This window comes from Prunus dulcis, chromosome 2 (assembly GCF_902201215.1).
Source record: "Prunus dulcis chromosome 2, ALMONDv2, whole genome shotgun sequence".
Classification (NCBI taxonomy): Eukaryota; Viridiplantae; Streptophyta; class Magnoliopsida; order Rosales; family Rosaceae; genus Prunus; species Prunus dulcis.
Window position 1 is genome coordinate 19,385,131 of NC_047651.1, and position 130,474 is coordinate 19,515,604.

The 130,474-nt window shown below is 37.5% G+C and overlaps 17 protein-coding genes across 32 annotated transcripts; 6 read left to right on the forward strand and 11 right to left on the reverse strand.

The window, feature by feature from the left end:
* Window positions 1-13,253: 13,253 nt before the first annotated feature.
* LOC117618541 (protein DMR6-LIKE OXYGENASE 2-like) lies at window positions 13,254-15,603 on the reverse strand. 2 transcript variants are annotated; one of them, XM_034348147.1, is made up of 5 exons: window positions 15,281-15,603; window positions 14,938-15,185; window positions 14,446-14,767; window positions 13,870-13,941; window positions 13,254-13,615 (listed from the first exon to the last, which is right to left on the reverse strand). In XM_034348147.1, exons 1-5 carry the CDS (start codon window positions 15,491-15,493, stop codon window positions 13,361-13,363), a joined length of 1,110 nt encoding a protein of 369 aa, XP_034204038.1. In that variant the 5' UTR covers window positions 15,494-15,603; the 3' UTR covers window positions 13,254-13,360. The 2 variants fall into 2 exon arrangements, with proteins under 2 accessions (XP_034204038.1, XP_034204039.1); XM_034348148.1 differs by lacking the exon at window positions 13,870-13,941.
* Window positions 15,604-18,810: 3,207 nt separating this feature from the next.
* LOC117618540 (protein LHY-like) lies at window positions 18,811-22,265 on the reverse strand. 5 transcript variants are annotated; one of them, XM_034348146.1, is made up of 9 exons: window positions 22,015-22,265; window positions 21,604-21,658; window positions 21,397-21,508; window positions 21,124-21,185; window positions 20,389-20,622; window positions 19,969-20,281; window positions 19,508-19,728; window positions 19,234-19,428; window positions 18,811-19,152 (listed from the first exon to the last, which is right to left on the reverse strand). In XM_034348146.1, the coding sequence occupies exons 2-9, from the start codon at window positions 21,640-21,642 to the stop codon at window positions 19,030-19,032; spliced, it is 1,299 nt and encodes a 432-aa protein (XP_034204037.1). In that variant the 5' UTR covers window positions 21,643-21,658; window positions 22,015-22,265; the 3' UTR covers window positions 18,811-19,029. The 5 variants fall into 5 exon arrangements, with proteins under 5 accessions (XP_034204037.1, XP_034204034.1, XP_034204035.1 ...); XM_034348145.1 differs by having other exon boundaries at window positions 18,953-19,152; window positions 19,508-20,152; window positions 20,240-20,281; XM_034348143.1 differs by having other exon boundaries at window positions 19,234-19,425; window positions 19,508-20,281.
* Window positions 22,266-30,399: 8,134 nt separating this feature from the next.
* On the forward strand, window positions 30,400-37,634 carry LOC117617561 (protein LHY). Of its 3 annotated transcripts, XM_034346987.1 has the most exons (9): window positions 30,400-30,737; window positions 31,090-31,121; window positions 31,355-31,546; window positions 31,634-31,745; window positions 31,987-32,048; window positions 35,010-35,243; window positions 35,336-36,601; window positions 36,726-36,917; window positions 36,999-37,634. In XM_034346987.1, exons 3-9 carry the CDS (start codon window positions 31,508-31,510, stop codon window positions 37,398-37,400), a joined length of 2,307 nt encoding a protein of 768 aa, XP_034202878.1. In that variant the 5' UTR covers window positions 30,400-30,737; window positions 31,090-31,121; window positions 31,355-31,507; the 3' UTR covers window positions 37,401-37,634. The 3 variants fall into 3 exon arrangements, with proteins under 3 accessions (XP_034202878.1, XP_034202879.1, XP_034202880.1); XM_034346988.1 differs by lacking the exon at window positions 31,090-31,121 and having other exon boundaries at window positions 30,412-30,737; XM_034346989.1 differs by lacking the exons at window positions 30,400-30,737; window positions 31,090-31,121; window positions 31,355-31,546; window positions 31,634-31,745; window positions 31,987-32,048 and adding an exon at window positions 34,455-34,729.
* Window positions 37,635-37,920: 286 nt separating this feature from the next.
* LOC117617562 (serine/threonine-protein kinase ATG1a) lies at window positions 37,921-43,500 on the reverse strand. Of its 3 annotated transcripts, none has more exons than XM_034346991.1 (14): window positions 43,397-43,500; window positions 42,870-43,158; window positions 42,626-42,743; window positions 42,218-42,276; window positions 41,753-41,820; window positions 40,952-41,045; window positions 40,778-40,858; window positions 40,513-40,624; window positions 40,291-40,345; window positions 39,855-40,165; window positions 39,417-39,778; window positions 38,805-39,093; window positions 38,648-38,718; window positions 37,921-38,525 (listed from the first exon to the last, which is right to left on the reverse strand). In XM_034346991.1, exons 2-14 carry the CDS (start codon window positions 43,119-43,121, stop codon window positions 38,289-38,291), a joined length of 2,109 nt encoding a protein of 702 aa, XP_034202882.1. In that variant the 5' UTR covers window positions 43,122-43,158; window positions 43,397-43,500; the 3' UTR covers window positions 37,921-38,288. The 3 variants fall into 3 exon arrangements, with proteins under 3 accessions (XP_034202882.1, XP_034202883.1, XP_034202881.1); XM_034346992.1 differs by having other exon boundaries at window positions 39,855-39,988; window positions 40,067-40,165; window positions 42,870-43,478; XM_034346990.1 differs by having other exon boundaries at window positions 42,870-43,478.
* A 2,480-nt stretch (window positions 43,501-45,980) lies between these two features.
* Window positions 45,981-48,776, forward strand: LOC117617564 (probably inactive receptor-like protein kinase At2g46850). The gene is made up of 3 exons (XM_034346993.1): window positions 45,981-46,758; window positions 47,378-47,461; window positions 47,682-48,776. The coding sequence occupies exons 1-3, from the start codon at window positions 45,981-45,983 to the stop codon at window positions 48,752-48,754; spliced, it is 1,935 nt and encodes a 644-aa protein (XP_034202884.1). The 3' UTR covers window positions 48,755-48,776.
* A 966-nt stretch (window positions 48,777-49,742) lies between these two features.
* Window positions 49,743-52,168, forward strand: LOC117617565 (soluble inorganic pyrophosphatase 1-like). Its single transcript, XM_034346994.1, has 9 exons — window positions 49,743-49,813; window positions 50,419-50,545; window positions 50,679-50,707; window positions 50,802-50,867; window positions 50,943-51,050; window positions 51,236-51,301; window positions 51,389-51,509; window positions 51,629-51,710; window positions 51,842-52,168. Exons 2-9 carry the CDS (start codon window positions 50,419-50,421, stop codon window positions 51,882-51,884), a joined length of 642 nt encoding a protein of 213 aa, XP_034202885.1. The 5' UTR covers window positions 49,743-49,813; the 3' UTR covers window positions 51,885-52,168.
* A 1,394-nt stretch (window positions 52,169-53,562) lies between these two features.
* LOC117617566 (soluble inorganic pyrophosphatase 1) lies at window positions 53,563-55,839 on the forward strand. Its single transcript, XM_034346995.1, has 9 exons — window positions 53,563-53,691; window positions 54,131-54,250; window positions 54,346-54,374; window positions 54,508-54,573; window positions 54,664-54,771; window positions 54,918-54,983; window positions 55,083-55,203; window positions 55,304-55,385; window positions 55,568-55,839. The coding sequence occupies exons 2-9, from the start codon at window positions 54,133-54,135 to the stop codon at window positions 55,608-55,610; spliced, it is 633 nt and encodes a 210-aa protein (XP_034202886.1). The 5' UTR covers window positions 53,563-53,691; window positions 54,131-54,132; the 3' UTR covers window positions 55,611-55,839.
* An 833-nt stretch (window positions 55,840-56,672) lies between these two features.
* LOC117617414 (endoribonuclease Dicer homolog 1) lies at window positions 56,673-66,867 on the reverse strand. Its single transcript, XM_034346771.1, has 20 exons — window positions 65,210-66,867; window positions 64,975-65,088; window positions 64,603-64,813; window positions 64,081-64,475; window positions 63,770-64,001; window positions 63,061-63,233; window positions 62,807-62,929; window positions 62,545-62,705; window positions 62,108-62,341; window positions 61,868-62,018; window positions 61,602-61,784; window positions 61,053-61,214; window positions 60,873-60,968; window positions 60,140-60,768; window positions 59,312-59,412; window positions 59,016-59,215; window positions 58,030-58,941; window positions 57,718-57,882; window positions 57,228-57,598; window positions 56,673-57,098 (listed from the first exon to the last, which is right to left on the reverse strand). Exons 1-20 carry the CDS (start codon window positions 66,329-66,331, stop codon window positions 56,921-56,923), a joined length of 5,913 nt encoding a protein of 1,970 aa, XP_034202662.1. The 5' UTR covers window positions 66,332-66,867; the 3' UTR covers window positions 56,673-56,920.
* Window positions 66,868-77,305: 10,438 nt separating this feature from the next.
* LOC117619966 (B3 domain-containing transcription factor NGA1-like) lies at window positions 77,306-79,949 on the forward strand. 2 transcript variants are annotated; one of them, XM_034350042.1, is made up of 3 exons: window positions 77,306-77,655; window positions 77,834-77,993; window positions 78,088-79,949. In XM_034350042.1, exon 3 carries the CDS (start codon window positions 78,226-78,228, stop codon window positions 79,522-79,524), a length of 1,299 nt encoding a protein of 432 aa, XP_034205933.1. In that variant the 5' UTR covers window positions 77,306-77,655; window positions 77,834-77,993; window positions 78,088-78,225; the 3' UTR covers window positions 79,525-79,949. The 2 variants fall into 2 exon arrangements, with proteins under 2 accessions (XP_034205933.1, XP_034205932.1); XM_034350041.1 differs by having other exon boundaries at window positions 77,306-77,993; window positions 78,095-79,949.
* Window positions 79,950-82,359: 2,410 nt separating this feature from the next.
* LOC117619123 (protein ARV 2-like) lies at window positions 82,360-84,688 on the forward strand. The gene is made up of 9 exons (XM_034348983.1): window positions 82,360-82,525; window positions 82,622-82,669; window positions 82,759-82,848; window positions 82,978-83,023; window positions 83,124-83,206; window positions 83,340-83,434; window positions 83,773-83,839; window positions 83,948-84,020; window positions 84,377-84,688. Exons 1-9 carry the CDS (start codon window positions 82,439-82,441, stop codon window positions 84,475-84,477), a joined length of 690 nt encoding a protein of 229 aa, XP_034204874.1. The 5' UTR covers window positions 82,360-82,438; the 3' UTR covers window positions 84,478-84,688.
* A 141-nt stretch (window positions 84,689-84,829) lies between these two features.
* On the reverse strand, window positions 84,830-91,231 carry LOC117620174. 2 transcript variants are annotated; one of them, XM_034350306.1, is made up of 6 exons: window positions 90,380-91,231; window positions 89,461-90,080; window positions 89,217-89,363; window positions 86,538-86,861; window positions 86,377-86,424; window positions 84,830-86,261 (listed from the first exon to the last, which is right to left on the reverse strand). In XM_034350306.1, the coding sequence occupies exons 1-6, from the start codon at window positions 91,047-91,049 to the stop codon at window positions 86,148-86,150; spliced, it is 1,923 nt and encodes a 640-aa protein (XP_034206197.1). In that variant the 5' UTR covers window positions 91,050-91,231; the 3' UTR covers window positions 84,830-86,147. The 2 variants fall into 2 exon arrangements, with proteins under 2 accessions (XP_034206197.1, XP_034206199.1); XM_034350308.1 differs by lacking the exons at window positions 86,377-86,424; window positions 86,538-86,861 and having other exon boundaries at window positions 90,380-91,229.
* Window positions 91,232-94,905: 3,674 nt separating this feature from the next.
* On the reverse strand, window positions 94,906-95,767 carry LOC117618327 (NAC domain-containing protein 68-like). Its single transcript, XM_034347918.1, has 2 exons — window positions 95,195-95,767; window positions 94,906-95,097 (listed from the first exon to the last, which is right to left on the reverse strand). Exons 1-2 carry the CDS (start codon window positions 95,765-95,767, stop codon window positions 94,906-94,908), a joined length of 765 nt encoding a protein of 254 aa, XP_034203809.1.
* Window positions 95,768-98,052: 2,285 nt separating this feature from the next.
* Window positions 98,053-101,789, reverse strand: LOC117617167 (NAC domain-containing protein 91-like). 3 transcript variants are annotated; one of them, XR_004584292.1, is made up of 5 exons: window positions 101,087-101,789; window positions 100,185-100,804; window positions 99,920-100,087; window positions 99,196-99,827; window positions 98,053-99,061 (listed from the first exon to the last, which is right to left on the reverse strand). XR_004584292.1 is itself a non-coding variant. In XM_034346447.1 (4 exons), the coding sequence occupies exons 1-4, from the start codon at window positions 101,724-101,726 to the stop codon at window positions 99,702-99,704; spliced, it is 1,566 nt and encodes a 521-aa protein (XP_034202338.1). In that variant the 5' UTR covers window positions 101,727-101,789; the 3' UTR covers window positions 98,053-99,701. The 3 variants fall into 3 exon arrangements, 1 of the variants encoding a protein (XP_034202338.1); XR_004584291.1 differs by having other exon boundaries at window positions 99,196-99,839; XM_034346447.1 differs by having other exon boundaries at window positions 98,053-99,839.
* A 1,252-nt stretch (window positions 101,790-103,041) lies between these two features.
* On the reverse strand, window positions 103,042-106,387 carry LOC117619486. 2 transcript variants are annotated; one of them, XR_004584572.1, is made up of 4 exons: window positions 106,139-106,387; window positions 104,928-105,527; window positions 103,927-104,815; window positions 103,042-103,791 (listed from the first exon to the last, which is right to left on the reverse strand). XR_004584572.1 is itself a non-coding variant. In XM_034349456.1 (3 exons), the coding sequence occupies exons 2-3, from the start codon at window positions 105,333-105,335 to the stop codon at window positions 104,534-104,536; spliced, it is 690 nt and encodes a 229-aa protein (XP_034205347.1). In that variant the 5' UTR covers window positions 105,336-105,527; window positions 106,139-106,387; the 3' UTR covers window positions 103,042-104,533. The 2 variants fall into 2 exon arrangements, 1 of the variants encoding a protein (XP_034205347.1); XM_034349456.1 differs by having other exon boundaries at window positions 103,042-104,815.
* Window positions 106,388-107,447: 1,060 nt separating this feature from the next.
* On the reverse strand, window positions 107,448-110,920 carry LOC117620000 (NAC domain-containing protein 60-like). Of its 2 annotated transcripts, XR_004584648.1 has the most exons (4): window positions 110,550-110,912; window positions 109,439-110,067; window positions 108,442-109,334; window positions 107,448-108,306 (listed from the first exon to the last, which is right to left on the reverse strand). XR_004584648.1 is itself a non-coding variant. In XM_034350081.1 (3 exons), exons 1-3 carry the CDS (start codon window positions 110,746-110,748, stop codon window positions 108,238-108,240), a joined length of 897 nt encoding a protein of 298 aa, XP_034205972.1. In that variant the 5' UTR covers window positions 110,749-110,920; the 3' UTR covers window positions 107,448-108,237. The 2 variants fall into 2 exon arrangements, 1 of the variants encoding a protein (XP_034205972.1); XM_034350081.1 differs by lacking the exon at window positions 108,442-109,334 and having other exon boundaries at window positions 110,550-110,920.
* A 5,258-nt stretch (window positions 110,921-116,178) lies between these two features.
* LOC117618328 (NAC domain containing protein 52-like) lies at window positions 116,179-120,328 on the reverse strand. The gene is made up of 7 exons (XM_034347919.1): window positions 120,230-120,328; window positions 119,876-119,913; window positions 118,296-118,423; window positions 117,260-117,885; window positions 116,809-117,114; window positions 116,606-116,698; window positions 116,179-116,513 (listed from the first exon to the last, which is right to left on the reverse strand). Exons 1-7 carry the CDS (start codon window positions 120,326-120,328, stop codon window positions 116,364-116,366), a joined length of 1,440 nt encoding a protein of 479 aa, XP_034203810.1. The 3' UTR covers window positions 116,179-116,363.
* A 117-nt stretch (window positions 120,329-120,445) lies between these two features.
* Window positions 120,446-123,195, reverse strand: LOC117620352 (NAC domain-containing protein 68-like). Its single transcript, XM_034350524.1, has 5 exons — window positions 122,832-123,195; window positions 121,865-122,406; window positions 121,491-121,754; window positions 121,150-121,386; window positions 120,446-121,043 (listed from the first exon to the last, which is right to left on the reverse strand). Exons 1-5 carry the CDS (start codon window positions 123,133-123,135, stop codon window positions 120,846-120,848), a joined length of 1,545 nt encoding a protein of 514 aa, XP_034206415.1. The 5' UTR covers window positions 123,136-123,195; the 3' UTR covers window positions 120,446-120,845.
* Window positions 123,196-130,474: the final 7,279 nt, after the last annotated feature.

Genomic DNA, 130,474 nt, shown 5'->3' on the forward strand with positions numbered 1-130,474 from the left:
TCTTTTTTCCTTGTCAGAGCACTGTCAGAGTATCTCATCGTCTTCCTCTCGTCTTCTTCGTAGTCTCTGAACTTAAACATCGTCTTCCTCTTGCTTTCATTGCACGCAAAAGGTAAGCTTTCATTTTCACTATTTTGGTTGCTGTTTTGCATGCTCATACGTTTTTTGTTTGAAAAATCTTTTTACCTTTTTCTGGCCAAAATCATTTTACTTCTTTCCAAGTTTGATAAAATATACAGACAAAGAGGGAAAGTTTCCAACTTTGAAGACAACTACCTCAACTAAATAAGGCGACGGTAGCTTCTTATTTACGTGGTTAAATATGTAGACCACGACGGTTCGTCAGTCGTTCTAGCGTCGTCTGAAAATTGACAAAGTTGTTTTTAAAATTATAGTCTTTTTTTTTATTTGCTTGTTTAATTGCAGGTTTGATTTCTCTGAACAATGGTTTTTGTTTTTCCCTAATTTGATAAAATATAAAGAAAAAGAAAGTAGGGTTGGTATCTAATATAGACGACAGTATCTTATTGTTTTACGTTGTGTGAATGTTAATACCACGACGTCATATTAAAATACCGTCGTCTATATAAGATTCCAAAACTTTCTTTCTTGGCCTTGTATTTTATCAAATTAGAAAACAAAAACCATGGTTCAGAAAAATCAAATCTGCAATCAAACATTCACAGAGAAAGAAAGAAGGGTTTTGGATCCTTATATAGGCGACGGTATATTACTATTGACGTCGTGTGAACATCAATACCACGACGTTATATAAATATTTCGTCGTTTATAGTTTATTATCACGTCGTCCGGTAAATATCGACGTAATAAGTTATTATTACGTCTTATTTTATATTATTTCGTCGTTGTTTAATTACCTTGGTTTTAAACATTTATTACGTCTGAGATTATTTCATTGCGTCTTTTAAAATCATATCATACGTCGTATTTTATTAATAACCGTCGTTTGTGTTCTTAATCTTTTTCTGAAATATTTTCACTTGCAGTTTTGTCTGTAAAAATGGTTTCTCAACACCAAAGTAAGGACTCTGGCTCCAAGAAAAATGGAGGTAAGGAGCTTGGAATGGTAACTCCTCAAGAGAAGTCTTCGAAGAAGATGAAGTCTTCGAAGAAGATGAAGTTTGCTTCATCATCTGCTGAGGCAGAACCAACCAGCACGACAACAATCTCTGATGATTCAAAGTCTGGTCGAGGTATGAGCACAATGCCTCGTGTTGTGAAGAAAAAACTTCAGAAACTCAGGCCAATTGTTGAGTACAATAAAAGGGGGAAAGGAATTGGCCAAGCACATAGTGAGATGCAGTCCTACATTGGTGTGTTGGCACGCTCCAAAGTTCCACTTGTGGACATGAAATGGGCTCAAATCCCCAAGGATATAAAGGAGCAGATTTGGGAAGCAGTTGACATTGCTTTTGTGGTAGGTCAAGGGGCAAGAACTCTGTGTTAGCTTATGCTGCCAAGAAATGGAAGGATTTCAAGTCTACACTAACGAGGCATTATATCCTTCCATACACCAATGACAGGGAGGAATTAAGCCAACCCCCTGAAACATATAAATTCATAGAGAAAGCACAATGGGATGCCTTTGTAGCTTCAAGGTTATCAAAAGATTTTGAGTCTGTGCATTCTCAACATGCACAGATTAGGGAGAAACTCGAGTACAATCATCGATTGTCTCGAAAAGGATATGCTGGATTGGAGGATCAATTGGAGGAAACCATGCCTGGGGTAGAAATTGATCGATCTACCTTATGGAAGAAAGCTAGACAGGACAAACATGGTAACATCCCGGATCCAAAGGTGGCAGAGAAAGCAAAATTAATTGTAAGCCTACTCACTCTGTTTTAAATTTTTATTAAACTGTGAATAATTCTTATTACGTCTTATGTTATATTTTGTGTCGTGTGAATGATATTACCACGTCGAAACTTTTTAAAAAACGTCGTTAAAGGTCTAAATCAGGAATCACTACTCTGTTTTCTTTAATTATAGCATAAGATGTCGGTGGTTCATTTCGCGTCGTGTGAATGATATTACCACGTCGAAACTTTTTAAAAAACGTCGTTAAAGGTCTAATTAGGAATCACTACCCTGTTTTCTGTAATTATAGAAGACGTCGGTATAACTACCGTCGTGATAAGTTATAATAACGTCGGTTTATATGTTATTGCGTCGTGTGAAATTATATAATACGTCGTTTGTATATAAATAACCGTCGTGTGTTTTTTGTTCTTACTTTTTTTATATATCTTTGTTTTAGGATGAATTGCAAAAACAATTCTCGGAAGGCAAAGTCAGTGTATCTGGCAGCAATGATGTGCTGACCATGGCTTTGGGCCCCGAGCATCCAGGCAGAGTGAGAGGTGTTGGTGCTGGGATTTCCCCAAGGCAATATTTCAATTTACCCAAACCACAGAGGATGAGCTTTGACGACCGTTTAAAGGACAGTTTAAGAGTTCTCCTTCAAGAAGAGAATAAAAAGATGGAAGCTAAGGCAAGGGAAGAGGCTTTAAGGATGGAGGCTAGAACCAAACAATTGGTAGAGGCTGAGAGGGAGCATTTCCTGAGTCAACTTTCCCAATTAATTCCCAATTTTGATCCAAGCATGCTTAAACCAAGAATTAGCCAAAGTCCCAAAAATCCAATGTCCGACAAAGCAAGCTGCTCTGGAGGTGATGTGAGATCCCTACATTTTGAGGATGATACTGCCAAAAATGGGAAACATCAGGAAGAAAAGGTAACATATCTGAACTTTGAATTCTCTGTTTTTTTAAAAACTATTAGGCGTCGTTATTATTAATAAAACCGTCGTTTGAAATACATACCACGACGATTTTAAAAATAAACCGTCGTTTGTATTTCAATACCACGTCGTATTTAGTTTACTTGTTTTACACGCCATTAAACGTCGTTATTTTTAAAACTTTGTGGTTTTTAAACGACGGTGTTAGTCATTCCCGACGTAATATATAAATCCCACGACGTTTACTATTTACCATCGTTTAATAATTTAAGACGTCCATAATTCTTACATACTGTCTTGTGTTTTGTCTTACCACGACGTTTGAATTTAATTTTTTTACTTTCTCTACATTCTTTATTACTTAAAACAGAAAAATGAAGGAAATCAAGATGAAGAGAAGAATGAAGAAAAAAAAAGATGAAGAGAAGGAAGAAGAAAAAAAAGATGAAGAGAAGAAAGAAGAAAAACAAGATGAAAAGGAGAAAGAAGATGAAGAAAAGCATGACGACCAGGTATGTTCACATAACTTTGCCTTTTTTATTTGTTTTTCAAAATTTCAGACGTCGATATTTTTCTTTAAACCGTCGTTTGTTTACAACTTAGACGGCGGAATTTTTTTCTAAGACGTAATAAATTATTCACCACGACGGTTTTTTCACCGTCGTTTAAATTCTTTTCAGACGACGTTTTATTCCTTAAACCGTCGTTTTTATTGAATTACCACGTCATTTTTTTTTATTTCTTTAAACAGGTTATTAAAGTTGTTGATTATTCAAATATGGAGGCGCCATCTTCTTTAAAATCCCTTTGTCGTTATGTGGAAACGACACTCGTGCCTCAGGATAAGACCCTGAACTTTACAATTGATAAGGAGGTGTTTGGTCTAGAACGCGATACCTTCGTCCTGCCTGAAGATATTACACAATTTGCAGGCATGGAAGAAATAGGAGCTACTGTGGTTGCTGTATATATGAGGTTTGTCATTCTAAAATAATACGTCGTTGGTTTATTTATTGCGTCGTCTTAACTAACTAACCACGTCGTTAGTATGTACCGTCGTGATAAATATATTATAACGTCCTTGTCTATTTCAGTACGTCGTGTGAAATTTTATAATACGTCGTTTTGTTATACATAACCGTCGTGTGTTTTTTTGTGCTGACTTGTTTATATTATTTTATATATTTAGGTACTTACATGATCTTTTGAAACAAGCAAATATGTGCAGCATGGTTGGCTTTATCGACCCTGCTACAGTTAGTGCCAACTCTGGGACAATAGCTGACAGATCACGATTGGTAGCATCTCGACTTCAGAAGACTGATGGTGAACAGATTTTCATGATGCCTTACAATCCAGGGTTAGTCTCCTTAACAGGATTTTGTTTTTATGATTTTCAATAAATGACAGCGTATAAACTAACCACGTCGGTGTTTTATTTTATTGAGTCGTTTGAAACTACTAACCACGTCGGTAGTTATTTATCGTCGTGATAAATATATAATGTCGTCGATTGCTACTTTATTTCGTCGTGTGAAATATTATAATACGTCGTTTTTGTAAATAACCGTCGTTTTTATATTAATTTTGTGCAGCCGTCATTGGATCTTGCTGATTGTGAGAGCAAAGAGGGAAACCGTCTATTTTCTGGATCCTCTGCCCGGAAATCGTGTGGTCGATGAAGAGGGCAAAAACATCGTGAACAGTGCTATAAAAATATATAATTCTCACATAGCCAGAGCAGGCCGTAAAGCAGTAATTTGGAAAACTCTGTCAGGCACACCAAAGCAACCCAGCAGTGTCGAATGCGGGTATTATGTGATGCGCTTCATGAGGGACATCATCATGGATCCTTCCTTGGCGTTTGAGAAGAAGGTAAGAAGAAATTACCTTCATACATTTAACGTTGTTTTTTGTATTATCAACGACGGTCATGTAAAATTACCGTCGTTGAATAGATATACTACGTCGGTTATGAAAAATATCGTCGTCTGTGATTGAATTTCTTTTTATTTATAAACCCTAATAGTCATTGTTTATGCAGTATGCCAAGGGAAAACAGGAAGCGCCATACCCCAAGAAGCAATTGATGAAGTCTGGAATGAATGGGCAGAGTTTGTTTGCCTTCACGTGGAATAGGGGAATTATTGAACACTTGATATTTATGTATAATGTACAAATTTTGTCTATAATATATAATGTAAAAATTTGTTGAGGTTTTCTTAAATTAAAAAAAAAAACAAACATACAAATTGCGTAACCGACGTGTAATACTTTTCCAACGACCTAATAAAGTCAAAAACCGTCGTTTTTTGTTGTTTCGTTTTAAACAAATCCGACGTAAAAGGATATTTAGACGACGTTCTTTGAACAATTGAGTCGTTTATGGTTTACAACGTCTTCAATTTCTTAAGGGTTCAGGGTAGTACTTTGTAACGACAGCGGTTAAGTCGTGGAATATATATTTTACGTCGGATAGTTAATGACAGGACCCGACCCAATTTTCACTTTGGAATTCGAGCCACATCCTGTGCGTGTCCGACACCTGGCGAATGTCGGGCACAAAGGACCTTTTTACCCTTCTTACATCAATTTCTCTTTAAATTTTCCTTAGACTTCTGCCGAAAATTCGGCAGAGTCTTCCCTGTATTTTGACCAAACCCAAAATTTTTCACCTGTCAAACAATCTCAAATATTTCACCCAACAGCCAGAATGTTTCCAGTAATCAATTCAATTCCAATCTCCAAATTTTTCAACTGGATATCAGAGCATATTCTCAAGTTCTCAAGGTTTAAAGGATTTTCTACAACTCTACCTTACTTGGTGGTGCGGAAGCTATAACTGGCCCGGTGATGGATTCCGCGTACCTCTATGGCCTGGGGGCGAAAAACAGTTTGAAAATGTGAGTGGACAAAAATAATGTTCTTCAAAACAATTATCATAAACTTAATATCCCCCATTGTAAAAAGAAATTTAGCTAAATAAAATTGAATACGTACTTTCTACGCCAAGCATATTCAACTCAAGGCATTCTATATCAGTCATATTCAAGCTCGAAGTTTCATACAAAACTACTGAAATCAAAGCTTGCATAAAAATGCTGAAATCAAACGTGTATAAAAACTCTGTACTCAAACCTTGCATAACTGAACAAATGTAAAGGTATCCATGCTTGAAAAATCAGAAAAGCTGATATAAAGTAACTGGAAATCATACTTATATAAAAGAAACTCAAAATTCTTCGAAAATACCACCAATTTGTACCCCTGTCATATCCGTCAATTCCCTGGCAGGTCTCGGGCGTCACACAGGCTACCCGAGCCGCAAACTGGCGAAATCAGGGGACTATGATCAGCCTGTCCCGCCGGCAGATTCCTCGATGACACCAAGTCACTCGAGTCGCTCTGGCAGGATGCAGGGGACCGTAGTCAGCCTGATCCGCAATCCTGGCAGGTCTCGGGGACACAGAGTCAGCCGAGCCACAATCCTGGCAGGTCTCGGGACACCAAGTCTGCCGAGCCGCAAATCCTGGCACTCACGGTCCGAGCGTCCCCGAAACTCGTGAGGCAAAGTCGAGTGCACTGACATAAACTGAAATCGGGCTGGATGTCCGTAGACATCGGCCCAACTCTGGGTAATCACCAAAGAAAATGGGTACGAGGTGGGTTTAAAATAAATTCCTTTAGAAAAAAGAAAATCTGATTAATATCTGAAATCTCAAATTGTGCTGCTATTTCAACTGATTCCAATCTCAAACTCTGTTTCTATAACTGGTAAATAAGCAGCACAGATTTATAAAACTATTACTGTAATAATTGTGTTCGGAACCATAATAAAACTTACTCAAGATCAAATAAGGAAATTTACTTAAATAAACTCATTTATAAAAACTCATTTATGTAAAATCACTATAAAATCACTTATAAAATCTTACTTATAGAAATCCTCTGTATAACTCATTCATATAGAATAATTCATGAAAGAAAGTCCACTCACAGATGGTCCGAGCTACTTCGACCCCTCGAAGGTCTCTTTTGCACTCCTGTTGGGCTCCTGGTGCCTGATTACCCCGAGAGATTAAATTAATAAACTGCTGAATAAAACGAATTTCAACTAAAACACCCTGCCCCCGTCTCCTAAAAGTACGTGCCTTTCAATTCAAATTACTCCTATGCCCACATTAGCCTTTTTTCAAACGCTTGGAACAGTTTTGGGAGGTCCGGTACTCAGCTAAGCGATAACCGTCAGATCGGCCGACCCGGGACCCGTGGGGTCCAAGATCTCCGATGGCCAATCTGGACTTCCCTGAAGGTTTCTCATAGGACGGGAACCATGTTATGCGAGTTTGGTCCAAATCGGACGGTCGGATTGGCCAAAATCGCATTACCGCTTAAAACCCTAACCCTAGCCCCAGGGTTCGCGATTCCGGAGTATCCGGGACTCCGATTCGCAACCCGTCGAATCCTACGCGATCCTGAAATCACGTAGACCGACATATCCAAAATTCAGCGCGATCCAACGATCACACGACACTGCACCCACGGATCGCGCGATATAGAAAATCCGTTCGGGGCTCAAACGGACTCCGAATTGAGATCCGCGAAATCCCACGCACTCGTGACGACACGAGGACCCCAAAACTAGCCATAGCCATGCCATCACCCTGGCCCACGGGCCGCCACACGCGCGGGGCAGATCGGGTGTCCAAAGCGATTCGGGTGTGCCGAAAAATCGTGGAACCGAGACTCCAAACTCCTACCCTAGGTAAAACACCCAATTTGGAGTCACTTTTGTTCTTGGACTACCCCCAAAAAGTGACCGGAAATGGTAGTTTTGAAGGTCCGAAGTTTCGGCCAAACTTGAAGTCGAACATTGAACCCCTTAACGCTAAAATCGATCGAAGCCCATATACCCATCAGCTAGAGCACGAAAAATAGGTCAAAAATCATACCTTACTCGATCGATTTGGTGGAGAAACGAGGGAGAATTTTGAGCTGGAAGTTCGGGTGGCATTCGGACGAACCGTCGGCTTCCATGGTGGATTCCGGCCGATACCGACCACGGCAGCGGCGGCGCTGGCTCGGGGATGGTTCGCCGTCGAGTGGTGCTTCATTTGGGACCGGTCCCGGAGATCGGCCCCAAGTGTGGTGGCCGGGGGAACGGTTGGAAGGCGCGGAGGTCGCGGGAGGGTTGCTGCGGGAGGAGAGAGAAAGGGCTGACGGGGGAGAAGAGAGAGAGCTATAAAAATCTGACTTTTTGACCAAATTACCGTTTTGCCCTTCGCGGTTTTTAGACCATATCTCCTTCGTTACGGCTCCGATTCGGGTCTACTCCGTGTCTACGAACTCCTTTCGCCGCGCTCTACGCAATGGCGTAAAAGAAATTCCCAAATTCTTTTTTGATTAAAAAGTCAAATTTTTCCCTATTAAAATATGCGATGGCAATTTGGTCCTTTCGCTAAAAGATATTTTCTTTACTTTTTAGATATTTTCTTTCTTTTTAGATATTTTGTTTTGGGTTCTTACAGTTAAATATCCGCCATGGTTTCTCATTTACAACGTCTACAATTTATTAACACCGACGTGGTTTGTTGTTGTGATAAGAATATTTTATTTTTTTTATATCAAAATATTCAAAATAAATTTAAAATAAATCAGAAAAATGAAAAGTTAACTCCTATGAAGTCATTGATATATTTTCTTCCTCCTAAACCTTGAAAAAATTCATTTTGAATAACAAAAATTTAAAATGACCATCCAAAACAAAATTGTTTTGATGAGTCATAAAATCACTTCTAGTTTTATGATTTAGGGTTTAGAGTCTAGGGTTTAGAGATTAGGGTTGTTATTTATTGGGATTTATTTTTAAAGTATAATTTTTGGGTAGTATAGGGTATATATTAGGCTGTAAAACCATAAACCCTTTTATAAACTTAAAATTTTAAATTATATAATTTAGTTTTAAGGGTTTAGGGTATTAATTTTTAACGACGGTGGTTGAGTCGTGGAATACATATGTTACGTCGTGCAGTAAAATATCCGACATGGTTTCTACTTTAAACGACGTCATTTTAATATGTAAGTCGTCTATTATAATTTACAACGTCTTCAATTTCTTAACCCCGACGTGGTTTGTTATTGTGATAAGAATATTTTATTATTTTTATATCAAAATATTCAAAATAGATTTAAAATAAATCAGAAAAATGCAAAGTCAACTCCTATGAAGTCATTGATATATTTTCTTCCCCTAAACCTTGAAAAAATTCATTTTGAATAACAAAAATTTAAAATGACCATCCAAAACAAAATTGTTTTGATGAGTCATAAAATCACTTCTAGTTTTATGGTTTAGGGTTTAGAGTCTAGGGTTTAGAGATTAGGGTTGTTATTTATTGGGGTTTATTTTTAAAGTATAATTTTTGGGTAGTATAGGGTATATATTAGGCTGTAAAACCATAAACCCTTTTATAAACTTAAAATTTTAAATTATATAATTTAGTTTTAAGGGTTTAGGGTATTAATTTTTAACGACGGTGGTTGAGTCGTGGAATACATATGTTACGTCGTGCAGTAAAATATCCGACATGGTTTCTAATTTAAACAACGTCATTTTAATATGTAAGTCGTCTATTATAATTTACAACGTCTTCAATTTCTTAACCCCGACGTGGTTTTTCAGTCGTCTTTATATCAAAATATTTAAAATAAATTTAAAATTAATCCGAAAAATGAAGCGTCAAAATAAACGGCGTTACGTTCAGTGTTTCCGTCGTGGAATATTACATTTACGTCGGTTCTTGTAGAACTTTCGCCATGGTTTTTCTTTCGACGTTTTAAAGAGCGCGCTCTCTAAAAATTTTCGCGCGACTAAATTTTTTAGATTTGGCTCTTATTCTTATACTTCTAACCCTGAACCCTAAAATTTTCAGATTTCGCGCAACATAACATTTCGCTCTCTCACTTCTGCTCTAATTAAAAGTTGCACTCTCCAGGCTCCGTCGAATCTGTGAGCTCGTCCAACCTGTAAGTACAAACCCTATCTTCCCTTTGTAAATTCATTGAATGATATTAGGTTGTTTTGTTAAAGGGTTTTAGGTATATGCTTTGCGATCTGTTAATAATGTGCTTATAGGTATGGGTTCATGGATTTTCTGTTTAATGGGTTCATGGATTACATTATCTGTTATGTTGCATTGGGAATGGATTTATTGTTTTCAGGCTTGGTTTCATGTATATGTTGGTTTCTTGCTTGGTTTCATATATATGTTAGAAAGATATATTTTAGGTGGATGTATCCGTTTGAAAGATATATGAAAGTGCTGAAGGGGTATGTTCAGAATCGTACTCGTCCCGAAGGTTGCATTGCTGAGCGGTATATAGCTGAAGAAGCGGTAGAGTTTTGTACTCAGCATTTATCTGATGTTAGTACAGTTGGAGTGCCTTCAAGCCAAAAGATGGGAGTTTCAAAGCCATTATCAGGTTGCACAGTGAGCGTAGTTGATCAGGACCTGTTGAATCAAGCACATCTATATGTCTTGGAGAATACGGAGGAAGTCCTACCTTATATCGAGTACGTATGAGTTTTATTCTTTAAGTTTCCATTTTAAATTATTTCTTATGTTTATCTTATATATTTGGGACCGTAATGCTTGAATTTTTCGTGTCATGTAGGCAACATATGATCCACATCAAGACTGCTTATCCAAAATTTAGAAAGAGAACAAAGTGGCTGCAGGATAAGCACAATAGCACTTTCATTCAATGGCTACGCTTCAAGGTATATGTTGTTGAATAACATATTTCTTTTTTAATTTTCTTCTTATTTCTATGTTAGATTGAATTAAGATATGATTAATTTGCAGGTTCAAAGTGAACTTGAGGAAGACAATCATGGCGTATCAGAAAATTTAAGGTGGCTAGCAGTTGGTCCAAACATGGCAGTGCCATTATATAGGAGCTATCTTATTAAAGGTATTAAATTCAATATCAAGGCACAAGATGATGTGTGGACAACTCAAAATAGTGGAGTTTATTTACTTGCACATACCATGCAAGTTGCTAGTGCCAAGGATAAAAACCCAATTCTCTCAAATATGGGTTTCTATGGTGTCATTCAAGAAATTTGGGACCTTGACTACCAAAAGTTTACAATCCCAGTCTTTAGGTGTGATTGGATAGATAGTTCTGGTCTTGTAGTCGACGAACTTGGATTTACCCTTGTAGATTTGAGTAAAATTGGACATAGGAATGACCAATTTGTTTTGGCTTCTCAAGTCAAACAAATATTTTTTGTTGACGACCCGATGCATCGTGGTTGGTCGGTAGTGTTATCAATGCCTAATAGAGAATATAATGATGTTATTGGTGATGAAGTCTTAGGTGATGTGATAATTGAGTGTGAGCCATTTACTAGAGGGATGCCAAATGTTGACACATTTGATGAACTGGTGGGTGAGTTAGGTGGTCAAAATATTCGAGATGGGTGTGAAGATATATGGATTGAATGATGCTTATGTAATTGGCAGTGTATGACATTAATTTTGTAATATATTGTAATGTGATTTCTTCACTTTCATTATACAGGTTTTGGCCACAAAACAATCAGTGCAAAAAATATTGGTTCCAGATTACATCATTATATTCTGCATAAAAAACGACGTCTGTTCAAATAAAACACGACGTTATGGTTAACCATTTATTCAGCATATTTACCGACGCCTTAAAGCAACGTAACAATGAAGAACCACGACGCTATTGTGAAGCAATTATTCAGGATATCACGTCGGGGAAGGATTAAGAACCGCCATGTAATTCAAAATAACACGACTCCAATCCCATAATACCGACGTCTAAAAAACGAGATAAATAATCTGAACGTTAAAAAATACGACGTCATCATACATTTTCCACGTCGCAAGTTCTTTTATAAACGAAGAGGAACGAAATGAATTCCGACGGTAATTCATTATAACCGCCGTCTAATATCAATTAAACGACGTTATTTGTAATACGGCTCTCATCATAATCAACGCCGTCTATATGTTCTGTAATACGGCTCTCATTTATTTGGAACCGACGTTGTTTAGAAGTTCAACGTCGTCTACATTAATAAGTGCGCCGTGAGTAATGAATACATATAAATACAACGTCGACTATATAAATGCCACCGACGTTGTTTCGCATTTCAACGTCAACTATATAAATACATACGTCGTAAATAATGACACTGACAACTATTTCCACGCCATCTTTTTTAGAAAAATCGAAGTGGAAAATTTATTTCACGACGGTTGTTTGTAAATAAGAGACGTAGTAGATTTCAATAACGTCGTCTTCTCATGTATTTAAAGACGCCATATTTTTTCTTGTCGTGAAAATTATATTTAACGGCGTAGTGTTTTAGTTGTCGTCGTTGTATGTCTATCTTGCGGCCTTGTTCTTTTAATATGTGTCATATTTTTCCTTTTTAACGACGGTGATTTGTTTGAGTTGGTCGCCTATTCTCATCCTCGACTATTTTTTAAAACTTTAGCAGACTAAACACGTCTGTTTTTATTTGTTTTCGACGTTGTTTTATTTAACAACGCCTAATATTTATCGTCGTTGTTTGTTTCTGAAAATAGGACGTATAAATTTTGTAATACGACTCTCATATTTTGTAACCGACGTTGTTTCGTTGTTCAACGTCTACTCTATAAATACATACATCGTAAATAATGACACTGACAACTATTTCCACGTCATCTTTTATAGAAAAATCGAAGTGGAAAATTTATTTTACGACGGCTGTTTTTATATAGGCGACGTAGTAGGAATCAATAACGTCGTCTTCTAATGTATTTAAAGACGTCATATTTTTTATTGTCGTGAAAATGATATTTAACGGCGTCTTATTTTAATTTTCGCCGTTGTATGTCTATCTTGCGGCCTTGTTCTGTTAATATGTGTCATATTTTTCCTTTTTAACGACGGTTTTTTTAGAGAGTTGGTCGCCTATTCTCATCCTCGACTGCTTTTTTAGATCTTTTTGCAGTACAAAGACGTCGTTTTGTATTTGTTGATGACGTTGTATATTTTAACAACGACGGTGATTTAGCGTCGTGGTTTATGAGGGAAAAGATGACGGTGGATTCCACGACCATTGAAAAACCGAATACACGACGGTGATTTACCGTCGTCTTTTTGCTTTTTTGTAGTAGTGTCAAGACATACTAAGGTCTCTTTGATGACTTATAGAGAGGATCTTAGTCCCTCTTTTTTTTTTTTTTTTATAGATTACTCATCAAGAGAGATTGTCGACAGCATGACTTAAACTTAAGTTTGGATAACGAAGAAAACAATTCTTACCAATTCAATCAATCCTCGTTGACAATGCCAAGCTCTCTTTAGGGGCTCTATGCACAGCTAGCCTTAAGTTTGTTCTATTTTTTTTCTTTCACATGATATGCCCTATTTTATTTCTTAACAATTTCATAACAAAGACCCAAAGCACTGAAATTGCAGTTATTATTAATTAATACTAGTAATTAGAAGGTTTGAGAGTGTTCAACAACAACAGCATGGGAAGAGATTATTGAGAGCTTAATGAAATGATTAAGCATGAGAGGTAGTCTTAAACAAGTCCAAAGAGGATCGAGTGTTGAGGCCTCTGTCCCAGAATTTCTCATAGAACTCAGCGTAGGTAAACCTCCTGTAAAGGGGAGGATGATGATCATCAACAAGTTGGGGGGCTGGCTCCATCACAGCATCATACGATGGGCAATAGAATGTTGGGATGGAGATCCTTTCCTTGTCGCAATTCACCACTGCTCGATGGAGTACACTCTTATAACGATCATTACTAACAACCTGAACAAAAAATTCACATAAAATTTAGTAAATTTTCTATTGTGTTATTAGTTTAGGGTAACAAAACAGTACACAGTGCTAAGAAAGATTTTTCCCAGTAAGACAAAATAAACTAGAACTTGCCCTGGGTAAACAAAAAAGTAAATGCTGCTAGCTGGTACTATTTCTTTATTCATAGTTGACTACAGCCATGAAAATCAGTGACGGTCCAATGCAAATTGCTGGAACATTTATATATTTTATAGGGAACTTACACGTGAAGAAGCTTCTATGTGGTCCAACCCAAAAATTTGTTGAAATTGATTTAATTCAGGCATCATGAAGACCTACTTAAACACGTAAAATATTGTCAATGGAGTTTAGCCGAGTGAAAAAAGACCTTGACATGTATGTCTGAGATTTCAAATTCGAACTCCCATGACATATTGGTTGTGTGTTTGAAAAAAACTCTCTCCCTTATAATTTAGAGTATCGCTTATACAAAAAAGAAAAGAAAAAACACTTAAGAAGGCTGATGATATTGGTGATGATCTCATCTCATGTAACTGATCAACATCATATGAATTTACGCACTTTAAAGCATTTTTTATCTGCCTGGATCTGGCTGTATTGTATATGCTTATTTTTGTGACTCAGATCTCTGCCACTTCCTGCCCTAAACACTATTTTCGACCCTTCATCGTTTTCATGGCTACCCACACTTGTCAGTCATGCAAGCCAATGGTACATACGCGTCAATTTAACCATCACTGGTTGAGATTGCGTCACGGGTCGAATTCTTTCCCATAAATTATTGAATAGGTTCAATAAATGGGGATGATTTTGCTGACCTGGATTTGATCACCAATGTTGACAATGAACGTATGTGGCATGGGCTTGACTGCAACCCATCTGCCATTGTTGAAGACCTGTAAGCCTGCCACGTCATCTTGAAGGAGAAGGGTGACGACATTAGGATCAGCATGACCAGGTAAGCCATAGGTCAGCTCCGGCTGAGGGCAAGGGGGATAGTAATTGATGGCCATGTGCTGCCCATGCTTCCCCAATGCCCTGTTCATGTAATCCTTTTCTAAGCCTAAGCTTTCTGACATGGCTTCCAGAAGTCTCTCTGCTAATCCTTTGACATTCCTGCAATACTCAGCCACATCTTCCCTGCAAAATTTCAAATCTAATTAGAGAAGGCTCTTAATTTGCCAAATATTTGACATGTTAGGTTTACCTAATCAATATAGATTAACAGTCTCATAACATAATTAACATATTAAGTGTACGTTACATTATCATAAGTATTTGTCGGACAACATAAATTTCGAACGCCCGACCTGAAAGACGGAGGGTTGGAGGGCCATTCATGCATGTAGTCCTCGAGAGGGTAGCAATGGAGTCTCAAGTAATCTCTCCAGCTAGAGACCTCCTCAGTTTTGACATTGAAACTGGTGGACAGTCTTGTGGTCTTCAACGGGTCTTCGGAGAAACACTTGAGCCTTTCACTTTCTGGCAGATGAAAAAACTCCCTTGCTACTTTCAACATGTTGTCGATCACGGCATCTTCAATTGCATGGTTTTGGACCTCAAATATTTTAATTTTACAATGAAATAATTAAATTACATTTTTACCTTAATCAAAAAGAATTTATTAATAATGCGTGCTTAATTATGTGTTACCTGAAAGAAACCATAATTTTGGCAGGCAAGGCCTATCTGGTTGATTATTTCATGGCACCTCGAACCGTCGAAACCGTGGAGATTGATGAGAGGGATAGAGTGATCGGAGGGCTGGACTTGGTCGAGACTTGGACGATCATGTACAGGCCGGACATAGTTGGAGGGAACACAAGTCACACCAGAGGCAAGATCGGATAATAATTTGGCAGCCATTGTTGTAACAACACAAATTTTCAAAGTTTTCAAGGATCCCTGCTGCTGCTTGCGGTTTGATCTCCAAATATTTCTTTAAGTTGGGTATGGTGGCCCTGTGCGGGAGGAAAGGTAATAAGGTGGTCAGTGAATATCTTCAAACGAAAAAAAAAATAAAGAAAATAAAGAAAAAGACAAGAGAAATAAGTGAAGGGGTGGAATTACAGGATCCTCTTGTGTGTTTTGTCTACTTTGAGATATAATGTTACATGTATCATATTTACTGATCGAATCCGTTATTAATTCAAAATCCGATAGATGTAAGATGTCATAAGATTTCAAATTAATGGTACAAAGTATAGTTTTATTCTTTAATATTATTGCATTCTCATTGGCTCGCCAAATCTGAATATTGTATTTTATATGTAACCTTAGGCATGAATGAATGAACAAGTTTGGCAATGTTTCTATACAAAATTAGAATAAGTATTTAATATTGCTAAACAATCTAGAAAGAGAACATTTCAATGATCTTTTTAGGTAATTTGTTAGTTTAGTTTCAATTGCTATAGAATCTAGTAAGAGGATATTTCAACGAGTTTACAAGTAATTTAATACTTTAGTTTCTGTTTCTGTTTCTTTGAGCCTATCCTATCTCTTTTAGAGTTATTCTATAATTGTGGAAAATTCATGAGCTATCCTTTAATTATTTATTCATAGCTCTTATTTTAAAGTTATTAATTCGCAATTTGTAAAATCTAAATGAATAATGCTACTCTTATCATCTTTGTGTACCACATTTTCATACCACATTGTGTGGCAGATGAGATGAATAACTACATCAATTAAAATTAATTTTACATTATCGTTTCTTTTATGATTTATTGACACTTGTTAATTGATGTAGATGTCCACTTCATCTGCCACATAAGGTGGTATGAGAATGTGGTATACAAATGTCGTAAGAGTAGTATTACTCTTTGTAAATCTCGCATCTTGGGTGCACTTCATTATCCAACTCATTGTAATTAACGAATCTCCACTTGCAAAAATAATCTTTAAATGGCGACTCAGAAAATGAATGATTATGAGTAATCAAAACAGAATGGTATTATCCTAAAATCAAAGGTTTTAAAAATATATATATATATATATATCTTTTTGGTATGTCTCAACTTCATGTTTTTTTTATTTGACCATAAAAACATCCTGTTTTTCAACACTTAACACTCCTCCCCCTATTCTACAATTCGACCACATAAGTACGCTCTCACTTTTTGACCCAAATTATTTTAGAAGCATCTAAAAATAGTAAAAGAAAATTCAATTCAGCTGCTTCAAATAATCCATGGCATCAGTTAGGGATGGCAGAAATTCTCGCGGGGGCGGGTCCCTGACTCTAATGGGGAGAGATTTCGGGGCAAAACGGGTATTGGGTACGGGGATTCCCGAACTTGAAAAATCCCTGACAGATATGGGGCGGGGATGGTATTGGAGTCCCTGTCCCCGAACCCAGCCTGAATATATATATGTTTATATTTAAATAAATATATATATAATTATAATATTTATGTTTAACCCTAAGTTAACCCTAAGTTAACCTCCCTCTCCTAATTTTTCCTAATCTTTTCTAGTCTCCAACCGCACCTCTCTCTCTCTCTCTCTCTCTCTCTCTCTCTCTCTCTCTCTGCTCCTATTCTTCCTAATCTTCTCTGTATCTCTAGTCTCAAGTCTCTCTGTATTTAAATTGTATCTCAAGTTTTGATTATAAGTCCACCGTAATCTTTTTTCTCTATAATATATATATATATATAAATGCATGAAAAAAATTAATGAATAGATGGAAATAGATGCAATTAAAAATAGCATTACTCAAAATACTCATAATATTATTGATAACTTGCAGAATGCAAAACACTTACAAAATCTTTGTTTCAGCACTTAGTTCTTCAGAGCATTAATACTGAAAGAACTTTGAAACTAAGAAAAGAATGTGGACTAAATTACATTCTGCTCAACACTAAGGCCGAAGCCGACTTAAATAGGCAAATAAAAGTAGACTTAGTAGACTACAGCAATTTTGGATGAACTGGCAACTTCGGATGCTCTGGAATGTGACTGTAGAAGCATGCGAAAGCTTTTGCTTTTACTGAGTGCTGTGATTTTTACTTTGTCGGGGAATCTGACTAAAGGAGCACGGGCTATCAGACTGTTGAAGCACAAGTCCAATATTTCAAAATGCTTTGTCTCAGGGCTCATGATGTTGGCATCTTTAATCTTCACCCAAATCAAGAGGGCTAAAATCATAGGGGTCTTGGCCGTGGATTTTATCATCAGGGGGGTAATCACTCCACCTCATTTTTGGGGCTGGAGTCTTTTGACTGGATGACTTTGGTTGACTGGTAGATGACTGTGACTTGGGAGTGGCATCACTATCATCATCTTCATTCATTTGTGAGGCTTGTATATATATATATATATATATATGTGTGTGTGTGTGTGTGTGTGTGTGTGTGGGCGCGCGCGCTTGATAAATGGCTTCTTTATGTGTAGAGAGAATATTGTTTAAGTTGAAAGTCTCAAATTCATAAAGAGGCCTTTGGTGGAGATTTGTTCTCAGGAGAATCTTGTCCACCTGCTTTGTATTCATTCGATTTTATGCACACAAAAAAAGGGAATTCGGGAATGGTATGAGAGATAGTCCCTCGACGGAGATGGGGATTCCCCGAAACCTATTAAACAGGGATTGGTTCAAGGATGGGGACGGGGATGGAGAGCGGGAACATGGATGGTATTATCATATCCGGCCCCTCTCCGGCCCGTTGCCATCCCTAGCATCAGCCTAACAACTTGATTACCTTAAGAGACCTTCCCAATAACACATTTTCTTTATATATATACATTTTCTTTATGGTAGGAACTTTCCAACCATATCAATTTCATTTCGTCTGTGGCGTCAACTCCTTCAAACTTAAAAAACCAGTCGATATTTCAAAATACTACAAGTATCTTCACACATTTTACCATAGTTGTTGTTTTTGTTGAGTTAAATGCTAGAACTGTTCTTTTGATTTGACCAACTAAAGTGGCGTTTGGCATCCTATTTAAATTGGGAATTCAAAATTTTTGATTTTTCTTAAAAGCAAGGAGTTCTAAAATTCATTAAGATTCAAAAACTTGTTTTGGTATCCTACTTGGTTTTTATGTAGTTCACCCCATTCCGTACATGACAGACCGAAATAGTCCCTTTGTGAAAATTCCTAGTTTCGTTATTTTGTTTTCAATTTAACTGATAAAGAAGGTGTGAAAATTCGCCAAGAAATTGGAGGACTATGACATCTGCGGGAATCGAATTCCACTTTTATGTTCTTCAATATCTCATAAAAGGTCAAGCTTTAACTCTTAGTTTCAAGATAAACCAATTTTCAACATTGCTGATGTGGCACTACCTAGAACATTAACTTTTCTAGATGGTTAGTATATGGTAAAAAGTCAGGTCCCATTCAACAACGTTGGAACGTTTTTCAACTTTTTTTTGTTGTTGGCTAATTTACGTTTCAACTTTTCTTTGAGTCTTCCATACCGTCATTCTGATGCCCCTTAATCTTGAGGTCCTGTGTAAGTGAAAAACTCTGGGGTAATACATCTCTTGAGAATAGTGCATGAAAGGCCAGGCGCCCCTAACAAAGGCAGTTAACATGATAAGAGAAAGATGAATTGGACAAAACCGATCCGATTGCAAAACATATACGTTCAAATACCTCTTCAGAGACCTCTTTCCATGAATCATACACGTTGCTGACACATCTACTGCGACGGTGACTAGACTCAGCAGCTGGGTGACTTGTATTAGGCTCTTTTTGTTCTTCCTTCCCTTTCTCATTCTTCTCTATTGCAGCTGTCTCGTCTTCGCTGTCGGATGGCGTGTTGGAACCATATGAGGAACGGTCAACCTGCTTTTGTTTTTTGGTTTGATAAGAAGCTCTGAAAATAGATGAAAAAGGACTAGTAGAACCAAACAATATAAAAGGAAACCTGTTTTCTGCTCTTTGCATGGTTTGAATCATGAACTTCTCCAGTTGACGCAACGTCCTTCTTATCATCAGTATTAGCCTTTGCAATGTTTGAATGTTGAGCTTCCACAGCTTCCGTGTGTTTTGAGTCCAGTTGTTGATCCTGCAAGGAAGGAATTTGCAGAGAACTCTCTCCTCTCTCTCTCTTGGCTGGAGGAGCTTGATCAGTATCCATTGATGGAACTGGAGGGGTCATAGAGATGGGAGAACAGCTAAAATCAATTTGACAAGGAAGCAGTCTATGGACTGCCAACCAAGCAGTTGCAGCGGTTACAGTGGCAGCAGCAATTGCTGCCATACTTGGGGGGTCTTCCCTATTTTTCGCATTTGCGTAAGGCCAAAATGCGGCTGTGGAGCTAGCCGCAGCATGGGCTGCAGGATTTTGTAACAGAGAAGACACAATAAGACTTGAAAATTTCTCACCTTGAACCAACTCCTTATGAAAAGCATTATTAGTGTTCCCTGACTTCGGAGCTCCACTTGTGCCATTATCGCCAACTATCATTTTGGCATCAATTTTCTTCAAATTCTGATTTCCTTTAAGTTTAATAGTGACATGAAATTCATTTGTTGCATCCCTTAAAGTGCAAGCATTTCCGAATGCTACCTGTGAGGGTATGGAATTATTGTTTGCAGAAGAAACAGAGCAATGATCATCTTGGAGCAAGGTGAAGACTTCTGTGCAATTGGCTACCTGATTTTCTGCATTATTTGCCTTTTCATCTCCAAAAGGTCTCTGATCATAAAGAAGTCGTAGGTCAAGTAATATTACATGCTTAAGAATAGAAGCACGAGAACAAGAGACGGCTATGTATTAGAGAAATCTATGATAAAAATGATAACCTCATGAAGTGGTTCTTTCTCCAAGTCCACTACTTGTTTATAGCGTGAAGAAGATGCTGATGATAAAAGTTTTCCAACCTTTGCTCCCACATGCAATGTGTCACATATCGATGCAGCTGAACTAGACTTTCGAGGATAAGGATTGCTTGGTTTTCTTTTGGGACGTGGAGGCGGAATATCAATGCCAATTGATTGTCCTATGGGAACACCATTAACGTGTGCCTCCTTCTCTAGCTGGTAGTGAAACAATTTCTTGTCAGTCTTCGTATTTAAATTTATATAGTTTTACCGGACACCAAAACTAGTGGTCTGATTCAAGACAGAATGGAGTGGAATATCTCAGATACTCTGGTGAAAGCTCAAGCATCATTAGTTAACTTAAACCTATATTATGTACCCAAAAAAAGAAGGATGTCTATTGATACCCTCAAGAACTTGTGCACAGTTAGCCTCACTATAGGTTGTCAGTGGCAAAGAGGTTCCAAATGAGGTGCGCCCATAATCAGTGGAACTTGATTGCATCTAACCTATCCCACCAGATTTAATGTTGTTGAATTACCAATTAACTTTGTATGAAACAAATGGTGATGTGATTCATAGTAAAGATATAACATTAAGTAAACAGTATAAAACCTAAAGTGCAAATTAAAGGATCAATATTTTTGGAAAAACCGGCAATAGGCCGGCGGAATTACACATCTCAAATAACCATGAGGTGAGAAGGTACCAATTGACCTTGGAAAAGAATTTCTGAGCATGACTCCTGATCTGTACAGCAGTCTTTGTTCCAATATGTTCTGCAAATCAAAAACAGAAGTTTAAAAATAAAAAAATAAAAAAACATTTCAAGTCATTGGTAAAAAGAGATATTTAGCAGATTCAGCTGAAGGCTAACAAGAAACTCAGACTATAAATGCAAACAAATCGACGTCCAACCCTTTCGCAATAGCGGTAAGTAAAGAAATGAACAAATGGGCTAAGATAAAATCAAAGCCAATGTGTCCTAACCTTCAATGCGCTGCCATGCTCGGCCATAGAGCTTCAGGGCTTCAAGAAATTTATTATGCTCCTCATGTGTCCATCGCTCTCGCTGCTTGGTAATTGTATATGGCTTTCTTGCCTGCCATCAACAAAAATCCAGAAATTCAGCTACTTTGCTATTACTAAACAATTTCAATTTTAAGTTTAACAAAAAGAGAGTCCCAGCTCTGTTACCTTGATGGCCAAATCTTCCCTAGATGAGTGTGGTTCCATTACTAGTCAAAAACAGCTGAGAAGAAACCAAGGCAGAATTAAGCAGTTGATTTTTGTTTTTGTTTTTTTGGTAACAATTAAGCAGTTCAATTTCAAATGCACTGAAGCTATTAGTGCAAATTTTAGCCATCTGCTTGGTTGCCGAGAAAATGAAAACAAGAAAAGAAAATTAATTTTGAATGTTGAAATATGAGCTTCTTCATCATTTCCTCAGTTCAGATGAAGTTTATCAGTTCTCTTCTTCATCAAATTCGAAGCTCAAAAGCTCAAAATCATTACACATTCATTTATTTATACTTAAAATTTTCTGATCAGCAAACAAACGGAGTGAAGAACAAGGCCAATCAATCCCAAAGGGAAGCGAAAGCGTACCTTCTGAGAAAGCCATGGCGGATTGAGAGCTTTCGAGAAGACAATGGATGGTGACTGAGACTCCAATAGCTCGCCGGACAATGGCCGGAGATGGCATAGTTTTCGTTAGTGGATGGGAATGGTTCAAAAATCGAAGGCAAACGCACAAACTCCACAGAAAGAGTATATAGAGGCATTGAGTTTGGCTGGGGGAACCATCTCAGCCTTAGGCCCGCCATTTGGTTCGGCTAAACCAAACGGACGGATTGAACGAACTTTTCTGAGTTTGGCAACCGATTTCCGGAGTCTAAAAAATTTAAAATTTGGTTTAATTTTGATCAGTGCTAAAAAAATCTAATTTTATCAATATCCACCACTGATAACGGAAAACATTGAAGGAATCACATAAATATATGTCAAAATATTTAGGCAAATATTAGTATAATATCATTATAATCTTATAGAATTTTTCTTGTAGTGCTGTTCTTTGAGATGTTCATATGTGCACTAGGAGATCAACTCTCATGCAAGGGATATCATTTTTAGCTATTCCGGCCAATAACACAATGGCAGTAGGATAATTTTTTCATGTGTCATTGTGTTATTAGTCGAAAATAACAAAACAGTATTATTCCCGTTACAAGAAAGCTTTTTTCTAAGTGTAGATGGTCACTTCCACAATATAATTTTTTTCAAGCTTAAGGTAGTTAATCTCTATTACTAAATGCGATGATAATGGTATTGATTGATACTTAGTGCCCGTTTGGCATTACTTATTTGGGACGATAAGTGATTTTTAAAAAAATTTGGGAAACCCAACTAGTTTGGTAAACTATGAGAAAATCACTTATTGTTAAAAATTGTTGTGAGAGAAAGCTATGAGGGAAAGCAGCTAATGAGGTGCCTTCATTTTCTAATTATGCAGAAATCAGTTTCGAAGATGCGCTGGTTTTAATGATTATACTGGAATCATTTTCTGATTATGTGGGAATCAGTACCAACAACACTTTTAACAAAAAGTTTACCAAACACCAAACTGCTTATTCTCACAACTGATATCTCTCACATCAAATTTGACAAAGATTATTTTCACATCACAACAATGTTAAATTGGCCCTTAAAGTTCTCACACAGTTCCATTTGGGCTACTAAGAACCCACTGAGTACACACAACATGGACAAAATTTTGGGTCCACTAAGAGCATTTCCAGCAGTTAGCCCCTTACCATGGCAAGAGGAGCCCTACGGCAGCTACTATTCACGTGAATAGTGGCTGCCTTAGCCCCCGAGCAAAGTGTATTTCCAGTAGTTTAGGCTTGCCATGGCAAATACTATTCATTTTTTTATTTTTTTCACAACTTTGTTTACTTAAACAATTAATTTGGATGATATTTTCGGATAAGATTTTTGGGTTCCTACGTGTCAATACTATTCATATCGGATAAGATTTTCGGTTTCAAATTTCAAATACATTTCAAAATTCAAAATTCAGATAAATTTGAAATGTCAAATTTCATATACATTTCGAAATTCAAATTTCAGATAAATTTCAAATTTCAAATTTCATATAAGATTTTCACCCTCTAAGATTGTGCCACGTGTCATATCTATCTGCCTAAATTTTTCTATAAAACCAGAGGCTCAGCTCATACCTCCCACACCAGATCTTCTCTACATTTCCATTTCTCATATTTTAGATTTCATTCTCCATTCTCAATGGCAGACATGCAAGAGGTTTTGGAGAGGCAAGAGTGAGAAACTAGAGAAAGAATGCGTAGACGAGCTGCAAGCAAAAGGGCGCAGAGAGAACTAGATAAGCAACTTGGCATAGCAGTTGCTTTGCTGAAGGAAGAAAACTAGAGCCGCCGTGGTTCACGAGAAGGTCGTGGCCCGAATGTGGACAGACATAGACATTTTTGGGGTAAGAATCTTCTGGAATATTATTTTATCCCACATTCTCTGTACTCTGATGTTCATTTTCAAGCGAGATATAGAATGCAACCCCATTTGTTCAATAATGTCATGCATGATTTTTGCAATTATGATGAATACTTTGTTCAAAAGACAAATTGTGCTGGAAATTTGGGACTTCTTCCCGAGCAAAAGTTCACAGCTGTGATACGAATGTTGGCGTATGAGTCATCTGCTGATCAGGTGGATGAGGTTGCCCGAATGGGGAAGTCTACTATTTTGGAGAGTTTGGTGCGATTTTGTGATGCAGTGGAAATTCTGTAGACCAGGGACTACCTGCGCAGACCTACGCCCAGGGACCTGCAACGGCTTCTACAAAAAGCTGAGTCTCGTGGATCTCCTAGAATGATTGGTAGCATTGACTGCATGCACTGGCAATGAAAAAATTGTCCAATTGCTTGGCAAAGGGATTACGGAAATAGAAAATGGCAGAAAAGTATCATCCTGGAAGCAGTTGCTGGTTTTGATACATGGGTTTGGCATGCCTTCTTCGGAGTTGCCGGATCTCAAAACGATTTGAACATCCTGGGTCAATACCCGGTGTTCAATGATGTTTTGAGGTGAAGCCCCAAATATCACATATGAAATCAACAATACCGTCTACCAAAACGGGTATTATCTAGCTGATGGCATCTACCCGAGGTGGACAACATTTGTGAAAACAATTCCACATCCCAATCCCATAAGCAAAAAAAAATTTATGCCTATCAAGAGGGGTACAGAAAAGATGTTGAGAGGTGCTTTGGTATCCTTCAAGCCCCGTGGGCTATTATCAGGGGTGCGGCGCATCTATTTGACGAGGAGGTGCTTAGGAGTATAATGATGTATCATCCTCAACAACATGATTGTGGAAGATGAGTATGATTTCGATGCTGATAAAGTGTATGAACCAAATCCCATGGACACAACCTTAACACAAATTTATGAAAAACCCATGGGGCCAAATGGAGAACCAGTGCAGCATGAACCGTTGGTTAGAGACGGTAGTTTCATGCCCCGTATTATTGATCGCTACACGGAGATGCAATCGTCGTATATTCATGAACGCCGTCAAGTTGACTTGATGGAGTATTTATGGGCGGTGAAAGGGAATGAAGGTGAATGAAGTGAAGTGAATATGTTTTTTTAATTTATTATGTTTATGTTGTATTTTTAGTTATGCTTTATTTTTTTCATGCTTTAGTTGTGAGTTGTTTATTTTTTATGCTTTGGTTATGGTTTGCTTTTTATATATGGAATGTTTTGAATAAAAAGGAATTTTGTTGAATATTTTCTTTATTCACTAAAAGAAAATCAATACAACTAATCAAATAAAATACATGAATTACCACTAATTTTTTAAACAAAACAAAATATACAATGAAATGAAAGGCAAGTAAACTAAGACATGAAAGGCAAGCAAACTATTTTAATGGTTTTCATCATTTAATCAATCCGTATTGCTAGGTCCATCGTCACAAAAAAGTCTTCGTCTCATAACATCCCTTCGTTCTAGCTTCCAAAATTGTTTTGTTTTAGGGGACATATGGCTTGTATCCATGGCCATGGCTTCCCGATCTTTTTTTTCAATGTTTTGTTCGCGTACGTACTCCATTTCTTCGCATACATACTCCCTTTCTTTTGCATATTCTAGTTGAATTGTCATATAGTGCTCTTGTTGTTTCAAGTCCATTTCAATTCTCATGGCTTGGTGCTTTGAAATTTCCTCCAAAAATTTAGATGCATTCTTGCTAGAATTACTCATTTTCTTCGCCTTTGCCGCCTTCCTCCCAATAGGCCTTGGCTCCTTTTCGATGGGTGAGTCTTGACTCATCGGGGAATCCATAGGTGAATCTGATGCCGGTGTCTCATGGAGTGGCGTCTCGTTCAACACTACCATCGGACTCGTTGGAATAATTTGGAATCTCTTACAATTCTTCACTGCCTCCCAACAATGGGTATGGTTGAAACTTTTTTTGCCTTGCCCAGTAGCACCAAACCACATTTGTGCTTGCATAATCTATAAAAATAAAAAAAATGGAAATGCAAGAAACTTTAAAAAATATTGGCAATGCAACATGTAAAAAAAAAAACTAATGCAAATGCAATAAATTTTTAAAAAATGCAACATGTATTTAAAAAAATACAATAAATATTAACAAAATATATAAGAGATATTTAGTGATATACCCATTTCTAGCACTAATATTATAAATAAACCATACACAATTGAATTCCTATAAACAAACCCAAAAAAAACCCAAAAAATGATAGCTAGCCTTATAGAATTTAATATTGATTATTAAATTACTTTGATGCCCTATTGAGTGCTTTGGGTATTTTTATGAGATTTTGGGGTTGAGCTTGTTTTAAGAAATTGATGGCAGTTTTGTAATTTATAAGAAGTTAAAAGTTTTTTTGTTATGTTGTAAATGGGCTTTGGGTGTGTTTCTAAAGTCCATTTTATATAGGGTATTTTTATAATTTGGGCCCCCATATTGGGTATAATAGTGAATCTCCCAATATATAAATTGCAAGAAACATTTAAATAAAAATTAATATGACATAGAAATTAATAGAACGAAAATTACAAATAATTTACCTCACTGCTAAGGTTTTCCCCGCGTCTATGGTTGTCCATCGCTTTTGCCATGGCATTTCTCCATTTCGCCAACTCTTTATTAAGAATTTTCCACCTACTAGATAATGTCATTTCTGTACGTGTCGAACCAATTGCCCTTTCACAAAATTCCTGATGAATTTTTTCCACATATGACAGAATTTAATCTCATTGCCCGTTACGGGACAATGACTAACTTGGACCCAAGCCTCACACAAGCTAACATCTTCCATCATGCTCCATGCCCCTCCATTTTCACTAGAAGAACCCATAATATGATCAAGAACAATACAACTTGAAAGTGAAAAAAATATTGAGTAGAAAGTGAATAATAGTAGAAGGAGAAGAAAATGTATGAGGATTTGGTGTTAAAAGTGAAGAGTATTGGTTGGTATTTATACCCAAAAAATTCAGTAATTTTTGTGTTTTTTTTATTTTTTTATTTTTTTATTACAGAAAAATTGGCTGCCTTTGGTTTGAAGGAAAAAATCGGATCAGAGAGTCAATACACCAACACGTGTAAGCTAGCCGTTGGCGGCTACTGTAGTGCGACGTTTGAAATTTTTTTTAACGTTGGCGCATGCACACGCCAACATTAAAAAAAATTTGAAACCTGAAGGGCTGACGCCAGCCTGGCGTCAGCCATGATGTCACAGCCCTCGAGCTCTTGCTCGGGCCAAACTCCACCTCGGGCTAGCCCAGTCTCATGGCCCCCACCTCGGGCTGCCGTTTGTTGTTGGAAACCCGTTTTTCTCCCAAAACACCCCCCAGCTCGAGTCCAGCCTTAGTTGCTGGACTTGCTCTAATGCACATGCGGTTAATACATTATTGATATTGGACCAAACATGTATCGATATATTGTTGATATAATTGATATGTCCTCGATAAATTGATTGAACTAGTTCAGTTAACCACAATGAAGAATCACATATATGCAGGAAATACGAAAACCAAAAGAAAAATAATTAAGAAGATGAACTCCACCTTATGTAATAGGTAAAAGTGTGTTTTTTTAACTTCTAAAATTATGTTCGGGAAACATTCTAATAGAAATACTTCATAGAGATAGTGTTATATGTCTTCTTTTTTTTAATATTGAACGAGATTTTAAGTTCGAATCTCTCTACTCTATTGATAAAAAAAGAAAATGAATTCTCTATAGATAAATACAAATGAAACTTTAACTTTATTTATCTTCAAGCAATAAGTCATTCAACATTTCCTGAAGAATAATAACCATGCGTGCCTACATCACATCCACTACTATTTCTTGTGAATTTTACTTTTTCCGATCAAATTATTTGAGGCTGCTAAAGCCTCCTCGTGAGACCCGCACGCCCAGGCATTGCGACAGGTGTCGCACAGGTTGCGGCTGAGTTGCTTTTCCCTCACATTTACACTTTTTCAATCTTTTTAAATATTTTTATTATTTATTTATTTTCACCTTGAATCTCATCCACAAACTCTCTTAGCTGTGGACATGGGTCCCAGATGACGTGGCATTTCAAGAGGGAGGGAGGCGACGTCCGGTCCGGTCGTATGGTACGGACCAACGAACGAGAAATATGTGGCATCGTTCTCCACCACGTGGGGAGAGATCCAACCGCACGAAGCACCGGTTCGCACACTGCGGTTACAGTCCTGTACCTTTTACTGAAAACAACGGTGGTCCCATACCATACTTTTTCGGTAAATCAGGTCCATGCAGTGCAGGCCGTGGAGTTGATCGTGGCCGTTCGTTTGTTTGGCGGCCAAGTCTCCCTCCTCCTGCTTTGAAATGAAAAAAACTATTCCGCAGCAATCTGACCACGAGGAATTTCTCAAAGAGGAAAGCTTGTGTTTCACTTTCATGTCGGTACGTTACTACCAAGAGCAAAAATGCTCTCTCTACTGTACTCTACCCTTAAAGCATGTGAACTAATATCACGACATAGCAGTGTTATGCTATCACACACAAACTTTTTAATTTGAAACTTCCAATCCAAGTTACCTAACAAGTTTGGAAACCCTTAAATCATTCACTTCGCTAAGCATTCGTTTGTTAGATGTCGTGTTAAGCCCTTAATTCTTTAATTTATTGTTACATGTCATGTTAAGCCTTTAATTTGTGTTCGTTAGTCGCTCCATTGTGTTTTAAATTTTTGTAAAAGTGTAATTATATTCAAGCTAATCAAACTCTTTCTAAACAAGAACTTAAGAAGTCAACAACACATCTTTTATCTTACGACTAAGCTATGAACTCATTGGCTAGTCCAAAACACAATTGAGTTCAGCATTCTTGAAATGTTAGCGAAACTAATCATGTACAAGGTTTATCCAGGCCACCTACCTTCATTAGGTTTAATTAGTCACGTTTAAAAAAATAAAAAATAAAAAAGATCTTTGGGAGTGTTTGGTATACCGGATTAAGGGTGTGACTAAATTTATCTTAGACTAGACCACCCATTTTCCTCATTACCCATGTGGAAAATGAGCTTGTTTTAAGTGACACTTAGCTAACTCAGCTTTTAGCTTTAACCCTATCTTCACCTTTTCTTCCATGGCATGTGGTTTGGTTCTGCTAAAAACCCTAAACCCAACTCTAATCGCTTTTTGTTATGGCCAATAATTCTTGTTTTGCCCCTTTGTCAAGCAGCTCTTTCTCAGTCACACGAGGACCTACAAACCACATTATATGTAAATTAATGGCCTTTTGTTTTAGTAAAATTAATGAACTGTACTAGGATGAAAAGTTTAGCAAGACTTTTCCACTTAGAGAAATTCCTCGTGTTGGTGTCCATATCAATTCAGCGGGTGCATAATCCTTTGTATTGTTTCTTTCTCAATTCAAGAGGGGAACATGTCACATGCCCGCCCAAACTCAATTCAGACTTATGCTTTTGTTATTAAATATATATATATATATATATATCAAATTTATGGTAGTTGGTTATGCCCGCCCAAACTCATTTCAGACTTATGCTTTTGTTATTAAATATATATATATATATCAAATTTATGGTAGTTGGTTAGAGCAGTAAATTTGTCCCTTGTATTCAAATTGAGTTCTTTACATCATAGTCTGCATTATTGTTTGTATTATGCTTTTTTGAGTACCAGTGATTGGGGTATGGGAGTCTACACAAATATTCCCCTACTAGCTTTTGTATTATGCTTTTGTTTTTATTGTTTTTAAAGTCAAAATCTATGTAAATTAAGCCAATTAATTAAGACAATGAGTCCGTAAATTAGAACTGAGAACTTGAGCGTGGTGGCCTAAAAATTTGATTATTAAAAAAAAAAAAAAATGGTGGCCTACCTAACAAAGTAACAGCCATGATCAACTGTGTTACGTGCACGATCCTCTTGATTTATGGGGTCGTTTATTTAAATACAAAAAAGGTTTTGGATCATAGCCGCACGTGAGAACCATACCTACCGTGTGCCTCTGTGCGCTTCACACCAACGGTCTGATCTCTTTCCATGTGGCAATCACGTTCGTTAAAATCCATCGTCCTCGTCCGTTGGTCCGTACCGTATCTAAACCGGACATCAACTGTTTCCCGGTTTTTCTCTCCCCTCCCATACATTTCAAACGCCACGTCACCGGAGGGCCCACAGCGCACAGCTGGATGCGCTTTTACGAACGTAGCCTCAGCGCGGGGGGTTTGTGGTAGTGGATGAGAATCGACGGTGAAATTTTTTATTTATTTCTATAATAATTAATTTTAAAAAAAGAAAAGGCCAAAGCGCATGTGTGGGCTACAACTAACGCAGCCGCTAAATTTGCCACACGTGGCGTGATCCTAAGGCACACTCGTATCAAGTAGAAGGCTTTAAGGCCTTGACAGCCTCAAATAATTAAATAAGAAAAAATAAAATGGAGGGGAAATAGTAGTGGCTGAGATTGCTCCTTGCTCACAACAACTGGAGCTTCTGGTGTATTGGAGTTTTGGTATTAGGTCTCTGTGCACAGCTCCCTCTGCCAAGCCAAACTCACTGCCTTCTATAATACACTCTTTTCTATTGAGAGCCTGTGAAACTGTCTTTGATTTTTGCCAATCGATTTTTCGAAGCCATTCGGATCCAGCTGCCATTGCCGGAAACTATGCCTTCTCCGGTGAGTTGATTGAAGTTGCAGCCAGTCGCTGTCTTCGTCTCGAAAGCTCTCAGTCCACCATGGCTTTCTTAGAAGGTACGCTTTCGATTTCCTCAGGGATTGATAGGCCTTGTTCTTCTCCACTCTCCGTTTGGTTGCTGATCAGAAAATTCAACGAGCCTCAAAAAAGTTCAAAATATAAATCTATACATGCTAAGGATGAAGAAGAGGACTGATAAAGTTCATCTCAGCTGAGGAAGTGGTGCGAAAGCTCATGTTTGGACAATTGAACTTAATTTTCTAAATTTTGTTGTTTTCATTTTCTCGGCAACCAAACAGATGGTTAAGATTGCAGAACAAGGTCTGTCTGAGTCAGTAATAGAAATGGATGTTGTTTACTGATCAAACTTTCTCTCTCTTCTTGTTCGCCTTTTTTCTTTTTTCGTAGTTAAAGGTTTTGGCGTGTTCCTGTTCGTTTTGGTGAGGATTCTGAATAAGGAAATTTATTTTAGTTCTTTCGGTGACGCGTCTCTCTCTCTGTGATGCGCGGTGGAGTCTGAAATTTTCATAGATCAGTTCTGTTTTCGATTATTGGTTTATATAAGTATCATCTAGTTAGCTTCAGTGCATATGAAATTGGACTGCTTAATTCTGCTGCTATAAAATCAGAGACGGATCTCTACCGATTGCTGTGGCTTGTTTTCTTTTTGCAGTAGCATCACCTTCTCAGCTCTTCTTTAGTAGGACAACCAAGACGGCTTTACTCGTTATAAAGCTCGCTGCTTTCATAAATGAGAGAAGGTCCTTGTTCTATCCCTTGCTCGTCAGAGAGGATTTGAAGCAGCGCAAGCTGCGCAGGTCCGGTAATGGACACACAGTTATCTGGAGAAGATTTGGTCATTAAGGTAACACAGATGGACTCTCTTTTGTTAAATTTGGAATTGCCTAGTGAGGTCTAAGTAGCTGAATTCCTGTGTTCCTGTTATTGTTAGGCAAGAAAGCCATATACTATTACCAAGCAACGAGAGCGATGGACAGAGGAGGAGCATAACAGGTTTCTTGATGCCTTGAAGCTCTATGGCCGAGCATGGCAGCGCATTGAAGGTTAGTTTGAATTTTGTATTATCCCTTTTGTTCATTTCTTTACTTATATCTGTTGAGAAAGGGCTCCAAGTGGATTTGTTTGCATTTATAGTGTCAATTTCTTTTTCAGTCTTCAGCTGAATCTGCCAAGTATTTTTTTGTTAGTTTCTTATGTTTTTTTTATACTTATATTGGGACATCATCTTTCTCCTTCTCTCCCCTTCCCTTCCCCCCCTCCCCCTTTTTCTTTTTTTGTTTGCAGAACATATTGGAACAAAGACTGCTGTGCAGATCAGAAGTCATGCTCAGAAATTTTTTTCAAAGGTCAATTGGTACCTTCTCACCTTATGCTTATTTGATATGTGGTTCTTTTTTTTTCCGTCCTATTGCTTGGTTTTCCAAAACATTGATCCTTTAATTTGCGTTTCTAGGTTTCTATTTTTTATGAAATGCTGTTGGTAATTTATTCTATCATAGCAGGTGCATTATAGTTCCGTTGCCGTGACTATAACCATGATGTCATCTCATTTAGCTATGAAAAACTATGAGGCCTTTTACAGACTCTTGTAAATGCTACTCTGGTAGAATGCATTTGTTCTTTCATATGATTGCTAGCCATACTAAATTCGATAAAAAGGATGGCCCTGTGCTTGAGGTTCCGTCAATGCGAGGTCTGGAAAGGGTAAGATGTACCCACCCATACCACTGTTTTCAAAGAGGCTGTTTCCACGACTAAAACATGCAACCACAAGTTGTTTGGGGCAAGCCATACATGGAACTGGCTGAAATTATTTTATCTTTAAATTTTCAAATGTTTGCGGAAGTGACTGAAATATAATTTCAAATTTGAACACAAATGCAGTTACTAATTTATTAAGTTTCTCTGAAGGCTTATTTTTATAGAAAATGGGTAAGGGAATTTGGTTTAGCTGCAGGGTTTCTTACTGGTTCCTATCCTTTGGCTGAAAGAAATCCCTGTAGAAGATGCCCAAAAGTAGATGTCAACAGAAAGTCTGATAAGAAATTTGTGGTAGCAAATGTTGGTTTATTGTTATGATCCTGTCAAGGAGATTTCATCAGTATACGATAGGGCCAATTTCATCTGTAGGAAAAGATGTACATGCCTTCTGCAGTTAGGAAAATATCAATAGATGAGTTGTGTGGTTCTTTCATAATTTCAAGATGTCAGTCATGATCTTACTAAATGTTTCCTAGTCATTCATTATACAGGAGGGCTTGACCTTATAGAAAAGGGCGCCTTTGGGAGTTTGGAAAGGTATATTGGCTGCTCTCATATGATTATACCTAGTGTAGCATCCGTACAGATCAGTAACTGGGAAAGTACTTGCAACATACCGTTTATGTGACAGGCCCACATTGTGGACTATAGTATGTACACTGATTTATTTTCTCAGCATAATCGGAATGATGTTTGTTTTTAGAAAATTATTGCACTTAGATGAATTAGCTGAGATTGACTTGTCTACTAGGCCCTTGATTGATCATCATTCATCATCTACAAGGACTTTGATTAGGAAAATTTGATTTCAGGATTAGTGTGGATGGAAGGGCACATGATTTTGTACTCTGACTACAGTTCTGAGTGAGAAGCTTAAATTTAAAGACATATAGTGGCTCAACTTCAATGGATATTCTTAGGCTTCAAAGAAAGAAAATTTTACTGTTGGGTTTAAAGGTGAAATGGAGGCTACAGACTGGAGCATATAGGTATTTTGAGCATTTTATGGGCATAACTGTATAGGAGAGAGAATTTTGATTTAGGTACGGCTAGGAAAAGTGTGGAACTTGGTGCTATCAGGTGCTGTTAATAACGAAAGAGCAATGGAACTGGTTGAAATTTGATAGAGAAAAGATGGTGTCATGCCAAGGTAGGAGTTTTAAGGTTGTCAGAGTGATACATAGGGTTTGCTTATTGGCTGCTTCCAATAGAGAGTAAATATTGAAAAACTGAAGGAATAAATTTGTGAGAAATTATGGCTGATCGCAGTTGGGTTTTTACGGTTTTCAGAGTGTTACATAGAGTTCACTTATTGGCTGCTTCCTTTCAAAAGACAATAGATTGATATTGCAATGAGTAAATATTGAAATACTGAAGGAATAAATTTGTGAGAAATTATAGGTGATTGTAGTACTTGCACCCAAAGAAGGATGTATTTCTTGTATTAAGTTGATTTTGAAGCTCAAATTATCTCTTAAAAGCAAGATATGTGATGAAGTTGGCATTTTGTAGTGCTTGGAACTGAAGCTTGCCTCCACCAGTGGTTGATGGGTTTCACTCATTGTTTATCTCATGTGGCTAATACAACAGAACTAAAACTCCGTAAGTAAAAACTTTATTGTGTGGAGGGTGAAAATAACTGGATTCCACCAGCTTCTACTGGTGCAAAATTATTGCTCCTTTTTTTTTTCCCCCCTTTCTATCAGGGATTGAATTTGGAGTGAAGGCAGCAGACGTAAATAGATAAATCTTTACTGTAGTACCTCCATTGTACTAGGTTTCATAGCCACCCCAAATCTGGTTGAAAGAGTAAATATGGTTTACTGGTTATAATGTTTTATCTGTACTCTGAATCTTAAGTCGCTATTTGTTTGGTTTACTTATTAAATATAAAGAAAAGAAAAGATCATATACAATGGTAAATTCAGGTGGACCATGTTAGATGTTGTCAGTCCCAATGAATTAATACGCCATCGAGTTCCGCTTATGATTGATGGTCCTTATTGGAATCTCTCATTGGCAACATAGAGTGAGGCTAACTGTGCACAAGTTCTTGAGGGGATCAATAGACATCATTCTTTTTACGTTACAATGGTGTGGTTCCATAATGGTCTTGCTTGGAACTTCAGAGCGAAAAGCTTTTGCACTTATGCATGAGTTTCCACTGTAATACATTTTTAATGGCTCACTCATGGAAAGTTGGAAACAACTTTCAGTTTCCAACCACCATCCTCTTCATATCAACACTACTAGAGCATACCATGAGGTGATTATCCTTTTCTTTCTCCTTCCCCTCTTAGAGTACAGATGTCTTAAACAGCACATAACATTGATATGCACTGGTTTCTCTTGACAAATTCTGCACTGTTTTTTAGGTCCTCATTTCATATAGGTTAAATTAATGATACTTGAGATCTTCCAAATTCATCAGACTATTTGAGACATTTCACTCAATTCTTTTGGCATCTAACCACTGCATTTGGTGCCCAATAAAACTTGTATTTAACTTCAAATATGAATTCTGACAAAGAAGGTTTTGCTTCCAGCTGGAGAAGGAGGCACACAATAAAGGTGTTCCGGCAGGACAATCAATTGACATAGATATTCCGCCTCCACGCCCCAAAAGGAAACCAAGCAATCCTTATCCTCGAAAGTCTTGTTCAGCTGCTCCTACATGGCCCACATCGCATGTGGCAGGAAAGGATGGAAAACTTTTATCATCAACATCATCTTCGCATTGTAAACAAGTAGTGGACTTGGAGAAAGAACCACTTGATGAGGTTATTATTTTTATTATATATTTTTATGATCCAAATACATTTCATGTTCTCGCGATTCCTGTAATAGTACTTAACTGCGACTTCTTTATCAGAGACCTACCAAAGAAGAAAATCGAAGAAATGGAAAAGAAAATCAGGATGAAAACTGCTCAGAAGTCTTAACTATGCTCCTAGAAGATCATTGTTCCTCTGTTTCTTCTGCAAACAAAAATTCCATACCCACACAGGTGGCACTAAGAAATGCTTGCACTTTTAGGGAGTTTGTGCCTTCCCTGAAAGAGGTAATAAGTCAAGATGTAACAAATGATTCTTATGTCACTACTGAACTTAATGGAAATCAGAATTTGAAGAAAAATGATGCCAAAAAGATAGTTCAAGATAATGGTACAAGTGGAGCCTCAGAGTCACAGAACACTAATGCTTTTCATAAGAAGTTGGTTCAAGGTGAGAAAGCAGATGATTTGAATTGTGCATTGCCAACAGATGGGATGCAAGGAACTCAGACCTACCCGAGGAATGTTCCTGTACACGTACTGGATGGGAGCCTAGGAGCATGTAATCAAATTACTCCAGCAGATATGTCATTCGCGGATATTGCTTTTCATCCTATGGGCAAGGTTCATGGACAGCCTAACCTTTTTGCAAATCCAACTGCATCTACTACTACTGAACATGAAAGTAATGCATCAAGATCTTCTGTTCACCAATCATTTCCAGCTTTTCACCCTCCCTTCACCCCGTTACACCATGGTCAAAAGGATTACCAGTCATTTCTGCACATGTCCTCCACATTTTCAAGTCTTATTGTGTCTTCTCTGTTGCAAAACCCTGCAGCCCATGCTGCAGCTAGCTTTGCAGCCGCATTTTGGCCTTATGCAAATGCAGAAAATACAGAAGATTCTCCGGCATGCTCCCCTGGAGGTTTTCCATCTAGGCAAATGAACTCCCCTCCAAGTATGGCAGCAATTGCTGCTGCCACCGTAGCTGCTGCATCTGCATGGTGGGCATCCCATGGATTGCTTCCCTTGTGCGCTCCTGTTCAAACTGCTTTTAGCTGTCCTCCTGTGTCCATGACTGCGGTTCCATCAATGGATACTGGTGAAGCTCCTGCAGCCAATATAGAGAGAGGAGAGAATTCTCTTCAAATTCCTTCCTTGCAGGATCAACAAGTGGACCCAGAACACTTGGAAGCTGTGGAAGCTCAACATCCAGCTTCAAAATCACCAAGTATGTCATCATCACACTCTGATAATGGAGGTGCAGAACCTAATACTGTACTTAAAGCTACTGCTGATGAGAAGGTGGTAGCATCAACCGAAGAAGTTAATGATTCAAACAATGCAAAGAGCAGAAAACAGGTTTTCTTTGATATTGTTCAGTCCTCATAGGATGGACTACTAGTCCTGCTTTCATCACTCTGTACTTTTCTTCCATTTTCAATAAAATCTTGTTTCTTATTTTAAAATAAATAATAAAAAACAGGTTGACCGTTCTTCGTGTGGTTCCAACACACCTTCCAGCAGCGAAGTAGAGACAGATGCATTAGAGAAGCAAGAGAAGGGGAAGGAAGAACTGAAAGAACCTGATCTAAATCACCCAGCTTCTGACTCTACTTATCGTCGCAGTCGAAGTATCATCAACATTAGTGATCCATGGAAGGAGGTTTCCGAAGAGGTAGCCCAACATAGGGATTGATTTTGATAAATCTGTTTTTGGAATGAATTGTTATCTGATCATGTTAACTACCTTTGTTAGGGGCGTATGGCCTTTCAAGCACTATTCTCAAGGGAGGTATTGCCCCAAAGTTTTTCACCTCCCCCTAAGGACAAAGAGCATCAGACCACTACAGAAGGAAAGCAAAATGCTGAGGAGAAAGATGAAGATGCATCACTATTAGACCTAAACAAAAAGACATGGGTGCCATTTTCTTGCCAACTGGGAGTGGAGAAAAATGTGTCACCCGTAGGAGACAACAATGCAGAGGGGCTGCTGACAATAGGACTTTGCCAGGGAAAACTTAAGGCTCGTCGAACAGGATTCAAGCCTTACAAAAGGTGCTCGGTAGAGGCCAACGAGAACAGAGCAGCCAATGCCATCAGCCACTGTGAAGAGAAAGGTCCCAAGAGGTTACGCTTGGAAGGGGAAGCTCAAACTTGACATTTGGCATTGCATTGCAAATCAAAGGAAACCTTTGTTGTTGCATGCAATCTAATAGTTTCCCCCTAATTTATATATTGTTCCTTTGTGTTTCATTTCAAGTCCAGCAGATCAGAAACTTGCCTTGGTGTGTACCAGATATAATCTACATTTGTTCATTAACTATGTTGAACCCTTGGAACTGCGCTTGAAAGATTTCCTTAATTAGACTTTAGCTAAGAAATGTTTTAAGTATTTGATGGTCCTTGATATGCTAACGATTTTACTCTAAACGAACCTGCAGGTTGCACAGAAACCCCTGTTGTTCTTGCGAGTTCAACTTATGACACATTTTGTGATGCGATCAGAAGCTTTTGCATGCATGATTTTTTATTTTTTTTTTCCTTTTCGAAGCCTAATTATTATTTTCTTCTTGTTTGTAGGGCTTCAGCTCCCCTCGGTTATTATGAGCTAAGTTACATGGGGAAAAATGTTTCAAGTTCAACTGCCATTGTAAACAAAAGGATTAAAAAAGAAAAGATAAAAAATAGTAATAAACATGAAATTCGGCATTTACTGACCACCATCACCATCCATATTTACAGTTTTTCCCATATAAAGAATCGAGAAATTTATTTACAGGAACTCATGCAATAAGGGTGATCTTGTGTCCACAGTGCCTGCAGGCTATATTATATACGTTCCTATTTAGCTGATATATATATATATATATATGTATATAATATATGTCAATGCTAATCATCATCACTCATGTAAATAAAGTGATGTCTCATTATCATCCCCCAAAAGTTCAAAACTGCTTGCTGATCTTACCGTGATTTACCCCATACCCGTAATATGCACACGAAAATGCCGGTTTTGTCAATGGCTGTACACGAAGGGTCATATTTACTTAGTCCGGGAGTCTGGAGATTGCACAGGAGCAGGCTGCCACTTGAGAAAGTTGATACGACGGGACTCCAAGTTTACAATGTACTGTTGGATTCGCTTCTTATTGGCAGGAGTCAATGAAAATGGTGGGTTAAGTGGCAGGGACGTTGCTTCTCCCGCAATAAAAGAAAGCAGAAGCATAGCCTTCGAGTACAATGCTTCTGCACTACCCTTGTTCTCCAAGTACTCGTCTACCTGGTACAAAGGCAAAATTTGTTTGGTCAGAGATTTTGTAATCTGCAAACAAGATTACAGACGTAACATGAAAAAAAAAAAATTGGAAAAAAAGATGGAAGCACACAAGGAAGTTTACTTACAGCACCACGTGTTCCAACTACTAGTGCTTTTTGGAAAATAATTTCCATCGCGTCTGGCACTTCAGCAGCACCTGCAATATATATCACACATTAAGGAGCAAAAGTTCAAATGGAAAACTAGAAAGCATTATCACAGATAGTTTCTTGACAGCCTAACCATCCATATCTTGGATACGATAGGATAACTTCTCTGCCTGATCAAATGCACCAATAAAACCTTGCTCTGCCCACATTGAAACAGATGAAGGCCTGCTAAAATCTACACTTCCTGAGGCGTTTGGTGACAAACCAGCACCTCCCTGCACACGTGAGGATTCATTCGCTGAACTGCCTTCGGGTAGTTCCTTCGCTTCACTCCAAGTGCTGCAAATTTGAAGAGCTTTCTTCCATATGGCCAAAACAACCAGTTGAACTGAAAATGAGTCTAGAAACAGTCCTGCATTATCCTACAACCAAAAGTAACAATTACCTTGATAAATTCCAGAAAAAAGTCAAGAGCCGTTGTCTAATCATGCTAATATAATTAAGTGAATCCTTGTGAGGATTCTGTGTGCACTCATGTGCGTATGTTTGTGTGTGTGTGTGTCTGTGTGTGTGTGTGGGTGAGAGAGAGAGAGAGAGAGAGAGAGAGAGTTCTGTACAAACAAAAGAAAAATGAAAATACACTACTGTAAATAAAACATCATGATATTTTTTTTAGAACACAATAAAACATCATGATATTGAACTAACTAAATTATGTTTGGTGCAGGAGAACTGAGTGATGCACCTTTTCCTGAGACAGATCTGCAAGAACCTGAGCGTACTGATGTAACAGATGGAGCCTAGTAGAAGGATGCAGTATAGATAGTCCTTGCACTTCCAGTAACAGGATTGATTCACAAGATGTTGGTGATTTAGCTGATCCACAGGTTTGTGAACTTTCCACACCAATAGAACTAGTTGCCTGCTCCTCTGTTTTCTTTGCAACTGATATATCACGATCATTCTGCTTTGAACCACTGATAGAAGCTCTCGTAGTGGAATTAAGTTGCAGGGATGTTTCAAGGTAATAAGAGAAACTCTCCATTGACGCAAAATGAGGATTGACCATAACATAATCTTTCTCAATGGACTCCATTGAATCAGAAACTGGAGAGGCAAACCAAAATAAATAGTTGAAACAAAGCACAAGCATTCAAAAGGAATTACAAATTGAAATACAAACCTCCAAGGTGATCCTGTATGTTTGGATCTTGATTAATAGATTTCCTCAGCCTATCACATGCAACATCTTGCACAAGCCCTTGAACACTCCTAGTGCTGGATGTACTGCCACAATCTTTTCTTTGTAACATTTTTCTGTTATGTGCAGATGGAAAATCTGAACTCAGATTTCTGCTAGATGAGTTTATGGGATGCTTGGAATTCAATTGCAACCTCTTATCGGAGACAGAAGAATTAGACTGTTCAACCATCGATTTAAGCGGTGGAAGTAGTGAAGTGTGTTCAACATTCCGAGGAGCTGATTCAGCTTGACTGCATATATATATGAGTATATAAATATCTATCATATCATACTTAACACATACCCAAATTGTACAAAATGTCAAATGTACCATAATCAATGAATAACACAGTTTGAAGGCTGTGGAATGCTTTACCTAGCTTCTCTGAGAAACTTGTGATTGAAGAACTCCGTAAATGATAGTCGCTCAACTGCAAATTCAAGTTTTGACTTTTACATTGTAGTTTTGTGGAAGGGTTAACTAATTTCTTGATATTCACATGACAATATGAGTAAATTCTCACTCTTGAGCTGTGATTGTAAATTTTAAACACACACAAGCATAACACCAGAGACACCTTAATATAGCAATCATGACCTGGATTTTGACGTAACAGGCTTCTGCAAAGATCTACACAATCTGCATGCAATTCTTCCAAAGCACCTTGTGGAAACCGCAACCCAGTAGATGTCAGAATATTTTGAAAAAGCTGTATATAGCAAAAATCATTAAAAGACACAAGATAATCCTTTCAAATATTTGCATAATATTTCACACTACTAGTCCTTATTTGGGTAGAAAAAGTTAGGAAAATGCTAAATCTTTACAACTGAGAAAAAAAAAAGTTAAGATTTCCACTGACCTGTAATTGACAATTCCCATCAAATGGCGGCTTCCCGGTCACCAGCTGAAACAATATTGCTCCAACACTCCATAAATCAGCCTGCAAAGACTATAATGTTAAATTAAAGATGACAACAAAAATGGCAAAGATACCTACAAGTTTGTCAATAATGTCACTTTCACATTCTATCACCTTTGCATCATACTTGTGGTTCTGAATAATCTCTGGAGCCATGTATAATGGTGAACCACATAGTGTGTCAGCCAAGTCTTGGGGCGGGAGGGATCTGGCAGACAGATGCATCCGGGCAATGCCCAAGTGCAAAACATATTTAGAAATACTTCTCGCCAATAACTTACTTTCAATTATTGCTAGAAAGAAGTGACCAAAGCTTTTAAACTCTTCCTGTGAACTCAACTGCTTCAGATAATTTTTAGCAAATCGAATTTTTGCTTTAGATAGGATTTGCGTAATTTTAATAAACTTCTCTACATAAACATCCAAACAGTTCATGCCGTCTCAAATTTCTCACAAGTTACATTTAGATATCTTCATCTCTCAGTAGTAGATGTTACTTTCATAAACCACATGTTATGAACGAAAGGTATGAATAACAAAGAGAACTCAGAGGCTGATGTTCAACAAAAAAAATATTCTTGTCACATGGTCAAGTTGAAGGCCAAACAATAGAATGAGCTTTTGGCTAAGCATCACACTACCAATGTAAAAGGAAATGACACAAGAAAACTTTTATTGGGTTCTTCTCGGCAAGCCAAATAAGTGGGATAATGATGTACTGGCATTGGTTGAATATGTTAGTTATGGACCACTCCATTATGAAACAGTTGTCATAGCAAGACCTCATAAAAACACCAGTAAACTAAACAAGTACACCATTTACTATACAGGCGGCAGACTTTTTACTTCAGTTGCAGCATTAAGTTCACAATGAATATGGAAAATGGCAATGCAAAAAGATTATTAAACTTTTACCTCGCAAAACCAAAATCCCCTATCTTCAGTAGTGGGGTTTCTTCAATGGTTGTGGACAAGAGTAAGTTCTGCAAGTTTTACCAGAAATCGACAAGTCAGTCACTAACCAAGCAGAATAACCGCCAAATTTGTCAAAAGTAATCGACAATATAACGCCAAATTTGTCAAACGTAATCAACAGTATAACGCCAAATTTGTCAACAGTAATCGACACTATATCTATATCTATATATGTATATAAATCTTCTGAAGAGAGACAGTAATCGACAATATATCAAACGTCATTAACATATCAAACTTCTAGCGAGTCACGACTTGTGACCAAACAAAAAAGCATAATTCCCTGACAAATTTGCAAGTTATGCTGATTAATGTGCCTATGATAAACGCCCTCAGGATTAGATCACCTAAAATTGACTTTATGGAGAACATATAAAATTCTGGTTCATCATGAAAATACAGTACCTGTGGTTTTAAATCCCTATGAATGAGGTGCTTTTCTTGAAGCACTTGCAATCCTGCAGCTGCTCAGGGAAATCCAAATTAAACATGTTAAAGTCCATTAGTATCTACTTATCAGAAGAAACAGGGGGCAAAAACAGAACAGAAAAGGCAAACTATCACATTTAAGAACATTCCCATTAGCCTAATCATAAATGAAAATCCAATCATCCAAAGATTATTTCTAAGAAAGAACAGATACCACACTGGCCAACCATTTAAAAAGTATTTAAATTTTATCCAATTGACGAACCGGAATTTAATCCAAAAGTCATTGAGCACAAACCCAATCGTCTAAACACCAAAAAAACAAAAGAATTTCAATAAAAACTCAAATTAAAAGCACAGCTGAGCAGAGGGAAAAAAAAATACCCAATTGCCTCATAAAGTGCTTGGCAACATTTTCCGAAACTTTCCCATGTCGATGAATATAAGCAGCCAGGTCACCGCCGTCACAGTATTCCAACACAAGGTAAATTTTGTCCTGGGTCTACAAAAGAACCCCAACCACCGTCACCGACATTACACACAGATATAAATAAATAAATAATATATATATATATATAACTAAGAACAAAAAAAAACCTCCTCAAAAAAATAAAAATAAAAAGGGTACCTGGATGGCCTCGAAAAGGCGAATGATGTTGGGGTGGTTGATGGTGCTTAGAATGGAAATTTCTTTGAGTAAACTGTCGCTGACTTTTGGGCTCAGCTGTTCCTTGTCAATTTCTTTAACAGCAACTTCAATACCCAGTTGGCGATGCCTTGAGCGCCAAACCACCGCGAATGAACCCGACCCGACTTTTGGGCCCAGTATGTAGTCTCCGATGAGGCGAGACTGATTCGGGTTTGGGTCCCGAAAATCCATGTGTGCCGTACAGTCTACAGAGTCTGTCTAATGCTTGCTGTAGAAGAAGATCATTGTCAAAATTTCAATTTCAATTGTGGGTTTTGAGTAAAGCTATGAACTTGATATGAGAACGGTGCAGATGGATGCTGATGATGACGACGATGATGATGCAGGTTGTTGCGGAAGTGGGAGTGGAGGTTTTGTTGTATTTAAGAGGATAAAGGGAACAATGGTCATATTGGAATTTTTGGAACCAAAAACCAAAACCAAAGGAATAGAGAGACTTTATTTACTTTTTGCGTGGAAAAACGACGCCGATTGTCAATGAGCGCTTCGAGCACAGCACAACAGAGAGAGAGAGAGAGAGAGAGAGAGAGAGAGAGAGATGCTGAGTGCTGAGTGCTGAGTGCTGAGTGGATGGCTTTAATATCAGCAGAGGTTTTGAAGTTTGGTTACTGTGGTAAATGCGCTGTTTATGTTTCTAATTGTATTTGCTTTGGGTTCTAATTGTATTTGTTTTGAGATTTTACCTCATTCAGAGCTAAATAAATTCAAGAAATTTAAATTATTCAAGAAATAAATAAAAATTAAGTAGCTATTTTGGCTAGAAACCAACCATGACCAAATTTTCAATCCTGGTCCAGCCCTAATTCCTATGTGATTGGGACCCTGGCCTAGATTGGAAATCCCTCTGATCATATGAATACAAAATGCTAAAACATGTTTGATTTTAACTTTCTTGCGTATTGGTGTGAGCTCACTGCACTTGCCCATATCTTAGACAAATATACAAATTCAGAGGCCCACAGGTGTCCTGGTCCAGATCAATATCTCATAAGATTAGACCTGTAAGGAAAGGAACATCAAGTTTTGGATTCCCAGGAGACCTGAATGTTGTAGTGGATTTTGTTTTGGACCAATGCAATTCAATTTACATAACTAAAATAGAGAAAAACCCACAAGATGGTTGTTGAAAATTAATGAGCATAGAACCAAAAAATAAATAAAAATTAATGAGCATAAATTGAAAAAAAAAAAATTAAGAAGAAAAGAAATGAGAACAATTTACCTAGCCAACAATGGGATGCTTTATTATACAATGTATAAAAGTTGTGTTTTTATGTGAAAACAAAGGGTAGGATGACAAATTTGAAACCATTAGGGATTGAGACCATTTGAAGAGGTTGGGCTAGGCAGGGCCACTTACCAAGCCCAAATTGAAGAAGTTTATTTACCATGGGATTGGTCATGTCCAAATGGATTGTAGTGGGACCCAAAAAGGTAGAAGCTACATAACCATGGATGGGTTGATAACCATTCATGGCTATGTAATACATAAAATGTTACGATTTAATGTTACTAATCTTTGGTGATTGATCTCATTGCCAGCTTAAGGGAAATTCTATTTGATTTGTTAATTAGTTAGTGTAGTTCCCCTATAATTGTTAATGTTAGTAAGAGATATGGACATAGCTAGGTATAGGCTTGAGGTTACCATGACATCCCAGAGTCTATACAAGTCTATTCCACCATCGATAAGAAACACTTCAAAACTTAAACTACATAAGAAAATTATCCCTTACTTATCAACCGTTATTACAGTGATTAAGTGCAATAACAATTGAGTTCATGAATTTCTTTTTTCTCCAAACTGGGTTTTTAAGTGTTTTTGAGTGTTTAGGGGATCAATTATGAGGCAACAAAGACCCCTTCACTTGCAATATAAACTACGTACACTTATTCTAGGAGCCCCCGGCTTGGTTTCTTTTCTCAACCTAAACACATTGAGCTGGGGAACACACTCAAGATTGAGCCACGTACCCCAAACCCAAATTTTGTCATCCCAACACAGAGTTAGGTCACAACTCACAACATGAACATGAGTACCAAGAAAGAATGCTAAACCCAAAAAATTATTTTCTCATTTTTTACCAAAATTTCAAAATTTTGGCTGAGAGAGTGAACTCAACTCAACTGTGAGCTTGCACAGATGTCACAGCCATGTTGCAAGAAACGCGGCTATGAAAACCCACCAAGCGTGGCATTGGGGCTTGAGATCACAACTTGGTTGCATAGTATATAGCAGCAGATACATAATTTAGCCTCTTTTTAAGAGCAAAGATAATATTAATTTCTATTAATATTGCATTAATTTATAATGATATTGTATTGTGTGGATCTGACATTCCGTAATTCTCAAACTACATAATTAATTGTACGTTAATGCCATTATAATACCAAAATCTCGAAGCCCATGCAAATATTATAAATATCTTCAAATCTTTTATTTATTTTTTATATAGGCCTTTGAAGTGAATCGGAAAGCTCACACTTTGGGCACGCTCACAGAATGCACAGCATTCCATATGAGGATACAGTACGAACTGTAGCCCATTCCACAGACCATAAATCGTCTCCTCTTTTTCAAACTCCTAAGCTATACTACCCTCAAAACCCCTCCCTTACATTCCTCATCTTGCCAAGTCATCACCTAGCCCTTAGTCTCTGTGGGCCCTCTCGAGACGAGAACAACTTCTATATGGTTGTTTCTGTCACGTGACAAAGCCGAATGATAAGACAATCTAATTAAAAATAAGTACTATCTTTTAACTGGATTACTCTGCCACTCATCATTGTCACGTGATTGTTTGATATGGCAGAACATGAGCTTCAGTTTGTATCGAATATATATGTATGAGTGATATTACACTATCAAAACTCTCTCATTATTCAACTGCCACTAGCATATAAGCATTGCAACAAAATGGCCATGTTCTCTAGGCACAGTCTCATCAAGCCTTCAGTCTTCTTCTTCCTTTAGTATATCTTTTTCCTTCCAAATATTCTCTACACTAGTCAGCACTTTCAGTACTGGCCATGTTACCTCTATATCTGGCTTCCTTTCTTCTCCTTGGACTCTTTAATTGCTTATCAATTTCTCATTCCCTCCATGAACACCAGAAACTAGAACAACCAAATTTGCTTCACAACCAGCTGTGCCATGAAAAATGTGGACAACTTCAACTACCATTTCCATTTCACTTGAACAAGTCTTGTAGTTCAGTCTCTGATGCTTTCCATCTCTCATGCCTAAACTCAACTGCCCTTTTCCTCAACATTGGTTCCGAAAGCTACCGGGTGCTAGAATTCTTCTCTGATGGTCTACTAGTGGACTTTCCAGGCTCCTCTTCTTGCCGTCAGTACAATGACTTGAACTCCTTTGATTTCTTGGGAAATGACCACTTTGGTGTCTCAGTTGAGAATGTAATTGGTTTGTATGATTGTGAGGACTCTTCTCTGTGCAAGACAGAATGTGAAACAAATGATTTGCCTGGTTGTGACGGCAATGTGAATGGTTCTCTTGCTTGCTGTTACCCTCTCTGTGATCATAGTGTGTGGCATTTCGGCGAAAAGTTTTCGGTGTTTTCCAAGTTTGGATGCAGAGGATTTTCCAGTTGGGTTGTTCAAAGAGGGTCCAACTTGGGAAAACGAGGGGTAAAATTGGAATGGGCAGTACCAAGGAACTCATCCAAGGGAGTTTGTGCTAGCGATGCTTACATTACTAATGCCACAGTGGTTGAAGCAGGGGTGAGGTGCATCTGTGAAGATGGGTTCCTTGGAGATGGGTTTGCAACTGGGGAAGGATGCATCAAATGTGAGTATTTATTAGGACATTTTATATATCATCAAGCTTTTCTCAACAAGTTTGTTTGGTAGTTTCATTTTGGGCATGGTTACATCTGCTTGTTAGGTTATAGTTACCATAGAAGGATTGATGCTATGTGGGCTTGAACTTTCCACTTCTGACTTTAAGAAACGAATTCTGATAATCTATCAGATTGAATTACTCTCTAATACATAGCTTATTGAGTCATTATTGGCGCATTGTACTTAATTAGTGCATATGATTATCTTCTGTTAGTTCTGTGTATGCCATGATTGTCATCATGATGATTTAGGCAACTCTAACTTATTAAAAGAAAAGTTTCATATATCCTTCTTTCTGCAGATTTATTTTATAAAAGATCCTATGTATCACAAGCAAAGGTTGAGACTCTTGCTTTCTGCATTTCTTTAGATCATCCTAAAAAAGCCTATATATGATTTGTAGCCTTTGTAAAGATAAAGCAGTTTGATATTCTTTAATCAATTGTATGCCTTCAGAATAATTGTTTTGTTTAATTTTTCTTTTCACATTGTTGGTGTGGCTGAAAACTCCAAGCCGCCACTATATTTACGGCGGCATCATTTATATTTTTGAATTCCTTTGACAGCCTGCATCAAGGACAGAAAGGAAGCATATGGGAATGATTGCTTGAAGAAAAAGCGTGGTGGAAACAAACTTGTAATTTTAGCTGGTAAGTGACAACAAAATAAGCAAAATAAACCCATGTCTGCATTTAATCTTCCTATGCATTGTTGTTTGGCTACTTAATCTAGCAGTTAAAAAGAAAGTATTTTCAATCGTATCAACTCCTCTCTTTGAAGAAATGAATTATGACATAATCAATCATAAATTTCCCTAAATTTGTCTCATCGTTCCCCTTGAGTATAATATCTTGACATCTTGAACTGCAGGAGTTCTTGCTCCAGTTTTCATCATAGCCTCCTTGATTGCACTGTTGTGTCTACTAAAGTATCCTGCTAAACCAGGGACATTTGATCCTGCTCAGAAACCCCACTTTCAAAGCACCATATCATTCCGGAAAGCTAGTAGGACTCGGCTATTCACTTACCATGAGCTAGAGGAAGCTACCAAAGGATTCGAAGAGGGTCAGAAACTTTTAAGTGGAAACAATGGCACTATCTTTGCTGGGGTTCTAGGGGATGGATCGCACATTGCTGTGCACAAGGTAGAATGTGAGAATGAAAAAGACCTCATTCAAGTCCTATCACAAATCGAGGTTTTATCTGCTGTTCTACACCGGAATATAGCCCGATTACTTGGATGCTGTATTGACTTGGCCTACACTCCACTACTAGTATACGAATATCCTGCAAACAGTACCCTAGAGGAACATTTACATCAAAGAGGAGGACAAAATGTTGCTCTTGACTGGTACAAGAGGCTGAGCATTGTTGCTGAAACAGCTAGTGTTCTTGCCTTTTTGCAGTATGAGATTTCTCCTCCCATTTTCCACTGTGACCTCAAATCTGCTTACATTTTCATTGATGAAAACTTTTCCAGTAAAGTTGCTGGGTTTGGGCTACTGATTACAAGTCTTGGAGATGGTTCTCAGTCACACAACCATGAAGATTCGCGTTTTCACAAAAATGATGTGTATGCTTTTGGTGTCATGCTTCTTGAGATTATTGCAGGATCAAATTGCTTGGACTTGCCTACAGTAGCCCTGCAAAAGATAAGGAGTGGCAAGCTAGAAGAGATTGTGGATCCACATCTCTACTATCACGAGCAACCTTCGTATAGGCGCGAACAGATAGAGATTGTTGCAGACCTTGCCATGAGGTGCCTGTTGTTTGGTGGAGATGGAAAGCTGGGAATGTATGATGTTGCCAGGGAACTAGTACATATTAGAAGAGACAGCAGTGATGGAGGTAGCAAGAGGGGGCCTGCACTGGAGGAAACATTTTCAAACTCCAGCCTACTTCAGATGATATCCATGTCTCCTGATTCAACATATGTGCCTTGAATTTGTTCTGATCGGTCCTCGAAACTGCTGCTCAACAAATTTGGCTGTTCATTTTCACTTTCCATAGAAGTTCTACATGCACTCTTGTTACTTCTATGTGTTGTACATCAGCTGAAGTGAATTAAAATAGATCAAAACTTCAAAACTATTCATTGCATATATAATATACCTGCCTGCCTGCCTGCCTGCCTGCATGCCTATGTGCATCAACAGAAAGTCTCATCATTTGATGAACATACTGAGTTGAAGAAAGTCTAACCCTAATCAAAACTTACTCTCTTTCCGTGGTGTCTCTATCTACCTCTCTGCCAGAGGCCTTGATCAGTCCTTAAATTTGTGAAAGAAGAAAAAAAAGATTACATATAAATATTTCTTTTTATACATAGAAAAACAGAATTATGACTTTATATAAATATTACTTCTGCAAGACAAATGTCTCTAAAGAACACTGGTGGGCTCGCTTTCTGAGTCTCAGAAGCAGTGGATTTGGACATGCTAATTCATAGAAATCGAACATAAACAGTATGCAAAAGTGGTATTAATTATTATATTATCATAATTAATTGGGGAGATTCCAATGATCCAATAGGAATTGTTAATCCACCAGTTCTGTACAATGGGATGATTTTATTTTTTTTTAAAACTAAATTAAAACTCTGAATTTATTTAGCAGTTCAAATTTCATTGCATTGCTCATTGGCTGCAAACCAGAGCAATCTTATATATGGCCTCATGGTTACCCTCAAGAAGCAGAAATTAGTAAGTAGCTTGCAACACCATCACCACGAATCTGAGAAAATAAAGATAGAATGTCCTATAACTAACATGAAAAATTAACTAACTTCCAAGGTTCAGCCTAACAGGTAGGGTCTGCAGCTACCTTCTCTCTAAGATAGACACGTGGCACTGCCTCAAAGTTTTGACCAATCCCTGCCTCTCTTTCCCTCCCAACCTACTATAAATATGAATATCATCCAAAGACTCTAATCTTAACACTTATTTGCTCAACTATCTTCTTTCTTACAAATTTCTATCTCAACCTCCTAAACAGTCTTTAAGGTGCGTATGCTTCAACCTATTCTTTATTATACCACACAATCACTATCGAACTCTTTTTTTTTTTTTGGTTCATGTTATTTAATCTCATAGATCTTTTTTTTTCTTAATGTCAATCTCTGTAAACCAAAGATGTTGTCTTGGGTTCGAAACCTCCGATCTTTGTATGCCTTTCCATATTTAGGATGAGGATGCATGTGAGAAAGGGTGTTAGCTCGATATACATTTTTAGTCTATTCATTGCCAATTAAGCTTTCGAAGTCCAATAATTGTTAAACACCTTTTGAACCACAATGAACATAACTAAAGTAGCTAAGTAGCTATCTTATAAGCTGGAATTTTGTACGAAAATGTAAAATTATGAGGGGCTGCACATGTTGATTTACCTCAAATCTTCTAGTAATCTTGATGCCTACATCTTCGTCACCTCTCCTTTAGTTACCATATCTAGAATGGTAATGGATAATCCTAGACCATGATTTATTGATGTAGGGTCAAAATTTTCTATTTACATATTGCTGAACATGGACAGGGCAAAGGAGATAAATATCCTAGTTGTTGTTTGCATGTGATATTTTACATTTTACCTTTTGCCTGCCTATGGTTAGATGGCTGATGAAGAAAGTGAAGTTCAAGCAGTACCACGCCAAAAAGCTCCCAAGTTAAATGAGAGGATTCTTTCATCTCTGTCGAGGAAATCAGTTGCTGCACATCCGTGGCATGATCTTGAAATTGGTACTTATAATTTTACCACGATATATCCCTGCAACTTCTTCTTTGCTTTTATCTTCTTCTTTTTCTTTTCCCTGGTGCCATGGTACCATTTAAACAGGAAGAAACTAATCATGCTGCAAATTCTTGTCTACAGGACCTAAAGCTCCTTATATTTTCAATTGTGTATGTATCCTCTCCAACTTATCAAGTAACTAGCATAAATTGCTATTGAAGCAAAACAATGCTACAAATTGAATTGTTTGTTGGGTTGGTTCAGGTTGTTGAGATAACAAAGGGAAGCAAGGTCAAATATGAGCTTGACAAGAAGACAGGACTAATTAAGGTATGAAAAACCAAGGTTATATGTATATTTATGTATGTTAAGAATGTTGTCCTTAATATTTATGTAAATTCTCAGGTTGATCGGATTTTGTACTCGTCAGTGGTCTATCCTCATAACTATGGTTTCATCCCTCGCACCTTGTGTGAAGACAATGATCCACTGGATGTGTTAGTTCTCATGCAGGTGAGTTTTTAGACTCTAATATTCATCTGTTCTTCAAATTCTTGATAACCAAATTCCTTTGACTGGCGATGGAAATTGGAACAGATTGCCAGACAGACAAAATGCTTGAATGTATATATTTTTCACAAAAGCTTTACAAGTATTGAATTTCATAGGCATTAATTTGTATCTTTGAACTTAAATAGGAACCTGTTCTTCCGGGTTGTTTTCTGAGAGCCAAAGCCATTGGACTAATGCCTATGATTGACCAGGTTCTCTTCCACAGCTCTCTTGCAAATTGAAACTCAACTGCTACTTTTTATTGAATTTTGAGCACTGACTTTAATGAATTCATCCAGGGAGAGAAAGATGACAAGATCATTGCAGTCTGTGCCGATGATCCAGCTTATAATCACTACACTGACATCAAAGAGCTTCCCCCTCATCGCCTTTGTGAGATTCGTCGCTTCTTTGAAGACTGTATCCTTTACAATCTTGTTTTGAAACTTAATGCATTACTTTATAGATGTTTAAATGTTCTTTGGGAGTTGTTACAATTTGAGAAAAACTGCACAGTGGTTTCTTAACATATTTCATAGACAAGAAGAATGAGAACAAAGAGGTTGCAGTTGACCAGTTTTTGCCTTCCCCCAATGCTGCTGAAGCCATCCAGTACTCTATGTAAGACTTTCTACAAAAGGGAAATATACAGTCAAGAAAGAGATACAACTTTTGTATCTAAACAAATCATTCAATTAGGCCCAAAAAAACACCATGCTTTACTCTCCTGACTTGTAATTTTCTTGGTGCAGGGACCTTTATGCAGAGTACATAATGCTCACCCTAAGGCGATAAACACATACAGGCTACAATATTCCACCAATTACAATAAGTTATTTCATCAATGATAGATGAAGATTTGAGGCAAAGAAACTTCAAGTTTTAGTTTTCGTGTTTCGGATTATGATTGACCTTGTTCGGTTGATTAATCAAAATGACCAGACAATTTTTGTTACATTACATGTTTAAATTTGATTGTATTATAAATTATAATCACAATTCTGCTACCTGGTACATTCCATTATATGTGGTGTAGAGACAACTCAAAGCAGTACCATGTTCAAATGTTATTGGATTTAGAATTTGTATATGAACAATTATAATCAATTTCCTCTTCTCAATTTGCTAATCTATTTTTGTACATTGTAGTTTAGAGAAGGAAAATTTCGAGATCCAATTTAAAATTGATGACTTATTCTCTATTAAAATTTGCACATGAGAGAACGGAGAGCTGTTTAAATTTCTGGTAGACTCAAACTTTCAGGACTCTACATTTTGACAATAAACTAACCCACAAAGCAAAAATCCAACAAATGGAAAACAGAAAGGTAGACTCAATATCTTGACTATCTGGTTAAAAGGCCTTGGTTAACAGACTGACAATCCAATGCATAAAAAGAGGCCAAAATCGCATTTACCAGCTACATAAAGCATTGATGTTGCTGAAGATTACAAAATACAAAAAGCATTGCTTGCCTTTTCTACTTTCGCAAAAAAGCGCAAACACTGTGCACATCTTAACAATAAGACTAGAGATATCGTTTTCAGACACGAACAAATGTGACAATTTCTTATTTGCTGTGAATAAATAAAGCTCAACAACGAAACATTATAACATCAATTGGTGTCCAAATTTTGGTATAATAAGTTAATATCTCATGTATAATGTATTATTGGCCTTCTTAACTAGAAAATCTTCTATATCACGAGAATAACGATGTTTTAAGTTCTTCTTCTTAACACCTGGCATAGGCTCTCTTTAGACATTCATAGAGCAAAAGTCCAAACTCTTTTGGTATTACTAGTGGCAGGGCCACCCACCCTAATTCCCACTCCCTAGAATGCAAATACATCAAACTCTTGGACACAATAGCAAGATTAACCAACTAAATTTAAAATGATATCAAAAGTAGTGATCTTAGAATCCCAACAACTATAACCTCCAAAATAATGTTCATCTCCACGTATTGGACTCTCTAGTGACACAAAGTGTTAAACCATATACAACAAAGTTCCAATATTTCTTTTGCAAGACAAGCGCCTTCCAAAGAATGCCTGTTGGGCTCGATTCCTGAACCTTAAAAGCAGCGGATCTAGAGTCAAGACATAGGCAGCAAACCAGTATATAGAAATGCAAAAGTAGTGCAAATATTAAAATTAAAAAGAGGATTTTTACGTTTGAAACTGTCCAATAATCCAATCTGAATTGCTAAAATCCGCGTCACATCCACATGTTATGTTCATGCTAGCTACGATAAATACTGAGATTCATTTTGACTTAATGAATTTAATTTTCATATATAACATAAATAATAAATAATAATAATAATAATAATAATAATCACCAACAAACTTGAAGATTCAACGTGAGGGGCAGCTAACTTCTCTCATAGGCAGACACGAGGCAAAATGCCTCAAAAGTTTTGACCAACCCCACCTTTCTCTCCTCTTTTACCTCCCCACCTACTATAACTATTATATTCATCCAATCACTCCAACCTTATAGCTCTCACTTCTCATTTGCTCATTCCATCTTCCCTTTTCTTAATTTCAAGTTTCTTTATCAGACCCCAGCAACCCCAACAGCAACAGCCCACTGAAGGTGTGTTTCTGTGCTTCAACTGATTCTGTATTTTGTTCTGTCATATACCATGATTATAATCTAAACCCTTTTTTTGTTTTTTTAAGGTCTTTTGTTTATGCTTCCTAATCTTGTAAATAACGATCTTGTCTTTTATGGGTTGCTGGGAAGAAAGGAAATTATGAATGAATGAAGCTTGGACTTTTGTTCAACACATTTTTTCATCTAAAAAACGTGTCTTTGATTGGATACAGAGATTTAAATTGACCTGTTAATCTCTAATCACACTGCATAATCTCTCTTTCAATTACAATATTTAGATTGGTAATTTGGTTTTCTTTATTTTTTGAAGTGTTCATTGTTTCTTGCTCAGTATCCTATTTGTTGTTTGCATGTTTGATTTACTGCTTGCTGCATTTGACATTTTACCTTTTACCCTTTTACCTGCCTGTGGTTAAAGAGATGTCTGAAGGAATCGAAGAACCTAAACCGCAAAGAGCTCCCAAGTTAAATGAGAGGATTCTTTCATCTTTGTCAAGGAGATCAGTTGCTGCACATCCTTGGCATGATCTTGAAATTGGTGCTTATAATTTGACCATGATAAATCTCTACTTTTCGCTTTGCTATCTTCTTTTCCTGGAAGAAAACTAATCATGTTGTAAAATCTGTCTGCAGGACCTACTGCACCCCACCTTTTCAACGTTGTATGTATCCCCTCAAACTTCATCAAGTAACGAGCATAAATTTGGCATTAAGCCAAAATTAGTGAGAAGCAGGAATTCATAAAAGTTTGTCAATAAAATACTGCATATTGAACTGTTTGCTGGATTGATTTAGGTTGTTGAGATAACCAAGGGAAGCAAAGTCAAATATGAACTTGACAAGAAGACAGGACTCATTAAGGTATAAAACAAATCGCAGCTCCATAATTACTTTCCGCATATCTCAACTTTGATATTAAGATTGTTCTTAATGCTTTAAATAAATTCTCAGGTTGATCGGATTTTGTATTCATCGGTCGTGTATCCTCACAATTATGGTTTCATCCCTCGCACCTTGTGTGAAGACAATGATCCACTGGATGTTTTAGTTATCATGCAGGTGATTTGCCAGATTTTCATAACCATCTATTTTTAAGAAAGTTTTGTCAGCCAAATTCCATTGAGTGGTGGTGGAAGTTGGAACATTATGTCAAGGGGACAAAATTCTTGAGCCTAAGTATTGATTTAAATCGATGAATTAAACAGGAACCTGTCCTTCCTGGTTGTTTTCTGCGAGCCAGAGCCATTGGAGTAATGCCCATGATTGACCAGGTACTCTTCCAAACCTCTCAACTTGAACCCCGCCCACTTCTTTCTATTGAATTTTGTCCATGAACTCTAAAAATTACGGATTTTATGCTTTTAATCCAGGGAGAGAAAGATGATAAGATCATCGCAGTCTGCGCAGATGATCCAGAGTATACGCATTACACTGAACTCAATGACCTTCCCCCTCATCGCCTTTCTGAGATCCGTCGCTTCTTTGAAGACTGTATCCTTCACAATCTTACTTTGAAACTTAATGCATTACTTCAGATTTTTGAACTACTTGAACAACAGTACCATTTTTTTTTTCTTAACGTATTGCATAGACAAGAAGAATGAGAACAAAGAGGTTGCAGTAAACGCCTTTTTGCCTGCAGCCGCTGCTCTTGAAGCTATCCAGTACTCAATGTAAGTCTATCTTAAGGAACCACAAGTTTCTGAGACATGGTGGTCCAAGCTCCAATGTTTCTTGTTCGTTAAGAAAGAGATGAAAGTTCTGCATCCAAACAAATCATTCAAGCATCTCCTTTACCCGTCATTTCCCATTTCCCAAGTTTGATGAAGTTCTTGACCTGTATGTTTTGGTGCAGGGACCTTTACGCTGAGTACATAATGCACACCTTAAGGCGGTAAACATACAGGCTACATTTTCCACTAATTACAATAAGTCATTTTTATCAATGGCGGAGGAAGATTTTATGCAGAATTTCCCCAATTTTACTTTTTGTATTTTGGATTATGATTGATGCTTGTTTGGTTGATCAGTAAAGTGAAAGGAAATGACTAGAGAATGTTGTTTTCATTTGTTTAAATTGGGTATTCTATTATGATATCAATCTTACAACTAGTATTTTCCGATTCATTATGGATTTTTTTATTTATCAACATTGGGAGGAGAAGTACCACAAAACTAAGAGATAGTTGATCCATCTTTACGTTATGGGTTTTGAATATATTGCTCCGTGGTTGAGCATTTTACCCCAATATGATAAGAGTTCAGCTCTTGCCCTCCCCATCCCTTATTTTTTATTTTCTATTAAAAAAGAACTGTATCATCTTGAAATATTCTTGGATTTAGAATTTGTCTATTGCACCCAATTTGTCTTGGATTAATATTCTTGGATTTAAAAAAGAACAGTTACAATTAATTTCCTTTCCTAATTCCCTATGTTTGATGGAGAATTAACTTTCATGAAAATCAATCTGCGCTGGCTAGCTACATCAATTTAACGACAGCTAAAGGTAGTCAAAATCCATCCTAGCAGATTTTGACAATAAAATAGCACAGAAAGGCAATAAAAGTCCCTACCTAGTCAAAATGCACGTACTATTTGTCAATTTTAAGTTTTTACACTATCTCAGCCATCTTGGTGCGGTTTGGGAGTAATGTGACACTGTGACAAATACAAAGTCTTTTCCAAATTCTTACACACCAACTATGTCACAGGAAATTTAGAAAATTAATTTTTTTTTCACACGAAATACTTTTTAGCTCCTTTTCTCAAGATTTAGAAATATAGCTCCTTTTCTCAAGATTTAGAAATATAGTCACTCGAGGCATTTTCAAGACTCATTAGGTAGTGCTTGAACACCCTCGAGCAGTGCAAAACCCCTTGAATAATTAAAATTCTGAAAATTGAAAAAGAAAAAGGACTAAAATTCTTCAAAGCAGTTGGCATATACTATCATGGTCCGGATAGGCAAAATCACATGTATAAAATACCAAAGTCATTTTAACAGCCATACGAAAAATTGTTGTTGATACAAAAAATCAGCTCACATTTGCTACCTTTTGTTCAATTGGACATGCACGTGTAATGTGTTGAGTTCATTTTAAACACTTGAGATACAGAAAATATGGCATATCAGGTTGAAGTTACAGCTTGCTTCTGGTAAAATAGCAAAAGCAATGCTAGAGTTGCAAACACCACCCTTCAATGCCATCACGAGTATAACTTATTTAAAAGTTCCAAGAGAAGAACTGCTGCCGAGTCCTTGGCCTTCTTAACACTGGGCATAGGCTCTCCCACGCATTCGTCTGTCTGTCCCCTGTCGGTGGTATTCACACGTACTGCAAACGTGAACCTCTTTGCATGTGCAGGGCCACCTTCATTCACGCACCTAAAGATGCAAATATAGCAAACAGAAAACTAATTCAGTTGAATTCCACCTACTTGACCCTAGTGATAGAAAATGTTAAATATGACCAAATTGTTTTACTCCTATCTAGATGCGTTCAGAACTTCTTACCGGTAGAATGGCATGGGCCAATTTTTTCGCAAGCAGATGTCATTTAAGGTTTGTCGGGTAAATGTTTGGCTACCATTCTTCTTCTTCTTCCCATTCTCCTCCTTCTCTTTTGCTTCAGCTGTTTCCTTATCTTTCAAAGCAGCAAGTGCATTCCTAGCAGCCAGTTTCTGTGCCATCTTCTTTTGCGGATTCTGAGCAATTCCCATCTGGATGCCATCAATGAAAACTTCGACAGTAGCCAAATTTCCACTTCGAGTGGCTTTGTATTCCAAGCCTTCAGCCTGTTGCTGGCATCTTTCTTGCAGCTCTCGCACAGGATGCATTGGGAGTGTCTCTGGAGTAACCATTGGGTGCAATAGAGGTTGAAAGACCTATAAACATATAGAGAGATTGAAAGAGAACAAATTCTCTGTATCAGTTCCCCCAACTCATAACCAAAGAAAATAGAAAAGATAAAATGTAGAACAAGCTATGTGCCTCTACTATCTACCTTCCAAACGACTGCAGTATCACGTCCGCTGTCAAGAAAAATGGCACCCGCAATAGATTCAAAAATGTCCCCAAGAACCTTTGGAGCTTTGCAATCTCCCAAACCAAAGGAGTTGAACCCTGGCTTTGATAATTCATTTTGCACTTCCTTCACAAAGTCATGAATCTGTAAATGCAATCCAAAAACGCTAGTTAGGATTTAGGATCCATAGTTGCTGTCCATAACAAATCAAAATAACTATGCTAGACTATCAGCTCCCCCATTCAAGAATGATAATTTAAAATTTTAAAGGTGAGGAAGAAACTGAAGAACCTGTTTTTCAAGGGCACTTGACCCATGCCGAAGGTGTAGATGGAGTTTATGTTTTACAGCAACACGTGCAAAATTTTCATTGTTAACAGCAGCAGCTCGCAGGTCAGTCAACCTGCCTGGAGGCAGATTTGTGTATGTGAAGAACAAATGCCTTGTAATGAGATGATCTAAGACGGCATCGCCAACAAACTCCAATCGCTGATAGCAGGACACTCCAGCAGACGGTCGGGACGCATGACTAATGGCTTCTACCAAAAGGCCCCTATCTTTAAATTTGATATTCAAAGCACCCTCTAAGGCATCAAAGTTGACACTCCTAAGTACATTCTCTGGAACGGTAGATGACTTTGCAGTGCTCCCTACCCCATCAGGATTAAACTCTACCTCAATTCCAATCCATTTCATGAGATGGTTAGCAGCGTTTTTCCCGCCTTCTACATAATAAACTCCAATAAGTGCTTCGACAACATCTGCAAGTGTCTTGCTAGAGAGGACTCTATAAGAACTTGAGTCGCTCTCAAGCTCACCATCCTCTAGCTCATCATCCTCATATGCATCACCAGAGCGATCGATTTCACCTACAGGCCCATCCTCGTGATCAAACAAGGATGATTCTTCATCCTTCGTATACTCATCAAAGACAGGCAAGACCCCAGGAGCAGCCCACCGAGATGGAGAAAAGCGATCTGCTTGGATATATGATTGAAGTCCTTTCTTCAATGCATACTGATATAAAACCATGTTACTCACCATTTGTTGCCTCATCCTAGTAAGCTGACCCTCATGTTTCTGAGGGTATTTAAGAAAGAGAAATCGACTAACAACCCATTTCAGGTAAGCATCACCAAGAAGCTCTGCTCTTTCATAGCAAAACGTCTCCTGGCATGAAGCAGCTGTCAAGGCTTCCAAGATCTGTAGATAGGCAGCACACATCAGTCAAGTAGTTAATGGCCGCTTAAAATAAATAACCTGAGATGATAAAATACCTTTGAAGCAGGGATAGGATAATTTATTATATCTTTAAGTTCAACTGCAAGCAGCATGCTTTCAACCCTTCTCATTATCGAGGGCAATCTCTGGGCTCCACGGACAAGTGATCCAGGCAGTGGGTGTACTAAACACAGCTCAGGAGGGAGGAAAACATAGTACGTTTTGTCAAGAGTCTCTTCTGATTCACCATTGTGTTCTACATAAAAGCTTCATCAGTTCAAAGAAGAGATTAAAAAAAAAAAAAAGAAAAGGTGAAACATGTACTAATTCAATGGTAAAGAGTCGCATGTACCTTCCATGTGTTCAAATCGAGGAGACAGGAGATTCTTACAATATGAGACACCGCGTCCTCTTATTAGAGGTTGTTGTTTATAAACCAACTCAACTCCATACCTATATAAAGAAGATACAATAGCCAAATGCACCCTTTATTGTGCAAGAAGAAAGAAGAAAGCTTTTCCAATCTGTAAGGGTTTACAACTATTGTAACTGGAAAATTTATTGGAACATTTCTTTAATGAATCCAAAAATTTTCCACCTGACAATAATAAACTTCCTTCCAGATTACGATTAGGTGGTGTTTGGTTCATGAAAATGAAAACCTTTTCAGTACCCAGACAAGTGAAAAAGAAAAATGTTGTCATAAAATTCTACAAAATTTGTAAAAGAAAGTTTGGTTGGTAAAAAAGAACACTAAAGGGACTGTCTTTATCTGAAACTGCATTTGCAGATGAAACTCTATGTTTCCAACCGTACTAGAATTTTCAAAATCTTTTGAGAGTTTCCCGAAAATGGCTTACTCCTCATTTTTAGGATACACTTTTCATTTTTACACAAGAAAACAAGGTTTTTTAAATACCGATTTTCAGTTTTTAGTGAAAATGGGAACTGAAAATTGAATGCTATTCACGAACCAAACACAACCTTAGCTTTCCTCCTCTTCAAGCACGTAAGCTAGGGCGCATTGTAGCTATCAATTAGGAATCAACCAACTTCTAGGCTTAGAAGAATAAATCTAGAAAGGCATGATAAAGTAACTAATAACATCAGACAATCTAGAATGGCAATGAGTATGTAACTAATAACATCAGACAATCTAGAATGGCAATGAGTATCATACTTTTGCTTGTAATAATCAGCGTATGAGCTGTACTCCAGAGGGCCAAGGTAGCCTTCTTTCCTTGGGAAAGAGTTTTCTGCAGTCATATCATAGCATATTGAATCCACATAAAACCTCTTTCCTGAGTGAGCAGCTGTCACAATCCTCCCTACCAAGTCTTTGACACTGCTACAAGTATCTGCCATAATTAACTTGCCTTTAGGCAAATCCATACGCTTTCTCATTTCAAGGGCATCCCGATCTGGTACCAATCCAGAAGCTTTAACAACATCAAACCGTGCCACAGCACCTCTGATACCATAGGTTGGATGGGATTTTTGCCCAAAAGCCATGCCATTACGCAATTTCCCAAAACCATACTCCCTTCTGTCTCCACCTAGTGTACGCTCATTTGTGCCAAGGTAAACATCTGGTCGAGCTCTTTGAAGGGGATTGTTCCAAGCATCTGCACCATTTATATTTTCAACCAGATCCCAATCAATTTCTTTCATAGGATCTACAAACTTATCACCGACCACAGGAACAAACAAATAAGCCTTTGCAGGATCCCAAGGAGTGGTGGAAGGTTCAACATCCACATCCAGTACAATACTCATCAATCTCACATGAAAACTTTTAAGGGATGCCAACTGTACACAAAAATTGAAGTTTTGTTTAAACATCAGTAACTCTAACTCTAACAGTAAACCATTTATAAAATAAATACACTCCAGAATGGTAATAGATTACTAACCTGACTTTCAGTAATATCTATTGAACCCTTGAAGACAAGGGACACCTTTGTAGTCATGGTTCGAGCGATAAATAGATCCATATACATCGATAACACCTATTAACAGAAAATGAGTAAACAAAGAAAGGGGATGGAGAAATTAATATCATCACACTTATGGTACAAATGGAAATAAGGTACCTCTGCATCCAGTTCTTTGCCTACTAGAACTGCAAAATCCGAAACTTGAGTCAAGAATGGATCTTTTGAAGAGCCAACGTCTACACATTTCACACCATACATGTAAACATGAACCAATTTGGAGTCACTGCCCAAATCTCTTCTGGATAAGATCCATTCTCCCTGAAATGCCAAAGAGTAAAACTATGAATTCTGTAACACATCTGCGTAAGAATGAGGAACCTCCAACCAAGAATCAGCAAGTATTAAACATGGATCCTGCTATACTTAGACAGAATTAAGGGTCTAGTATAGTAAGAATATCTTCCAAATCAGATAATTTTACAGGTTTGAGGTTTATATTTTGCATCAATTAGTGCAAAGTCCCAAGCTTTAGATTGCTTTTTCAGAACACATATATTAATATGAACCCAACAAGAAGAAAGAGAATTTTTAAGAATTGTTGTAAAAACCTTAAGAAATTAAAACATTTAAGAAAAATTTATTGCTCTGCCTACCCAAAGATCAGCAATTATAATCTAAAGCATATGGCATACGGAATGAACGAACCTGTAGAATATTAGCTACGCCTTCAGGATAGAACTCTCTGTGCCTAGCAGTCCCAGGAAGTGGATCTCCTTCATCAGTCTGGTCAACCTGTTCTTTTTCTTCCCCACTTCCCTTGTCTGGCAAGAGCATGTCGGTAAATGCTCCCATTTCATGGAGTTTCTTGCAAGCAGCCAAACAAACAGCCTGCATAATAAGGAAAATATAAATGAACATCCTTGGATGATGTGAAGCAAAGGTATCATGATCATAGAAGAACAAAAGCACGCCTGTTGTGCAAGGTGCATTGAACTGCACACGGGACCCTCAAGTGTCTCAAATGGTGCATTACAAGGGAGTTGAAGTTTGCATGAATATTCTGTGGGACCTCCTGGCTTCTCATGCCTCACCATGACAAACTCGGGACGAAGAATTGAATACCTGAATAACAGATTTAAGGAAAAATCAGTAATATGCAGCTACAAATCTTGGATGTTCTAGCATAAACATTACTCTGACGAAAGAAGAACCTGTCACTGGGAAGCTGAGAGCAGTAGAAATGTATGAGCCCAACAGCAGAATTTAAGCTTACAACAGCACCAGTTGACTCGACCTGGTACACTGTACCTGGTGTTGTATCCACTGAAATTAACCTAGAAGTATCCTTCAGATGACTCAGGTCAGTTCTCTCTATTGCTTCTTTCCGTAAAGTCTCCTCGCTATTCCTGGCATTCCTTAAGAATGCTTCATGCGACAGATTTCCCCTACAAGGAACCCAAAAAAGAAAAGAGAGTTTGTAATCTGCTATCATATGAAAGATAATGAAAAGATTAAAGTATAGTGACAAATTTACCCCACACATTTAAAAAATTAGATTCAAGTAATATGAGCAATTTTATGTGAAACACAATAAACAGATCATCATGACCGATATTAATGTTGATACAGATACCAAGCAACTAAGTACCTCTCCACCATCAAGATGTAATCTGACCCAGGTTTTCTAGCACGACCCCTAGACTGAATGTAAGCCAAAACAGTTTTTGCAAGGTCAAAGCGAATAACAACATTGCACTGCCGAATATCAAGTCCTTCCTCAGCAACACTAGTGGCAACTAATAATGTGACCTACATAGAAGAAATTCTTATATTAGAGAACATCTAACCATGAAAGTTTTGCCTTCCATTCAATTTAGTCCAAAAGTGTAGTGCATGGCGTTTATACATACACGACCATCCCGGAATTTGGCAATAGTATCCTGCATTTGGCAACTTCGCATTTCCTGACTATTGTTGTGCCCAATCAAGCTTGCACACTCAATAAAACCTAAAGAAGGAAGTTCTGCAAATACCTGCATGCTTGGAAACACTATATGGTGAGGAACTTGAAAATATTCAATAAAGACAGAGAAACAATGTTTATGAACTCTATTTTTTTTTTTAAAAATAAATTAAAAGAACAAAATCTATCAACAATTACAACCTTAGGAAGGACTAAAGCAGACACAACTCGCTCCACAAAGATGATTGCACGAAAATCTTCTGTATGCTGATACTTGAGAAGTACTTTAATCAGTGACTGCACTTTTGGAGTCACCTTCCCATCAGCTACAGCAGCTCCTATTACCACATCTACATGCTCCCCACCAGAGACAACTACACCACACCAAGTAGGCAACTTTAGAAGAAATGCCAATCAAATGAACTCATTAATGATCAAGAGCATGGTCGACAATAAATAGGCACAGCAGATGAGTATGGTGTTTGTGGTCCAGTTGAGTAACCCTGGAACATATTGAAGGCTCATCCAGCTCAAGTAATTTTCCCTTGAATGCTTTACATGGTAAATAAGAATTATTTATACATGATCTTCAATGATATGGGGCATTTCATGTGCAGAATGATGATAGAAAACTCTCCTCCACCAAAACAGTCCAGGATACGTTCTAAATTTCAAGCATACAGAAATTATTTTCCATATTTTGACATTCTGTAGTCTAACTTTAACCAATGACTTTATTTCTTCTTTTAATAGCTTGAAAACAAATTTTCAATTTCCTTAACTTTCCACTTGTCATAAGTCATGAATAACTCCCAAAAGGGGACCAGCATGATTTTTTTGGCAGCTCGAGAAATCTAATTTCTTAAAACTTATTACTGAACAGTTAACAAAAGTAAACAGCCCGACTAACCATGGCTATCAGGTAGCTCTCCTTCTTCTATTTCATCAGGGTCATTTTCATCGCAACAAATGACACTTTCCGAATCTGCCACTTTTGCTTCCTTGTCAGAAACAGCTCCCTCCGATAGATGACATTGTAAGAGAGATACAACTTTACTCAGGTAGGATTCCTGAAACTTGACATCAAGCTGGTAGTTTGCCCTCTCATCATTTTGCAGAGCTGTCAAGAAAGATTGTGCAACCTGAGAAAATAACAGACTGAGCAATAGTTTCACAAATGATTAAATAGCTAATCTTGACACATATATTAATAATTGGTACCTTGTAAGCACACCATTGACCCAGTTCACCGAGTGCATAATTGATAGCCCTCAACTTTTGAATTAAGTTCACAGCCCCATCACTTTCTGTTCTTTCGGAAACACCATAAACTTGGCGCAGCTCTTCCTTAGCCCCAGCATCTCTAGCTCCCATAAACTGCCATTTACTTTTTCTAGAGCTAGACTTTGCAGCTTCTTCAACTTCCCCTTCCATTTGTTTTAGCTGCTCATGAAGGGACCATAAGCTGGCTGCTTTGTCATACTGCACCACAATTTCGGAGGGCGTTGGAACATGCTTTTCAAGCTCCTTACGGTCTTTTATGGTACAAACGATGGAATCTAGTTTACTTTCGAGATTACGAATCTTTATTGCGCAATCTACTTGGCTGGAAACACCTGAATCAAACATAGTCATAAGAAGCATCAATTTATTGTGATTTAAAACATTGCCATGAAAAAAACTAGAGTTGAATTTAAGATGCACGATCTTGAGTAATGTCATAACTTGACAAAAGAAAAATACCCTTTAAGTTGACAGGAGAAGCAGTCATTCCAAATACAGCCGGTCTCTTCTCCTTTGGGGTTGTGTGATAGAACTCAGACATCACTAAAGAATATGGATGTTTCTTCACAGCGTGATGACACTCATCCAGAATCAAGAGATTGATTGATTCCATTTTTATAATGCTGTGCCTCAGAATGTTCAACAGAATTTGGGCTGTCATTACCAGAACCTGCAGGGAAAAATATCAAATAGTAAACAAGAATCAAGGACCAAGCAGGAACTATCCTAAGCAACAGATGATACCCAAAAAAGGCATTAGAAGTGAAAGTGTTCAGAACATGAGAAGAGTAGCAAACTACATGTTCTAATAACAAAAACTGTAAGACCTACCTGTTTTGTGTCGAACTCACGCTGCCATCTTCGGGTGTCCCAGAAATCTTGACCCATCTCACCACAATAATGGCCCACTTCGTAACCAGTTCGCTCACGAATAGCTTCTGCTTGCTGAAATTGAACAAGAAAGGGAAAAAAAAAAAAAAGGCATAAACTCAAAATGTGCAAATTGCACCAAAGAAAGTAACACTTATAAACAGAAAACAAGTCTTTAAACTTACACATGCATTACCTGATAAACAAGGGGAACTTTAGGAACTAAAAATACAGAGAGCATCTTCTTGTTCTGCCTTTGCATATCATTGCAAATACTTTGGATGAGGAGAACAGCAATGAGCGTCTTTCCCGCCCCTGTTTCAAGAAAAGCTATTGTATTTCTCTTCTTCGCCTGTTCAAGAACATCCAATTGATACTGCCTGGCTCTCTCCTCAGGAATTTTTTCTTTAACCTCTTCGGGTTTCTTCTCAACCTTCCCATTGCATTCCTGGTTTTTGACATCAGTAATCTTCCCTTCTTTGTTATGATCAGGTTCGTAAGGCCCTATTCGAAAAACAATATCATTCGTTCCCAACTTATCCCTCTCCCAATAACCCTTTGCCTCCCTATCTCTACCACCTTCCCTCCTATTATTACTACCATAATTCTCTCTTCTCCTAGTCCGATCTCTATCCCTATCTCTATCTCTATCCCTCCAATCAATATCCTCTGAATCACGAGGCCTCTTCCTACTATAACTATTCTCCCTCATGTGATGTTGCATTCTGCCTGAAGCATAATACTTCTCATTCCTGCCATCATCCAAAGCAACCCTCTTGGGACATCTCTCTTCACCATTCATCTCTCTCCTCCTCACAACCCCATTGCCCCTACCCTTCTCATACTTATGATAACCATTTCGATCACCCTTAGTGTCTCCATTAGCAATATCCAAATTCCTCCCACCGGTTTCACCATTGAGCCCAACCGAGCCATTAACTTCCACCGTCTTCGAAACCCCAGATGCCTCCATCTGAAAGCAACCCTCCACAGCAGCATTGCCAATAACACCATTGGCATTGGCATTCGAATTCGGATCAATCACGCCGGGGAGGCCAGCTCCGCTCTTGATACTGTCAAGAATGTGATCAATTCCCCCGAAAAAATCGCTCACCAGACCATCTTCCTCCTGGCTGCAGTCATTGCCGTTGGCCAACACCGGAGGACCACCAACTGGAGCGTCGCAGAAATCAACCAAATCACCAATTACATCACATGATATGTCCTCACAAGCATCGAGCCAGTAGGAGGAATCTCGAATGGCCTCCGAGCCATTCCCAGTCCCAGTGTTCCCTGAAACCCTAGCCTCCTCCTCCATTATAAGCTCACAGCTCTACTATCTACTAAAGCTATATCTATCAGACTATAATCAGTATCTATAAGTATAGCAATCTATATAGTAAAATTGTATATAAATCTATGAAAAGCTCAATCCCATTAGCAATAACAACAACAATTAAATTGAAATTGAAATTGAAAGATAAAAAGTGTTAGAGAGAGAGGGAGAGTAAGAGAGGAGTGGATAGACCGTACGGAGACGCAGAATGAATGATGAAGAAGATGGGTTTGTTTTAAAAGGAACCCTAATTAAGACCATGACCAATTTTTGTTCTTGTTTTCGATTTTTTTTTTTGGATTTTGGGAATTTTTTTTTCTTCTTTCTGAGATTCCACGGTCTATCTACGCCTATTATGCTCTCTCTATCTCTCTTCTTCCTTCTTTGACCAGAGACCATAAACACTCACGCTCGCTCCATGCTCTCTCGCTCTCGATTCTTTGCTCTGCTTTCAGATTTAGAGAGAGAAATGGAGCAGAGAGGAGAGAGAGAGAGAGAGGACAGTAGCCAAAGCCAAAGACACAGAGACAACAGACACACGGTTTGCTTTTTCATGCTTTTCGAAATTCCCTTTTTGCCCTCTTTCTACTCTCTAATTAATATTCCCTTTTTGCCCCTCCTTGTCCTCTTTTCATTGAGACTTGCCACGTGGACATTCAACGTTGTTCTGATTCGTTGGCGAGTTGGACAACACTTTCCACTACTTTGTACTTACCACTCGCCAAGTCCAGTGGTCTGTGGAATCCACCCGGAGATTGAGGACCGGACAAGGGGGTAAAGCTAAAGCCACCGCACTGTTTATTCAGAAAGTCAAAGGCGATGGGACTTACTGACCGTCGGATCGGATGTATGTTGGAGATAGTGGGGGAGCTGGGAATAATTTGCCTAGATCAGGTTGAATATTTTTATCCTATCAGATTTTTTGTGTCGTGGGACCCCAAATCAGACTGGTCGTGACTTGGCTCTCTGTGTAGTGGATGCTAGTGTTATCCCGGAATATCTACACTATCTTTATGGCATTATTATGATTCCATGTTTTTTTTTTTTTTTTTTTTTTTTCTAAAATAAATAAGAATTCAACTCAAACATTAGCTTGCTTTTAATTAATTTCTTGCTTCTTTATTTTTTTGTCTAATTAATTAATTTCTTGCTCACCATGGCCACTTTGTTAACAACAAAGGCTTTCCGAACTAGTTATAATAAAAAAATAAGAATATAAAGCGTATCCTTTTACCAATTCGAATCAACTCACAATTAGTTTTGTTGGATTTTGATTGGCCTATTTGGGGACTGCCTAAATCAAAATAAACTGTTTATGTTAAACTTTACTTTTTAATATACTAGTCATTATCATGCTTCATGCCACACATCGATATCAAACATTTAATGGCCAAAATTAAAATTCATACTCCATTCGAAGTCACATCATATCATAATCGGCTCTGACTTTTGTGTGGTCTAGGGCATAAATTAAAATGAGGTCCTTCTCCTTTGTATACAAGCAATGTTTAACAAGAAATAAAGAAAAAAAATTCTACAAATATTGCAGAGTTTTGATTAATCTAGCTTTGCTTTCCGAAACTTATTGCACAGAGGATGATACAATGCAAATCTACAAAGAAAAAATTATAGTTAAACCATGCAATTCATAATATATATATATCTTTTATCACACCTTAGCTTCAATTAAATACATAAAAGGTTATACATGCCCTTTTTCTTTTTCTTTTTCTTTTTGGTCAACAAAGCTTCATTAGGCACCCGCAAAAGGCCAACAAAACAAGAAAAACATGGCACCTAAGAAAACTAATGAATTTTTAACCTTTAATCCCTGGAATTTCAAAGAATTAGCACTAATTCTTATTTTGGATTATTAAGTTTTGGACACCTAAAAATATATAGAGAATATATATTTTTTTAGGCCCATGAATAACTGCATCATATATGGTAACAAGTCGGCCTTGCATCATATATCTCTCAAAATTTCTCATTCTTCAATGGTATGAAATTCCCTTCAATATCTTCAATGGCTTTTAAAATAAAAAAATTTATTTATTTTAGAATTAAAAAAGATAATGGGTAGTTGTGTTCCATAAAAATATGATCCATTATCTGATTTTTCTTTTAATTTTAATTTTTTTTCATATGAAAAAGCGTGAATTTACCATATTATCCTCATTTAATTAATAATTTTAATTCTTAATGTTTGCATTAATCAATGGCATTTTCTGATATTTTGAATGTTTCACCATTTCTTTTGCTTTATATATGTAGATAGATTATGAGAGAATTTAAAATATTTTCTTAATGGCTTATCAAATGAAATAATAGAACTAAACCAAAGCAAACCAGTCACTAATTTGAGGCCAAATCGAACCAATTCTTATTGTGATGTACATTGATTTAGTGTGCGGTTGAGAACTTTAACCTAAACCAAATCCAACATCATCCACCCTTGACTCTGACTCTGACTCAATTTTAATCAATTCTTCATGCATATGGAATGTTTTCTATTATTGGAGCATCAAACAAGGCCCGTTCACCCTAAACCCTAATCACTTGACCACTGTCAGCCAGGCTTTGATCCATGGATTATCATTGGGCGGCATGTCTATGCTCTAGATTGGCCCAAAATCTTTATCTAAAGGGACTTGAAGTTCCAAGTCTTGAAATCCAAGTTTCTTGGCCAAATGTTTTGGCACTTGGCCTAAAGAGGAGTTTCACCTGAAGGTCTTGATGTATGTTCTTTTTTTTCTTTTTCTTTTTTCATTGAAATTGAGGGGGGATTTGAACGCAGGACATCGGTTATATGGATAACTATTTTTTTTTAATGGAGGTTTGAATCTGCAACCCCTAAGTATGCCAATCAATATCTTTTTTTACTGTACTAGATTCCGTTGACACATAGGTAACTACTCTCATGCTAAAGAAAATAGGAGAATCACTTCATTCTATATAATTTTTTTACTTGCAAGTAGGCAAAGTATTTCACACATGTTAACATATTTTGTTCTCTTGTGCGGAATTTCAACCCAATGATTTAAGCCCCAAATTATCCCTCCACGTAGTCTTATTCACCTTTATAATAATTCTGCCTCACACACCCATACCCCACCAAAAACACTCAAGTTGCCAATTCTAAAAGACCCAATCTCTCTCTCTCTCTCTCTCTCTCTCTCTCTCTCTATATATATATATATATATATTTCGTTGGCATCCTTAATTGCATCCAAAACAAGCTTAGCAATATCATCAAATACCTCAAAAAAAAATAATTAGGTCCAATATCTCTAGAGTTCCTTCATATATTGAACTGCATCAAAAAAAGAAAAAGAAGAAAAAACATAACAATGAATGAGAAGAAAGCCAACCAAAGGTTGGTGGGGTGTTGGAATTAATCCTGTGACGGTTCCTAGTTTACTTTCCAGTTGAAATGGAACTTTAAGATGACAATCGAGTTTGATGCAAACTATACACATTATTTATTTATTATTATTATATGTACTCTCAAAGGCTATTTGGTGATGTATCTTTACCATGAGACAGAAACCAACCAAATATTACATGCCCCACCCCAACCCACTTTTTCAAAATTCCCTGCATATAGATCATGCTCTCATTACACATAGTAGTCATAGAATTGAATTAAGTTCAATTTTCAGGTGACCAACAAAGTCCATTAATACTGCAACTCTGCAGACCCACACAAATATCAAATTGAGTTTCCCTTTTTACCTCAAGAAAAAGATGTGTGTTTTATGAAAAGGGTATACAATTTCCACATTCTCGTTGAACGGACAGAAAGGAATAAAATGAGACAAAAAGTGCAAACGGATAGAACGAGAGTGGGAAAATCGCTACCCTTTACTTTGCTTTGTGAGTGAAGAATAAGATTGATCTTGCATATTTTGTACATGATATATATATATATATATATATATATTCGTGTTCCCTACAGGTGCTGCTCACTTTAATTTCTTACCATAGACTTATTCATAATGATGGTACAGTTTTTCATCCATTTGGGATCCACATGCATTTAGTAGCATTATAAATACGTATGCTTGGACCACTGCTAACATAATAGATGTGATCATTTCAACTTTCATGACCTACATACATCTTTAAACTTTGGAGGACATCAAAATGTATATATAGGATGATACTAAGTAGGAGGAGGTAGCTGGGTGGGCTTAGTGGGCCAGTAGGGTAGGCCAGCAGCTACCCTACTGCTGGAGGGCATCCCCTCGTATGTTCATATATGTTTACCTGAATTTGTCACCCTATTTATGTTCCTCGTGTGTATATATGAGGACATAATTAATTGGGTTTTTAATTATATTGGTTCCTGAATTGAATTTTTTTTAGACAATTACATCATTTAATTCGACAAGTAGTTGCAATTAGGTTCTACTTCACTTTCAATTAATTTAGTCATTTATTAGAAGGATAATTCAGACTTTTGACAACACAAACCTCATTTTCCATCTGTCTTTAGATGATTTTTCATATTGCAGACCCTTTTTTTTAATTACCTTTATCTCTCTATTTTCATTTACTCCACATGCTTCCAGATCTGTAGAAGCCTTCTTCCATAGTTCCACCTGTGTTTTTTCTTCGCCATAAAAAATACACATAACATGAATACGTTTGTTGTATTGGGGAGGTAGATTTTTACTGGGTCTTGGATATGACTGAAAGAGATGATTTTAATGAGACTTCCAGAATCTAGATGCAGGTCAAATATACTAGTTTAGTTGCTCATTGAGAGAGAGAGAGGGAGAGAGAGAGAGAGAGAGAGAGAGAGAGAGAAAAGCAAGGGGATTATTCAAGATTGGATTTTTTTTGGGCGGTGTGGGTGTTCTTTTCTATTCAGTAGAGAAAGTAAAAAGCCAAAAAAAGTAAAGAAGGTTAGTCCAAAAAAGCAAAAGCCACTGAGGATGAAGATCAACAGCAAGAGGAGCAGCCAAGGATAAAAGAAGAAGGAACATCATCAGCTTCTATAATTTTGAGGGTTTGGGAGGTGAGAGATTTTTTTATTTTTTATTTTCTAAATTTTATAATATTTTACTAACATTTTAATTATTATATTAATATTTTAATGGACGATTTTAGCCCTCAAATTTACAGTCAAATTCACAATATTGCAACTATTTGTCGAGTTAAAGAATGTAATTAACTCCAAAAAAAAAAAAATATATTACGGGACTCAATTGAAACAGTAAGAAGTAGTTCAAAAACCTCTACAATTAAAAACCCTAATTAATTTGTTACCTTTAATGCAGCAAATTAATTAATTTTGCACCATTCCACCAATTAATCACAGCCGTCAAAAATTAAATTGGGTTCGCTAGCTTCAATATGTAAGAGCACTTCCAGCGGTTAGCTGTGGCCTGGGCAGGAGGGGGCCTAAGCCCCAGGCAGAGGTTCTAGCGGGCAAATGTAGCCCAAACAGCTAGTGGGCTCTACAAGCTTGGGCAGGCATAAAGGCAAAAATAGCCTGGGTTGTTGCCTAGGTTTGTTGATGTCAGTGATGACGTAAGCAACGAAAAAATAATAAAACAAAAACAAAAAACAAAAAATTTCAAAATTTTTTTAAAAAAATACTTAGTCATATTCTTCACTTCCAACACCAAAACTCTATACAAATTCCTCTCCTCATATCTCATGTGGATAGTTGTTGCCCTTGGATTGCCATGGCAATGGGTGGAAACACCATAAGCCTTTTGCAAGGGCTGCCACTATTCACATAAATAGTAACAGCCCTTGCCTTGCGCTTGCCTTTTACCATGGCAAATGGATGGAAGTGCTTTTAAATATTAGTTGTAAGACATGGATGGAGAAAAAAAAGGAAAAGTTATATATTAACCCCTCTATTTTGGGCATTGATTTTGCAGACCCATAATCTTAGGTTCAAACCTCAATAATACCTTAACAGTGTGTATGAGACAACTTTCTCTCTAATATCGCTTGTATTAAAAAAAGCACTTAAGTAAACTTGCGAAGAGTACAAATCCAATAATGTGATTTGGTACACTTTGATTAAATGAAAGACATATATATGCTTGTATGTATCGGAGCAGTGATATTGTTTTTGTTGGGTTGTTAGCCTTCAACTAATACAGTAGAGGAAGAACTGTGTATATAAAGTCGAGTAGTTGGAATAAAGAAAGAAACTAAAAGCATGGCCTTATTCGAGAATCGAGATGAGGATCACAGGTTGGCAGATAGTGCTATATATTATTAATTTTGCTCGCCTACGCATATAAAATTGATGCTGTAAAAAGGTACGTAAAAAGATATCAAAATAGATACACTACTCATGCATGACATACAAAAGTACTGCTACTACAGATAATTAATTATAATTAATTATGTATTAACGTGCATAACCACATAATTAATTAAACATGAATAAATGAGAGGGAGGGAGAGCTATGAGCTTAGCTAGATAGCTAGGGGCCATGCCATATGTAATGAAGAGGAAAGCGACTTAACAGCCTGAGAGTTGCTGAGAGGCCCAAACGGTTTCTCAGAAGGCAGGGTGGGGGAGGGAGAGAAAGAGAGAGAGAGAACAGTATTATTATTAGTAGGTATATATAGTAGATAGGTAGAGTATTAGAGTGGGGTTAAAACTTTACTTTGTAGAAGGAGAAAGAGAACTAAAGAGAAAAAAAGGAAAGGAATGGTGGCTGGGTTCTGATATTCAGCACAGCAATATGCTGCTGCTGCTGCTGCTTCTGCTGCTGCTTGAAAGTTGATGCTTCTGCTGCTGTATGCTGCTGTAGGTGTGGTGCCGGCAAGTTTATAAATGCAGCCCCACTTGGGTTTTACATTTCTAAAAGGAATTATTTGGGTAATCTCGCCTTCCATTCACTTGAGAGCCTCTTTGGTTTGATTCGTTTGTGTCCCCCTTGCCTTGCATAGGGTCCCACTTTTGCCCCATACATGGTGTCTCCCATTAAGCAATTATATATGTGTTGTTTTATTCAATAGCATCCTCTAGGTCTCCTCCTAGCCCTACTGATCGACTCTTGGGTTGGGCATGATCTTTGATCAATATTTCAGTACCCATTTTCTTCATCATCATCATCATCATTATGTGGAATACATATATATATATATATATATATATATATATATATATATGGATGCATAATATAGTGGTGATATTCTTTTTCAAATAAAATAAATAAACACTATCTAGTTTAGAATCCATATGTTATTATAGTTAATTAGCTTGAGAAATACTCAAGACTTCTTCTAATATGAATGAGATTTTGGATATAATTGCACTCTCAAATGCCAACAATTTACAGAAACTATTCATATTTGTGTGTTGTGGTGGAAAAACTTCGTGTCCTCATAAGATTAGGAAAGGAAAGGTATAGAGATCAACGAGGTAATTCAGTGGTGCTTTGAGGAATTTTTCTATTTGAGGGTGTGATGAAGAAGATAACGACTTTCCCGTAGGAAGAGTTAGATGTGCCTATTTCATGTATTTTTATCAAACATTCTACCCCCAATTCTTAAGGAACAAAACAGAAAATGATAAGGTTGAAGACCTAAAACTCCTTATTAATAAACCTTAGAGGTCAATTGAATCATTACCAATGAATAGACCGGTCAGTGGTGATGTTTCTTAATGAGTCCCCAAAAGGGAACCATATATAAAACGATAGAAATGTATCATGAGTTCCTTGATTATGTAGGAGGCCCTAACTTGATTGGGCATCTTGATTAATTCCAGATCATAGGATGTAATGTTTATACGAGCAGAAGAATTGGGAGAGGAAGAAAATCAAACACAATACTTTAGGTGCATGAGTAATAGCTTAAATACTAAATTTTTAGAAAATGTAACGATCCTTGTTGACGGGGATATTGTTAATTATGCTAAATCTAAATCATTTGAGAGCGGCATGATTGGAATAAAACCAAGTGGTCTTCTCATGATCGAGAGTCGAATTTTACCCACAACATTAATTTTAGCTGGTAATTATAAATTGTGATGGCGTGTAGATACAAAAATTATGAAANGAAAAAGAAGGTTAATTACATGGGTTAAGAGGTTTTCAAGGCTGAACAACATACAGAAGCCACAATAATGATGGAGGAGGATTGTCCTCAGTGTGAGGACCGAGGGGGGAGTGGGGGGACAAAATGCCAGCACCGGAATTATGATGGAGGAAGGTAACCGCCAACTGTATATGTAAGGCAGTCAGAGTACCTTACTGTATATATACATACATATATATGGTGCATTTCTGGTTTCGTTTGGTCGATCTGTAGCTAGAGAGAGAGAGAGGGAGAGAGAGGGAGGGAGGCATGTAATGTTGCTGCATGCATGTGGTCCTAAAAACCCTAGGCCTTCTGAAAGGCCCTCAACCTAGCTAAAGCAGGAAAGCTTAGCTATATATATCAGTAGATGATGTAGTGTACAGTAAAGATAGAAAAGTTATATGCATACCCAGTTGTACCCTAATTAATAATTATCACTGTAATTAGAAAAAGTCCAAAAGATGCATGCACAGTAATGGTAAATAGTGCAATAAGAAGAGAGCAGCAGCAGGAACAACTAGCTACATCTAAAAGCATCACGGCATATATAAGATAAGAGGTGCACTTATATATATGAATAAATGAAAAGAAGAGAAGCAGAGAGGTCCCCAACTCCAATAGCCTTCTCGTAGCCTTTAGCTTTAAAGAGAGAGAAAAATGAGAGAGAGAGAAAATGAGATGAGAGAGAGAGGACCAACCATCCCTACCCTCTTCTTCTCTCTGGGCGGGCTAGCTTTGATGAAACTTGTGACATTTCCTCAGAAATTCTCGGTAAAAGTTAATTACCACCACCTGTTTCTATGTAAACAAAACAACTTTAATCATCGGATATTTTGAAAGAAAAATTCTTGTGCTGCGATCTACAATGCACATGCTATAGGTTAGCTAGTCCTTCATCCATAACTTCCATAAATATATATATGCTTGTACTTGTACTTTGTTTTTATTTTTGAAAAAAAGAGAATATTAGCATATGAATAAAATTATTTATCTCTATTCTAAGAATATATAATATTTTTTTTAGTAAATCTCGAAGGTACGTACGAGAGAAATTTTATTGATCATCAATAGAAATATGATAACACTTAAGCGTTCTAATCAACCATGAATATTCGATTGGTTTTCTTTCTTTCCAAATTCATCACACTAGAAATGGGATTTTTATGTATCACATTTAAAATATTGAACCGACAACATTCATATAGAATAGTGTCTAATAGAAATTACAAAGAAGTCGATTCTAACTTTGCATCTTCATAACACATGTCAAACTTCTCCTTTACTTCAAATCAGGGAACACGCTCAAACTTTATAACATACAAATTAAGATGGGTATGACTAAATTAATTTCAACGGTCTAAGAAGTAAGAAGTGGGGCTGGTGATTATAAATGTGAGTTGGAAGGTGAAGTAAGAAATTTGAAAAATCGAGTTCAAGGTCAACAAAGTATATATATATATATATATATATATATATATATATATATGTGGTACCCCCAAAAGTTTTGTCCAAGCCATAATGTCGAAGATAAAACTGGACCACAAAAATCAAATATGGGCACGTACCTTCATATAGTTCCCGATGTAAATTGGGTATATGGTTATATAGAAATTCTCTTAGGCGGATATTCAGACGTTATTATAGTGCAAACATCATATATTTTGTATTATTCCTCCTTGCTTTCATACATGTTTATAATAGTATCCGCATGATAATAACGTACGGACATCCAAATAAGAGAATAAATGTATGGTTATATATGTATTTGTAGATTTAATTAGTTCCCTATCTAATTGTGTTTTTATTGCTATTAATTAGTAGATGAGGACGGATGCGACCTCCCTCAGTTGGTTTGGGTGGCATAGCCCGTTGCAGAAGTCCCCCCTTTTTTTGATCCATTTCTTTAGTATTTAGGGAGCCAAAGCTTTACTTTACTAATAAAAGCTCTATTTGCCTATGCCATTCTATGAGTCTCTTCTTTTATGCGTATGGCATCGCCACTTCCGTTGGCAGCATCCACTATTAAAAAAACTTTTCCTCCGCTTGCTTCTGCTGGAAAAAATTTGGCAAATTATATCATCAAAACAGAAGAAGGTATTTCGATTCTTTTGGTGATCAGGCGACACCCGAATTTGAACTGGGGAAAAAGGATTTGCATTTTAATTTGAAAATTAAAAAGAATATACTAGCTAAGCTAGCTAGCTAGGAATTGCTTAATATCACAAAAGTATATATATGTATATGTTTTTGTCTTGGAAAAGTTTGAACATATGTCACAAATATTCAAGCGATATTGTACCTGCTTCCAAACCAACAAATTGCTAGCTATGAGTCTAATTTGACTTAAGCAGCCATTAAGTCATTTATATTAAGAGCGTCTAAATTGAGTATGCCGCGTTTTTCCTTCAAATACGAGCGATGATAATATACTAAACTTACACACACTATACGAATACTAGAATTCAAACGTATGACTCTTCATGAGAGAGCCATGCTCCAAACCACTACACTAGTGAGTCCTTCACAAGAATAAAATTATGTGTAGTATATTTACTGATCTATCACATTCCAGTTATGTACAAGTCATGAAGCATTTAGTACGCAATTAGGAGACTATCCCTATCCGACCACATGGTGTAAGTTTTGGAGGCGCATGCAATGCAAGTGTGGTGTGGCTGATCATCCCCTGGGGGCTTGGCTAGCTAATGAAGCTTTTTTCCCACCGGGTGGCAGGACCAGCACACAATCAATGACACCAAAAGTCAAAAACCCAAACCTAACTTTCTAGCTATATATACACAAACGTGTCCTCTCTACTTGTACAAGTGGCCTGTAGCAACAGTAGAAATACCGCTAATAATTAATAGCTCTTTATAATTATTAATATTGCCAAGTTCATCACATGAGCTCTTCTCTGGTTCTGGGTCTTTTAGCTTGCAGTATAGAAGATACAACATATACACACACACACATATATATATATATAAAGAGAGAGAGAGAGAGAAAGAGTTTGCACCCAAAAAATTATTGAACAAAAGGACAAGCTCACATGACCCAAAACCTCATCCTTTCATGGGCCCCTACGTATAAAATTTCTTCTTCTTCTTTCTATCTCTCTCTCTCTCTCTCTCCCTCTCTCCCAGTAGTCTTTCTTCTGAAGAAGAAAAATGGTAGACGGAATTTGATGTTTGCTTTCCCTCTCTCTCTTGTAACTGCTAAATACTTGTAAGGAAGCTTCAAGGAAGGTAATTAGCTACTCAATTAGTGTTTGGCCAATACATCCATCTCTCTCGCTCTCTCTCTCTCTCTCTCTCTCTCTCTCTCTCTCTACATGCTATAGCTTTGCTATCCTGGTCAACATAAATACCAAGAAGTAGAACCTGACCTTGTTAAGCCGTCCATGGCTAATCTTGTCACGTTTAGGGTTTGAGTTTTCTGTCCTGGTCAAGGAAGGCACCGACCCTTTTTTACAGTCTGCTGCTCAGACTGAGACCTCTCTCTCCTCCCTTTTGGGTCTTTACGGCCTCAGCTAGAGATCTGAGAAGTACTTAAAAGATAACAATTTTCAGAAGGGTATTTGCAGGTGAAGAAAAATGCTTGCAATAATGATTTTTTAATTTTTTTTGTATATATTTTCTCATTGATAATTTGACTAGTAATTAGTTTTGTTTGTTTAGTAAACAGGCAGTAGGGTTTGGATTGAGATAAGATCATGATCCACTGTGAATTTATCTGAGAGAGGCTGATCATCAAATTGGAGAGGTTCAAGTCCATCTCATTCAAATTAATTTCAACTCATCATATCATCAACAATCATGGAGTTTGTGCAACGAGATCAAAAAGGGTATTCAGATAAGGAAGATCAAGATCAAGAAGATCAAGAGGAAGAGGATATAATTTCCAGTAAGTTCTCTTCTTCATCTCATAATTATAACAACAGCAATTATGGGTCATCACCAAAGTACAAAGCCACTTTTGTTCCTCCTCCTCTTCCTCATCATCATCATCAGTACCAGCAGCAAAAGCCATGGGCTGTTCATAATCATGGGTCTCCAGAAGCCATCAACTTCATGGACCTATCACTAAACCATGAGCAAGCAGCAGCTGATGGAGCCAATAATAACAACAATTGGCCTCCAAACTCTGAAAGAGAGCACATGTTTGACAAAGTTGTCACGCCAAGTGATGTGGGAAAACTCAACCGGCTAGTCATACCCAAGCAACATGCCGAGAGATACTTCCCGCTTGACTCTACAGCCAACGACAAGGGCCTCCTCTTGAACTTCCAAGACCGGACCGGGAAGCCGTGGCGGTTTAGGTACTCCTACTGGAACAGCAGCCAGAGCTATGTGATGACCAAAGGGTGGAGCCGTTTTGTGAAGGAGAAGAAGCTGGATGCCGGTGACATTGTGTCGTTTGAGCGCGGGGTTGGGGACTCAGGTAAGGACAGCTTGTACATTGACTGGAGGCGCCGCCCTCCCCCTCCTCCTCCTCCGCCACATCATCACCACCATGGACAGTTTGGTAATTGCAATGACAGATGTGGTGGAGGTGGAGGCAGGCTATACTCCCTGCTTCAGCGGCCGCCTCCATCCATGATGTCCATGCCTCTTAGACACCATGACTATTTTCATCCAAGCAACAATGTTCATCATCCGTACCATCATCATCACCACCAGATCATGAACCATCAATATTTGCAGCATCAGATTCATCATCAATTGCAAGTGGAGAGGGATCAAGTGGTTCATCATCATCATCAGTATCCGATGGTGATTGATTCTGTGCCGTTTGTTCAACATGGGAAGATGAGTTCCAGTGGAGCTAGCGCTGGTGCCTCTACCGGTAAGCGGCTTAGGCTATTCGGTGTGAACATGGAGTGTTCTCCAAACATTGAAGAAGATCAAACAGATGAACATCAATACCAGATACTGCCTTCAACAGCAATACCATATAATCATCTTCCTTCCTCTTCGCTTGCTGCTCCTCTTGAATTAAGGCTGCCCAATACTATTGGTGCCAACCAAATACCACTGCCCAATACAGGTGCAGCAGATCAGTACCTCTCAAAGAAAGGGAAATCTACTTCCTTGTCGTTTTATTTGGATTCCTAGCTAGGCTATCTATATCTAGCTTAGCTAGCAGAGTTGATGATTTGCTGCCAAGGAAAATATATATGAACAGATTATAAGTCATGGTGGGTTCACTCTCTTCTCTTCAACTAAGGCTACCCAAATGATGCCCCTACTGCTCACATGGTGTAGCTGCAGTCTGCAGAGGGCCTTTCAAAGAAAGGGAAAATCTACTTTCCTTGTCGTTTTATTTGGAATATATATATATATATATATCCGAAGCTATAGGCTAGCAGAGTTCATTTCCTGTGAATTGGCACAATATATTTTACAAACGAAGTGAACAAGCATTTTCTTACAGCATTGATTGTACTAGTAGTCAATTTGCAGTTCGATCGAATTGATTGGAGTACCTGCATTTCCTTTTGCCTTACATCTATATTATTAACTCCAACTTAGCTTGATCATCACTACTCCACATCTAAGACTGGAGGCTGATAATTTTTTGGATGATTATAAAGTCTTCGATCCGCTTCGAAGATTGTACATTTACTTGGTTGTGAAAAAGAACATAAAGAGTACGGTTGAAGTTCAAGTTCGAAAGGCAAAATCTTTCATCAATTTTATTACAAAACAAGATAACTCTTGCTTATACTGTTCCATATATAGCACACTACTGCGGCATATGCTTGATATGAATAATTTAAAAGTTGTTTCGTATGATCTGGCGTATAAAATGTCTCTAGTTTTTTTACTTGCTTGCAGCAGCTGCAGCTCAATTAGGCACACCCTTTACAGGTAAGGCGCAGAAAGCTCAGCGATGTAAAAAGGTATATATATCTATCTGTCTGTGTTCATAGTCCACATTCTTTTAGCTTCATTGAAATTTCTAATAACATTATGGTCAAGTAGTTAGTTACCCTACTTTTTACCTTGGTAATTCATATGTTTTTTCTCTTTAGCATGCAGCCAGTTTTGACTTTGTCTTTGATACTGCAATAGATTTTAGGTGTAAATTATAACACACCCCTCAGTAATCCCCTTCTCATTCCTAGATTGTAATTCTTAACACTTCTTAATCATATATTATATGTTAGTTGTGATGCCGAAACAGAAGTAGCAATTAATATGAATGAACAAAGAAAAACTAAGGCAGCTCGTGCTTTATGAATTTGTACTATATATAGACTTTTTTGATTAACATAGAAGGATATTGACAATGCATGCACTTTTGAATTTGTCAAATCTAACTACTAATTGATTACGTCTCCTGCACTTTCACATGTTAATTAGCAGCTGTCATTTACTGATTATTTAAAAACTTGCTGTATCTTTTCGTTTCATAGAACCATGGAGATGAATTAATGTAGTAAAAGAATAGTTGCTGAGTAAAAACTGCCACAGGATCAAACTATTAAGTAAATGTAAATGCATGGGAAGCCGCATACATGGGCTTAACTAAGTTGGCTAGAGCGGATGTGCTCCCCACTCTGTATCCAAGTTCGAATCTCCCTTCCCGTATAGTTTAGATTAGATTAAAATAGATTATCGCTTGTATAAAAAATAAAAGGCATGGGAAGGGTAAATATAAACTTCTATACTCTGAAAGAGTACTAGTACTGTCAGTCAGGGGCCTGTAATCAACAGAATTACTGTTTATCAGTAACCACAGATAGTACTGCTCTTTAACAATGATTTTCCTGGAAATGAGTTCTTAATCAAATATTCACTTCACTAGTTAACAGGAAATTGGAACATTAACCAAGGGATGATAGCATGTGGTAGTTCAATGTTTGACATAAATGTGCCTTCACTTGCAAACTTGCAACCCAGAAAATTAATCTTAATTGTCATAAAATAATAGAATTTCTTTACTTTTTATTTTTCAGATTTCAATTTGGTTTTGATGAAGATCAATCCTAGTGTAACTTTAACAATATTCTTGTGCATGATGCCACAAAATAACCTAGTACTCTTATAATTGAAACGACTGAGTTTGATTATATCTTCACAGCTGCAGTGATATCAGAAGAACTTTATTTACATATTCTTCCAATCTAATATGTGCATGCAGTTTTTAATCTTCCTGAACTTCAATCTTCAACATGGATTAGCGTTGCTGGCGGGTAACTCATGATCCATCACTTAATGGGATTAACCAGTCAAACAACATGATTATCAAAACCCTAATTTTGTTTTTGTTGAAGAAGGAAAAACATGAAGAGATTCAACTGGAAATCAAGTCAAGCAATGGGTTTAAATTTAGAAGTACAAAAATCTTCATCTAGAGAGACATATGTAAAGGGAAAGCATATATATATATATAGCATGGTAAATTTATTAAAATGCGATCATCATCAATTGGTGGTAAACAAGTATAGCAATGGCCTGCAGGGAGTGCCCATCCTATGGCCTATAACCTAGGCTTAGGAAGCACAATGGATGATGATGAACATGTCACATGGCTAAGGTAGAAAGACAAACTCTGGTGTATATATACATTCACAAGCACAATTCTCCATACTTATCTATATCGATTATTGATTGTTGTATGAGTTCATTCTAGACAACTGTCGCGCATTTACCTAAATTATATTCACCTATCTCAAGATATATGCAAAATAATACTTTTTAATTAGGCAAAAATTGCATGGACCACATAGGGTCTAGCCAGCTTTCTCTTTTAAGATTGTTTACTAAGATCAAAATGTAATTATGTAGGGTGAGAAAAGAGGGTTGTGATCAGATTTATGTAGCACTATAAACCCAAAACGGCACCGTTTCGGAAAAAGGAAACAGGAAAACAGGTCAACAAGGGCTATGGGCCTGAAGACTTGGACTTAACCGCAAACACAAAACAGACATCAGCAAAAGCCCAAACTTGGTAACAGAAGAAGAAGAAGTGTTCCGAGTGAGAGAGAGACAGAGCAGAAGGGGCGGAAAGCCAGAGCGCGCCATGGAATACAGATGTGTAGAGTGCGGGGGTCGCATGACGACTCTGTTCGTCCAATACTCACCTGGCAACATTCGGCTCATGAAATGCGTAAATTTTCCTTCTTGTTTCTGTTTTAATTTCTTTTTTTTTTTCTTTTAAGTTTTGCTGCTGCCACAAAATTTAGTTTGAATTTTCTTTTGATAGGGAAACTGCAAGGCAGTTGCAGATGAGTACATCGAATGCGAACCCATAGTAAGCTTATATCTGAATCTCTTCATTTTTCTTCTTTAAAATTCAACAAAATTTAAACTTTTTGTTGTTGTTGTTGTTGGCACTGCCAGATTATTCTAATTGATCTAATTTTGCACAAGACCAAAGCTTATACACATTTACTCTATAATGTGATAGACCCACAAGCTCCTTCTTTTCAGGTATTGAAAAAGTGCTTCCTTTCTCATTATCTAAAACTTTAGACAGCTTTTTGTTTATGGTTTTTATGCTTTGCCTTCAAAACCTCAATCCCAAGAGTTGGTAATTTGTTTTCTTGACACGCTTTGCAGGGTTTATTGTGGAAGTCTACTTTTGGGTTTCTTCTTTTGGATGCTTGTATCCATATCAGGTTTATGTTTTTGGAAATTTATTTAAATTCGTTGTTAGAAAATATACATGTACACATACACATTTGGGTGCCTTAACATTTCTCAAGATAGGAGTCTCTTTCTGGAAAGAAGTAAGGAAGAGTGGGGCTTGTCCATGAGCTTCGCGTCATTACTTTGGAGATTTCAAAAGGTTGGTGGAAGGTTTATTGGATTTCATGGGTTTCAGGCATCTAACACGATCTGTGATAAGTTGTAACGGATGGGTTGAAAATGTTTCCATTTCAGTTTTTTAGTTAGTAAAAACAAATTTGTTCCCATTTCAGATGCTGATGGACGTTGTCTTTGGAAATATCATGTTTCTTTCTACCTTTTTGCTCTGTATGAGGGTTCTTTTCAGTACATTCCCTAGACCACTCAGGTGACATTTCTTATGGATACTTCTCACGATGGCAGTATATATTCCATAAAATTTTCATTGAGACATCCCCTTATAACCACTTACTGAGAAATCATGCCTGTTTGATCATATGGTTCGAGACCACAATTTGGAGTTTAGGGAAGAATATAGAATACATAAGGAAAAAGACAATTGATGATCACCCATGAGTCATGGCTTAAATGATTAATAAGAGGATTCTTTTAGCCGACCTTTAGTAGTGTTATAAGGTTTTGTTTCAAATCAATACATGCATACATACTTATACGCATATATTCACACAGAAACATGCAGGTGTTATATTGTTTGTTCTGGCACAGGTATAAAGACCTTTTGCTCGCAATATTTATTTCAAGTTACTTCAAGATGTTTCTTATTGCAATGATGGTATGGTTTGCAAATAAAAAAGTTTCTTTCCTTATCTCATCTTTTTACTCTACTGAAGAATACTTGGTTGGGTTCAAAGCATATCTAATTTAAGCATGTGTTCTACAGGTCTGGGAATGTCCTTCAGTGATTTTCATCATTGATTTATTTGTTTTATCATCGAACACTGTGGCACTCAAAGGTCAGATAATAAAGTATTTACAGTTCTTGACATCCTTTTACAGTTTGCAATATCAATCCATATGTCATTAATTAAGAATGGTATGTGTGTCAACTTTTACCAATGAAATATCAAGTCAACTTGTTATGGCAAGGTGCTTTCTGCTAGAGGCATATAACCGATTACTTTAGTTTTGAGGAACACACATGGTTTCATGATGTAAATAGATGCTCAGCCTTGATTTGATTTGGAGGTTTGCATTAGAAAATGTCAGCTTTCTTTAGTATTTCTTAAATCCTATTGTGTGGGAGATTCTTTAACTATGGATGGCTGACTGCAGCTGAATATCCTTTGTTCTTCTTTTTTGTTTGAAACAGTGATAACTCAGGCAGCTATGAGTAGATGTATAGCAGCCTGCTTCAGTGCTCATGTGGTAAAGTTTTTGGTCACACAAAGGTGCTGGAGTTGGGAACTTTGAAATCGTAGATCATTGTTGTTTTCAAACTCTCTCTCTCTCTCTCTCTCTCTCTCTCTCTCTCTCTCTCTGTGTATCGAAAGGTTTTATTCAAATTAATTGTTTTTTAAGAAATGGATCAACATTTCCTCCATAGGCAGTAAAATGTGATGGTGTAAATGTGCAAGATGTATGCCCCTTCCTCTTATGAAATAGAATTGTGCATAAATCTGTACTCTTGTTATTTTTCCTCTTCAATTGCTCCCTAACTAAAGGAAAGAGGAGAAAACGTTTTTTTTTTTTCTTTCATAAAACTGAGCAATGGCACGCAAACATTGTGGGTTCAAATATGAAAAGAGAATATAATACAACAAAGTCCATTCAACACTGAAAGGTTCTTAATAAACAATATTGATTGACAAAGATACAGTGCACAAGGGCCGCAGGAATGCTGCACAGGACCGCAGCATTTGATATAGGCCAATTGCAAAAACAAAATCAACAACATTTACAAGGATACCAATCATAATAATACAGTTTTACAATGATTGTAGGGGTTGGTTGTTTCTGCTTGAAGGTGATAGGTTTTTAACCAATCATAATCGTGCAGTTTTACAATGATTGTAATTACTACTCCATTTAGGAAGGAATCTCAAACTTCCATACCAATAACCATAACGTCACATTAGCGTCTGGTCACTGTATTATATAGTGAGACTCCAGCAGCCATGCAGAAGCAGATCCTGTCTAATGCCACTTCCAGAACAATAGAGTGCGGAACAAAAGCCTGAGTATAAGGCTAGAGCTAGAACTAGGGAAACAAAGCCTGAGAATAAGGCTACAGCTGGAACGAAAGCCTGAGAATAAGGCTACAGCTGGAACAAAAGCCTGAGCATAAGGCTACAGCAAGAACTTGGGAACAAAAGCCCGAGAATAAGGCTAGAGCAAGAACTTGGGAATGAAAGCCTGAGAATAAGGGAGAATAAGGCTAGAGCAAGAACTTGGGAACGAAAGCCTGAGAATAAGGCTACAGCTGGAGCGAAAGCCTGAGAATAAGGCTACAGCTGGAATAAAAGCCTGAGAATAAGGCTACAGCAAGAACTTGGGAACGAAAGCCTGAGAATAAGGCTAAAGCAGGAACTTGGGAATGAAAGCCCGAGAATAAGGCTAGAGCAAGAACTTGGGAACGAATGCCTGAGAATAAAACTAGAGCAAGAACTTGGGAACGAAAGCCAGAGAATAAGGCTAGAGCTAGAACTTGGAATCGAAATGTTATGCCATGCCCATCGGGGACTTGCTTAATGGTTTTAAGGAGATGTTTCCCATAACATCAAAGAAATCTAATTTGTTTTGTAGATAAGGGTGATGTGCTACCCTTCCAAGACCTTGTGGTTTACTGATGCTCCCCTATAACTAAAATGTTGCACTATCTATGTTGCAGCAGCTAATGCAGAATAAAACTTCTACCCATCCATGGAGTAATTCAGTGTTCCTTTCACTTCTTACTCCACTATCGCTATCATAGACTCCTCCCCATGGCTCCGGTAGATTAGAGTCACTGAAGGTAGTGTATGTTGTTTGTTCGCAGGAATAATAATCCTGGTCACCAATGAAATTATTTAAGAACTGTGGGAAAAGAATCGTAAACTCCAGATTATCTGGAGACTGCGACTCAACACTGCATGTCAATATAGTTATTGGCATGCATAACATCTCCCAGTTCTGTGTTCCTTGGTGACAGCAGTGTGTAATCCTGTGGCCGAAATGGATGAAAGAATGCCCAGATTTTCTTCTGGCTGAAAGTAAGCCTGGATTAAGAAACATCACAAGCAAGCGTTAAGATTGGATGTACTAATTGTGATTCATATTCAGAAGTTCATATGAAAATATTAAATAAAATTGAAAGAGCATGCTCATTCTCACCTCTGAACTAACTGATTCATTGTGATCGTTGGTTGAAATTTTATAAACCTGGATTAAGAATCATAACAAGCAAGCACTAAGTTTGGATGCAATTCTTGTGCTCCATATTAAAAAAGTTCATATGAGAAAAAAAATAATTCGAAGAGCATGCTCATTCTCACCTCTGAAAAACTTTCATCAGTAGCCCCATTTTGAACACTATAAGCGGTGTTGCTAACCGGTTCGTAGTGATAATTAGTTGAAATGTTATTCCCAGTTGGAGATAGCTGCTTACTGCAGTCATCATTACAGAGACTGGGAACATTTCCTTGCTTGGTGCATAATGCTGACGGCAGTGTGGAGGAGCAGTAATTCTGTGGCTGAGATGGGGGTGGTGGCTGATGTGACTGAGGTGCGGGTGGTGGCTGATGCGGGTGAGATGCGGGTGGTGGCTGATGCGGGTGAGGCGGGTGTGGTGGCTGATGTGGCTGATCAGCCCAGAACGGCTGTATTAAGAAACACAGACAAGCAAGCGTTAAGTTTTCAAGTGCTTCTTGTGCTGATACATGATAAGTCCATAAATTTACACATTTATGTACTTTTTATGCTTAGTTTTTGCAGGAGAATTTGATTTAAAAATGACTTATTACTTTATTTTCTCAATTTCCAGCTTTCCAGAGCAAGTAATTGGTTTTCAACGGAAATACGACTTTTTGGTGGAGTTTTGTACAAGACCAATTGGAGACGAAAGCTACGATCTTGAAGATGATTGTGGAATTTTTCTAGAATTTTTGGAGCAGCCAATGAGAGCAGTCTTTAAAGTTAAGTCAGCCTAAGGTGCAATCCCGTCAAAACTGTGCTGCTGTGGAAGAATGATTATTTCAAGACTTTCCTGATTTTTGCTCAAGGCGTGCGATATATGGCTGGATAGATAAGACAAAGACCTACAATTTCCATATTTGCTTGGAGTAAGAACGACCCCAAACGTGCATACAAAGTAACTTACCAGTTATCCCAGTCAAAGTAGGAAGAGGAGTCAATTACTTACCCATTTTGGATTTATGTTTCAATTAGGTTTTTCTTTATTTTTGGGCTGCTGTAAAATCCCAGCTAGGGTAGGAACAGACGTGTGGCGTTTTATTTAAGCATGAGAAACAACTCCTTTGGGGGTTACGCAAAGACTTGGAGAGATTGGAGACGTCGAAAGAGTACCACAATTGGCTAAGTTTTATTTTTTCTTCCTTATGTTTTTGCTTATGCCGAATTCTATGATTATGTGTAACTAATTTTCTGTTGCTAGGGCATGATGAATCCCTAGTATGATAATCTAGTTTTCTTATTTTACACATCTATTGATTGCCATTTGATGTTGGATTCTTAATCACCCTGCTTAATAACTTGGTTGATTGTCTTGATGCTTGATCACCATCTAGACTTTTAATTGAGTTAATCGGATGCAAATTAGAGTAAATACCATACTTAATTTGAGGCTTGCTTCTTGTGATTAGGATTTGTAATTCGTTTAGGATAAATATCATAGGGATTACATGCTTGTTGGAGGTTTTCACTGATTTTAATGAGTTTCTATGTATTCATATTTGACCTAAATACCATAGGCGAATTGCATGTAGGAATATACGAGTTAGCTTAAATATCATAGGTAATTCATGAAAAAGGAGAACTAAGCGGCGACATCAAATGGTTAATTAATAGGTAGTGTTGGAAAATAGATAATTATAATATTTAAATTTATGGTTGGGTGAAAAAAATACAATAGTCAGTTTTGCTCGAACAATTGCATTGTTTCAAATGCAATTGATATTATTTGTTAGCATTCAAAAGCAATTGCTTTGTTGAATGATGTTATCAAATATAGAAGCATTTTTGCTATCAAAAGTTGCGTCTATTGGTGGATACCTGATGGGTTCTATATAAACCCATTACCTTCTTCTTTACAAATATGGAGTTCTTCCCCACTCATGCTATGTTAGAGTATCAATCTTCAAGTTTCCTTCTTAAGTGTCTTGAGAGTACAAATATATAATTGGTTCACCATAGTCTTAAATTGAAGTGCTTAAATTAGGAATTATTGATTGTTGAATCTTGGGAGATATAAGAAGGAAGGGCAAACAAGTCGGGGGCTGTCCGAGCGAACCGAGTCAGTATAGAAAGTATGGGTAGGAACGGTAACTCTAACATTAGCAGTTAAGACGCCAAAAGAACTACGAGCACAAGGGAAATGGCGAAATCTGCCTTTAGGACATTGCAATTCTTGCAAGCCTCAATCGCTAAAGTTGTCAGTATTTCTACACATTTGTGTTTGTTGATTTACATTAATTTCATGTGAATTTGTTGTATATTTGATGGTTACAATTTTGTTGAGAATTATTATAATCTAAATTCATATTTTATATTGTTCCGCCAACAGGTAGTTGAACAAGAGGCTAGATTAGATTACTAGCGGTGAATTCATTGTCCTAGTGCTTTTATCAATTTGAATTTCTCATCTTTGTGTTTCGTGACTTTCTACTTGTTTTGTCTTTTAATTTCGTTGTTAATTAAATCATTCTTTCAAAAACCCCTTTTGTGTTTACATGAGTATGCTACGTGTTTAATTTTTTGTTTATATAATTAGAGTAGTTAAAGTATTTTGTGAAGTAAATTAGGTTAGACTAATTGGAAGTTGAACTCAATTCTCGTGGGAATGACCTTGTATTTGTCATATTATATTACGATTGACCTTGTGCACTTACGAGTATAATTTGTGTTTAGACTAATCTTTATAATCTCAATTTTTCAGGTTTTCTAAAATTCACAACAATACAGTAAGTTCATATAAACAAAAATGTTCAAAAGTTCACCTCTTTCAACAGATCATCAAAATCAGACCACGGGCCATCAGGTGAACCAAAACCAAAGCCGCCAAATGATGTGGCTGATGTGGCTGCTAGCTGCTGAGGTGGAAGAAAGGTTGAATCCATATTTTCTCCAAGATCAGCACAGGACGGCTGGAATAAGAAACACAGACACGCAAGCGTTAAGTTTTGAAGTGCTTCTTGTGCTGATACAGCAAGTTCATATAAACAAAAATATTCAAAAGTTCACCTCTTTAATCGGATCATCAATATCAGACAAGAAGATGCCATCAGGTACATCAAAGCTACCAGGTGAACCAACAAAGGTTGAAATATCATTATTGTCTGTGGAAGAAAAACCATTTGGAGACTCTGACTCGACGCATTCATTAATATTCTCAGTGCCAAGCAGAACATCTTTGTCTGCGAGATGCTCATCTGGGCCTTGAATCATACCAGTTGCCGCAGCTTGATCATCTTCAGAGTTAGAGGCGATTTCGCCACCAACAGCAAGTTCAGCTAATTCATTGCCGCAGACTGAATCATCCTTCAGCTTCTTAGAATTTGCTGACTTATTCTTCAGGCAGCAGAGAACAAACTCTGTCTGCTGATTGGAATTAGGACCCACACCCATTTTGGCAAGTGCAGTTTTGGTGAGAGAATACTCATGCATGACATACTTGGTCTTCTTGGCTTGAGGTCCACGACCTTCGCAGAAAGGCAAAATCCTCTTATTACCAATCACAGCTTGGGATTGTTCAGCCTTGATCTCACGAACCTTGCCTGTGCTTTTATAAAAACCCTCATCTGTGGTCCTGTTGCAGCGATCTCTTTTGGAGTTCTTGTAATCAGGTTTGCTGAAGAAGACCGCTGAAATACAACGCAAGCAAAGTATTGGAAATTTGAAAACCAACCCACTTCAAGGCTTTGAAGTGCTCAACAACAGAACAGCTAAACAAGATAAATTTATGCATACAACAAAATAGTACATTAGAAATGAGAAATGAGTTGCCTTTTTCAAAAGCGTTGAAATCGAAATGCAACACAAAACAAAATTTTGAAACCAAATTGCTCAACAACAGCAGCGATCAAGATCATAACTTTATAAATACACAAATACATAGCAAAAATGGGTAGTGAAGAAAAAGTGAGAAAGATTAATAGGTTACCAGGCAGATCACGAGGCTCACGCTTGCAGGCATGATCAATTACAGGGATCAAGTCCCTGAATTCCGAGTCCTTCCCCTCTATTTGGTTCGTCAAGTAGCCAACCAGTTCCTCTTCGGTGGGAGAGAAGAACTTAACCCCGGGTGGGCCTTTCTTCCCTGAAACTCCTTCACCTGTTGTGCCGCCGCCTCCGCCGCCTCCGCTCATCTCTCCTCCTGAAGCAACATGATCAAAGCCACAGCCAGGAGAAGCCGCCGCGGCAGCGGTGCTATGATCAGAAACCGAGACCGTCGGAGTCGGAACCTGCTGCTCAGCACCAAGAAGCAGAGCCTCCAAAGCAACCCAGGTAGCACGGGCGGAGATAGAACCCTCCAGAGTAGCAACAACAAAGTGGCTGAGGGAGCCATTGATCAAAGAAAGCACAAACTGGTCCATCTGAATCCAGTGATCATAATCGGGATTGGTCGTGTTGGTGGGTTTCCCGTCGGGGTCGAGAAGAAAGGCGGGAGGACACATGGCGGTACCGTCGACGAAAGACATCAGGCCGTTGCTGTTGAGGAGAGGAATGATCTGCGCCAACCAAAGGGGGTACTTTGTAGGATCCAATTTCACTGTGAGCGGCGGCAGTGCAGGCGCTGCCTTGTCAGCAGCAGCATCAGCAGCCATGGCCATGACAGAAAATGAAAGAAAGCCTGCAGGAGGAGGAGACACCAAGAAAAAAAAGGAGATTCTGGGCAGAGTGAGTGAGCGAGCATGGAAGCATCAGAGTGGAAGTAACTTGTAATAATTGATCAGAGAACAAGACTAATTTTGACTGGGGTTTTTTTAATTTATTTAAAACTTTATATTTTTCCAGGTCCTTGAGCTGCGCTTCCCAAACAAGCTTACCTGAGCGCGTAGAAGTGGGTCCCATTAAGTCCTTTCCCGCGTTTTTTTATATTATTATTATTGTATTTTACATTTGCCTCTGTTCTTTTCAAGGAATCTTATCCACTCCTCTTGTAGTAATTTTCTTTTCTTCATTTCCTCATTGATTTTTGAGGGGAATACAAATACAATCCTGACATTTCTAGAACATTCTAGACTCTTTATTCATAAAAATATTAATATGTGGGATGTTAAGAATCTATGTAAACTATAAAACGGGTTGAGTTTATAGTTTAGATTTAATTATTGGCAATCATTTTTGAAGTTGTTACGAGTTTTTACCTTCATTATGTTCTGTTTGCATTTTTTGTTAGTTTCATTCTGTTTCCACTTTAGTCCAATCCATTAACTAAGTTGATTTTTCTATCTATTTTAGTGCGTACCTTCTGAAAATTTCAATTTTAATTAAAATGAGTTTTGGGTTTTTGAAGAACATTTTCTGGAGTTCTAATTTATTTTCAAATTTTCATATGATAGAGTGATCAAACTTCAAACTTTTGTTAGGTATTGATCTTGAAATTTTGGAAACCAAATTACAAGTTTATTATGTGTATTTTGGCGATTTGTGACGCCAACCCAGAAAGGTCAAAATAAGAGATGAAAGAAAGAGCACGAAAGAGGCAGCTGATGCTCCCACAAATTGGACGGGGAAAGTTGGCCTTTCTAAACACATGATTCACATAAACCTCCTTACAAAAAGGAGCACTAAACTGATATCTTGGATGAGAACTTGAATACTCCAAGGAACTGAGGCAGTTTTGTTTACACAGTCAATGATTAGCTTGGAATCCCCCTCAATGAGAACCTTCTTCCAACCCCGACGGATCGCACAGACTAGCCCATCCCAAAGGGCAAGATATTCAGCCACCGTAATTGTAGCTTCTCCAAAAGAAATATGAAATCAGAACATGTTAATATATAATAACACACAAAATTCCATTCAACACTGAAAGGTTCTTAATATACAAAATTGACAAAGATACAGGGGCCGCAGGAATGCTGCACAGGACCGCAGCATTTGACATAGGCCAATTACAAAAACAAAATCAACAACATTTACAAGGATACCAATCATAATAATACTGTTTTACAATGATTGTAGGGGTTGGTTGTTTTAAACCAATCATAATCATGCAGTTTTACAATTATTGTAATTACTGCTCCATTTAGGAAGGAATCTCAAACTTCCACACCAATAACCATAACGTCACATTAGCGTCTGGTCACTGTATTATATATTGAGACTCCAGCAGCCATGTAGAAGCAGATCCTGTATAATGCCACTTCCAGAACAATAGAATGCGGAACGAAGGCCTGAGCCTGAGCCTGAGCCTGAGCCTGAGCCTAAGCCTGAGTATAAGCCTGCGTATAAGCCCGAGCCTGAGTATAAGCCTGAGCCTGAGTATAAGCCTGAGCATGCCCCATCCGGGACTTGCTTAATGGTTTCAAGGAGGTGCTTCCATTAACATCAAAAGAACCCTATTGTCACCTGCTTCGAACTGTATACTTCCAGGACTTGGTTTTCAGGTGAAGAGAGCAATACAATACTCTGCAGCTTCCCTAACCTGCAAACAGAGTTACAGAAATCACATTAGTGAAAATAGCAAATAGCCTCCTCAAAACTTCAAACAAGTGCTTTTATTTACCGTGAGAAAGCCATAAAGACTTCTCTTCACGTTTTCAATTGAAAGTCTCTCACCATGTCTTGTGATACAGCTTTGCAGTCGGATTCTTCTCGGAGCACCTCCTACGTGTGAAGACATGAATGGATGCTGCTTGGTATTGAGTGTGCTATTATTAAGAGAGTACACTATTTGAAGAGAACTGCTTTGAGGAATATTTGTGCTTCTGTGGATATTGAGTAAACCTTCTCTTAAAACTATGTGATTTCTGTCCTTCCTTCTCGGTTCTCTGATTTCGGTCATTTCTTTCATCCCTTCAATCTATATTTTCGTCTCCTCGACCTCCGATATTCTTCTTGTTCTACTGTTCTGCCCTTTCTTTCGTAACTTCGATCTATATTTTCGTCTCCTTGATCTCTAATATTCTTCTATATTCTATTGTTTGAGTGCTTAATCTAAGCTGTGTTTTCATCTCCTCATCCTCCGATATTCTTCTTGTTCTACTGTTCTGCCCTTTCTTTCGTAACTTCGATCTATATTTTCGTCTCCTTGATCTCTAATATTCTTCTATATTCTATTGTTTGAGTGCTTAATCTAAGCTGTGTTTTCATCTCCTCATCCTCCGATATTCTTCTTGTTCTACTGTTCTGCCCTTTCTTTCGTAACTTCGATCTATATTTTCATCTCCTTGATCTCTTATATTCTTCTATGTTCTATTGTTTGAGTGCTTAATCTAAACTGTGTTTTCGTCTCCTCGACCTCCAATATTCTTCTTGTTCTACTGTTCTGCCCTTTCTTTCATAACTTCGATCTATATTTTCGTCTCCTCGATCTCTTATATTCTTCTATGTTCTATTGTTTGAGTGCTTAATCTAAGCTGTGTTCTTCTGTTCTGCCCTTTCTTTCGATTTTCCTCCCGATATTCTTCTTCTATTGTTTGAGTGCTTCTGTTCTGCCCTTTCTTTCGTAACTTCGATCTATATTTTCATCTCCTCGATCTCTTATATTCTTCTATGTTCTATTGTTTGAGTGCTTAATCTAAGCTGTTCTACATCACACTTATAGTTTGAGGATAATAATCCGGGTCACCAATGAAATCATTCAAGAACTGTGGGAAAAGAATCGTAAACTCCAGATTATGTGGAGACTGCAACTCACCACTACATGCCAATATAGCTACTGGCATGCATAACATCTCCCAGTTCTTTGTTCATTAGTGACAGCAGTGTGTAATCCTGTGGCCGAATTGGATGAAAGATTGATCCCAGATTTTCTTCTTGCTGAAAGTAAGCCTGGATTAAGAATCATAACAAGCAATCGTTAAGATTGGATGTACTTTGTGATCCATATTGACAAGTTCATATAAAAATATTAAATAAAATTGAAAAAGCACGCTCATTCTCACCTCTGAACTAACTGATTCATTGTGATCGTTGGTTGAAGTTTTATAAACCTGAATTATAACAAGCAAGCACTAAGTTTGGATGTAATTCTTGTGCTCCATATTTAAAAAGTTCATATGAGAAAAATAATTCAAAGAGCATGCTCATTCTCACCTCTGAAAACCTTTCATCAGTAGCCCCATTTTGAACACCATAAGCGGTGTTGCTAACCGGTTCATCGTGATAATTCGTTGAAATATTATTCCCAGTTGGAGATAGCTGCTTACTGCAGTCATCATTATAGAGACCGGGAACATTTCCCTGCTTGGTGCATAATGCTGACGGCAGTGTGGAGGAGCAGTAATTTTGTGGCTGAGATGGAGGTGGTGGCTGATGTGACTGAGGTGCGGGTGGTGGCTGATGTGGGTGAGGTGCTGCTGATGGCTGATGCGGGTGAGGTGGGTGTGGTGGCTGATCTGGCTGATCAGCACAGAACGGCTGCATTAAAAAACACAGACAAGCAAGCGCTAAATTTTCAAGTGCTTCTTGTGATGATACAGCAATTTCATATAAACAAAATGTTCAGAAGTTCACCTCTTAAAACAGAACATCGAAATCAGATAACAAGAAGCCATCATCGAAATCAGACAACAAGAAGCCATCAGGTGAACCAACACCAAAGCCACCAAATGATGTGGCTGAGGTGGGTGTGGTGGCTGATGTGGCTGCTAGCTGCTCAGGTGAAATAAAGGTTGAATCCATATTTTCTCCAAGATCAGCACAGGACGGCTGCAATAAGAAACACAGACAAGCAAGCGTTAAGTTTTGAAGTGCTTCTTGTGCTCATACAGCAAGTTCATATAAACAAAAATGTTCAGAAGTTCACATCGGCGCATTCATTACGATTCTCAGTGCCAAGCAGAGCATCTTTGTTTGCGAGATGCTCATCTGGGCCTTGAATCATATCAGTTGCAGCAGCTTGATCATCTTCAGAGTTATAGGAGATTTCATTACCAATAGCAGGTTCAGCTAATTCATCGCCGCAGATTGAATCATCTTTCAGCTTCTCAGATTTTGCTGACTTATTCGTCAGGTGGCAGAGAACTAACTCCCTCTGCTGATTGTTTTGAGCACCCAGTTGGGCCAGTTTAGTCTTGGTGACAGAATACTCATGCATGACATGCTTGGTCTTCTTGGCTTTGGGCACACGACCTTCGTAGTAAGACAAAATCCTCTTATTACCAATCACAGCTTGGGATTGTTCAGCCTTGATCTCACGAACCTTGCCTGTGCTTTTATAAAAGCCCTCATCTGTTGTCCTACTGCGGCGATTGCTGTTGGTGTTCATGTAATTAGGTTTGCTGAAGAAGTACTCTGAAATGCAAAATATAGAAAATATGAAACCAACGCACTTCAAGTCTTTCAAGTACTCAACAACACAACAGCTAAACAAGACCATGGTTCAAGACCCGCTCGAGACAACAAGGAGATTGTATCGGGACACAATGCCCCTTTTCTACAGTGCCCACGAGCAACCGTACGTGCCGGCGGAGCGTGAGTGTCCAAAGCGATTACTCATCGGTCTCAAAACCATGGTTCAAGACTCCTACCCTAGGTATAACACCCTATTTGGAACCACTTTTGTTCTTGGACCTACCCCAAAAAATGATCGGAAGTGGCCGAAATCGGAGGCCGAAAACCTGCCAAACTTCCATCGCTTAGTCGACCTTCAAAACGCAGAAGTCTCTCAAATCTAACACAACAGGCAGCAAGAACAGCCCGAGAGGTTCAAAATCCATACATGGATCATCGAAAATGGTGGCCTGACGAACGCGAACGAAGCCAGCGAAGTTTCTGTCAAAACCGGCGCGATTCCGAGCTTTTTCCGATGGAATCCGGCAGTTCCAGGGGCGGGGCTAGTTGGGAAAGTAAGGGGATGAAGCGACGGTTCGAACAAGACCGGTCTCGGTTGTGGACGGTGGTGGCGGTTGCTTTGAGAAGCCACCGGCTGTGCAAAAAACGAAGGGGGGTTCTGCTCGCGAGAGAGAGAGAGAGAGAGAGAGAGAGAGAGAGAGAGAGAGAGAGAAATTTCTGTTTTTATAAAATCCCATTCCAAAATAATAACAATTGTGTCACTAAGTTTTTTTTGATCGTAACTTCTTCGTTACAACTCCTAATGGAGCCCACTACGTGTCTACGAACTCATTTCATCGAGCTCTACGCAACGGTATAGTTGAAATTCTCAAATTATTTCCCGGTCAAAAAGTCAACTTTAAACCCAATAAAATATTCTAGGGGTAAAATGGTCTTTTATCTACATAAATTAATAATTACCAATTTATCTAGGACTGAGTCGTTACATTATAGTCCTTCCTCTGCCCTAGTGGTCTTCATGGTCATTGTGCTGACCATCGGAATGGATACTTTTTGTGGAACTTCCATCGGATAACTCTATCCTCTCTTTCCTTTTGCTCCCTTTGGGGCCTTCTGAGTGCGACGTATGGTTGGCTTTGGACTTCTCCAAAGCTTCAGCTGCCATCTTATTCGTTTCAGGCAACTATTTCATTATCTTCTTGAACAGGATTTCTGTGAGGCTCAGTTATGCTTCCTTAGAATTTGATCTAACATATGCGGATCGAGGATTGGATCGGGCTGGAGCGTCTTGTGCGGATTCAGCCATTTATTGATTTTGTGAGAGTTCCCACATACGGCGCCAACTGTTGCAGCAGAAATTCTTACAATAAGAATGTCTTCCATAGATTCTCGGCTTTACTTTGCACTCAGGATAATTAAATCTCCAAGCAACACTCATTCGAAACCAAATGAGAGAGGGTTGGGTACCTGCAAAAGATACTCTGACGCTCAAGTCAATTTTTGTATGTATTTGAGTGCACAAATTAATTTGAAATCGCATACCTTTATCTGGTTGTAAAGCTTTACATTTATACTTGATGCCAGCCTCGGGATGCAAGCTTCACTCTGTGCATCTCATGTCCACTCTCGCCACTTCCGGATAATGAGAGTTGTGCGTTATCCACTCCCAATCGTGTTAACGTTGTCCCTTGATCTATGCGGATTGGGGGAGTGCGGGCATTTGAATATACCCACGAACCCACGTTAGGCTACTTGTGTACGAGTCAATATGGGGTAATGCGCTTGTGAACCCACGTTGAGTGGTGCATATCCGAACCCGTACGTTGAGTGATGCATATCTGAACCCGTGTTGGGCGGTGAGCATCCGAAATCGCATTGGGTTTATGCGCATGCGAACCCATATTGGGCCAATGTCCATATGAACTTACATTGGGCTTATGTGCATACGAACCCACATTGGACCGACCCCAATTCGAGCTCATATTGGGCTTTCGCGCATGCGAACCCATATTGGGCCAATGCCCATCTAAACCTATGTTGGATTGTGCCTAAATTCGATCCCGTGATGTGGCGGATCGGTAGCGAATTATTTTGCTCCCACAACATGATTCACATAAACCTCCTCACAAAAGAAGCACTAAACTGATATCTCGGATGAGGACTTGAATACTCCAAGGAACTGAGGCAGCTTTGTTTACACAGTCAATGATTTGCTTGAATCCCGCAATGAGAACCTTCTTCCAACCCCGATGGATCGCATAGGCTAGCCCATCCCTAAGGGCAAGACATTCAACCACCGTAATTGCAGCTTCTCCAAAACATGGGGGGGTGGGTTTTGAAATATGAAATGAGAATATGTTTATGTTAATATATAATAACACACAAAATTCCATTTAACACTGAAAGGTTCTTAATATACAAAATTGACAAAGATACAGTGCACTAGGGCCGCAGGAATGCTGCACAGGACCGCAGCATTTGGTATAGGCCAATTACAAAAACAAAATCAACAACATTTACAAGGATACCAATCATAATAATACAGTTTTACAATGATTGTAGGGTTGGTTGTTTCTGCTTGAAGGTGATTAGGTTTTAAACCAATCATAATCATGCAGTTTTACAATGATTGTAATTACTACTCCATTTAGGAAGGAATCTCAAACTTCCATACCAATAACCATAACGTCACATTAGCGTCTGGTCACTGTATTATATATCGAGACTCCAGCAGCCATGTAGAAGCAGATCCTGTATAATGCCACTTCCAGAACAATAGAGTGCGGAACGACAGCCTGAGTATAAGGCTAGAGCTAGAACTTGGGAACGAAAGCCTGAGAATAAGGCTACAGCTGGAACAAAAGCCTGAGAATAAGGCAACAGCTGGATCAAAAGCCAGAGAATAAGGCTACAGCTAGAACAAAAGCCTGAGAATAAGGCTAGCGCAAGAACTTGGGAACGAAAGCCTGAGAATAAGACTAGAGCAAGAACTTGTGAACGAAAGCCTGAGAATAAGGCTAGAGCAAGAACTTGGGAACGAAAGCCTGAGAATAAGGCTACTGCTGGAACGAAAGCCTGAGAATAAGGCTACAGCTAGAACCAAGGCCTGAGAATAAGGCTACAGCAAGAACTTGGGAATGAAAGCCTGAGAATAAGACTAGAGCAAGAACTTGAGAACGAAAGCCTGAGAATAAGGCTAGAGCTAGAAATTGGAATTGAAATATTATGCCATGCCCCATCCGGGACTTGCTTAATGGTTTCAAGGAGGTGCTTCCATTAAGATCAAAAGAACCCTATTGTCACCTGCTTCGAACTGTATACTTCCAGGACTTGGTTTTCAGGTGAAGAGAGCAATACAATACTCTGCAGCTTCCCTAACCTGCAAACAGAGTTACAGAAATCACATTAGTGAAAATAGCAAATAGCCTCCTCAAAACTTCAAACAAGAGCTTTTATTTACCGTGAGAAAGCCATAAAGGCTTCTCTTCACGTTTTCAATTGAAAGTCTCTCACCTTGTCTTGTGATACAGCTTTGCAGTCGGATTCTTCTCGGAGCACCTCCTACGTGTGAAGACATGAATGGATCTGCTTGGTATTGAGTGTGATATTATTAAGAGAGTACACTATTTGAAGAGAACTGCTTTGAGGAATATTTGTGCTTCTGTTGACAGGAGAGACGTGGTCTCCAAAGTGCTGCCTTTGAGAAAAGAAATCAAATTTGTTTTGTAGATAAGGGTGATGTGCTACCCTTCCAAGACCTCTTGTGGTTTACTGATGCTCTCCTATAACTAAAATGTTGCACTATCTATGTTGTAGCAGCTAATGCAGAAAATCAGTGTTCCTTTCACTTCTTACTCCACTATCGCTATCATAGACTCCTCCCCATGGCTCTGGTAGATTAGAGTCACTGAAAGTAGAGCAGTTGTTTCTTCACAGGATAATAATCCTGGTCACCAATGAAATTATTCAAGAACTGTGGGAAAAGAATCGTAAACTCCAGATTATCTGGAGACTGCGACTCACCACTGCATGTCAATATAGTTATTGGCATGCATAACATCTCCCAGTTCTGTGTTCCTTGTTGACAGCAGTGTGTAATCCTGTGGCCGAAATGGATGAAAGACTGATCCCAGATTTTCTTCTGGCTGAAAGTAAGCCTGGATTAATAATCATAACAAGCAATCGTTAAGATTAGATGTACTTCTTTGGATCCATATTGATAAGTTCAAAAGTTCACCTCTGTATACAGATCATTGAAATCAGACAAGAAGAAGCCATCAGATGAACCAACACCAAAGCCACCAAATGATGTGGCTGAGGTGGGTGTGGTGGCTGATGTGGCTGCTAGCTGCTGAGGTGGAAGAAAGGTTGAATCCATATTTACTCCAACATCAGCACAGGACGGCTGCAATAATAAACACAGACAAGCAAGCGTTAAGTTTTGAAGTGCTTCTTGTGCTGATACAGCAATTTCATCTAAACAAAAATGTTCAAAAGTTCACCTCGTTAAACAGATCATCAAAATCAGACAAGAAGAAGCCACCAGGTACGTCAAAGCTACCAGGTGAACCAAAACATACACAGGTTGAAATATCATTATTGTCTGTAGGAGAAAAACCATTTGGAGACTCTGACTCGGCGCATTCATTACGATTCTCAGTGCCAAGCAGAACATCTTTGTCTGCGAGATGCTCATCTGGGCCTTGAATCATATCAGTTGCAGCAGCTTGATCATCTTCAGAGTTATAGGAGATTTCATTACCAATAGCAGGTTCAGCTAATTCATCGCCGCAGATTGAATCATCTTTCAGCTTCTCAGATTTTGCTGACTTATTCGTCAGGTGGCAGAGAACTAACTCCCTCTGCTGATTGTTTTGAGCACCCAGTTGGGCCAGTTTAGTCTTGGTGACAGAATACTCATGCATGACATGCTTGGTCTTCTTGGCTTTGGGCACACGACCTTCGTAGTAAGACAAAATCCTCTTATTACCAATCACAGCTTGGGATTGTTCAGCCTTGATCTCACGAACCTTGCCTGTGCTTTTATAAAAGCCCTCATCTGTTGTCCTACTGCGGCGATTGCTGTTGGTGTTCATGTAATTAGGTTTGCTGAAGAAGTACTCTGAAATGCAAAATATAGAAAATATGAAACCAACGCACTTCAAGTCTTTCAAGTACTCAACAACACAACAGCTAAACAAGATCATACAACAAAATAGCACATTAGAAATAAGAAAAGGGTTGGCTTTTCCAAGAGCATTGAAATCGAAATGCAGAACAAAACAAAATTTTGAAACCAAACTGCTCAACAACAGCAGCGATCAAGATCATAACTTTATAAATAAACAAAAACACATAGCAAAACTGGGTAGTGAAGAAAAAGTGTGAAAGATTAATAGGTTACCAGGCAGATCACTAGGCTTGTGGTTGCAGACATCGATTACAGGGATCCTGTCCCTGAATTTTGCGTCCTTGCCCTCTATCGTCTTCTTCAAGTAGAAGCCAACCAGTTCCTCTTCGGTGGGAGAGAACTTATACCCGGGCAGGTCCATCTGCTTTGAATCTCCTTCACCTGTTGTGCTGCTGCTGCTCATCTCTCCTCCTCCTGAGCCACACCCACCAGAACCTACCATGGCAGCGGTGCCATTATCAGAAACCGGGACCGGAGTCGAAAACAGAGCCGCCAAAGCAAGCCAGGTAGCACGGGCGGAGATAGAACTAGCCACAGTAGCAAGGACAGGGTGGCTGAGGGAGCCATTGATCCAAGAAAGCACCAACTGGTCCATCTGAATCCAGTCTTCATAAGCTGGATTGATCGCGTTACTGGGTTTTCCGTCGGGGCCGAGAAGAAACGCAGACGGACAAATGCTGGTGCCGTCGACGAAAGAGATCAGGCGGCGGCTCCTGAGCAGAGGAACGATCTGCGCCAGCCAAATGGGGTAATTGGTAGGATCCAATTTCACATTGAGGACAGAAGGCAGAGCAAGAGCTGGGTCATCAGCAGCAGCGGCAGAGCTTGAAGAAGATCCAGTGGTGGCAGCCATGGCAGAAATGGAAGAAAGCTCTGCGAGAGCCCCAGAAAGAAGGAGACTAAAGTGAGAAATCAAGACATCAGAGTGAGTTGTAATTATAGGCCACCAATTGTCATTTGATCAAAAAAATCAAAAAGACTAATTTTGAGCTGAGCGTCTCAAACAAGTTCATATGAGTGAGTGACGTGGCATGGCTTGCGACATACCAGTGGGTCCCACCCAGTACTTTTCCCTCCTTTTTTTTATTGTATTTTGTATTTGTTTATGTCCTGTTGAAGGAATATAATGGACCTTCTCTTGGAAGTTCAGAGAGATTAGTAATTTTCTTTCCTTCTCATTTGATTTCGAGGGGAACATTCTAGACTTCTGATGCATGGATCAGATCAAAGGCTTTACTCACCCTAAACCCTGAACCCGAGTTATTTGCATTTGTCGTTAATCCATTAATTAAGTTGAATTTTCTTTCTATTTTTTATGCGTACTTTCTTAATTGAAAATTTCAATTATGTTATATTTTTTTTCTGCTTAAAATAAGTGTCGGTTTTTTGAAGAATATTTTTTGGAGTTCTAAATTGATTTTTGGTTGTCCCCCAACTAGTGCTCTATTATCATTTTGGTTTATCAACTAAAATTTTCATTTTAATATTTATTCTACTTTTCGTTTGGTATCAAAACAGTCATATTGTCAAAGTTTATCAAATATTCCGTTAAATGGAGGGGTAAAAAAAAGTAAAATATTATTTTAAAAAATTAAAAACTGAAATGTCAATCATCTAAACCCAAAGAAATAAAATAAAATAAAATAAAAATCTGACTTTCCCTTCCTCAGCAAGCAAGCAGTCCATGGCTTCCACAAAAAATTTAACTCAAACCCATTACAGTCTTTTACCTATTCACTCCCACCCAAATCAAACCCATGATCTCATCTCCCTACCACCATCTCTTGCTGTTATTGCGATTTCAAGTTCTGAGCTTTCAACCAACCCCTCTTCCATTTCGGCAGAACCGATTCCCAAATTCTCATAGCATTATTATTGCGAAGCAAACCGTAGGCTTGATAGCAGTGATTTTATTTGTTTTATTTATTCTAATTTATATTTGTTTCTGTTCTTTTCAAGGAATCTCATCCACCCCTCTTGTAGTAATTTTATTTTCTTCATTTTCTCGTTCATTTATTAAGGGAAAACAAATAAAATCGAGAGATTTCAGGAACATTCTAGACTCTTTATTCATAAAACTATTATTATTTGGGATGTTAAGAATCTGTTTAAATTATAAAACAGGTTTAGATTTCACCTCTAAATTATAAAAATTGGAAAAGATAATATAATCCACAAAATTCATTCAACACAGAAAGGTTCTAAATACACAATATTAACACTGATAATACAGTGCAAAAAAGGAGAAGGAATGCTGCACAGGACCGCAGCAGTTGATACAGGCCAATTACAAAAACAAACTTTACAAGAATTCAATTTCTGATTGTAGGGTTTGGGTGTTCCAACCTGAAGGTGATAGATAGGTTTTAAGCCTATCATAATCATACAGTTTTACACTGATTGTAACTACTACTCCATTAAGGATGTAACCTCAAAACTTCCATACGATTAACCACGACGTCAGATTAGCGTCTGGTTGTTGTATTGTATATTGAGACTCCAGCAGCCATGTAGCAGCAGATCATGTATGATGCCACTTCAAGAATAATAGACTGCGGAACGAAAGCCCGAGTACAAGGGTGGAGCTAGAAACTTGGGAACAAAAGCCTGAGAAATAAGGCTAGAGCTAGAACAAATGCCTGAGTATTAGGGCTTGGGGTAGCATAGCATGGAAGCTCAAGTATTAAGGCTAGAGCTAGAATGAAAGCCTGAGTATCAAGGCTAGAGCTAGAACAGAAGCCTGAGTATTAAGGCTAGAGCTAGAACTTGTTACCAAAATATCGGGGACTTGATTAATGGTTTCAAGGAGATGCTTCCAAGAACATGAAAGAACCCTATTGTTGCCTGTTTCAAACCGTATGCTTCCAGGACTTGGTTTGCAGATGAAGAGCAAAACAATACTCTGCAGCATCCCTAACCTGCAAACAGAGTTACAGAAATCACATTAGTGAAAAATAGCAAATAGCCTCCTCAAAACTGAAATACAAGAGCTTTTATTTACTGTGAGATAGTCATAAAGGCTTCTCTTCATGTTTCAGGTCAAATTCACTCACCCTGTCCTGTGATACAGGTTTGCAGTCGGATTCTTCTCGGAGCGCCTCCGGCGTGTGAAGGCATGAATGGATGCTGGTTGATATTGAGGTATGTGTGTCCTATGATTAAGAGAGTATACTATTTGAATACAATTGGGAGAGACGCGGTCTCCACACTACTACTTCTAAGAAAAGACTTTTTTTTTTTTAAATTCAGACTCGTCAGAGAAGAGTAGAGTTCCAGATGGCATCTCAAACATTAGCACTTGCCGGTGGTTCTCATGTTCACTTAAAAAGTTCGAAGTTTCCAGTACTTAGGAATGCTGAGCAATGGCCGAAAGAAAAAGAACATACTTAACCTGAGTCGTTTGTCCTGTCCAACATAAATATCTACAACTATCAACAAGTTTCCAAATCCTCCAGTAGATAAGGGTGATGTTCTACCCTTCCAAGACCTCTTGTGGTTTACAAGGCCCCTATCGATGTTCTCCTATTACTTAAATGTTGCGGTTCACTATCTATGTTGCATTACTAATGCAGAAAAAACCTACTACCCATCCATGGAGTAATTCAGTGTTCTTCTCACTTCTTACTCCACTATAGCTATCATACACTCCTCCCAATGACTCTAGTAGAATAGAGAAACTGAAGGTATAGTGCATGTTGTTTCTATACAGGATAATAATCTTTGGTCACCAATGAAATTATTCAAGAACTTTGGGGGAAAATGAATCGTAAACTCCAGATTATCTGAAGAATGCGACTCATCATTGCATGCAATAGGGATAGAGTTATAGGCATACACAACATCTCCCAGTAGTCCTGTGTGCACTGGTGATCTCAGAGGAATATCCCGTAGGCTAGATGGATGAAAGGGTGATGTCAGATTTCGTTCTGGCTGAAAGGAAACCTGCATTAAAAATCATAACAAGCAAGCATTAAGGTTTGATAAGCTTCTTGTGCTGATACAGAAAGTTCATATTGACAAAAAAAATATGTTCAAAAGGCAAGTTTATTATCACCTCATGAAACGAATCATTGACAGCTAGATTATCAGAACCAGACGAGAAGCAGCCACCAGGTAAACCAACATCAAGGGTTGAAATATCATTATTGTCTATAAGACAAGAACCATTTGCAGACTCTGACTCTGCGCCTTCATTATGTTTCTCACTGCCAAGCAGAACATCTTTGTCTGCGAGATGCTCTTGGGGCTCTAGAATCATATTAGCAGCAGCAGCAGCTTGATCATCTTTATAATTGGAGGCGATACCAGGTTCAGCTAATTTATCACAGATTGAATCATACCTCCGCTTCTTATAATTCACTGACTTAGTTGTTAGGTGGTTTAGAACAAACTCCCTCTGCTGATTGGGATTAGGACCCAGCTGGGCCTGTTTAGTTTTGGGGAGAGAACTCATGCATGACATACTTGGTTATCTTGCCATCGGGCGCACGACCTTCCAAGAAAGGCAAAATCCTCTTATTACCAATCACAGCTTGGGATAGTTCAGCCTTGACCTCACGAACCTGGCCTGTGCTTTTATAAAAACCCTCATCTGTTGTCCTACTGCAGCGATTACTGTTGGTGTTCATGTAATTAGGTTTGCTGAAGAAGTACTCTGAAATGCAAAATATAGAAAATATGAAACCAATGCACTTCAAGTCTTTCAAGTACTCAACAACACAACAGATAAACAAGATCATAAATGTATTCATACAACAAAATAGCATATTAGAAATAAGAAAAGGGTTGGCTTTTCCAAGAGCATTGAAATCGAAATGCAGAACAAAACAAAATTCGGAAACCAAGCTACTCATACAACAACGACAACATAACTGATGAACATCAAGATCATAAATTTATGCATACAACAAAACAGTACATTAGAAATAAGAAAAGGGTTGGCTTTTCCAAGAGCATTGACATCGAAATGCAGAACAAAACAAAATTCGGAAACCAAGCTACTCATACAATAACAACATAACTGATCAAGATCATGATCAAGTTCAAGATCATAAATTCATGCATACATCAAAACAGTACATTAGAAATGAGAAAAGGGTTGGCTTTTTCAATAGCATTGAAATCTAATTGCAGCACAAAACAAAATTTGGAAACCAAGCAGCTACTCAATAACAACAACAGAACTGATCAAGTTCATGATCAAGTTCAAGATCATAAATTATAGAAACAAAAACAGAGTAACATTCGAAATGATTAACGGGTTACCAGGCGGATCACGAGGCTCGCGCTCGCACACGTTGATTTCAGGGATGAGGTCGCTGAATTCAGAGTCCTCGCCCGCTATCTTCTTCTTCAAGTAGAAGGAAAGCAGTTCCTCTTCGGTGGGAGAGAACCTAAATCCGGGTAGTAGGCCCATCGGCACTGAAACCCCTCCATCTGTTGTGCCGCCGCTGCTGCTCATCCCTCCTCCTTCTCCTTATCCTCCTAGTGAACTAAAAGATTTATATCAATCAATGTTTTTTGGCTCAGCGAGCAAGCAGCACCAGAGTGAAGCTGTATTTATAGGCAACCAATTGAGCTTCTCATGCAAGTTCACCTGAGTGAGTGACGTCGCATGGTTTGCGTCATACCAGTGGGTCCCATCCAGTACTTTCCCTCCTTTTTTTTAATTGTATTTTGTATATGTTTATGTCCTGTTGAAGGAAAATAATGGACCTGCTCAGAGAGATTAGTAATTTTTTTTCCTTCTCATTTGATTTTGAGGGGAACATTCTACACTTATGATGTATGGATCAGATCAAAGGCTTTACTCACCCAAGAAGTCGAGTAAGCACTTTTGGGCTCTTGATCAAAGCTTTATCCATAAAGAAGTATTATTTGGGATGTTATGAATCTATTTAAATTATAAAACAGGTTCAGATTTCAAATTGGCAATCATTTTTGTAGTTCTTACAAGTTTTTACTCTTGTCTTGTCTATTTAGTTATTTGCATTTGTCGTTAATCCATTAATTAAGTTGAATTTTATTTCTATTTTTTATGCGTACTTTCTTATTTGAAAATTTCAGTTTTGTTATATATATATATTTTTTATTTTTTTTCGGCTTGAAATGAGTGTCGGGTTTTTCAAGAGAATTTTTTGGTGTTCTAAATTTATTTTTAGGTTTTTGACCGAAATTGTCCCCCAATTAGTGCTCCAGTTTATTTTTTTTTTCTACTAACTAAATTTTTCATTTCAATAATCCTTCAACTCTTCATTTACTTTCCCTTCTTCATTTACTTTCCCTCGCAAGCAAGCACAGTGACTTCCATGGCTTCCACAAAAAGTCTAACTCAAACCCATCACAATCTTTTACCCATTCACTCCCACTCAAATCAAACCCATAATCGCCTCCTCGTGTCTCTCTACCACCATCTCTTGCCACTATTGCGATTTCAAGTTTTGGGCTTTCAACCAACCTCTCTTCCATTTCGGCAGAACCGATTCCCAAATTCTCAGAGCATGATTATTGTGAAGCAAAACGTAGGCTTGATAGCAGTGATTTTATTTGTTTTCTATAAAACTGAACAATGACATATTAAACATTGAGGGGTTGAAATATGGAAAAAGAGAAATATAATACACAAAATTACATTCAACACTGAAAGGTTCTAAATACACAATATTAACACTGATGATACAGTACACAAAGGGACCGCAGCAGTTGATACAGGCCAATTACAAAAACAAACTTTACAAGAATACAATTTTTGATTGTAGGATTTGGGTGTTTCAACCTGAAGGTGATAGATAGGTTTTAAGCCTATCATAATCATACAGTTTTACACTGATTGTAACTACTACCATTAAGGATGGAACCTCAAAACTTCCATACGATTAACCACGACGTCAGATTAGCGTCTGGTTATTGTATTGTATATTGAGACTCCAGTAGCCATGTAGCAGCAGATCATGTATGATATCACTTCAAGAATAATAGACGGAACGAAAGCCCGAGTACAAGGGTGGAGCTAGAAACTTGGGAACAAAAGCCTGAGAATTAAGGCTAGAGCTAGAACAAATGCCTGAGTATTAAGGCTAGGGCTAGAATGAAAGCCTGAGCATTAAGGCTAGAGCTAGAACGGAAGCCTGGGTAGCAAGGCTAGAGCTAGAACGGAAGCCTGGGTATCAAGGCTAGAGCTAGTACGGAAGCCTGGGTATGAAGGCTAGAGCTAGAACGGAAGCCTGGGTATTAAGGCTAGAGCTAGAACGGAAGCCTGGGTATCAAGGCTAGAGCTAGAACTTGTTACCAAAATATCGGGGACTTGATTAATGGTTTCAAGGAGATGCTTCCAAGAACATGAAAGAACCCTATTGTTGCCTGCTTCAAACCGTATGCTTCCAGGACTTGGTTTGCAGATGAAGAGCAAAACAATACTCTGCAGCATCCCTAACCTGCAAACAGAGATACAGAAATCACATTAGTGAAAAATAGCAAATAGCCTCCTCAAAACTTCAATACAAGAGCTTTTATTTACTGTGAGAAAGTCATAAAGGCTTCTCTTCTTGTTTCTGGTCAAATTCACTCACCTTGTCCTGTGATACAGCTTTGCAGTCGGATTCTTCTCGGAGCACCTCCCGTGTGTGGACATGAATGGATGCTGGTTGATATTGAGGTATGTGTGTCCTATGAGTAAGAGAGTATACTATTTGAAGACAATTGGGAGAGACGAGGTCTCCACAGTACTACTTCTAAGAAAAGACTTTTTTTTAAGAAAAAATAAATTCAGACTCGTCAGAGAAGAGTAGAGTTCCAGATGGCATCTCAAACATTAGCACTTGCCGGTGGTTCTCATGTTCACTTAACAAGTTTGAAGTTTCCAATACTTGGGAATGCTGAGCAATGGCCGAAAGAACAAGAACAGACTTAACCTGTGTCGTTTGTCCTGTCCGACATAAAGTTCTACAACTATCAACAAGTTTCCAAATCCTCCAGTAGAAAAGGGTGATGTTCTACCCTTCCAAGACCTCTTGTGGTTTACAAGGCCTCTATTGATGTTCTCCTATAACTAAAATGTTGCGGTTCACTATCTATGTTGCAGTACTAATGCAGAAAAAAACTAGTACCCATCCATGGAGTAATTCAGTGTTCTTCTCACTTCTCACTCCACTATAGCTATCATACACTCCTCCCAATGGCTCTAGTAGATCAGAGTCACTGTAAGTATAGTGCATGTTGTTTCTACACAGGATAATAATCTTGGTCACCAATGAAATTATTCAAGAACTTTGTGGGAAAAAGAATCGTAAACTCCAGATTATCTGAACATTGCGACTCATAATTGCATGCCAATAAGGATAGAGTTATTGGCACACACAACATCTCCCGGTAGTCCTGTGTGCACTGGTGACCTCAGAGGAATATCCCGTAGGCTAGATGGATGAAAGGGTGATATCAGATTTCCTTCTGGCTGAAAGGAAACCTGCATTAAAAGTCATAACAAGCAAGTGTTAAGGTTTGATTCTTGTGCTGATATAGAAAGTTCATATTGAAAAAAAATTGTTCAAAAGGCAGGATAATTATCACCTCACGAAAAGGATCATACGCAGCTACATTACCATAACCAGATGGGAAGCAGCCACCAGGTGAACCAACAGCAAGGGTTGAACTATCATTATTGTTTATAAGACGAGAACCATTTGCAGACTCTGACTCGGCGCATTCATTTCGATTCTCACTGCCAAGCAGAACATCTTCGTCTGCGAGATGCTCTTCAGGATCTGGAATCATATTAGCAGCAGCAGCAGCTTGATCATCTTTATAATTGGAGGTGATGTAGCCAGGAATACCATGTTCAGCTAATTTATCGCAGTTTGAATCATACTTCCGCTTCTTATAATTGGGTTTAGGGTTACGCGCCTTAGTTGAACCCTTCTTAATTGTTAGGTGGTTTAGAACAAACTCCCGATTAGGAGCCAGTTTGGCGAGTTCAGTTTTGGTGAGAGAAAACTGATGCAGGACATACTCGGTCAGCTTGTGTTCGGGCGCACGACCTTCGTAGAAAGGCATATATCTCTTCTCGCCAATCACAGCTTTGGATAGTTCATCCTCGATCCCACGAGGCTTGCCTGTGCTTTTATAAAAGCCCTGATTCGTGGTCCTGTAGCAACTATCGCCGTTGGGGGACATGTAATCAGGTTCGCTGAAGAAGAACTCTGAAATGCAAAACAAGCAAAATATAGAAAATTCGAAACCAACCCACTTCAAGTATTTGAGGTGAGTCACAACAGCTAAACAAAATCATAAATTTATACATACAACAAAACAGTATATTAGAAATGAGAAAAGGTTGGGTTTTTTTTTTTTTTTTTTTTTTTTTTCCCTTTCAAGAGCATTGAAATCGAAATGTAACACATAACAGACCAAGTTACTCAACAAGAACAGAACTGATCAAGATGATAAATTTATGCATACAACAAAATAGTACATTAGAAATGAGAAAAGGGATGGCCTTTTCAAGAGCATTGAAATCGAACTGCAGATAATAGTGAATCTCCCAAAACAAAATTTGGAAACCAAGCTACTCAATAACAACAACAGAACTGATCAAGATCATAAATTTATAACCAAAAACATAGTAGCATTAGAAATGAGGAAATGGGTAGTGAAGAAAAAGTGAGAAAGATTAATGGGTTACCAGTTGGCAGATCACGAGGCTCGTGCTCTCTCAAATTGATTTCAGGGATGATGTTGCTGAATTCTGAGTCCTCGCCCGCTATTTTCTTCTTCAAGTAAAAGGAAAGCAGTTCCTCGTCGGTGGGAGAGAATTTAATTCCGGGTAGTAGGCCCATCGGCACTGAAACCCTTTCATCTGTTGTGCCGCCGCCGCTGCCCATCTCTCCTCCTCCTATCAATCAATGTTTTTGGCTCTGTGAGCAAGCAGCACCAGAGTGAAGCTGTATTTATGAACACTAAAAAAGACCCAATTGACCAAAAAAAGAAAAAGAAAGAATAGAAAGAAAACAAGACCCACTCACTCAAAGCAAGCACTGTGGAGGGTTTTGACTACTAGTGTTCTTTTTTTCCACAGGTCTTTGAGCTTCCCATACAAGTTCATCTCTCACTCTGGGGGTCCCTCATCAGTCCTTTCCCGCGTTTTCATTGTATTTTATGTTTGTTTCTGTCCTTTTTGGATGAATCTTTTCTTCAGTAATTTTATTTTGCATCATTTTACCATTGATTTTGATGCGAAACCAATACGATCGAGAGACGAGAGATTTCAGGAACATTCTAGACTCTTGACACATGGATCAGATCAAAGGCTTCACTCATCCAAAAGAAGTAGGCAACCGATCATATCAAAGCTGTATTCATAAACCACATGTGGGTGCAAATACCACATAGAAAATTTATTTTTGGCAACGAGTGAGTGACCAGCAATGGCATGGCTTGCGTTGCGTCACACCAGTGGGTCCCATCCGGTCCTTTCTTTTTCTTCAATTTTGTATTCTATATTTGTTTTATGTCCTGTCGAAAGGAATCTTATCGACCTGCTCTTGCAAGTTCAGCTTCAGTAATTTTTAGTTCATTTTATCATTGTTTTTGTTTTTGAGGGGAAAACAAATGCAATCGAGAGATTTCTGGAACATTCTAGACTTCTGATACATGGATGGATCGGATCAAAGGATTTACAGTGATAGTTTAAAGTGAATTTTAAGTTTTGATTATAAAAAAAGAAAAAAGAAAAGAAGAAGTTGAATTTTATGTGTTTGAATGTGATATGCATTTAAAATTTTATTCAAGGAGTATCGCTTCCGGACTATACTGTTTTTATTTTATTTTTTTTAAACGAGTATCGCCGCTTGGTTATATGTTTTTTAATTTTTAAAGAGTGAGTATAGCCGGCCGGCTATACTGTCTGTTGTTTTTTTAAATAGTATGACCGAACGGCTATATTTTTGTTAAATTTTGAGTTTAAAGAGTATAGCCGCCCGGCTATACTTTGAAAATACTCGAATATATTTAAAGCGAGTTATTCACGTCAGTTTGATCTCTCTCTTGTTGGTCATGAACTCAAATCTGTTACTGTCTTTAAAACATTGGATGAGAGATGTTCTAGCTTAGTTAAAACATTGGATTCTGCAAAGCAAGAAGTATTTTAGAGAAAAGAAAATACGAACAGAACAGGTCATATCGAAGCGCAAGGCTGATGAAGATCAAGTGAGTTCTGTTGAAGCAAGGCTGGCTGCTGCTCGGGAACACGCTCAGCTGCTCAAGAGGAGGCTCAGGAGTGGAAACAAAAGCTGCTCTAGAGAAAGCTGCAATTGTCCAAGAACGTTCGAATACGGAAACACAAAAGCTGCTTTCTCGCTCACACATTGACAGGTTAACAGTGGGGTTAATGGCATGTGATTCAGTCAGAAAAACACATTTGGCATGGGAAACTGCTCCTACATGTTTGATGAAGCAGCTTTGGATGGATTAAATTTATCTATATCTAGATTCTCATTTTTTATCTTGAGGTTTTCCATGGTCTGTGTTTTCCACTCTCTCTCTCTCTCTCTCTCTCTCTCTCTCTCTCTCTCTCTCACATTGGAAGTTTGCTAAGGGAAAAAAGAATAGAGAGAATTCGTGTATTAGAGATGCGAGATTATGCGAATATTATCTAAATCGTATAGCCGCGCGGCTATACTGTTTATATTTTTTATTTTTACTTTAAAGGACCCGCTATACTGTTTTTATTTTTTTATTTTAAAGCGTATAGCTGTGTGGCTATACGTTTTTTAATTTGTTTTATTTTTCAAGAGTATGGCCACTCGGCTATACAGTTTTTTATTTTTTTTTATTTTCACGAGTATGCCTATCGGCTATACTTTATTTTTTCTGTTTTAAAAGAGTATAGCCCCACGGATAGACCGTTATTATTAAAAATTATTATTATTTAAACAGTTAATTGTTTTTGTTTTTATGAAAGCTTTATCCATAAAGAATTATTATTTGGGATGTTAAGAATCTATTTCAATCATAAAACGGGGTTGAGTATTTGAGTTTAGTTTTAAGCGTTGATTCTTATTTGAAAAATTCAATCTTTATTTGTGTTTTTGTACTTAAAATGAGTTTCGGGTTTTTGACGAACATTTTTTGGAGTTGTTTCTAAATCTATTATATATATATATATATATATATATATAAATTTCATGCTCACTTGATAGAATGATCAGCTTTCAAAGTTTTGTTAAGTTTTGATCTTGAAAATTTAGAAATTGTATGAATCAACGTTGAAAAACCATGCACGTATTGGCGTTATGTGACTAAAGGGTGATTCTCCAATAAGTATTTAAGTTAATGATTAGTTATATATTTCTAATTTCGGCCGTTGGATTGCATTTATTATTGGAGAATTTCCCATGACTAAAATACTTATTGGAGAATCTTCCATGACTAAAACCAATCCACGAATGTTATTTAAATTGATCTGAAGTATTTTATAGAAACATCCACAAATGCCTTTTGTACTTGTCACTTCTGAGCTTCGATTTCTCCTATGATAGGTTACAAATCCTCAAACCTTAAAACACCTATAATTTTGTATATTGAAAACAAATTTTTTCCGAGGCAAAACTAGGCTTGAGCACCATAGGTTTGTCGTGAAAAACCCAAAGTTTCTGCAACTTGGAGCCACCTTTAGCTCAACTTTTTTCTGATCATTCTTTCTTAAAACTGAACAATGGCATTGGCATATTAATTATAAATTGGGGGGTTGAAATATGAAAAGAGAATATAATACACAAAATTCCATTCAACGCTGAAAGGTTCTAAATAAACAAATATTAACACTGATACATTAGACCGCAGCAGTTGATACAGGCCAATTACAAAAACAAAATCAACAACGTTTACAAGAATACGGGGGTGTATCCAATTCTAACTTTTAATGACTTTTAATGAGTTTAAAAGTCTGAAGGTATTCAATTGTGACTTTTAAACAATCTTTAAAAGTTTAGTTGTATTCAATTGTGAGTTTTAAAGAGTATTTAAAAGTTTTGAGGTATCCAAAATATTAATGACTTTTAAAAACTTTGTTAAATAAATGACTTTTCAATACTTTTAAAGGAAATTCTTACTACCAAAAGTCTTGCTAATTTACACCAGACTTTATGAAAATATTGGGAAGCTGAGAAGATAGAACCAAAAAGCCTCCAAACGTCTCCAATTCTTTCTTCCCTTGTTATATCAAGCATCAAGCAGATAGATCTTTTTTCTTCATGGTTAGGGCTCCACTTTGGTATCCCATTGTCATCCACTTCCTTCAGGTTAGTAAAAAAATATTGAATGTTTTTCTTCTCTTCTCATCCACACGTTTACTTTCCCTCTGTTGATGAATATTTCTTCTATTATTTTCCTCATGCTTGCATCTTGAAGCTTATCAATATTTCATCACAAAGCTATGTTTGCATATAAATATTTTATTATATTGATTGTCTCATATGCTATGTTTGCATACAATATTTTATTATATAATTTTTTGCCCCTGAACCCATTAATTTATTCTTTAGGTACTGTTTCTTTACCCATAATTCGTTAGGTGGATAACGAGTCTTCATCATCTTCACCATTACCAGGGAATGAAGGAGATAATGTGGAACAAGTTTTTGAAACTCAAGAACAACAACGAGAGAATGCTAATGAATGGAGAGTTGGTACAGCTTCTGACATGTGGAGAAATGCCATGCAAGATAATAACGGAACTCAACGGTAATGAGCATTGGAATTTTCAAAAGGAATTTGTATTATGGTTTATTCACCGTCATTGAAATGAATCATGGCTAAGCTTTTTTTTAAATTGAATCATGGATAGTTGAACGCCAATTATTTCCTTATGGTACATTTTCAAATGTACTTTGTCATTTTTATCATTTTCTAATGTTAAGGAGAACTATTCTTTGCTTTTATGTAATTGTATCCAATTGGTTTTTTCCCTAATTTTTTGTTCAATGTATGCCGACTAGTTCAATCAACATAAAAGATAAATGCTATTTGTAAAATAAATATAAAAATAAGTATTTAAAAGTCTATAAAACTCTATGACAAAAGTATATGAAAGTTTGTCACTTAACTTTATAAAGTATGTAAAAGTCATTAAGAATTTGTCAACTCTAGAAAAGTCATTCACTTAAAAAAAGTCTTTAAAAGTTAGAATTGGATACACCCCCCTACGATTCTTCGGTGTTTTAAACCAATCGTAATCATACAGTTTTACTATGATTGTAACTACTACTCCATTAAGGATGGAACCTCGAAACTTCCATACCAATAACCACAGACATCACATTAGTGTCTGGTTATTGTAACATATATTGAGATTCCAGCAGCCATGCAGCTGCAGATCCTGTATAATACCACTTCCAGAACAATAGAGAGCAGAACGAAAGCCTGAGTATAAGGCTAGAGCTATAACTTCGTACCGAGATATTATACCATGTCCCACTGGGGACTTGATTAATGGTTTCGAGGAGATGCTTCCAAACTTGAAAGAACCCTGTTGATGTTTGCTTCAAACCGTATGCTTCCAGGACTCGGTTTTCAGATGGAGAGCTATGCAATACCCTGCAGCTTCTCTAACCTGTAAACAGAGTTACAGAAATCACGTTAATTTGAGTAAAATAGCAAATAGCCTCCTCAAAGCTTCAATAAAAGAGTTTTTATTTACAGTGAGAAGGCCATAAAGGTTTCTCTTCATGTTTTAGGCTGATTCTCTCACCTTGTCTTGTGATACAGCTTTGCAGTCGGATTCTTCTCACAGCACCTCCCATGTATGAACATGAACAGAGGTATGGTGTGTGACCTTTGATTAAGAGAGTACACTATTTGAAGACAATTGATTTGGGGAATATCTGTAGTTCTGTTGACAGGAGAGAGACATGGTCTCCAAATTATTTCGTCTGGACTCGCCGGAGGAGAATAGAGTTCAAGATGGCATTTCAAACGTTGCCAATTTTCGGTGACCAACAAGTTCACCTTATAAGCTTCAAGTTTCCAAAAGTTGGGAATGCTGTCACACACAGCAATGTCCCAAAAGACCAAGAACAGACTTAGTTAACCTGATTCGTTTGTCCTGGACATAGATGTCTATGTGTCCACAACTATGAATAAGTTTCCAAAGCCTCCAGTTCCATAAATGTAGACAAGGGTGATGTTACCTCTTGGGGCATACAAGGCCCCTATTGATGTTCTCCTAAAAGTAAAATATTGTGGTTCACTAGCTATATTGTGGTTTCTCTTGTACCGCTAATGCAGATTAAACGTACTACCCATCCATACATTAACTCGGTGTTTTTTTTTTTTCCCTCACTTCTTCTTACTTCACTAGTGCTATCATAGAATCTTCCCCACGACTCCGGTAGATTAGGGTCACTGAAAATAGTGTTTAGTGTATCTTCACAGGATAATATTCCTGATCAACAATAATTGTATATAAGAACTTTGAGGGAAAAGAGTCATAACCTCCAGATCAGAGATTACAACTCATTGCATGCCAATAAAGTTTATTGTCATGCTCAAAATCTCCCAGTTCCAAGTTCATTGGTGATAGCAGCATGAAATCCTGTAGCTGAAATGGATCAAAACATGATCCCAGATTTTCTTTTGGCTGAGAACAAGCCTGGAATAAGAATTAATCAGAACTAGCAAGAGTTGAGTTCGGATGTACTCCTTGTACTACGTATTAAAAAATTAAAAGAAATTCATTCTCACCTTTGAAATCCTTTCATTTGGAGCACCATTATTAAAGTTACAAGTGATGTTGCTAACTGGTTCCTTGAAATCATTGGTTGAATTATTATTAACCTGGATTAAGAATCATAACAAAGCAAGCATTAAGTTTGGATGTCATTCTTCTGCCATATTAGAAAGTTCATATGTAAAAAACATAATTCAAAGAGCACGCTCATTCTCACCTCTGAATTACTTTCACCTGTAGCTCGATTTTGAACACCATAAGTAATGTTGCTCACTGGTTCAATTTGATTATTCATTGACATATTATTCTTATGTGCAAGATAAGAATTCCTATCCCCAATCGGAGATTGCTGCCTATTGCAGTCAGCATCATAGACATAGGGAACATTTCCCTGATTTGTGTATAATGGTGACTGCTGTGTGGAGGAGCAGTAATCCTGTGGCAGAGGTGGCAGAGGTGGCTGTGGTGGCTGTGGTGGAGGAAGGAGTGAATCCAGATTTTCTCCTGGCTCAGCACAATACTGCTGGATTAAGAATCACAAACAAGCAAGTGCTAAGTTTTGATATGCTTCTGCTGCTCCAAATTAGCAAGTTCATATAAAAATTGCTCAAAAAGCATGAATAAGCAACTTCATATAAAAATTTGTCAAAAAGCACTATTACACTCACCTCTTGAAACAGATCACATGCAGCTTGATTATCAAAATCATAGAAAATCCAGGTATCAATTTCATCATCATCACAGCTTGAAATATCATTGTTGTCTATCAGACCAGTACCATTTGGAGACTCGGTGCATTCATCATGATCACCATTACCATTCAGAACATCCCCTACCTCTTGGGATGCCAGATGTTCTAATGGCTCTGATATCATATCGGTTGCGGCAGCTTGATTATCTTCAGAATTAGAGGCAATGCAGCCACCAGAATCAGCCTTCACCTTTTTATAATTAGCTGACTTATTCTTCAGGCGGCAGAGAACAAAGTCCTTCTGCTGATTGGGATTAGGACCAAGTTGGGCCAGTTCAGTGTTGGTGAGATAATACTCATGCATGATCCAGTTGGTCTTCTTGGCTTTCGGCACACGACCTTCGTAGAAAGTCAAGGTCCTCTTCTTACCAATCACAGCTTTGGATCGTCGTGCCTTGATCTCACGAACCTTGCCTGTGATTTTATAAAAGCCCTGATCTGTGGCCCTGTTACAGCGAGTGCTATTGGTGTATTTAAAATCAGGTTGGCTGAAGAAGAACCATTCCATCTCATGATCAGGAAAGTCTGGCTCTTCAAAGAACGCTGAAATGCCACACATAACAAAATATTCAAAATTTCAAACCAACCACTTCAAGTCTTCAAGTACTCAACAGAACAACTGAACATGATCACAAATTTCAAGAGCATCGAAATCGAAAATTTAAAACCAATCCACTCCAAGTCCAGAAGTATTCACACAACAAAACTGAACAAGATCATAAATTTAAATATAGAACATTAGAAATGTGAAATGGGTTGGCTCTTTCCAGATAATTGAAAGCGAAATGCAACACAAAACAAGATATTGAAACCAACCCACATCAAGTCTTGAACTACCCAACAACAGAACTGATCAAGACCATAAATTTATACAAACAAAAGCAAAGTAACATTAGAAATGAGGAAATGGGTAGTGAAGAAGAAGTGAGAAAGATTAATGGGTTACAACTTACCAGGAACATCACAAGGCTCGTGCTTGCAGACATCGATTTCAGGGATGATGTGGCTGAAGTTAGAGTCCTTGCCCTCTATCTTCTTCTTCAAGTAGTAGCCCACCAGCACCTCTTCAGTGGGATAGAATCTAGTAGCACCACCATTAACTCAAGCACTGGTCTTTTTTTCAGTGTTTGATGAATTTTTATAATATATATATATATATCCAAAGATTTTGAGCTTCCCATACAAGTTTATGTTTTTTTTTTTTTTTTTGGTCTGATCTTCCCATACAAGTTCAAGTTTACCAAAGACTTGGATCAGGGCCCCCACGCATTTTCTTTCACGCGCTAATTTTAATTTTTTTATTTTGTTTTTTTATTTTTGGGTGGGAATCTCATGCATCTACTACCCCTCTTGTAAGTTCAACGATAGTAATCTTCTATTCTTCAATTCATCATTGTTTTGGTGATTGATACACATGGGTCAAACCTTATTCATATAAAATAAATTATTGATTGTGACAGCCATTGCATGTTCCATTCCATATCAATGCGGTGTTAAGAATATATTTAAGTTATAGTCGTTGTGTTATCGTCTTCACATGATTTTACCATCACACAAATAAAGTGAATATTTAAATTACTTATCATAATATAAGAAAGCAACTTGAGATGGGGAAGATTTTAAGCTTTTCTATAACAAAGCAATTTGATAAAATACATGAAATTAATAGCTAGTTCACTAAACAAATAAGGCACAATTAGTTTGGAGCCAAAACCTTGATGCAAGGCAAAACTCATTTACAACAATTCGAGGTTGGAACAATACAATTCAAACTGAGTTAGAACGATTTTTTTTTTTTTTTGCGCATATTGTTGGGACTATCCTACAATACAATAACATTGGAGTGACTGCCCTGTATATATATATATATATATATATATTTTTCTTTAATAAATTTTGATAATTGTATAAGGGTGTAAATACATTCATTCAGGATGATAAATCTAATGGGATGACTATATGCAGAAGAGGAGAAAATTTGCACTGAGCAATGGCAGGTAGACATTCTGAGACCGAAAATAAACAGAGGAAATAATACACAATGTTATCCATTCAACATTGAAATGTTGGATATAAACAACATTCACAAGGATACAATGATAATCGAAACAATATTAACAAGGATACAATTTTTGGTGGTAAAAGGGTAGGATGTTTCAGACTGAAGGTAGGTCATTGATAGTTTTAAGACCTTCAAAATACAAAAATAATCGTACATTTTCGAAATGACTGTAACTAGGAACTACTACTCCATTAAGGATGGAGTTCAAAGATTCTATATCAGTAACCAGAACATCACACTAGTGTCTGGTTATACTAATATAGGAAACTGAGACTCCAGCAGCCATGTAGCAGAAGCTTCTGTATAGCGCCACTTCTATAATGATAGCGACTGTGGAACAAAAGCAAGCCTCTAAGGCTATACAACTAGAACTTGGTGTTGAAATATTATAGTACAATAGGAGATGCTTCCAGGAAAGTAAAAGAACCCTTCAATTTGGTGCCAGCTGCCCATTCCATGCCCGCTTCAAACAGTTTGAACAGCAACACAATGAGCTGCAGCTTCCTGACCTGCAAACAGAAATCAAATTCAGTTGAGTGAGAAATGCAAATAGCCTCCTCAATGTCAAAGCTTCATTATAACATATTTCATTTAACTGCTGTGACAAAGTCATGGTTTTCAGCTTGATTCTTTCTCACCTTGGCTTGTTATACTACTCTGCACTCAGATTCTTCTCGAAGCACCTCCCATGTGTGCAGCAAAGACGTGAATGGATATTGGTTGATACGGAGGTTGTGTGTTCTTCGACTTGTAGGATAGATATACTAGTTGAAGAAGACTACTGATCTGAGGAATATCTGTAGTTTGTGTTGATAGAGAAAGTACCATCTCCAAAAGACTGCTACTGAGAAAAGACATCTTTACTTCGTCTGGACTCGTTGCATTCAGAGAATAGTAGAGAGTTCCGGATAGGATTTCAACCATTTGCATTTGCTGGTCTTTCTTTGTACCAACAAGTTCACCTACCTATTAAGGTTGAAGTCTCCAAAACTTGGGGATGCTGGGACACTGCTTCTTTTTTTTTTGGGGGGGGGGGGGGGGGGGGGGGGGGTGTGGTGGTGTGGGTGGGGTTGGTTCCACACACATCAAAGATTTTGGACATAATTGCCCAAAACCTTGCTGTGTGTGACAGAGCAGTAACTTATGTTGTTAGTGAATTCTTTGTAGCAGAATATCACCGTATGTAATAATGTGAGTTGGAGACACATTCTTACAAGGGCTCTTGTGGTTTACAAGTCCCTTTTGATGTTCTCCTATAAATAAAATGTTGTAGTTCATTAACCATATTGGAGTGTTTCTCCAATAGCTAATGTGGATAATCTTTCAATGGAGTACTTCAGTGTTTGTGTCACTGTTGTACTCCACCATCCTCATCATAAACCCTTCCCAATGAGTTTGGTAGGTTGTAGTCATTGGAAAGAGTTTATGATGTTTCTGTTACTCAAGAACTTTGTGGGAAAAGAGCCGCAGGTTGCGACTCATTGCATCCAATAAAGTTATTGGCATTGCATCCAATATAGTTATTGGTATGCAGAATATCTCCCAGATCCAGGTGCGGTATTGGTGAAGAGAATGCGTAATCCTCTAGCTCAAGTGAACGATAGAATGATTGCAGATTTTCTTCTGATTGACAATAAACCTAGATTAAGAATCATAACAAGCAAGCGTTAAGTTTCGGTGTAATTCTTGTGGACCATATTAATAAGTACATATATGAAATTTTCAAAGGGCATGTTGATTCTCACCTCTGAACTCCTTCGGTATGTATTTTGATTCTCGAAATTAGAGACAGTGTTGCTAACTGGTTTACTGTCATAATTGGTTGGAATATTATTCTTGTTTGCAAGAGAAGAATCATTATCCCGAATTGGAGATGACCGGATACTGCATTTATCAGTATAGACATCAGGAGCATTTCTGAGCTCAGGATGCCCAGGAGGAGGAACGGGTGAATCCAGATCTTCTCCTGGCTGAGCACATAACTGCCATTGACAGATTTCACAAAACAAACAAGTGTTAAGTTTTGATATACTTCTTGTGCTCCATATCAACAATTTCACATCACAAACTGCTCAAAAAGTCTCACCTCTTGAAGCTTATCAGATGAAACACAGCTACCAGGTTCACCATCATCAGGATTGCCACTGCCAAGAAGAACACGTTCTAGCTCTTTGTAGGCCAGAAGTTCTTCTTCGTCTGTAGTCATATGATGGATAGCAGCAGCTTGGTTATCAGAATTAGAGGCGAGGTAGTCACCAGTACCAGGAACATTTCCCAGCTGAGGTAGCTGGTGTGACCGAGGCTGCTCGGGAGGGGGAGAAGGTGAATCCAGTCCTAGCTGAGCACATAACTGCCAGATTAAGAATCACAAACAAGCAAGCGTTAAGTGTTGATATATTTCTTGTGCTCCACATTTACAATTATAAATCAGAAATGTTGAAAAAGCACATTCATACTCACCTCTTGAATTATAGCAAAATCAGATGAAACAAAGCCACCAGGATCACCATCATTATGATTGCCACTTCCAAGCAGATGTTCTTCGGCCTCCGGAATCATATGATTTGCAGCAGCTTGATCATCTTGAGAATTAGAGGCCATGTCGCCACCAATAGCAGGATCAGCTGATTCATCATAGATTGAAACATCCTGCTGCTGCTTATTATCAGACTCATAGTCAGCTGACTTATTCTTCATGCGGAGAAGAACAAGGCCACTCAGATTAGAACCTGGGACAGTTGAAGTGAGAGAATACTCCTGCTTGACCCAGCCAGTCTTGCTCGACTTAGACGGACGACCTAAATGGAAGGTCAAGGTCCTCTTTTTGCAAGTGACCGATTTGGAGAGTTGTCGAGACTTGATTTCTCGTGGCTTTCCTGTGATTTTCCAGAAGCCCTTCTCTGTGAGCCTATTGCAGCGAGGACTGTTGGCGTATTTGTGATCAGGTCGGCTGAAGCATAACCACATCCTAGTTTGATATGGAGAGTCTGGCAACATGAGTCCTGCAAAATGCAACACAAAACAAGATATTGAAACCAACCCACTTCAAGTCTTGAAGTAATGAATAACTAAATTACTGAACAAGATTATGTATAGATAGAAATTTTAAATTGGAAATGAGAAAATGGGTAGTGAAGAAAATTGAGACATATAAAAGGATTATATCAGGTTTAGGGTTAGGGTTAGGGATTCTATCAGAACAACTGAACAAGATCTTAGATTATGCATACGCAAAAATCAAACATTGAAAATGAGAAAATGGGTTTTGATGAAAAAGTGAGATAGATTAATGGATTATATCAGGTAAGTTCCAACAAACATCATGTATAAACAGAACAAGTGATGAAGATTATGTATAAACAAACATCATACCTTGGAAATTAGAAAATGGGCAGTGAAGAGAAAGTGAGACAGATTAATGGATTACCAGCTAATTCCCAAGGCTCGTACTTGTAGAAATCAATGTCTGGGATGATGTGGCGGGCTTGGGAGGCCTTGCCCTGCATCATCCTCTCCGAGAAGCGAAGAACAAGTTGGATAGATTCATTGTCAGGTAAATCCCAAGGCTTGTCCTCGATTTCAGGCATGGCTTGGGAGCCCTGGCCCTCCACCTGCTTCTTCAAAAGGTTCACCATTTCCTCCTCAGAGGGATGGTATCTGAACCCACGCAGCAAGTCCAGCACCCATGCATCTATTGTTGTGCTGCTACTGCTGCTGATCTCTCCTTCCATTCAACTGTTTTGGAAAATTGGAATAAGATTATAATAAAATGTTTTGTATTGAGTGAAGAAGCAGCAGAGCACTGAAGTTGTATTTATATACAGACACACCCAATCACAACAAACCGAGTCTTGAGCTTCCCGACCAAGGTCTCTGGAGTCTTGACTCTTGGCGGACTTCTACTGTACATGGCTTTAAGATTAAGTTGCTAGCATGTCGTCGACATTTTAGTAGTTTTATCTATTAGAAAGATAATAATATACTTTAGAAATTCTTGACTTGTATCCTCCTCTTCCCTTTGCTTTACTACTTCATGCAGAAGAAGGAAGGACATGGATTATTTATTTACAAAAAGCAAGGTACATTCCTATAGTATAATATGTGGATCAAATTCAGAGCCTTTTAACTTTTCTCTTCATTAAGAGAACTTCAAAATATTTTAAAAGGTTCCTTCTCTTCCCATATTAACTTTTATCTGAAATAATTCTTAAGACATGCGTAAGAATCCAAAACAAAATGAGTGAATCCTTTGGGCCATTTGATATCCTATTTGGATTCATTTTCTTAAATTCAAAAACAATTTTTGAATCTAAAGCTATAATTCGCATGTGGTAGAGCCCATTTTTCAAAAGCTCATCTCCAAAACAAATTAAAAAACAGCCCTTTAAAATCTATGATTTCTGATTTTTTATTTTTTATAGATCTTAAAAATAATTTGGAGTTTAATACCAAACAAATTTTTAAATCTTAAAATTAATATTTAAAACCTCATATTGAGAGAGAGTGAGTGGATGAGTAAAATTATTCATAAAGAGGAGACCAAAGGCTTATTCACCCAAAAGTAGCAAGCAACGAACGACAAGTTGGGCCTCAAGGATCAAAGCTTTATTCATAAAGGAGAATTTCAGCAAATTTATTTTGGCAATGTGGCACCAAGACTTCGTTTTATGTTGCAACCAATCACACCAGTGGGTCCCATCCGGTCTTTTCCCGCGTTTTTATATATTAACATTATATTTGTTTATGGCCTCTTGAAAAGAATCTTGTCGACCTGCTCTTGCAAGTTCACCTTTAGTAATTTTCTTTTTCTTCAGTTACTCATTAATTTATGAGGGGAAAACAAATGCAATCGAGAGATTTCTGGAACATTCTAGACTTCTGATATATGGATCAGATTGAAGGCTTTACCCTTTTGGGCTCTTGCTTGATCATGGATCAAAGCTTTATACATAAAGAATTATTATTTGGGATGTTGAGAATCTATTTAAATTATAAAATGTGTTGAGTATTTTAGTTTAGTTTTAAGCGTTCATTCTTATTTGAAAAGTTCAAAATAATTATTTGTCTTTTTCTACTTAAAATTAGTTTCTGTTATAAAACTAGAGGGAGAAAATGTAGAGAGAAGTGATATGTTAAAGATAAAGTTTCACCATGTCTATTCTTATCTTAATCATTGGTAGAACCACCTATTTATAGGCTTATAAGATAGGATATTGAATACCATCATTTACAATATACCTATAGGTTACAAGCACTAATTACAAATACTTAGTGCATAGGTTACATAAAATCCAACGGTAGAATACCAAGAGGTATGGTGGTCATCCACCAACCCATGCATTTACAACACTCCCCCTTGGATGTCCACCATACAATGACATAGTTCCCTCATTAAAAACCTTGCTTGGAAAACCCAGTGGGACAAAACCGAAGTGAAGGGAAAAAGAGTGAAACTTTCTTCTGGATCATTGATATGGTGTTGGATGCGCTTATGTTGCCTCGTTAAAACCTTGCTAGGAAAAACCCAGTGGGACAAAAACCTAGTCGAAGGGAAAAAGAGTACAACGTGCATATGTCCTACATGTAGTAGAATTGGGATGCTCCCCCTGATTGATATCTCCCCCTGATTAATATCTCCCCTTCTCTGATTTGAGCAATACAAGTAACATTGTCTTCATACATGATCGTCTATCACACTATTCGACATGTTTTTCACTTTTCAAATGATTGAAATATTTAGGAGCATCAACAACAAATTTAATAGTTAGAATATGTTACAATAATATCAAATTTGAATTCAAAATACTCAAACTTTTAGTGATAACTCTTAATTAAGAATATTTTGGTACTTTATATCCTTCAAGAGGTTGCTTCATCCGATATATCTCAAATATTTCATGAGCTTTGAGGATTTCCATGTACCATATAGTCTTAATAAATATGCATTTAACATATGCTATAAGTTTCACGTTAAAGTAACAACTGCACTTATAGAAATGTGGATGCATCTATGATGAGATGGGAGACTAAAACCATGTCTCTCCCAGGAAACCTTATGTCATATTAGTGATCTTATTTCACTTCATAAGCACCAATTCATAACCTTCATACTTAGAATTTGTAATTCGGTGTTTGAGCTATAGGTTCAATATCCCACACTTCATATTTAGTGATAAATGGAATTGCCTATTTCCATTTTTGGCCAATCACTTAACTTGTCGACATTCATGAAACGTGATTTAATATAATCATAGCCCTTGATGATTGTAGTAGCTACTAATAAACCAAATGTATCATCAATTTGTGATCCCACAATTCTCATGTGCATGCGCATGCATAATTTATAAGCATCTCATTGCTTTGGGGTACCAATGCCTATTCAGGGGCTTATGTTGTCATTTGTTAGACAAACATCTCTTTTACAATGAATTATTTAGAATATGTGGATCATAACCTCCTATAGAGCGTTATTTTTTATAGGGCTTGAATTTTTCAAATAATCTCCACTTATGAGGAGTTAAGTCTTTAGAACCTATATTTCTGTCATGCTTCAGGCATACATTATATATATAGTCACCATGTTAATGGATTGTGATATGAGAATATCAATCCATGTTAGCATATGTACAACTTTTATATGCATTATCTTGATGAGACAAAAGCGGATTGATTCAACACTATTTCACGACGTTCTTCAGGAACTGCCATTTCTCCCCCTAATGGCGGGAAAATTGTCTCAAAATTTAGGAAAATAAACTCATCATCATTATCAAGTCAAATTGACTGGATTGGATAATGTGGGAGTTGTGCTCGTAAACGTCTTGACAAGAGACAAATATGTGACCATTTTAGTAGGCACATTAATAAAACTGGTGAAGTGATCCATAATTAAATGTTATATAAGCTCACAAATATCCCCTTGAATTATTTCAGGAAAGAGGGCTCAAAGTCAATTTTTGACTTTGATGATCTCATGACAACTTTTATTTGTGAGGATTCTTTGTAATGATATTTGTTGGACAAGACAATATTTTGAGTCTTTAAATGATGAGCATTCTTTGTAATGATATTTGTTGGACAAGACAATATTTTGAGTCTTTAAACAATGTCCTTACAAATTTATAAAACTCTTATGTGTCATTGTGGAATATGGATTGCCAAGATAATCATACCACAACATAAAAGTTATCCGGTCAATGAACTTCTGGTTCATGATATTATAATCTTCAACTACTTTAATAGTTGTGTAATATTGGGGCCTCATGAACTTTTGGTTCATGACATCATAAACTTCAACTACTTTAATAGTTGTGTAATATTGGGGCCTCATGAACTTTTGGTTCATGACATCATAAATTTCCTACCCACAAAAGAAAGTAGGAAGTTTCTCCAATAGACACCTCTGACTGTCAATATTGGGGCTGTAATACAAAACATTATCATCGTAAAACGAAATTAACTAATAAACCAACATAAATAAAATAAAAAGAGTAAAGTGGTATAAATGAGGAATAAATTAAATAAATTAAAGACTATTAAATTCCAAGATAATCCAATATTAATGTGTATTCAATATGTAGATAAAACTACAGGTTTAAGAATTGGGTTTCCAACCAATTCAGGTTCATATAGGCACAAATAAGTAATGAACTTCAAGTTCATATATAGTATTAAGATCCACAAAAACTATGAACTTCAGGTTCATATCAATATATATTTGAAACTTCAAGTTCGAATACGTAGATATAAATAAATTGAATTAATAGTTGTGCTTTGAACTTCATACTCAAATCCATGTATATGCACTCGAAACTTCTGGTTCGGGTTTTTGACATATGTAGGCCTCATGGAATTCTGATTTTGATTAATACAAAATCGAGGAGTTTCATGTCCTTATGTGCTCTTTAAATTCGCGAAACTTCACGCCCTCAATTATTTGGAATCAAAGAACTTCAGGTTATGATTCAATCAAAAGAACTCTAGGTCCTAATCTAGTTATATGATGAGGATCGAGGAACTTCGGGCCCTAATCTTTTGTATAATACAAACTCATCATAATAATTAAGATCATACTTAAAATTAAATAAACAAACAAATAAAAAAATATATGGCATTATATTCATGTGTAATAAGAATAAGAATTTTTTCCTTAAACGAGCATGATGAAGTCTGATGGTGAGTACAAAGAAACTCTATACCATGTGATGACTCTAGCTCATATAAGAAGAAAGAAAATTCAAAGAAAGAAAACATACCAAGAGCAATGTCGTGCTGATAACGTGTTATAAAACTAGAGGGAAAATGTAGAGAGAAGTGATATGCTAAAGATAAAGTTTCATCATCTTTATTCTTCTCTTAATCTTTGGTAGAACCACCTATTTATAGGCTTACAAGAGGCTTACAAGATAGGATATTGAATACCATCATTTACAATATACCTATAGGTTACAAGCACTAATTACAAATACTTCCATGCACGTATGTGACTAAAACGCATAAAATTTATTTGAATCGATTTGAAGTATTCTATGGAAACATCCTTTTGTAATACGTTACCAATCCACAAATCTTAAAACACCTATAATTGTGTATAATGAAACATAATTTTTCGGAGGCAAAACTAGGCTTGAACACCATAACTTTGTTTTGAAAACCCCAAAGTTTATGCAAATTTAGTAGATTTCAATTTGGGAATTTAGGTTCTCTGATTTTTTTTATAATTTTATTTATAGATCTTAAAAATGGTTTGGAGTTCAATACTAAATAAATTTTTAGATCTTAAAATCAATATTTGAAAACTCGTTTTTTAAAAATAACTATAAGTTTTTAGTAGGACACGAAACAGGAGTAGGATACCAAACGTGGCTTTTGGATAAATAGTTATTCGTAAAGAGAGGCTTTATTCACCCAAAAGTAGTAACGAACGACTACTTGGGCCTCAAGGATCAAAGCTTTATTCATAAAGGGGAATTTTAGGGTTTAGGGTTTAGGAATTTTAGAAACTTTATTTTGGCAATGTGGCACCAAACTTTGTTTTGTGTTGCAATCTATCACACCAGTGGGTCCCATTCGGTCTTTTCCTGCGTTTTTATATATTAACATTATATTTGTTTATGGCCTCTTGAAGGAATCTTGTCAACATTCTCTTGCAAGTTCACCTTTAGTAAATTTCTTTTTCTTCAGTTACTCATGAATTTATGAATAAAAAATGCAATCGAGAAATTTGTGGAACATTCTAGACTTTTGATACATGGATCAGATCAAATTTACCCTTTTGGGCTCTTGCTTGATCATGGATCAAAGCTTAATACATAAATTATTATTTGGGATGTTAAGAATCTATTTATGGCATATTTACATACGTAATTGAATTAGAATGAATTGAATTGATAGTGAATTGAATTGAGGAGGAGTTGGATTAAGGAGAATTAGATTCTGAATTCCTAATTGAGTTGTTTACAAAACCATATTGATTTAGAGAAGTTAGATTCCAAATTCCTATTGAAGTTGTTTACTAAATCATATGGAATTAGGGTATGAATGGTGCTAATTATTAAAATGTCATCATTGTTGGGTTAAAGTAGATAACATATTTGAAATTTTGAGAATTGTGTGAGGATATAATGGGTAAAAAAGATGAATTCCTAATTGATTAATTCTCCAGGAATTTGAATACCACATCCCACCCAAAAATTCAATTCCTCCAAAATCAGGAATTCAATTCCTAATTTTGTTTTGGAAAATTGGAATAAGATTATAATCAAATGTTTTGTCTTGAGGGAAGAAGCAGCAGAGCAGTGAAGTTGTATTTATAAACAAACTCACCCAATCACAACAAACCAAGTCTTTAGCTTCCCGACCAAGGTCTCTGGAGTCTTGACTCTTGGTGGACTTCTACTGTACATGGCTTTAAGATTAAGTTGCTGGCGTGTCATCGACATTTTAGTAGTTTTATCTATTAAAAATTAAAAATTCAAGTTAAATATTAATATTGAAATATTTAGCAGCACTCAAAAAAAAATTTGTAACGAAAACGTCATTTTTGACCAATAACACAACGACACGTGGAAAAGTTATCACCCCTGTCATTGTGTTGTTGGTCAAAAATAGCGCTTTTGGCATGAGAGTGTCTCTGAATTGTGAGATGATAAGCAAAGCACATAAAGCATATCAATAAATAATCATTTTAACTTTTCATCCATTTGTGAGAAAAATAATAATATACTTTAGAAATTCTTGATTTGTATCCTCTTCTTCCCTTTGCTTTACTACATCATGCAGAAGAAGGAAGGACATGGATTATTTATTTACAAAAAGCAAGGCACATTCCTAAAGTATAATATGTGGATCAAATTCAAAGCCTTTTAATTTTTCTCTCCATTAAGAGAACATATTTACCCTACAATTACCTTAGTTCATTTTTCACACACTAGAAGCCTTCACACTTACTATGTGCTGCTATGCATGTCTTAGGAATTATTTCAGATAAAAGTTACTATGGGAAGAGAAGGAACCTTTTAAAATATTTTGAAGTTCTATTGCTAAAATCCAATAGAAAATGAGTATTCCCTTTGGGCCATTTGGTATCTTACTTGGATCCATTTTCTTAAATTCAAAAATAATTTTTTGAATCTAAAGCCATAATTTGCATGTGGTAGAGCCCATTTTTCAAAAGCTCGTCTCCAAAACGACTTAAAATACGGCCCTTTAAAAAAAGAAGGGGTTTTACAATTTTGTCTCTCTCTCTCTCTCTGGGCATCAAAGTGAAGGTGCTCTTTCTGTGGCTAAGCATTGTCAAGGTGGATTAAGGTCAATAATTTATAGTAGATTTCAATTTGGGAATCTATGGTTTCTGATTTTTCTTTTAATTTTTTTATAGATCTTATAAATAGTTTGGAGTTTAATACCAAACAAGTTTTAGATCTTAAAATTAATATTTAGAAACTCATATTTTTAAAAAGAATTATAATTTTTGAGTAGAATACCAAACAAGTACTTAGATTTCTTATATGATCCATTTGGAACTGAAGTTGAGGATAGCCAAAATAAGAAGATCATTCAAATTCAGAA

What these genes read in the sequence shown, in the direction of transcription:
- LOC117618541 (XM_034348147.1), bottom strand. Translation starts at nt 15,493, where the DNA reads ATGGCTGCCAAATTATTATCCGATCTTGCCTCTGGTGTGACTTGTGTT. An exon ending in AAAATTATGGTTTCTTTCAG is followed by an intron (nt 15,186 to 15,280) that starts GTAACACATAAT and finishes AAAATATTTGAG; the next exon opens with GTCCAAAACCATGCAATTGA. An exon ending in TCCAACCCTCCGTCTTTCAG is followed by an intron (nt 14,768 to 14,937) that starts GTCGGGCGTTCG and finishes GAAATTTTGCAG; the next exon opens with GGAAGATGTGGCTGAGTATT.
- LOC117618540 (XM_034348142.1), bottom strand. Translation starts at nt 21,642, where the DNA reads ATGGAACCACACTCATCTAGGGAAGATTTGGCCATCAAG. An exon ending in GGGAAGATTTGGCCATCAAG is followed by an intron (nt 21,509 to 21,603) that starts GTAACAGAGCTG and finishes TGTTGATGGCAG; the next exon opens with GCAAGAAAGCCATATACAAT. An exon ending in GGAAAGAGGTCTCTGAAGAG is followed by an intron (nt 19,153 to 19,233) that starts GTATTTGAACGT and finishes TGCCTTTGTTAG; the next exon opens with GGGCGCCTGGCCTTTCATGC.
- LOC117617561 (XM_034346987.1), top strand. Translation starts at nt 31,508, where the DNA reads ATGGACACACAGTTATCTGGAGAAGATTTGGTCATTAAG. An exon ending in AGCATGGCAGCGCATTGAAG is followed by an intron (nt 31,746 to 31,986) that starts GTTAGTTTGAAT and finishes TTTTGTTTGCAG; the next exon opens with AACATATTGGAACAAAGACT. An exon ending in AGAAAGAACCACTTGATGAG is followed by an intron (nt 35,244 to 35,335) that starts GTTATTATTTTT and finishes CTTCTTTATCAG; the next exon opens with AGACCTACCAAAGAAGAAAA.
- LOC117617562 (XM_034346991.1), bottom strand. Translation starts at nt 43,121, where the DNA reads ATGGATTTTCGGGACCCAAACCCGAATCAGTCTCGCCTCATCGGAGAC. An exon ending in GGGGATTTTGGTTTTGCGAG is followed by an intron (nt 41,046 to 41,752) that starts GTAAAAGTTTAA and finishes TCTGTCTGCCAG; the next exon opens with ATCCCTCCCGCCCCAAGACT. An exon ending in ACCACAAGTATGATGCAAAG is followed by an intron (nt 40,859 to 40,951) that starts GTGATAGAATGT and finishes TAGTCTTTGCAG; the next exon opens with GCTGATTTATGGAGTGTTGG.
- LOC117617564 (XM_034346993.1), top strand. Translation starts at nt 45,981, where the DNA reads ATGTTACCTCTATATCTGGCTTCCTTTCTTCTCCTTGGACTCTTTAAT. An exon ending in TGGGGAAGGATGCATCAAAT is followed by an intron (nt 46,759 to 47,377) that starts GTGAGTATTTAT and finishes TTCCTTTGACAG; the next exon opens with CCTGCATCAAGGACAGAAAG. An exon ending in CAAACTTGTAATTTTAGCTG is followed by an intron (nt 47,462 to 47,681) that starts GTAAGTGACAAC and finishes CTTGAACTGCAG; the next exon opens with GAGTTCTTGCTCCAGTTTTC.
- LOC117617565 (XM_034346994.1), top strand. Translation starts at nt 50,419, where the DNA reads ATGGCTGATGAAGAAAGTGAAGTTCAAGCAGTACCACGCCAAAAAGCT. An exon ending in CTCCTTATATTTTCAATTGT is followed by an intron (nt 50,708 to 50,801) that starts GTATGTATCCTC and finishes GGGTTGGTTCAG; the next exon opens with GTTGTTGAGATAACAAAGGG. An exon ending in AGAAGACAGGACTAATTAAG is followed by an intron (nt 50,868 to 50,942) that starts GTATGAAAAACC and finishes GTAAATTCTCAG; the next exon opens with GTTGATCGGATTTTGTACTC.
- LOC117617566 (XM_034346995.1), top strand. Translation starts at nt 54,133, where the DNA reads ATGTCTGAAGGAATCGAAGAACCTAAACCGCAAAGAGCTCCCAAGTTA. An exon ending in TTGGCATGATCTTGAAATTG is followed by an intron (nt 54,251 to 54,345) that starts GTGCTTATAATT and finishes ATCTGTCTGCAG; the next exon opens with GACCTACTGCACCCCACCTT. An exon ending in CCGTCGCTTCTTTGAAGACT is followed by an intron (nt 55,204 to 55,303) that starts GTATCCTTCACA and finishes CGTATTGCATAG; the next exon opens with ACAAGAAGAATGAGAACAAA.
- LOC117617414 (XM_034346771.1), bottom strand. Translation starts at nt 66,331, where the DNA reads ATGGAGGAGGAGGCTAGGGTTTCAGGGAACACTGGGACTGGGAATGGC. An exon ending in TACATCTTGATGGTGGAGAG is followed by an intron (nt 62,342 to 62,544) that starts GTACTTAGTTGC and finishes GGTTCCTTGTAG; the next exon opens with GGGAAATCTGTCGCATGAAG. An exon ending in TCTCAGCTTCCCAGTGACAG is followed by an intron (nt 62,019 to 62,107) that starts GTTCTTCTTTCG and finishes TCTGTTATTCAG; the next exon opens with GTATTCAATTCTTCGTCCCG.
- LOC117619966 (XM_034350041.1), top strand. Translation starts at nt 78,226, where the DNA reads ATGGAGTTTGTGCAACGAGATCAAAAAGGGTATTCAGATAAGGAAGAT.
- LOC117619123 (XM_034348983.1), top strand. Translation starts at nt 82,439, where the DNA reads ATGGAATACAGATGTGTAGAGTGCGGGGGTCGCATGACGACTCTGTTC. An exon ending in ACATTCGGCTCATGAAATGC is followed by an intron (nt 82,526 to 82,621) that starts GTAAATTTTCCT and finishes TTCTTTTGATAG; the next exon opens with GGAAACTGCAAGGCAGTTGC. An exon ending in GAACACTGTGGCACTCAAAG is followed by an intron (nt 84,021 to 84,376) that starts GTCAGATAATAA and finishes TGTTTGAAACAG; the next exon opens with TGATAACTCAGGCAGCTATG.
- LOC117620174 (XM_034350306.1), bottom strand. Translation starts at nt 91,049, where the DNA reads ATGGCCATGGCTGCTGATGCTGCTGCTGACAAGGCAGCGCCTGCACTG. An exon ending in TTGATGATCCGATTAAAGAG is followed by an intron (nt 89,364 to 89,460) that starts GTGAACTTTTGA and finishes TTCTTATTCCAG; the next exon opens with CCGTCCTGTGCTGATCTTGG. An exon ending in TTGATGATCTGTTGAAAGAG is followed by an intron (nt 86,862 to 89,216) that starts GTGAACTTTTGA and finishes TTCTTAATACAG; the next exon opens with CCGTTCTGGGCTGATCAGCC.
- LOC117618327 (XM_034347918.1), bottom strand. Translation starts at nt 95,767, where the DNA reads ATGGTCTTGTTTAGCTGTTGTGTTGTTGAGTACTTGAAAGACTTGAAG. An exon ending in ATCGTAATGAATGCGCCGAT is followed by an intron (nt 95,098 to 95,194) that starts GTGAACTTCTGA and finishes TTCTTATTGCAG; the next exon opens with CCGTCCTGTGCTGATCTTGG.
- LOC117617167 (XM_034346447.1), bottom strand. Translation starts at nt 101,726, where the DNA reads ATGGCTGCCACCACTGGATCTTCTTCAAGCTCTGCCGCTGCTGCTGAT. An exon ending in CAAGCCTAGTGATCTGCCTG is followed by an intron (nt 100,805 to 101,086) that starts GTAACCTATTAA and finishes TTTGCATTTCAG; the next exon opens with AGTACTTCTTCAGCAAACCT. An exon ending in TTGATGATCTGTTTAACGAG is followed by an intron (nt 100,088 to 100,184) that starts GTGAACTTTTGA and finishes TTATTATTGCAG; the next exon opens with CCGTCCTGTGCTGATGTTGG.
- LOC117619486 (XM_034349456.1), bottom strand. Translation starts at nt 105,335, where the DNA reads ATGTCATGCATGAGTTCTCTCCCCAAAACTAAACAGGCCCAGCTGGGT. An exon ending in TCAATGATTCGTTTCATGAG is followed by an intron (nt 104,816 to 104,927) that starts GTGATAATAAAC and finishes TTTTTAATGCAG; the next exon opens with GTTTCCTTTCAGCCAGAACG.
- LOC117620000 (XM_034350081.1), bottom strand. Translation starts at nt 110,748, where the DNA reads ATGGGCAGCGGCGGCGGCACAACAGATGAAAGGGTTTCAGTGCCGATG. An exon ending in GCCTCGTGATCTGCCAACTG is followed by an intron (nt 110,068 to 110,549) that starts GTAACCCATTAA and finishes TTTGCATTTCAG; the next exon opens with AGTTCTTCTTCAGCGAACCT. An exon ending in CGTATGATCCTTTTCGTGAG is followed by an intron (nt 108,307 to 109,438) that starts GTGATAATTATC and finishes CTCTGTTTGCAG; the next exon opens with GTTAGGGATGCTGCAGAGTA.
- LOC117618328 (XM_034347919.1), bottom strand. Translation starts at nt 120,328, where the DNA reads ATGGTTGAAATCCTATCCGGAACTCTCTACTATTCTCTGAATGCAACG. An exon ending in CAGGTGAAAGTAATTCAGAG is followed by an intron (nt 116,699 to 116,808) that starts GTGAGAATGAGC and finishes TTCTTAATCCAG; the next exon opens with GTTAATAATAATTCAACCAA. An exon ending in CAAATGAAAGGATTTCAAAG is followed by an intron (nt 116,514 to 116,605) that starts GTGAGAATGAAT and finishes TTCTTATTCCAG; the next exon opens with GCTTGTTCTCAGCCAAAAGA.
- LOC117620352 (XM_034350524.1), bottom strand. Translation starts at nt 123,135, where the DNA reads ATGGAAGGAGAGATCAGCAGCAGTAGCAGCACAACAATAGATGCATGG. An exon ending in CGAGCCTTGGGAATTAGCTG is followed by an intron (nt 122,407 to 122,831) that starts GTAATCCATTAA and finishes TGCATTTTGCAG; the next exon opens with GACTCATGTTGCCAGACTCT. An exon ending in CATCTGATAAGCTTCAAGAG is followed by an intron (nt 121,387 to 121,490) that starts GTGAGACTTTTT and finishes TGTCAATGGCAG; the next exon opens with TTATGTGCTCAGCCAGGAGA.